General features: G+C 37.4%; 1 protein-coding gene and 2 long non-coding RNA genes across 7 annotated transcripts; 2 read left to right on the forward strand and 1 right to left on the reverse strand.

The window, feature by feature from the left end:
* The first annotated feature begins 29,419 nt into the window (after positions 1 to 29,419).
* On the forward strand, positions 29,420 to 82,517 carry LOC129035251 (uncharacterized). Its single transcript, XR_010126160.1, has 4 exons — positions 29,420 to 29,564; positions 30,616 to 30,730; positions 79,535 to 79,699; positions 82,404 to 82,517. It is a non-coding gene; the product is annotated as an uncharacterized LOC129035251 (long non-coding RNA).
* MAP9 (microtubule associated protein 9) lies at positions 69,986 to 102,674 on the reverse strand. 5 transcript variants are annotated; one of them, XM_063664228.1, is made up of 14 exons: positions 102,533 to 102,674; positions 101,532 to 101,675; positions 100,693 to 100,777; positions 98,887 to 99,207; positions 94,380 to 94,606; positions 87,336 to 87,429; positions 85,462 to 85,634; positions 82,763 to 82,833; positions 81,033 to 81,201; positions 80,399 to 80,488; positions 78,498 to 78,659; positions 78,230 to 78,375; positions 77,916 to 78,048; positions 69,986 to 72,429 (listed from the first exon to the last, which is right to left on the reverse strand). In XM_063664228.1, exons 2-14 carry the CDS (start codon positions 101,604 to 101,606, stop codon positions 72,307 to 72,309), a joined length of 1,869 nt encoding a protein of 622 aa, XP_063520298.1. In that variant the 5' UTR covers positions 101,607 to 101,675; positions 102,533 to 102,674; the 3' UTR covers positions 69,986 to 72,306. The 5 variants fall into 5 exon arrangements, with proteins under 5 accessions (XP_063520298.1, XP_054341480.1, XP_054341481.1 ...); XM_054485505.2 differs by having other exon boundaries at positions 85,462 to 85,637; XM_054485506.2 differs by having other exon boundaries at positions 85,462 to 85,637; positions 94,380 to 94,603; positions 102,533 to 102,673.
* LOC134739478 (uncharacterized) lies at positions 85,579 to 94,385 on the forward strand. Its single transcript, XR_010126159.1, has 4 exons — positions 85,579 to 85,759; positions 88,576 to 88,829; positions 93,056 to 93,274; positions 93,422 to 94,385. It is a non-coding gene; the product is annotated as an uncharacterized LOC134739478 (long non-coding RNA).
* Positions 102,675 to 144,179: the final 41,505 nt, after the last annotated feature.

Here is a 144,179-nt window from a genome sequence, read left to right on the forward strand (position 1 = left end):
ACATAGATAAATTAAAAGTAAAAGGATACAAAAAGATATATCATGTAAGTATATATTGACAGAAAGCTGGAGTAGATATATTAACATCAGACAAAGTACATTTCAGAGCAAGGAGTATCACCAGAGATAAAGTGGTCAATTCATCAAATGAAATAACATTTAATAAAAGAGCTTCAGAGTATATGAAAAATAGGTGCAGTTGCCTGCAGCTGTAGTCCTATAACAGCTACTCAGGAGGCTGAGGCGGGAGAATCATGTTGGCCCAGGAGTTCAAGGTTGCAGTGAGCTGTGATCACACCACTGCACTCCAGTCTGGATGATCTGGATGACAGAGTAAGACCCTGTCTATCTAAAAAAATTAAATAAATAAAAGAAAGAAACAAAGAAAAATTGCTACTACTTAATGGAAAAACAGAAAAATCCACAATCCAAGTCTTGCTTAATTTGCATACTGAAAAAAAAACCTTGGCATTATAAGAAACATCTATCTTGATAGTCCATATCAGAAAGATACAACGTTATTTTCCTACAATTACCAGGTCTTAGCCTGTTCATGAACTTAGAACTCTGAATAAAGCAAAGGTCTGCTCCCTTTGAAGCTACTGGCACAGGTATGTGCCATCAATATTTCTTCTAGCTTCTACCAAAGACTTCTAGTCATTTACTAGAGTGGTAGTGCCTTGGGAAAGGCACATACTGAGACTTTGGGGGGGACTCTTGAACATTTCTTTAAACTACTTTAATTTTTTGTGATCCAAGAAACATCACTGAGATCAGAATGAGGGGTTGAGAAGTTATGGCAGCCAGCTGATATGTGAACATTTGGTGAGAACTCATTTTACAATGGTCCAGTGAGTCTAAGAACATACTCTATGGTTATACAAATGCATAATTGGAATAGACATGGAAATATTGAGCAGATGGTAGAATTCCTAGGTTCGCTCTTTAAACCACGGAATGAGAATTGTTATGATAGAGACCATTAAGTAGAAGCTTGATTTTTCCTTCTCCATCAAAAAAGTAGACTGAAAAGCAGTAGTGTATTCTTGAAAAATAATCCCAGAGTTTATTCCATCATCAAAGATGTATGAGGGATGATATCACACCCCTACTTAACTCATTTATTAGGACTATGTGAGAAAAACAGGGAATTTGAGGAATGACAGGGGATTATCATAAATTTAATAAGGTGGTAATTCAAAGTACAGTTACTGTTCCAGATGTGATTTCTTTTTTTCTATTTTTTTGTTTAATTTTGAGACAGAGTCTCACTCTGTTGCCCAGGCTGGAGTGCACTAGCACAATCTCACCTCACTGAAACCTCTGCCTCCTGGGTTCAAGCAATTCTCATGCCTCAGCCTCCCAAGTAGCTGGGATTACAAGTGTGTGCCACCATGCCCGGCTAATTTTTGTATTTTTAGTAGAGACAGGGTTTCTCCATGTTGGCCAGGCTGGTCTTGAACTCCTGACATCAAGTGATCTGCCCGCCTCAGCTTCTCAAAGTGCTGGGATTACAGGCATGAGCCACCATGCCTGGCCCAGATGTGATTTCTTTACTGGCCACAACTAAGCTTTGATCTGGCAGAAGAACTTTTTTTTTGATTAGCAAAAACTTCCAGAAGTAGTTTGTATTCATGTGCAAAGACAGTAGTATATTCTTTTAAGACCTCTCAAACTCTGTGTTTTAATAGAGGATGCAAAGACTTTGATATTTCACCATTCCTTGAGATATCTATTTTTTTGCTTATTAAATTGATGGCATCGTGTTTATTGTACCTTCAAATAGGAAGTAGCATACACACATAGTAAAACATGTGTATGTCACGGGGAGAGAAGTCAACCCCATTACAATTAGGTGCTTGCCTCTTCAGTGAAGTTTCTAGGCATCCAGCTATCTAGGACATAATAATTTTTCTAACCCAAAGTGTAAGAAAAGTTGCTGCACGTTGCGTAACCTGCCACTGAGAAAGAGGAACAACATTTGATGGATCTCTTAGTAATTTCTAGACAATATATGTCCATTTCTTTATGACAGTTTTGCTCATTTACTAAGAAATTTGGAAAGCTTCTTTTTAGTAGATCCCAGAACCAGAGAAAGTTCATTAGCTAGACTCTTCTCCAAAATAATTTTCTTTCAATTAGGTTTTATTACCCAAAATTTCAAAGATGCTCAAAATGTCTGCAGTAGGTACAGATTACTTATGGAGTCTCTGGCAAAATCTAATACAAGAATCACAGTTCCATTTCATAGGGTTTGGAATGAAACTGTACCATGTTCAGAGAAAAACATTCTTTTTTTTAAAAAAAAACTAAATTAAACAAAATCATACATTTCTTAGCTCACTAATGGTCTGTAGTAGAGACCAAATATCTGACCAAATGACTATAAAATCTCAGCTGCCCATCATGAATTAGATATCAGCTGGTTCAACAAAGCATAAAGTTGAACATATTAGCTCTATGGTCAAGTAGGAGGGATATATAAGAGAGAAAGAGGTCTAGCAGACACTGAAGTTATAGGTATGCTTCGTTCACAGAATGCTCAGATGCCCGTAGCCTCTATCACTTCTTGCATCATCTTCGCCTTTGACCTCATGATGAGTTTTCTAAAATTCCTACTGAATAAGAAAAGATTCACACTTTGCTTACAGATCATTTCACCCAATATCTTGTTGCTAGACTGAAGTGGATTTCTGCAACATAATTTATCAGGAGTGACCTTAAATGACAGAGGAAAGGGAAGTCCTACAAATAGGCAAATCTTCAAGCAGTTGTCCACTTGCTTAGTAACATAAATGGCCCAAAGTATAGGTTTATAGCATTACTTGTTAAAAATGGCTAAAGGTTTTGTCAGATTCTCATGAACTTGGAAGGAATGAAATGAGATGGTTGGTGAAAAGGATGTCCAGAAAAGTTGTCTTAATGAATTTCTTGGAATAGTAACAAAATGTGAGGATATTTTCATCTCAAGGAAATAATCATTGACGTGCACCCACTAATAAGCAGGTTCTCTGTGATCAAGTGGACAGGAAGATGTGTCCTGTAAATATTAATCAGCCTCTTTCCCTTGCACAGTTTTTACACAATAGGCTTATGTGGTCATGGAGGCAGAGATGAAAGTTATAAATGCACTCAACAAAATAGACTGGTCCTCATGAAGTTTTATCTGGCTGTTAAGTGGCCATCTAAGTGCCCAAACTGTCAAGATTAGAGAGCACAGTTGAGCCCTTTCCTTAGCCCCATTCTGCAGAGAACCAACCAACCATAATGTGGTGGGTTGATTACACAGAGGCATCAGTGATGATTTGTTCTCAAATAGACATGTACTCTGGATATGGATCTGTATTTCCTAACTGCAATGCTTGTATCAGTATAACAATTTGTGAAGTTGCTGAATGCCTTGTTTGCCGTTTATGGTATCCTGCCATTTATGGTATCTTACCAAAGAACTCATTTTACAGTAAAATATGTAAGAAAAAGGCCAACACTCATAAGATTCACGGGTATGATCATGTACTCTGTTAGGTGACTTGATGAAATGGTACAATAGCCTAATGTTGACTGATTCATGTTCCTTACTGGTTGACAAATCCTGCAGGAATACTGAGCTCCCCTGTCAGGTTGTGATATATGCTTGCAGATAACGGCAGCATACGTAAGTTCAAAAACCAAGGTGTGGAAAGGGAATTGCTTCTATTTTTTTACATAGTGTTCTCATTTGGGCTTAATTTTGCACTCCTACTCCCACCAGACATCTGGCAATGTCTGGATACATTTTTTATTTTCATGACTGTGGGAGAGGTAGAGGGCAAAGATGCTGCTAAACATCTTGCAATAAATAGGAAAACTCCCTACAATGAGAATAATACAGTCTGAAATTTCAGTTACAGTAAGTCTGATAAACTTTGATCTATACCTAATGACACACGTAAAAAATACATGATTCCCATTAGCACAACCTTGGGTTCTGCTGATTAAGAACCCTTCTTAGTTCTCAGGAGTGGAACTAATATCATTTATGGCCTCATGACCAATTATAGAAATGAAAACAGTAGTAGCTATGCATGTTTTTCCATCTCTTTGTCAAGTATGTATGTATTATGTATGAAATTTCCATCTTCATTTAACTGAATATCTTACATAAAGTGCATTGAGGGGAGTTATCTTAATAATGTAGTCTGTAGGTTATAAAATGTCCAGAAGGGCTGTGACTAACTGGAAAAAGGAATAACATGATCTAGATATGAATATGGTGTTTTCTGAAATGTTGTGTTTTCATTTTGGGAGGATAAGTTAAGCTCCTCTTGGTTTGTACAAGGAGAATTTCATCATTTTAGATGGAAACATGATGTTATTCTTTTTGTTGTTTGGAAGCTTAATGGAAACATGATGTTATTCTTTTTGTTGTTTGGAAGCTTAATACTGGCATAATGATGGAAATGGATGCTGACTGGAAGCCAACTGGGGCTTTGAAACTTTCCTGTTAGCAACTTAGTACAATTTCCACTTCCTTCTATGCTCTCCTGTTGCACAACCAAATTCACACCTTATCTTTGCAGAATTCTATTGGTTAACTTTCCCACATCCACTTCATTCACTCTAAACTCCATTCCCGTGAATGCCTTCTGCTGCTGACATGTCTTTATATCTTTGCACATGACATAGTCTACCTACCAACCTCCTTCCCTTTTTCAAATTTAAGACTCACCCTGAATGCCACTACAGAGGTGAATATTCCCTGAAATCTCTAAACATGATGAATCACATATTTCTCTATGTTCCCATGTATTCTATACGTATCTCTAGGATGGCATTAGATATATTGTGGGGGGTTACGTTTACTTTTAGATCATTCCAAGTGTTTAAGCGGTGTGCTATGCATGGTAGGTGTCCAATACATGCATTGTTGAGGTATGATATAAGTTCAATAAATGTTCGATAAAGTGTATTTATTGAAGCATCTCTATATTTTTCTTTGTTTTCTCAATTAGAAAAAATAACAGTTGGCTACATAAAAATACATGTATTAATTTAATTATAAAAATGAAAAATTATCAAAAACTTACCTTGAGATATGCATAAAATAAAATATTAATTTAATAAACAATTATGGATTTTTTTTCACCATGAAGCAGATGTCATGGAACATGCTTAGAATAAAAGAAATATAAGATAAAGTCTCTGAGGATTTCACAGTCAGTGTAGAGAACTAACAAATAATTACATTACAGTTCAATTATATATCTATGTTTAAAATATGATCAGAATATAGACTCTTTTTAATCCCTGGGAGAAGTGGGGAGGCCTTCACAAGGCAGGTGACAATTTAGTTGGGTCTTGATCGATACATTGAAGATCAACATGAAAAGAATGAGAATAAATTGGTTTCATGAACAACTTCCACATATGCTATTTATATAAAGGAAAATAATTATGTAAATATAACACATGTATTTAGAGACGGATGAGCATTTGTTCTATGCAGTTAGACAAAAGCAACAAAGATTAATATTGCAAAGGCAGGTTGAGGCCAGACAATGAAAGAGTTTTATGCCATGCTAAGTAATTTGGGCATTCCCCTGCAGGTAATATTGAGCCACTGAAAATTTTTAATTAGAAAAATCACACTTGAGCTTGTGCAAAGAATAAGCTACACTGTAGAGAAACTGGATAAAGGTAGGCAGATCATTACAATAGTCCAGGTGAGATCGCTAAGATGAGGAGGAGGAGAGAAATCAAAACAGCATTTAAGTAATATAATTGCACATCTCCTTCCAAAAATATGTAAAGAGAGAATAGCTAATGCAAAAGAAACCATGACAATCTTGATTAAATTCTAGCATCATGTTTTAAATTAAGGCATTATTTTCTGAAGCTACTGATCTGGGATTTGAGCAATGCAGGGGACATATTATCAGTCTGTTTTGGTGTTTATCATACACCAGCTAGTAATTTTCAAATACATTATACGTGATCTTTGAAAGCACTGTATCTATTAACTCTTTTGTGAGAGTAGAGATACTTATAGGAAAGAAAAAAGTTTAAAATCTAATACTTTTAGGTAAGAATGATATATGCTTCAGTGGAGAAAACACATTATTTTTTTGATGTTCGGGGCATGTTTTGTTTGACTTTACCAACTCTGATAATTCTATTATGAAAAATGAGTAAAATTATGAGCATAGCTTGTAAAAATCCTCTTGGAATCCTTCTGGGGTTCAAATTTTAAGTCATCATGATATGCTTTTTCCTGTAGCTGAAGTATTTAGTTGAATGCTTTGCAGTATTAGTTAAATACTAAGAACTTGATATGCTAGTCTCCAGACTCAAGCAGGTTTGGTGGGGAGGTATTGTAGATGAAACACTAGTGTAGAGTGTTTCTGTGCATAAATGCACAAATGGGCAGTTTGTAAGTATATCAAGGAACCCACTGTAGACTCCTATGTGTGCCTCCTTAGAAGGAATCATAATTTGCAATAAATGGTCAGTCCTGAGCACGTTGATTATATGTATAAGACATGGAATGTATCAACATGCTACGTTATATTTAAGTTTAGTGTCAGCCTATAGCCATTCCCAGAGATTGATCTCAAAGAATGCAAGATGGAAGGCTGTAAATATATATATACATATATATGTATGTATATAATATTCACAGGAGAGACTGGGTAAGAACACTGCAAATATATATATATAAATATACATAAACATATACATATGATATATGTATGTGTAGCATATATATATCATACATACAGATAGCATATATGATTCATGCTAGAGATACTTCTTGCTGGCTTAAGTAAGTGGCCATGTTGGGAAGACCGTATAGCAAGGAACCCAAGGCAGCCTCTAGAACTGTGTGTGGCCTCTGGAGCTGAGGGCAGCCTCATTATATGTCATTACCACCAATACCTAGCAAGCACCTAGGCCTCTTAATCCTACTAAATAAAGGGAATAAATTCTGCCAACAACCTGAGTGAGCTTGGAAGTAGACTCTTGTCCAGTAGAGCCTCCAGATGAGAATACATCCTCACCAACACCTTGATTGTGAAACCCTAAGTAGAGAAACTAATTAAACTCTTCCCAGGTTCTTGGTACACAGAAATAACAAGCATGCATTGCTTTAAGACACTAAATTCATGGTAAATTTGTTTTGCAGCAATAGAAAACTGATACATCCTCTAAACTCACTAACTCAAATTTCCTTGCAGACAAATGAAGTCTGAGGTGCCTCTCTCTTCATTTGGCCTAGTTGACTCGAACAGACACACAAAATAATGATCTGGGTGGAGAAGAAATGAGAGAGGAGAAGGAGGAAAAAGGGAGTGTATAGCAGAGAAAGGGTAGGAAGGCAGAGGCGTGGGGTAAAAAATCAGAAAGATGCTTAAGTACATAACATTTGGGCAACTATTCACATTTCAAAATTATAGTCTAATTTACCTATAACCTTTTTTCACTTTTTTGAATTCCTTTTTCTCCTGTGCTGAGCTCTAAAGCTGTACATACCAAATATGATCCTGACTAGTTTGGGGGCTTCCTCATCCTCCTAGATGATTTATCAGATCTAGCTTGGTCCCGGGGGACATATGGACAAAAACCTCCTGCCCATTCAGAAATCTTGGAAGGGCGAAGGAGAACAGGGATGAGTGTGGTTGAAGAAGGAGGGTCTCCCTGTGCTGACAGCTGCATACTTAGAGCTTTTTCACTTGTTGTCAAACACTTGTGACAATTGAAATATTCACACATAACCAATTTCTTTCTTACTATTTTTCTTTTTTAAATTTACGTTTTATTTATTGACTGATACATAATGTTTTATGTATTGATGAGGTACATGTGATGTTTTATTACATGCTTAGAATGTGTAATGATCAAGTCAGGGTATTTGAGTTATCTACCACTTTGAGTATTTTTCATTTCTATGTGTTGGCAATAATTGAAGCCTTCTCTTCTAAGTACGTTGAAATATACAATACATTGTTGTTAACTATAGTCACTCTATTGTCGAACAATAGAACTTATGTCCTTTGTCTAACTTTATGGTTATACCCACTGACCTATCTTTCTTCATTTCCCTACCCCCACCCATCCTTTCTAGCCTCTAGTATCTAACATTCCACTCTTACCTTTATGAAATCAACTTTTTTAGATCCCGCATGTGAGTGAGAATATGTGATATTTGTCTTTCTGTGCCTGGGTTATTTCACTTAACACAATGACCTCCAGTTCCATCCATATTGCTGCTAATAAAATGATTTCATTCTTTTTTATAACTAAATAGTATTCCATGCACATATGCTCCATATTTTCTTTATTTATTCATCCATTGATGGACACTTGGGTTGATTCTATATCTTTGCTATTGTAAATAGTGCTGTAATAAACATGTGAGTGCAGGTATCCCTTTGATGTACTCATTTCTTTTCCTTCGGATTGATACCCAGTAGTGGGATTGGTGAATCAATATAGCAGTTCTATTTTTAGTTTTTGGAGAAATCTCCATATTGTTTTTCATAGTAGCTGTACTAATTAACATTTCCACCAACAGTGTATAAGAGTTCCCCTTTCTCCACACCCTTGCCAGCATCTTTTTTTTTTTTTTTTGTATTTTTAACAATAGCCACTGTAATTGGTGTAAGGTGATATCTCATTGTGTTTTTTCTTGGCATTTCTCTGATGATGTTGAGCATTTTTTCATATATCTGTGGGCTATTTGTGTGTATTTTTCTGAGAATTGTTTATTCATATGCTTTGCCCATTTTGAATAAAATTATTTATTTTTTATCGTTGAGTTTTTTGTATGTTCTGGACATTAGTTCCTTGTCAGATGAATAGTTAGCAAATTTTTTCTCCCATTCAACAGGTTGTCTCTTGACTCTGTTGATTGTTTCCTTTTCTGTAAAGAAGTTTATAATTTAATATAGTCCCATATATCTATTTTTTGTTTTAGTTGTCAGTGCTTTTGAGGTCTTAGCCATAAAATCTTCACATAGGTCATTGTCCTGAAGTGTTTTTCCTATGCTTTCTTCTAGCAGTTTTATAGTTTCAGGTCTTACATGTAAATCTTTAATCATTTTGAGTTGATTTTTGTATATCATGAGAGACAGGAGTCCAATTTCATTCCTCTGTATATGGACATCCAATTTTCCCAGCATCATTTATGGTATTCTTTCCCCAGTGTATGTTCCTAATGTCTTTGTCAAAAATCAATTGGCTGTAAATATATGGATTTGTTTCTAGGTTCTCTATTCTGTTTCATTTATCTGTGTCTATTTTTATATCAGTATCATGCTGTTTTGGTTACTATAGTCTTACAATGAAAATGTATTTTGCATTCAGGTAGTGTAATGCCTCCAGCATTACCCTGTTTGCTCAGAATTTGACTATTCAGGATCTTTTTGGGTTCCATACAAATTTTAGGATTTTTTTTCTATTTCTGTGAAAAATGACATTTGTATTTTGGTATAGACTGAATTGAATATGTAGATTGCTTTGGGAAGTATGTTCATTTTAATCATATTGATTCTTCCACTTCATGAGCATGGGATGACATTCCATTTGTGTCCTTTTCAACTTCTTTCATCAGTGTTTTATGGTTTTTACTTTATAGAGATTTTTTATCTCCTTGGTGAAATTGATCCCTTTTTTTAGCTATTGTAAATGGGATTGCTCTCTTTTTTCAGCTGTTTCATTTCTACGATATAGAAATGCTACTCATTTTTGTATGTTGATTTGGTATCTTGCAACTTTACTGAAGCAATTCCTGGTCCTGAGGACAAGAAATTTTTGTTGTTGGACAAGGAAGAGGAAAAATAAGAGAAACAAATTGAACACCAAACTTGTTTTCTACCTGTTGGCAGTATTTGTAACACAAATACTCCATAAATAAAATAATTTTATTTTTACTATAAAAAATATTAATAATCTTTTCTGAGCCAGATTCTTAGAGAATAAAGGTAACATTGGGGAGTGTTGAATATAATGTTGAGTTATGAGCAAATATTCATTATTTTTCTCAATACTGATATTGCTATACTTTGGCGGAGGGGAAAATATGAGTGAAACTCTAGAGTACAGAGATTTAGGCATGAATGCTAATTTTAGACATTTTCCCAACTTCTGAGGTACGTTTTGTGAATTTAAAGAGCCAGAGAGCATAGAGGTAAACAGAATAGGTATGCACTGAAATTTCAACTGAATACTTAGGTTTCCATTTGGCTTTAGAAATAAAGTATATACTTTGGTGGCCGATAGGTATATACAAATGATCCAATTTATGGACCACTATGTATGAACAGTTTGAAATAATAGGCAAATTTGTACTTTGTTTTCTTTAAAGGCCTAAGCTTCCAAAGTAAACATTTTCCTGCCTTAACTCTGCTTCTTTTCTGCCAAACTTTAAAGTCACTCCTCAAAATCAAAGTTTAATGCTGGATAATAGCAGCAAAACATATTGTATACAAAAAGCGAAGAGAAATGAAAACTTTAATGGAAAAGACTATCATAGTACAAAATATTCTATTTTAGAATAACAATTAGCAAAAAATGCATATTAATAGTACACACCTTGGGGTTGGTGGTTTCCCTATTAAAAAATGGCAAACTCCTCTAATTCTACTGCTAGTAGAATTATGTGTGAATAATGATATTTTCCAAATGTCAGTTTAAGGAAACTTATACAGAGAAAACTCTGTGTTGTAGATAGCAGTTTTCTACTAGATGAAAAAATACCTATTTCCCTATCTCTTAGAATACACCATCTGTATTTGTCAAACATTCTGAACGTTGCAGGAATCTGGGCTGTGTACCTGCTCAGCTTTCTCCTGGTGACTGACAATCAGTGACATGTGGAGAGGGAAGGAGCTTTCTAACTTCTATGAGATTGAGAGTTTTCCAAGTTGGCCATAGGACACAACTCAGTAGAGTTAAATTACCAGTTTTTCAACACAAATGACCCAGTTTATGGACTGTCCACACCTCTTTCTTTTCATTTGCATTGTCCTTCTGCCTTTGTAGTGCTTTTTCAAAACTATGTCAGATGGTGAGAGAATCAATAAAAATTAATAATTGGGATAAATAAAATAAGAAAAATGAATGCTTAAAGTTTTTAGCTATGGTGCTTCTAAGCAAATATAATTTTAATTTCTGTGTACAAATGGAAACAGATATATAGCTCTATGTATGGTTCAATTAGGTATAATAATTTAAATTTATTGAACTTGCAATAACAAAAGTGTAACTTTAACTCTGAAATGGATGTGAGAGGGAAACGAAAGGGATGGCAAAGCAGAGGGGGTATGGAGGGATAATGTATTTCATTTTTTGAGCAAAATTTCTGATGGGAGTGTTGCTAAAATTCTTCACTAGGCAAAAAGTAGGTGCTGTGCACTGTATCACAGTGGCCCCTTGACTTAGGATGCAGGCCTATAGGCCAATCTTACCAGCATTAGGTATATCACAGAAGTATCTGTTCAAAGGAAATGGCCAATATTCCAAGGAACTTATGAGCCCTAATGTCACAGAACAGGCCCAGTGCCCTTGGCTAATGTGAGTAACAGAACTTTTGGAATGGAAGAAAATTTCATTTTTCAGTGAGCAAACAGAACCCTAGAAAAGGCAAATTTATGGTTCACAGCTCTCCAACTGCTTCTGTTAGAACTGAGACTGGTTGCCTCTCCAGAGCTGTTTGTGGATACTCTCACAGCAAAATTCCAGATGTCAAAATCATATTTAATAACCATGATATGATATTTAATATCAATTAATAACATAAATATGATATATTTAATATACATATGATGATATGCATATTTTACCTCTGGTCTTTCTCTTCCAAACCCATAACTCCATTCTAATAGTGAGAAATATATCAAACAATATCAGTTAAGGGACATTCTAAAAAAATACCTGACCAGTAATCTTCAAAACTGTCAAGGTCACCAAAACAATCAAAGTCTGAAAAACTGTTGTAGCCAAGATGAGTGTAAAAAGTCATGATAACTAAATGCATTATGGTATCCTAGATGGGATTCTGAGGCAGACATGGGACATTGGATAAACACTAAGTAAATCTGAATAAAGTATGGATTTCAGTTAAGAATAATATATCAATATTAGTTCATTAATTGAGACAAATGCATTATATTATGTAATGTGCTAATAATAGGAGAAGATGAGTATGGAGTATATGAGAGTTCTCTATCAAACACCAAAAGCTGGTGAGGATATGGAGCAACAAGAACTTGCATTCATTGCTAGTGGAAATGAGAAAAAGCTCAGCCACTTTGTAAGAGAGTTTCATAGTTTCTTACAAAACTAAACATACTCTCACCTCACAATCCAGCAATTCTGCTGCTTAGTATCTACTTAAAGGAGTGCAAACTTACATCCACACAAAACCCTGAACACAGATGGTTATTATTATGAGTAATGAGTGGCTTCATTTGTAATTGCCAGAACTTAGAAGCAACCAAGATATTGCTTAGTAGGCAAATGGATAAATAAACTTTGGTACATCCAAACAATGGAATATTATTCAGCACTAAAAAGAAATTAGCTATCAAGTTATGAAAATGCAAGAAGGAAACTTAAGTACATATTATTAAGTGAAACAAGACAATCTAAATTGGCTACGTACTGTATGATTCCAACTACATAACATTCTTGAAGAGGCAAAACTATAAAGATTTAAAAAATCGGTGGTTTCTAGGAGTTAGGGGATGAAGAGATGAATAGGTGAAACAGAGAAGGATTTTAGGGCTCTAAATATACTCTATATTATATTATAATGGTAGATAAATCTTATGCAATTGTCTGAGCCGATAGAATATACAACATCAAAAGTAAACCCCAGTGTAAAGTACAGACTCTGAATAATAATTATATGTCAATGTAGGTTTATAAATTGTAACAAATGTACTAATATGATGGGGGATTTCAATAGGGTGGAGGCTGTACGTGTGTGGGGGCAGGTGGTTATGAAATATCTCTATACCTTCCTTTCAGTTTTGCTATAAACCCAAAACTGCTCTAAAAAATACATTCTTTTTTCTTCAAATCACTATTAAAATCATCTTCATCTATGACAAGTATGTACAACTTAGTTAAGCAGGAATTTGAATCATTGCTTATGAGTACAGTTATGATTGCCTATTGGCTTTATAGGAAAATTATAACCAAAGCGAATTTTCCATTTCTGAGGTTACTACAATCCAACGTTTGTGTGAAATAATGATCTATTGGACCAAGATTCTGGAAATTTTTACTTTTACCTGGTTATAAACTCATGTATTTTAGAGGCAATTGCAATGTGAAATAGCAAGATAAATTTTCCAGAAAAGAAATATTTCCATTTTGAGCTGATTCATCTTCATAATTTTGACTTTCTAATTAATGGATTCCAATTACTTGCTAACCCTTTTATATGAATCATTTATTGTCTAGTGATGGAAAGATTGCAGATTACTGAAAGGATAAAAAATTATAAAATTATATTAAATCAGAGAAAATATGTCCTACTTACTGGTTTATCCTGACCAAAAAAAAGTTCATGATTACACATTGCTTTAATTACACATTTTTTAATTCTAAATTCACATGCAGTTGTTAAAAAAAAATACAGAGAAATCTATATACCCTTCAGTTTCTCCCAAGGGTAGCATCTTGCATAACTATAGGACAGAATTACTACCAGGAAAATGACAAAGCCATCCATTAACCTTATTTGATTTCACTAGTTCTACATGCACTAATTTGCATGTGTTTGTATGCCTCATTCCGTTTTATTTTTGTCACAGGTATAGATTTATTTGACAACCATCACCGTCAAGACACATAACAGTTCCATCACCACAAGAATCCTATGACGGTTACACACTCTTCCATCTGTTCCTTTCCCCCTTTCTCAGTCCCTAGCAGTAACTAATATATTTTCTATCTCTATAATTTTATCATTTCAAGAATGTTCCATAAATGAAAACTCATAGTATGCATAAGCTTTTGAGAGTACATATTTTCAGATAGCATAATCCCCTTGAGATCCGTTCAAGTGGTTGTATGTGCCACTTGTTTGTTCTTTTTTGTTGCTGAGTAGTAATCCATAATGTGAATGTTTTTCAATAATTCACCCACTAAAGTCTATCTAGGTTGTTTCCAGTTGGGGGCTACTATGAATAAAGTTTCTACAAATGTGTGTACCTGTTTTTGTGTGAACATAAATTTTCATTTATTTGGGATAAATGTACAGGGTCAAATTGCTGGGTCACGTGGTAAGTGCAGATTTAGTTTTCTAAGAAATTATAAAACTGTTTTCTAGAGTGTTTATATTACTTTACATTCTCATTAGCAATAAATGAGTGGTCTAGTTTCTTTGCATTCTAACCAGCATTTGGCATTATCACTATTTTTTGAGCCATTTTAATAAGCATGTAGGGATGTCTACTAAGTGTGGTTTTAAAAGTTAATTTCCCTCATGGCTAATCATCTTTTCATGTGCTTGTTTACCATTTGTATTTTTTTTCAGAGAAATACCTATTTATGTCTTTTGCCTACTTTCAAACTGGAGTACTTGGTGGTGGTGGTGGTGTTTCATGTTGGATTTTGAGAATTTTCATATATTTTAGATACAAGGCTTTTGTCGGGTATGTGATTTTCAAATATTTTGACCCCATGTTGTTTTCGTCCTCCTGACATGATCTTTCACAGAGGATAAGTTGTTATTTTTTTATTTTTATTTTGAAGAGGTCTATTTTATCTTTATTTCCTTTTATGAATCTTTTTTTTCTTGGGTGTCAAAACTGATACCTTTTCTCCTAGTCCCAAGTCTCAAATATTTTCACTCATTTTTTTTCTAAAAGTTTGAATTTGAAGTTCATCTTCTATCTTTAGTTAATTTCTGTAAAGGGTGTACAGTTTGGTTGAGGTTCATATTTTTGCCCATGGACATGCAATTGCTCCAGCAATGGATATTGAAAAGACTACATTTTCTTCACTGAATTGTTTTGTACCTTTGTCAAAATTAGTTGAGAATATCTGTGTGGGTCCATATGTTCCATTGATCTATGTGTCTGTCCCTCTGTCCCTCTGCTAACACCATACTGTCTTGATTCTTGGCATACATGGCTTTTTTTTTTTTCAAATCGTTTTTACCTTTAAAACAAAGAGAGCAGTTCACGACACCCTCTTATCTATCTATGTTGGTTGGTTAGGGACAAAAAGGAAGAAATGAATCATTTAAAATGTAGAGGCTATTTACCAGAATTTGTTTCCAATTAGAAAAGGATTGAGATTCATGGCTTTGGGAATGATTTCCCTATTGCTTTCTCTCTCTTTGGTGTTCTCGATTATCCACAATGTGTTATATTCTCCATTTTATAGATGAGAAAATTAAAGTTCTTTGAGGTTCCCACAGAATATGGTAGGACCAACATCATGCTTGGGAGCCAATTCAGCTTGCTTCCAAAGTTTGAAATTTTATCCACTATATTATACTGCTCATGACATCTGAGTCCAGTGCCCCTCAGACCAACAACTCTTACATATATATGGGAGATTTTTGAAAGTCTACATCAGTGTCTACTGGTAATGGTACAAAAGAATCATCAGGTGGAAAATAGTCTTATTAATTTAATTACAAAATACTCATTGAGTACCTATAGACCATGCCCTTGACCTAATGGAGCTTACATTTTGTGGGAGAAGCAAACAAACACACAAGCAAGCAAGTCTCTCTATATACTTACATTTATATTTTTATACGTATTCCCCAAATCTCCTACCCGCAGTTCTGCAATTCAAGAAGTTCTGAAAACCAAAGATTCTTTTATAACTTATTTGTTGGAAAAAACTCGTCTTGAATTGACATAAAGCTATCTATAGTCTTTATTTATCCCACTTAAAACTAATTACTAGTAATGAATTTTATTGTAAATCAGTGGCTGAGGCCAAGTGTGTTGGGGGAGGGGGGTTACATAATATACAGTAAATGTCCTATATTATCCTTCTAAAATTTGGGAGGAAAATGTCTTATTCTGGAAGCATATTTATTCTCAAAGGTTTGGGATAAAGGAATGTAAACTTACATTATTAAATGCAGGAAGAATAGGTACTACATTGAAAAATAGAGTGATGAAGGAGAATACTGTTTGAGATAGGGCACCAGAGAAGGCCTGTCTGAGGATGTGTCACCTTAGAGACATGCAGAGGAGAGCTATGGTGAAGGAGCATCCCAGGTAAAGAAAAAAAAAAATAAAACAGATGTAAAGACACCTAGACAAGAATATCATGCTCAGGGAGTTAGAAACAGCAAGAACACTGAGCCTGGAGTGGAGTGAACATGGTAGAGGGCAGTAGGAGGTAGATTTGGACTTTGTCAGACCATATGACTTTAGTCAAGGAGCAAAATTATCCAGGTGTTTTCTCTTTTGTTCACTGTAAACAAAAAATATCTGAGACAAGTCTCAATCAGTTTAGAAGTTTATTTTGCCAAAATTAAGGACATCCTTCTGACACATCGTCGGGAGGTCCTGAGACCATGTGCCCAGAGTGCTGGTTTTACATGTTTTAGGGAGACATAAGACATCCATCAATGCATGTAAGATGTACATTGGTTTTGTCCAGAAAGATGGGACAACTCAAAGCAAAGGGGATCAGGGGTTCCAGGTCATAGGTGGATTCAAAGATTTTCTCATTTGCAATTGGTTTAAAGAGTTTATTTAAAGACTTAGAATTAATAGAAGGGACTGTCTGGGTTAAGACAAGGGATGGTAGAGACCAAGGTTCTTATTATGCAGATGAAGCCTCCAAGTAGCAGGCTTTAGAGAGAATAGATTGTAAAAGTTTATTATCAGACTTATTAAGTGCCAGACTCTTAGTTAATTCTCTCCTGGATCAGGAAAAAGACCTGGAAAGGAAAAGGAATTCTCTACAGATTGTAGATTTTCCCCTATAAGAGACAGCTTTGCAGGGTCATTTTTAAAATATGTTGAAAAAAATATATACTTTGGGGTAAAATGCTTTTCTTTCCTTCAGGGCCTGCTATTTGTCATGTTGGTATCATATTGCTACAAACAGTCTTCTTTGTCAGTCATAAGGTCTCTGTTTTAATGTTAAGGCTGGTCAGTTGTGACTAAATTCCAAAGGGAGGAGGATATAATGAGGCATGTATGACTCCCCATTATGGCCTGGACTAGTGTTTCAGGTTAAATTTGTAATGCCCTTGGCCAAGAGGAGGACACCATTTTGTTGGTTGGGGAGCTTAGGATTTTGTGTTTGGTTTACGTCATAATTGCTTGTATTCTCTTTAAGTCATTTCTCTGTGTCTCAGTTATAATCTCTAATAGGGTTTGAGGCTTGCAAACACCTTGCTATTATTTTTTAGTTATCTGGCACTGACTCAGCTTGTAAAACATCAAGAAGAGTTCTAAATCTTCCATAAACAAGGCAGTGATAATACTTACATATTGGTACATGAGCTAGAATATATGTAATAACACCTTAATACATTATTTGAAGGCCTGAGGAAAACAAGGATTATATTCAAATGCAATATTACAATATTTTTAATTTAAGAAACATTCTTAAGATAAAATCAAAGTTATTATTCAAAATTATTGAATTGGCCTTTTTTCTTTTCTCTTTATTAAATCATTTTGGAGGCTGCCATCTTAAGACAGACAGACTTTTGCCAGTTCAATTACACTTGCTGGATACTGTTCTGTATCAGTTAACCAGCTGCTTTTCATGGGATGCTCAAGTCCTTACTAAAGATGAAGATCTATAGTTACTTATTAAGTGAATTCACATCTGAGAAGGATAAATTGTTATTTAAAACAAAATACAGGTAGATGTAATGTAGAAGGATCAAATTCAATTCTGGAGACAGAATAATCTATTGACCACAAAGTCTAATCCTCTCTGATGTGTCTATAGTTTCTTTATTCTAATGCCACTGTGAGGATTGTCTTCTGTCCCAATGTCATGTGTATTTGACCCAGCCGAGAGATAATATTGCTTTAATGTGAAAATAAATAAATAAATAATTACTTCTCTGGTGCTGACACCATTTAACTATAGTAATTTATAAATCCACATCCTTCTGTGACCATCCTGCACCCCCAGTGTTTCCTCAAATTAGTTCCAGAACTTTTCAGAGAAGCCTCACATATGGTCACAGGCAAGTCCTTTCAGCCTCCACTGCCTACTGAGTTCTATAGTGCCTGCAAAGCTGGGCTTTGTTGCAGTTTTATCCTCTGAGTGCTCTAAGTTCTATTCAAAGGAATGGCCTCGGTAAGTTATAGCTGAATCCACTGCTGGAGGTGGTGTCTCCTGCTATGAATAACCCCAGTGCTGACACTCCTGTGCTATGGTGGGCCCATTCTTTCTTGCTATATTTACACATGACCTGTGAAAACGCCTTTTTGAACATCCAACATCTCATAGACACTTTATGAGTTAACATTTTTTAAGTTTAACTTTGTCACACAGACATTTCTCTTTTTGACAGAACTCATAGGATTAAAAAAAAATTGAGTGTATTAATTTCCTAGGGTTGTCATCGCAAAGTATCACAAACTGACTACTTTAAACAATAGAAATTTGTTTGCAGTTCTGGAGGGTAGAAGTCCAGGACCAAGGTGTCAGCAAAGTCAGTTCCTTCTAAAACCTCTGTCCTCAACTTGTAGAAGGGTTGTCTTCTTGTTTACATGAAGTGCTCTCTCTGTGTGTCTGTGTCTTCTCATAAAAACATCAGTCATACCAGATTAGGGCCCATCCTAATAACCTCATTTAACCTTGAAAGGGTTAACAGCCCACCAAAGTGATATGAAGATTACTTTAACTGAAGAATATCTAAACAATTAGCAGCCACATAAAGAAACATAATCTAAACTTAGCAGAGACTCCCCAAATACAGCTGCCATTGACCCCCTCCAAAGCAGTTTCCTATTAGAGGGCTAAAATGGTTAATTCTACATGGCAATTTAACGGGGCCAAGAGGTGCCCAGATTAAACATTGTTTCTTGGTGTGTCTATGAGGGTGTTTCCAGGTGACATTATTATTTGAATCAGTGGCCTCAGTAAAGTAGACAGAACCTCCCTAAGGTGGGAAAGCATCATCCAATTTATTGAGGGCCTAAGTAGAATAAAAGGCAGAGGAAGGAAGATTTTGGCCCCTTTGCTTCCTGCCACATACTTGATCTGGGACATCAGTCTTCTCCTGCCCTTGGACCAGGACTTACACCATTGGTTTCCCTGGTCTCAGACCTTCAGACTTGGACTGAAATTACACTGCCAACTTTCCTACTATGTGGGCCAATATCTCATAATAAGTCTCTTCATATATGTATATATTATACATACATATTCATATGTATATATAATTGGTTATCAGTAATATGTCAATATATATATTGGTTCTGTTTGTCTGGAGAACTCTGATACAGGAGAATACTGGCCCTTGGCAGCAGGAAGTATAAATTACACTGTCATAACACCACCCCTCCTCTTCAGGCTGAGATTTCAGCCTGGATAAACACTGCCATTTCTATTTGCATCAAAAAGCCAACAGGACTTTCCATACTTCCCCACTGAAACCCTAGACACTGGCCACAGCCACTTACCCTCCTTTTGTTTAGGTAGTATATAGACCTATACCTCTGGCTATTCACTGAGTCACTCATTACTGTGTGTTCCTATATATGTGTGAATTAAACCTGTCTTTTCTCCTCTTAGTATGTCTGTTAATTCACAGGTTCTGATCACTTGAACTTAAGTTGACAGAAATATCTTTCTTCCAATAATCTTAATTACCTCTTTAAAGACCTAATCTCTAAATATACGTTCACGTTCTGAAGGTACTATGAGTTAGGATTTTCATATAGATATTTGGGGACACTATTTAACCCATAACACTGAGCTATAAATTTCTCCAAATCACTCCTTCTCTCTTAGAAAATCTGTCTTAGAAAGAGCTTATGTGTCTCATTTCTTTACTCAGAAGGTCTCAAACAATTATGTCAAGCATCCCTTGAAGAAACTAACCTGCTTGCCTACTGGGTATGTCTAGGTGTGTCTGATCCTAGTAGTGAGAGTCAGCAGAATTGAAATTCAAGCTGGAATGTATACTGTGTTCTCTAAACTACCTAATATAAACCAAATGTGTAAGTGTGGAGTTGAGAAAATATTCCCAAATGGTCAACAATTTAGAGCAACATTCCCTATTTTATTTCAAGTATCCCAAAAAATGAGTCTGGGTGATTATCCTGGGCTCTGAACATTAGATGATGAACAACTGAAGAGAAATAGAAGATCCCACAAATAGATGTTAAGAGAGGACTATGACATTTCTAACACAGCTGAATCTAGAATAAAAATTAATCAGTTCATGTTCTGCAAGCAGTAGTAGTTCTAGAAGCCTTGACCCCCATTACCTCACATAGCAACCAACTTACAGATAAAGTGCTGATGGGATTTTCAATCACAAAAGATTTGAGGAGAATCAACTGGAGACTGTTTTTCTTAATGAGTCCATTCCTTGCCCAGACCACCTCCCTCAATGGGCTGATGCAATAAGGTGTATTCCTTGGCATCTGATAATTGTCATTAAGTCAGCCTTTTGGGGAGCCATTTATGATAGCTCACAACAAATTTGAGTATTATGTGCTTTTCATGTAGATGCATTTCTTAAATGGAAAAGTCTCAAACGAGCATTGATGGGTTTATTTCAAGCACATTAATTTGGTTATTGCCCTTATGAGGCAGTATTTTTCAACTCTCACATTTATTTTAAAACCTAAAAGCTGTACGTCTTAGTCCATTCTTGCATTGCTATAAGGAAATACCTCAGACTGGGTAATTTATAAAGAAAATAGGTTTAATTGGTGCACAGGTTCTGCAGGCTGTACAGAAAGCATGGCGGGGAAGGCCTCAGGAAACTTACAATTATGACAGAAGGCAAAGAAGAAGCAGGCACATCTTACATGGCGAGAGCAGGAGGAAGTGGGTGGTGTGGGGTGGTACCAGACACTTAAAAGAATCAGATCTCATGAGAACTCTAACACAAGAACAGCACCAAAAGGGTAAGTCCCTCCCCATGATCCAAAAACCTCCCACAGGGTCCTACCTCTAACACTGGGGCTTACAATTCAACTTGAGATTTGGTCAGGGACACAAATCCAAACCATATCATTCTGCCCCTGGCCCCTCCCAAATCTTGTATTCTTCTCACTTTGCAAATTACAATCATGCCTTCCCAGCAATCCCCCAAAGTCTTAACTCATTCCAGCATTAACTCAAAAGTTCAAAGTCCAAAGTCTCATCTGAGACAACACAAGCCCCTTCCAACTATGAGCCTGTAAAATCAAAAACAAGCTAGTTACTTCTAAAATACAATGAGGGTATAAGCATTGGGTAAACCCACGAGTTCCAAATGGGAGAAATTGCCCAAAACAAAGGGACGACAGGCCCCATACAAGTTCCAAACCCAGCAGGGAAGTTATTAAATCTTAAAGCTTCAAAATAATTTTTAATGACTCCATGTCCCATATCCTGAGCAGGCTTGCACAACGGGTGGGCTCTCAAAACCTTGGGCAACTCTGCCTCTGTGACTTTGCAAGGTTCAGCCTCCACAGGTGATCTCATGGGTTGGCGTTAAGTGCCTATGACTCATTCAGGTGCAGGGTAAAACTTGCCAGTGGATCTCCCATTCTGAGATCTGGAGGATGGTAGTCCTCACAACTCCACTAGGCAGTACTCTGTGTGGGGGCTGCAATCTCACATTTCCCATCTTCGCTGTTCTAGTAGAGGTTCTCTATGAGGGCTCCATCCCTGCAGTAGGCTTCTGCCTGGATATCCAGGCTTTTTCATATGTCCTCTGAAATCTAGGCAGAGGCTCCCAAGCCTCAACTCTTGAACTCTAAGCACCTGCAGGCTTAATACCACATGGATACTGCCAAGGCTTACAGGTTGCATCCTCTGAAGCAGCAGCCCAAACTATATCTGGGGCCCTTTTAGCCATGGCTGGAGCTGGAGCAGCTGGAATGCAGGGAGTAGTCTCCCAAAGCTCAAGGCAGCAGGGCCGGTCCTGGCCCATGAAACCATTCTTCCCTCCTAGGCCTCTAAGTCATCTGTGATGGGATGGGCTGCCTCCAGGGTCTCTGAAATGCCTTGGAGGCCTTTTTCTCATTGTCTTGGCTATCAGCACTTGGCAACTCCTTACTTATGCAAATTTCTGCAGCCTGTTTGAATTCCTCCTGAGAAAATGGGTTTTTCTTTTCTACCACATGGTCAGGCTACAAATTTTCCAAGCTTTTATGTTCTGCTTCCCTTTTAAATATAAGTTCCAGTTTCAGGTCATTTCTTTCCTCATGCATATGAGCATAAGTTGTTAGAAGTAGGCAGGGCACATTTTGAATGCTTTGCGGCTTAGAAATTTCTTCCACCAGATACCCTTAATCATCATTCTCAAGTTCAAAGTTCCACAGATCTATAGAGTAGGGGCACAGTAAAGCCAGGCTCTTTATTAATGCATAAAAAAGTGACCTTTGCTTCAGTTGCCAGTAAGTTCCTCATTCCATCTGAGACTTCATCAGCCTGGAGTTCAATGTCCATTTTGGTCAAAACCATTCAACAAGTCTCTAGGAAGTTCTAAACTTTTCCTCATCTCCCTGTCTTCCTCTGAGCCCTCCACACTCTTCCAACCTCTGCCCATTACCCAGTTCCAAAGCTGCTTCCACATTTGCAGTTATCTTTATAGCAATGCCCCACTCTTGGTACTAATATTGTGTATCAGTCTGTTCTCACATTGCTATAAAGAAATACCTGAGACTGGGTAATTTATAAAGAAAAGAGACTTCATTGGCTCCTGATTCTGCAGGTTGTACAAAAAGCATAGCTGTGGAGGCCTCGGGAAACTTACAATCATGGTGAAAGGTGAAGGGGAAGCAGGCACATTTTACATGACCAGAGCAGGAGGAAGGCAGGGGAGGTGCCACACACTTTTAAACAACCAGATCTTGTGAGAACTCTATCACAAGAACAGCACCAAAAAGGGAAGTCTGCCCCCATGATCCATACACCTCCCACTAGGCCCCACCTCCAACGTTGGGGATCACAGTCCAACATGAGACTTGGTCAGGAACACAAATCTAAACCATATCACTGTGCCCAGCCATCTTCTCAGCCTTATGCCACCCCTGTTAGTTGATATGCCATAAGAAGTCAGAGAAGATTTTTCATATTTCCTAATGACATTTAACTATACTATCCATACTGCTAACAGTGAAAATGTTTTTGATGATAATGAGAAAGTACAAACAAATTATTCTTTTCTTCTTTTAAAGCAATTCTTTATATGCTCATAAACTAATTTCTTTGAGGCTTTGGTTTACATGGTTCTGTGCTAGCAAGCAGAGATGGTTTAAATTACACTTCTTCAATAAGTCATCTACACTTTTTAAAGCTTTAATATAGAATGTCTAATGCTGTGCTGTAGATTACTGTTAATTTGTGTCTCTTCATAAATAATGTGAAAGTGTTTAACTTTGGAAAGAGAGGACTATAAGAAACTGATTTAAGGAACAGTATGAGTTTCTGTATTTCAAATATTTAGATATTGTTAAGAATATTTGTAGGTTCCCATATGTTTATATGAGAACAAGACCCAGGCCCATTTCTTTTATTATTCTTATCTTTTTTTTGCCAAAGGTGCATGACAAATAATAAATGTTTAAGAATCAATTGTGAGTGATGAATGAAGATAATATGACATACTTGAACATGGGGTCAAGGAGATGGCCAAGTTAATACTTGACACAATGCTCAGCCTTATGATAGGCCCTGTGCAGAACACAAAAGATGTCCAAAGTGTGGTCTCTGTTCATGCAGACTTCTAAAGGTCTATGATTTAATGTCCAAATATTTTAATTCATTTGCTAATAATTAAACAGGTAATATAGGCAATAAAAAGATTGTAACAAGAGTAAGAAGGGAAAGAATCAGCCAGGTATTTATTGAACACTTCATACATGCCAGTCATTGTTCAAAGCCATTAATTTGTCTTATTATTTGCAATGATCCTGAGGTAAGTATCATTATTGTTCCCATCTTATAGATGTGTAAAGCAAAGTAGTTTTTCTCCTCAAGATGTATAGAATAAAATATAAGTTAAGTTCAAAGTAGAAGGTATTATTTTATCAAAATCTACGAATTATATTAGTTTAGTAATAAATATAGTATTACCAATTACGTTAACAACTTTGCCTACGTTTTTTTTTTTTTTTTTTTTTGAGACAGAGTCTTACTCTGTCACCCAGGCTGGAGTGCAGTGGTGCAATCTCAGCTCACTGCAACCTCCACCTCCCAGGTTCAAGCGATTCTCCTGTCTCAGCCTCCCAAGTATCTGCGATTACAAGCGCCAGCCACAACATCCGGCTAATTTTCATGTTTTTAACAGAAACATAGTATTTTTAGTTTCACCATGTTGGCCAGACTGATCTCAAACTCCTGACCTCAGATGATCCGCCCACCTTGGCTTCCCAAAGTGCTGGGATTACAGGCTTGAGCCACTGCACCTGGTCCAAACTTGCCAGTTTTTAAACAAATATTTCTAATATAGAAAAACACTGTAACTATCTAGGATTCAGATAGCCATCTTATTTACAGTGCACAAAGCTTTGCAAAATATTAACATTCACAGAAAAAAATAAAACCCAATTCAGAAAAACTAAAACTATTACCATGTGTAGAACTAATGGAATCAAAATTAATTTATATCTGAGAACAGAAAAAAAATGCAGCATACAATAAAGAATGTGTTTATCCTAAGAATACTATGAAATTCTTTCAAAAGTAATATTGTAATGAAGAGATGTCTTTTTAGTCTCTTACTGATAATTAATTTTTAGTTAATATAATATTTAGTGTTACACACCCTGGAGCCACAGCTTAATTCACATATAAAATCCAATTGTGAAATTCTAAACATTGAGAATCTTTAGCTTTGTTAAAACTGAAAGAAAATGGGAAAGATATTTCTGGCACCACTATAATCTTGATAAAGTAACCTTAAAAATGTTGAAAACACAAAAATATTAGATTCTATTCCCAATAAAATCAATGCTGGTAATTATTTTTTCATTCATGTATCCATTTAACAAATGATTATTTAGTGCTTACTATGTGTTAGACATGGAGCTAGGCATTTTTTTAGCAAAAATTGATATAAATTCAATTTCTAATTATGTGAATAATTAAGAACAAAGTATAGAATTTTTAAATGACTTGAGATTAAAATTCTTTATTTCTTAATTTTATTCATTCATTATTTTTTGTGTGCCCACTTAACAGAGATACATTTTAAAATATAAAGTCACTTTCTTGTCATTAAAAAGACTGAAATCATGGCAAGAAGAAATTTTATCCAGCCTTGCATACAACATTGAAGACTTAGTCTGTGATGATTTAGATACACCACACTGCCCTAGTAGATGTAATTAAGTCATTAATTAAATTGTATAAAGAATCTAGAAGATAAAGCTCAGCATCACTAGTCATAAAAGAAATAAAATTGATAACAATAGTTATCTTAACCTGCCAAATACTAGAGAATTAGAAATGTTGGAGCAACTAAGAATATGGAGACACAGGCATGGTAATAAAAAGTGCTGGTGGGCATACAATCTACTTACCAGATTTTTTTTTTGCAGCAAGTAGTCGTGACAAATTCTGGCCAATAAGATATAAACAGAAGTATTCTATATGACTTCCAGGAAAATTCTGACATCTTGTATTATTAATGTTAGTAACCATTTAAAATATCAAGAGAGGTTTTGCAGAATAAAGAGATAATTAAAAGAAAATGGTTTAAAGTACAGAATTTTCTGTAATACAAATAGCTGGAGAATCAAAAATATTTATATTTGTTTATATAAGACAAAAATGAAGTGTGTGCATTTTCTGTGCTGTTTCCTTTGTTAAAAAACATAAAAGTCCTCCAATAGCATTGTGTTTCTAATGACTAATACGAAATGATGGAACACCCCCAACACTGATATTTGATGGATACAATCTCAAGTCTACCTTTTGGGAATACAGGACCTATGCAAAGAGTTCTCAGCCCCTCACTGCCTAAGAACACTGGGAACAGGGCAAGGAAATTCTATGAGTTCCTTGAGGTTCAAATTACAGCAAAGCTTACTTCAAGTGGTGTAAGCAGTAAGAACACACGCTATTTTGTATAAGAAAAACTCTGGCGGTAGATGGTTCCAATGTAGATTAAATTAATAGCCCAAAAAAGTCAAAAGTTCTAGCTCAAAGTCTTGTGATCCTCTGAGCTTTTTCCTCATGCTCTGAAGATGGCTGCAGCTTCTCTGATCATCAGGGCCTCACATAGTAATCTCCAAAGGCAGAAACAGAATCACTGCCTCAAGAAGCCTCACCATGCTTCCCTTTAAATTCCTCTAGGCAAGATGCCCTTGCCTGAACTAATCACTGGCAAGTACAGTGAATTGTCTTGATTGGCTTAGGCCATATTGTACACCAGCTTGGAGACCTAAGAGGGGCCCAGAAAGATTGTGGATGCCAAATATCTATTAAAAATCACGTTGGATTAATAATAAGATAAAGATAGAAAATACAGCTGTGGGATGGGCAAACACGTGGTCTTTCACACTAAATGCTGATATAAAGACTAGAAATAGGCTCACTAAAATTTCTCCCAAGTCCATGTAAATATTTTATATATAAATTGTTTTAAAAAAGGTTTATGAATTTTTTCTATGACAGAAAAGAATAGAAATACAAAGAGATAAGGGCTAAATGTATATATTTCACAATTAACATTAATCATATACTATAAAATGTATTAGAACATGATAAAAATTTTAAAACCAACAATTATTTTATAAGAGTATTAATTTTAATGATACTCATTTATGTAATGGAAAACAAAATTGCAAAGCCATTTTAGATAGACTTTTTGTGAACTGCTGCAATAAACATGTACCTTCTATGAATGTTAATGCTATCATTTCTTCTTCTAGAAAGGACAAATAATTCATTCAAAATGTTCAGCTAAGTAACATTTTATGGATGCTGTTTCTTCCAGAGCCTAAGTTTGTCTTTCTGGGAGAAAGTAAAGATGTCTGGAAATGCAATGAGGTGCACTGGGCTTAGCCCAAACTTTTACCTCAGCGCTCAATTTCAACAGAGGGACTGGTGGTAGGAACAATTGCTCTAAGTTTTCAACAATAATAAGACTCAGGTAATGTACAAAAACATTTAAAGACCAACATATTGAAAAACATATGAAGGTTTTTCAATCAGTTATTAAGAATATAAAATATGATTTTATGAGGATTCACTTGAAAGACGTTTTTAATTCATTGCCTCTCATATCTAAAGATGTCTTAGTAATAATCTATTCAGTCTCTTCAATTTACTAATGAATACATGGAGGACCAGAAATATCAAAGATTTATCAAGACCACATAGTTAATGGGTAGAAGAATCAAGAAAAAAACCCAGGTGTTGTGATTACTAGTTCACGTTTTCCTACTTGGGTCTGTTATTCCAATCATTTTAATAATCTTACTTCTTTTCATTAACAATGCAAAAATTAAAGATAACAAAATATAAACAGTATTGCATTAAAAATGAAACACTCTTCACCCAGATATTTATAACAGCTTCATTTATAATTGCCAAAACTTGAAAGTAAACAAGATGTCCTTTGGTAAGTGAATGAAAAAATAAACTATGGTATATCCAAGCAATGAATTATTATTCATTACTAAAAGTAAGTGAGCTATCAAACCATGAAAATACATGAAGGAAACTTAAATGAACACTCTTAAGTTACTGAAGCCAATCTGAAAAGGCTACAAACTATATGATTCCAACTATATGACATTCTTGAAAAGACAAAACTGTGGAGTTAGTAAAGAGATCTGTGGTTGCCAAGGGTTAGGGGGCAAAGAGAGATGAATAGGAGGAGCACAAAAGATTTTGGAGCAGTAAAAATACTCTGTATGGTACTACAGTGGTGGATAAAGTCATCATAGATTTGTCCAAACCCAAAGAACATACAACACCAACAGTGTACCCTAATGTATTCTATGGACTCTGGGTGATAAAGATGTCCCAGCGTAGGCTCATCAGTTATAGCAAATGTATCATTCTGGTGGAGGATGTTAATAACGGGGGAGGATGTGTACATGTGGGGGCAGGGCTATATGAAAAATATCTGTATCTCCAATTTTGCTGTGAGCCTGAAACTTTTCTAAAAGAAAAAGTCTTTAGGGAAAAAAAAAAGCATTCTTTATTTTCAAAGAAAAGCAACCATAAATAATGATGGAAACATGAAAAATTATATTTTAGGTAGGTACTATCTCTGAGACAGACTAATATCTTCATGAATGTTTATTAACTGTGACATTTTATTTTTAAAACTTCAATTTTTACTTTTAAATAAAAATTGTTAAATTATTAATATAAAATTATAAATTATTAAATTAAAATATTTTTAAATTTTTAAAATTAATTTTTGGTTTTTTAAATTAAATTGTATTAATCAAAAACTACTTGTACATATTAAATAAAATTGAACATATATATCATAAATCTCACAACTCAATAAGACTCCCCTTTTTGTTAATAACAGTAGTATGGTTATCACTTAGTAAGTTCCAACCAAATGCCATGTTCTTTGTATATAATAAAGTTATATCATTAGTATATTTACGTCACCTCCAGTCAAATTTTAGCTAAGACTAAATGACATTATGTTCCAGGAACTTTCCTAAGTACTTTACATATATTTACTTAATCCTCTCAATTTCTTGTGAGGTTGGTATTATTAGTATCCCTATGAATATTAATGATTACAGGGTGGTCTTAGTAGCACCAAGCCTCATATCCTCCCAGAAAAAGTGCAAAGCATGGAAGAAAGGAGAGGCTTCTTGTGAGAAGTTCCTGGAAGTCTTCTCTTTAGTTCCTATGAGCTAGCAGTGGAGCTGGTGCAAGGAGAGCTGAGAAAGCCAGGGTGTGGGAGGCGGGCTCTGCCATTAAGGAAGTGGGAGAAGAGGAACACCCTTAGGGCAAATACAACCAGATCAGTAGCTACTGCTTCATAACAAACCACTCCCAAAACAGTTATTTAAAACCGTGCATTGTTTCTAAAGGAGCCATGGGTCACGTGACCTGGGTCAGGTTCTGGTATCTTGGCTGGGATCACTAGTGCATTTGTATTCCATTGCTGGATCAGTTCTTGTAAACCTAGTAGAGAACTGCTGGTAGTCCTGGAACAATCTCCTTTGAAGCATTTCTCTTTATTCTTCTTTTTCCATTTTCATCCTTTGATGTTAGAGCCAGATATTGAGGTCACTATGTCACTATGAGGTTCAGAATCCTGATACCTCATAGTAGCAATTCTGGGTGAAGTGCATGTTAAAGAGGAAGCACATCTTTAGTTTCCAGTAACTGGCATTTGGTTATGGGGTGGCTGTTTTTCTACGTGGAACAAGCAGGGTCCCAGTTCAAGTTTCTGCTGCGTATCTGATAATCTTGAGGTATTTATGATGGACTCCTTTGAAAGTTCTCTACTGAGTTTCCTTAAGGAATTCCTTAAGGAATCCTTAAGGTATGTAAGTAAATTACTGTCCAGAATGGAGGAATACTACACTAATCACAATGAATAGACCGTATATTCCTTATGAAATTCATATTATTTGAAGGAAAAATTAGGTTAGTAACTCTACCACATAATGTATTTACTTATGGAATTTTTTACTCACTTCTTCAGTCTATTGTATCTGCCATGCTTTAGAACATGGTCATGGATCTTATTGGGGTTATCCTCATCTTTATTCCTGAGCAGTCTCTACCTTTGGTGGCACCGCTTATATTATATTGATATAGTTTTGATTAAGTTTTACCACTGATATGGCTCCAATGAGTGGAGGAACACCAGGACTCTAGTCTTGTGTGAATTAGATAAAACAACACGGACACACGTGGAGTGGTTTTAAGGAGCGGAAAGTTTAATAGGCAAGAAAGAAAAGAGAAGGCAGAAGGAAGAGGCTAGCCTTACAGAGATAGAAGGAAGGGGGCTCCAAGCTGAAAGAGGAAACCCCAACTGCCACAGATACCAGCCAGTAGGCTGGAGAAGGTGGCGTTTGATTTGCATAGAGCTCAGGGGATTGGTTTGACCAGGCATGTCATTCATGGAGCCAGTGGAAAAAGCTGGCCCTCCCACCCCAGCCTTTTAATATGCAAATGCAGGGTGCCACGATATTCTACACAGTGGGGGTATGTGGAGGCAGCCATGTTGTCCAGAATATGTGGGGCAGGGGCAGGGGCAAGGGCAAGGGCAAGAAGGCCGAGGGAATGCCATGTTTGGGTGGACCCAGTTTCTAATGGCCTGCACTTGCATATCAAAGTTTGCTGGCCTGGCTCTAAGAGCTTCTTTAAAAATGAAAACTTTCCAAGGACCCGTTTTCCTCTCTATCTGCCTAAAATAATTACTTAATAACTCCTACAGCACCACTATGCATGGAAATAATTTGGAGGTGGAGACATTGGCAAATTCGTATACATTCAGTTAACTTTCCTTCCTTGTAGATATGAGAAAACTGATCCTTGAAAAGTGAAGAAAGAAAAGTGACTTGTCTAAGATTGAACAGCCAAACGATGAGAGTCCAATCCCTTTGGACCTGTTTTCTCACCTATAAAATAGGTGAGACCATATCCCAGGAACATCCTGTCTTTGGCAAACAGTACAAAAGGAGAATTTGATAAACAAACACATTTATCTTCATGAATATCCAATCCTACTGGTATTTACACTCTGGACATATACTTCAGTCTGGGGAGAAGAGAAGGACACTGTAGAGATACTCAATCTAACAGGAAAGAGAAGTAAAAGTCTTATAACTTGTATGAGTTAATTTTTATCAAGAGTGAAGAAATGATTTATGTCAGGAGAGGTGGGAGTTTGGTGGGGAGTGAGGATATTGCAGCCACGAGAAGCTTGCTCTTGGATATATGCTGTTCTGATTGGAAACTGTATTTTATCCATGTAGTAGCCATCCCTAGTAACTGCTTACCTACTTTAGGACTTTTAGTGAACAGAACCTGATTAAAATATACCCTCCTACATAGCCTCATATTATCTTTATAATAAATTGCCATTGAAAACTACTCAGAAGATAGTTAATGTATTTTAAAGATAATAAGTATTTGGGAATCTGGATGAAGTTTTAGTTTTAAATGTAATATATTCTGAGAAAAGATAACTGATTCTTGGTCATCGTTTCAGTGATCTGAAAGAATCAATGCTCTTGTATTCAGCCAACAGGAGGCAAATTGTGAATCCAAATCATAAACTATAAAAACAAGCAAGGACCTTAAAAAGTATCCAGGCTCAAACCTCTGCTTTTAATGATAAGAAAGTAGGCTCAGAGAAGAGCATAATATACAGGAATAATTTCACGGATTGCTGTTGTTTGCTTCTTTTTCATTTATTAACCTATTGAATACTTGCTGTGTCTCAGCATTGTTGGCTGACAGAGATATAATCATAAACAAAACCCCAGAATAGCACAAAAGCATGTTCACAATGCCTTCCTGACTTCTTCCAGGCTTATATTCCCCCATTCCCCAGGCTCTCAGCCTCACCGAAAACCTCAGACACATCCTGTTCTTTCCAACTTCTCTGTCTTTGTTCATGTTTCTGGTCCTTTCAAAATAGTTGATTACAGTCGTTAATACAAGTACATGGTAGAAAAATCCCAGAGGTATAAAAGGACAAAAAAAATGAAAATCACATCTCTCTTTTGTCTGTGTTTACCGGTCACTCAATTCCTCTTCTCAGAGATAACCACTGTTTCTAATTATGTATTGTCATGGAGTTAGTTAATGGATATGTAAATATACATGCATGCATAATTGATAGTTATTTTTTGTCACCAAATGTTAATATGTTCTGCATGTTGTTCAGTACCTTATATTTTTGAGCTTAAATGTGTGTGTTCTCTTCTAAATTTGATAGTAAATTTTTTAGATTAATAAGGTCTCTCTTCAGCTGGGCTTTGGTATACTAAGATGATTTTTAACTTAACTTGGGTCCTCTCTTAAATTATATTCTTTATATTATATATAAATTATATTATTTAATTCAATTTAATTCAATTACTTTAATTCTTTAATTCAATTACTAATTCAGTATATTCAATTAATTCTTCTTGCCATTCAAAGTCTTCAGAGCCTGTTTACCTGCAATCTGTAACCTGATTTCACGCCACTGTCTAACTCACACCTTCGTATCACTCAGCCCATTTCCTTATTTCCCCTCGAATGCTGATGCATATTCCTGCTTCTGAGACTCCACTAGTTGTGTTTCTCACAGCATTCCCTTCTTCTCTCTGACTACAACATTCTTTGAGACTTAATCCTCACCTCCTCCATGAAGCCTTCACAGCTGTTCCCACCCACATTTGTCTCTTCCTCTTTCATATTCCTGTTCCACTTTGATATAATCACATACTATCCTTTATTTCAGCTCAGTGGGACTCAGTCATTACTCAGAGTGTTATAAGCTATATTTTCCTGGCAAGTTAATGTTTACAGAAATCATGTAGCCCCTTTCGACCTGTTTTCTCCCCTATAAAATGGGAAAAGCAGTATGATGCAGAGCAAGTTCATGGAATTTGGAGTCTGCTAGACTAGGGTTGTATTCCAAAGTTTGCATCATATTCTATCCCTTAGGCCTATTAGAAAATTGCTCTAAACTCTGTTTTTTAAAATCTTCAAAATGTAAATGACTCCTTCCTCATAGCATTGTTGGAGGATCTAAAAGAATAATTGATGCAAAGCTCTTGACATACAATAACTGCCACTTTTTGCATGTATAGCATTCAGTCAAGTGATACCAATGTGGACGTCACCAATAAATATTTTACTGAGTATTGACTATGTGTTCAAGACATTGTATTGGGCACTAAGGTATGAAGATTTACATGCTTAGTACCAGGACCTAGCACATGGAAGGTACCCAGAAAATGTTGACTCAACTCCTGGATGAGAAAAAGTCCCTCAAATGCAGGATCCAATATGTTAGAACACGGGTATGTGCGTTTCGTTTTTTAAAAAGTCTATAAAATTTAAAACTTCTAAATTTATCACTAAGCATTGCTTTAAAGTTTAACATTATATTTTGAGGAAATTATGAGCCTCAATATAGAAATACAAAGTATTCAAAATATGTAAATAATAATTGTTCTTATGTAGATGTAAATTAATCTCTAAGGTTTTTAGGACAAGTTACATAAGAGTCCAAAACAATTGTCAAGGCCCTAAGTAGGGAGTGTGCTGTCATATTCAAAGGACATCTAAAAGACTAGTGTCGCTGGGACAAGTTAAGTGAGAGATAAAATGAAATTAAAGGTGATTGTGGCCCTGTCTCCCAGTTCTACAGGAAGTAGGAGTCTGACTTCAGGAATGGCTTATTCCAAGTTGTAAAACTATCCCCTGTCGTGAAGGTAGGATAAAGTTTACTTTGCCTTTGGGTAAGGCCAATTAGCAAACACAGGTGGCCAATGATCCTCTCCTGACACAGCTTTTAAACACTTTCCAGCTTTTTGTTTCAGAAAAGTTGAACTCCAGGCCTTTCTCCTCTAGTTCAATAGCCTTGAATAAAGTCTTTCTTACCTGTATAACTTTATATAGTGTCATGTTTTCTTTGACACAATGATAATGGTAAGAAGTGGTGGGATCACTGGATATATTTTGAAGACAGGATTTTCTGATAAATTAGATGTAGACTGTGAGAAAAATAGAAGACTCAAGAATTATGTCAGGTCAGGTGCAGTGGCTCATGCCTGTAATCCCAGCTCTTTGGGAGGCTGAGGTGGGCAGATCACTTGAGGCCAGGAGTTCAAGACCAGCCTGGCCAACATGGCAAAACCTCAGCTCTACTAAAAATATTTTAAAATTAGCCAGTTGCAGTGGCGTGCACCTGTAGTCCCAACTAATTGGGAGGCTGAAGTGAGAGAATTACCTGAGCTCAGGAGTGAGCGGAGATCGCACCACTGCACTCAAGCCTGGGCAATGGAGTAAGACCCTCTCTCAAAAGAAAAAAAAAAAGGAATGCTGTCAAAGGAGTCCATGAACAAATGGATAAATAGAGTTGTCATTGACTGAGATGGAGAATACTATGGTTATGGCATATGGGGGTGGTGGGTTGGGAAGTTCAGTTTTGAATATGTGAGTTTGAGATGTCTTTTAGACTATACGGTAGTCATTTAAATATTGAATGTATGAATTTGGAGTTAAGAAGTTCTGTTAGATCTAAAGATATAATTGTGGGTGTTGTTACAGTTTGAATGTTCGTCCCCTCCAAACTCATGCTGAAATTTAATTCCCTATGTGGCAATATTGACAGGTGGGACTTTTAAGAGGTAATTGGGTCATGAGGGCAGAGCCCTCCAGAATAAATGAATCTATTTATGAATTAATAATGAGTTAATGAATTAATAGATTAATGAATTAATAGATTAATGAGTTATCACAAGATTGGGACTGGTGGCTTTATAAGCAGAGAGAGGGGAGACCTAAGTTAGCATACTTGGTCCCGTCACCATGTGATGCCCTCCACTGCCTTGGGACTGTGCAGAGTCCCCACCAGCAAGAAGGCTCTCACCAGATATGGGCTCTCAACCCTGAACTTCTCAGTCTCCATAACTGTTAAAAATAAATTGCTTTATATATACATATATATATATATATATATATATGTATGTGTGTGTGTGTGTGTGTGTGTAAATTGCCCAGTGTCAGGTATTCTATTATAACCACCAGAAAACAGACTAGGACAGGAGTCTTCAAAATACAAAGCATGTATCAAACCAATGCCTGGATATAAAGATTGTGGCTAGAAAGGAGAAGACTAAAGATTGAACCCTGAGCCACTACATCAGTTAGTGAGACAAGAGAACTTCCAAAGAGACTGAGAATGCATGGCTTGGGGTCAGAAAATCCAAGAGTGCTGCCTTGGAAGCCAACAGAAGAAAGGATTTGCAGGAGAAGGGAATGATCCTCTCAGTCAAATGCTGTTGATAAAGTTAAATGTGAGCTGAGAGTTGGTCACAGGATTCAGCAACTTGGAGGTCACAGGTGATCCTAACTAGTGCCATTTCATTGGAGTGATGGGAACAAAAACGGGACTGGAGTAAGTGAAGAAGAGTAGGAGGTGGGGCTTGGAGAAACTGAGTCTGTTAAGGAGTTTTTGATGCAAAATTGAATAGAGGGATGTGTCAGTAACTAGAGATAGAAGAGGGGTAAGGTTTTGTTTTAAGTTTGATTGTGTATTAGGGATGACAGAAATAAAAGCACAGTTGTACTGATGGGAAGGATACAGTAGAGAAGAATGTTTTGATGATGTTTTGATGGCATAGGAGAAAGATAGAGGGGAGAACTGTTAGAGTGAGGCATGATGTCCCTGAGTAGGGGAGATGAAAGTAAATCCAGGGTCTAGTGTACCAGATAAGGAATTAGCCAAGTGATGAGATGCATCATATTTCTGCCAGGAGAGGAGGTAGACTTTTCACTTCAATAACCAAAAGGAAGGCAAAATATATGGGCACAAAAGCTGGCATGGATGGGGGATGTGGTAAAGGAGGTTTATGAAAATTCTCGTCTGATTGCTTTTAAATTATATTTTTTGGCTTTTCAAAAATCCACAGAACTTTAATATCTGTTATGAAGGAGTAATAGTCAGGGAGATTTTCATCTATGAGTTGTAGAACACTTTGAAAAGTGAAGCCTGTCTCCAAAGATAATTAAATATTCCCTTAATTTTAATGACACATCTGTGACTCATTAGTGGATCTCTCTTTTCCTTTCAAGGCAATAATAAAATAGCAGTCATACAATTTAAGTATTATTTTCTAACATTTCTATTTATTACTTTTGTTCTGTTTGAATTTTTACTGTTACTCTTTCCGCTGCAGTGACAAAAAAGAGGTTATTCTTATCTTATCTATATACAGCTACATTTTGACATTTGGATTTTTAATCTACCAACATCTAGCCCAAGGCATTACATCCTTTCAATTTATCTGAAGAATGTTATTGTTGTGTCTTTGAAAGAGAAGAAATATAATGTCTAATAATAAAAATAATAGCAACAATAAGAATAATCACCATTAATTAACTGTTTATATACTGCTAAATGTTTTACACTTCACACAGATTACATCTTTTAATTCTCACAAAAAACTATGAGTTAGGAACTATTATAACAATCATTATAAATAAAGTTTCAGTGACCCAAAAGAAATAGCACTTTAATATAAAATTTTCTTTTTAATTCTCAGCAAGGCAAGTTATTTCTATAGAAGGGTGTGCCCTTACAGAGGGAGCAATGGTGAGCGCACTTGGACAAGGGCAGGGAAGGAGTTCTTAACCCTGACACACGTGGCCCCTGCTGCTGTGTCCTTCCCCTATTGGCTAGGGTTAGACTGCACAGGCTAAACTCATTCTGATTGGCTATTTTAAAGAGAGTGACAGGGTGAGTGGTTTGGCAGGAAAAATGGTTATGCAGGGTGGAGAATGAGTTAGGGAGGAGCGGGTAGCCGTAATCGGAATGAGTCAGGGTGGAGCAGGTGATTGAAATGAGTCAGGGTGGAGCAGGTAATCGAAAAAGTTTGCTTTATGAGGAAGTAAAGTTTAAAAGTAGAAGTCAAAGAATTGAATATACAGACATATTGATTCTTTGAAAAGAAATTTAGAACTCCTATCTAACACACCCATTATTTATATTATGCATTTGAAGTTTTAAAAGGTTAAATAACTTGTCTATGTTTACACGGACTAAGTCACAGAGCTGGAATTTGAAAGCAAATTGACTACTCTTTACAACACCAGATTATCCCAGAAGGTTGTATGAGAAGAACCCTACCCTTTCAAATGATAAAATGTAGGTGAATTCATCATGGCAATGGTGTTAGCAGCAGTGTGTGGTGTGTGTTAAGTTAGTGTGTATGTGCACACATATAATTGTTAAATGTGGACACTAATGCTTATATGTAGGTTTCTATTTATTTAGAAGCATACATCCAGTGGTTTAGAAAACAATCCTTATTTTTTTGTTTTATATTCAAACAATATTATATTTCATTAATTCTTAACCTACTTAACAACTGGTTCTCAGAACATTTAGCGGGCATTATTCAGGCATCTATTTTAGCTGATAAAAGAAATTATATTCATAGATTCCTAGGTTTCAACCAATAGGAGAGAGAGAGAAATAGAGTTTGAAACAGAGGGTGGGGGAGGAGTGGCTCAGGAGTTAGTGGGGCCTGGAAATCTGAAATTCGTGGTGCAATCTGTCAATTTGGAAACTCAGGCAAGGGTAGATGTTGCATTTATGAGGCAGAATTCCTCCTTCTGGAAACCTCAGTTTTCACTCTTAAGGCCTCCAACTGATTGGTCGATGTACACCCATGTTATCAAGGATAATCTCCTTCACTTAAAATCAATTGATTGTAAATGTTAATTACATCTATAAAATACTTTTTGGCAACCTCTCGGCTGGTGTTTGACCAAACAATTGGTCATAATGCTGTCTTAGTTCATTTGGGCTGCTAAACAAAATACCATAAACTGAGGTGCTTAAGAAACAATAGAAATTTCTTCCTCTCACTTCTGGAGTGTTGGACGTCCAGTATCAGCTCTGGCAAATTAGACGTCTAGTGAGGGCCCACTTTCTGCTTCATAGACGGCAGTTTTCTCCCCGAATATGGTGGAAGGGGTTGAGAGGTCTCTGGTGCCTCTTTCATAAGAGCACTAATTCCATTCATGAGGGCTCCACCCACATGGCCTAATCACCTCTCAAAGACCCCACCTTCTAATATCATCACATTAGGGATTTGGTTTCAATGTATGAATTTTGGGGGGACACACACAGTCTATAGCAATAGCCTAGTGAAGGTGGCATATAAAATTAACTACCACAGTAAGTATTCCTTGTGATATGATAAATAATTCCTAGATTACTGCAGAAAATATAATACTGAGTATTATATACATGTTGAGAGGTGTTCCTGAGCACTCTGCATGTTGGGATGTTTGTTCATGGCAACAGTAACCTCTCAGGTATTTTGCTTAATAAGCTTTTATGTCTGACATGCAGAGAAAAACATAGTCTATGTTTGCAGTAGCAATTATAGTAGAGACTGCTCTCCATGGACCAAAACTTGTGCTTCTCCTTTCATGTTATAGCGCTGTCAGCTGGATGCAGCTCCCTAGCCAGGGACTACCTGTCCCAGCTCCCTATTCCTTACCTTCAGGTGGGGCCATGTGACTAATTCTCACAAATAAAATTTGAGCAGAAGAAATGTTAGTTCCAGGCTGATATGGTTTGGTTCTGTGTCCCCACCCAACTCTCACCTTGAATTGTAACAATCCCCACGTATCATGGGAGGGACCCATTGGAAGGTAATTGAATCGTGGGGGTGGTTTTTCCCATGAGTTGGTCTCATGATGGTAAATAAGTCTCATGAGATCTGACGGTTTTATAAAGGGCAGTTCCCCTGAACACGCCTTCTTGCAGGGGCAAGACATCCCTTTGCTCTTCCTTCATCTTCTGCCATGATTATGAGGCCTCCCCAGCCATGTGAAACTGAGTCCTTTAAGCCTCTTTCCTTTATAAATTACCCAGTCTCACATATGTCTTTATTAGCAGTGTGAGAACAGACTAATACAGTAAATTGGTATTGGGTAGTTGGGCATTGCTGTAAAGATACCTGAAAATGTGGAAGTGACTTTAGAACTGAGTAACAGGCAGAAGTTGGAACATTTTGGAGGGCTCAGAAGAAGATAGGAAAATGTGGGAAAGTTTGAAATCTCCTAAAGAGTTGAAAGGCTCAGAAGACAGGAAAATGTGGGAAAGTTTGGAACTTCCTAGAGACTTGTTGAATGGCTTTGACCAAAATGCTGATATTGATATGGACAATAAGGTCAAGGCTGAGGTGGTCTCAGATGGAGATGTGGAAATTGTTGGGAACTGGAGGAGTAAAGATCACTCTTGCTATACTTAAAGACTAGTGGCATTTTGTCCCTGTCCTAGAGATATGTGGAACTTTGAACTTGAGAGAGATGATTTAGGGTGTCTGGTGGAAGAAATTTCTAAGTGACAAACTGTTCAAGAGGAAGCAGAGCATAAAAGTTTAGAGAATTTGCAGCCTGAAGATGCAATAAAAAACAAAAGCCCATTTTCTGGGGAGAAATTCAAACCTGATGTAGAAATTTGCATAAGTAACAATGAGCCCAATGTTAACTACCAAGACCATGGGGAAAATGTCTCTAGAGCAAGTCAGAGACCTTTGCGGCAGCCCCTCCCATCACGCGCCTGGAGACCTAGGAGGAAAAAATGGCTTCATGGGCTGGACCCAGGCCCCTCCTGCCGTGTGCTACCTAGGGACTTGGTGTCATGTGTCCCAGCTATTCCAGCTGTGGCTAACAGGGGCCGAGGTACAGCTCAGGCTGTGGCTCCAGAGGGTGCAAGCCCCAAGCCTTGGCAGCTTCCATGTGGTGTTGATCCTGTGTGTGCACAGAAGTCAAGAATTGAGCTTTGAGAACTTCCTCCTAGATTTCAGAGGATGTATGGAAATGCCTGGATGTCCAGGCAGAAGTTTGCTGCAAGGGCAGGGCCCTCATGGAGAACCTCTTCTAGGGCAATGCAGAGGGAAATGTGGAGTTGGAGCCCCCACAGAATCCCTACAGGGGCACTGCCTAGTGGAGCTGTGAGAAGAGGACCACCATTTTCCAGACCCTAGAATGGTAGATCCACCAATATCTTGCACTGTGCACCTGGAAAAGTTGCAGACACTCAATGCCAGTCCATGAAAGCAGCCAGGAGTGGGGTGGTACCCTGCAAAGCCACAGGGGTGGAGCTGCCCAAGGACATGGGAGCCCACCTCTTACATCAGTGTGACCTAGATATGAGACATGGAGTCAACTGAGATCATTTTGGAGCTTTAAGATTTGACTGCCTTGTTGTATTTCAGACTTGCATGGGGCCTGTAGCCCCTCTGTTTTGGCCAATTTCTCCCATTTTTAATGGCTGTATTTACCCAATGCTTGTACTCCCATTGTGTCTAGGAAGTAACTAACTTGCATTTGATTTTACAGGCTCATAGGCAGAAGGGACTTGCCTTGTCTCAGATGAGACTTTGGACTGTGGACTTTTGGGCTGATGCTGAATGAGTTAAGACTTTGGGGGACTGTTGGAAAGCATGATTGGTTTTTAAAAGTGAGGATGTGAGATTTGGGAGGGGCCGGGGCAGAATGATATGGTTTGGTTCTGTGTTCCCACCCAAATCTTACCTTGAATTGTAATAATCCCCACATGTCATGGGAGGGACCTGGTGGGAGATAATTGAATCCCAGGCCAATTTTGTGATAGCAAATAAGTCTCACAGATCTGATGGTTTTATAAAGGGCAGTTCCCCTGCACATGCTCTCTTTACTGCTGCCATGAAATACATCCCTTTTCTCTTTCTTAATCTTCCACCATGATTATGATGCTTCCCCAGCCATGTGGAACTGTGAGTCCGTTAAACCTCTTTCCTTTATAAATTACCTAGTCTTGGGTATGTCTTTATTAGCAGTTAGATCTCAAAAAGTAATGCACTGCATGAAGTAGATAAAGAACTGAAGATTTAACCCTGGGGAACAGTTGTGGCTACAGTTCCATGATTTTTACTTTCTTCTATAATAAAGTTTAAGGAGAGTCTGAAAATTTAGGATAAATGAGAAATAAGCTTTGTACAAGGGGTGGGTGGGGGGCTCAAAAGGGTAATTCTCTGGGCATCATCATCTTAGCTGAAATGGGCATCTGGCATCTACTTGGTCTGACTAGATGCCCTTGGTGAGAACAGACTAATACACAGGCTGATCCTGTAACAGAGAAGGTTGTCTTTCTCCACACATTTTTTCCATCTACTGAGTGGAGAAGACTCTGAGATGCTAAGAAACAGTGGAAACACAGGGTGGAAGGACCTGGGTTGCTGAAGCACCTCATGGAATAAAGTCACTGCCAACACAGATGCCTCCATTGAGCACCTGCATGAATAAGATGTGCTGTTGTATTATGTTAGCAATTCTGTGTCATTAGACTCTTGCAGGAACAAGGACAATTATTTCATTATGTTAATCTATTCAACTCTTGGAGTAAGATTATATTAACCTGAACCAAGACAAAACTGGGAGTACACATTTGGACCTTCACATCAGTAAATTGTTTCTTTAGGAAGGGGTCTTTCCTAGTGACTAACTTCATAGCTGCTTTGTGGTTTTTGTTTTGTTTTATTTTTGTTTTTCAGTGATGCTAGAATGTAAGCTGCATGTGAGCAGGAATTTTTGTCTGTTTCGCCATTGATGTATCTGAAGCAACTAGAAGAAATACCTGGCATAAGGTAGCATTCAGCAATTAGTTGCTGAATAAGCAAATGAGCAAAAGCAAATATTATCTTCTAACTAGTGATTGGACTGTCATCATGCATAAATTGAAAAAATGCGATGTAAAACTATGAAATGGGTTTTTATATAACTGTGTTTCTATATCTCCATAAATAAAATGTTACAAAGTTTTATGTTATTAATGGTAACAAAACAATTTCTGAAATTTTATGGCATATTTTTCAGAGTTTTTTGAAAACTACTTGGCAGCTCTAAAAACTGCAAGTGTGTCACATAAATAATAATGCAAAGGGTTAATAAGGAAGAGGGAGCGTTGATCCCGTAAGGCATGGAAGGTTGTGTGGGCCTTCAGATCAAAGGGAGATGTGTATATATGTGTAAGGGTATCACCGTGTCATAAGAGCTTAATTCTTTGGTTTAAGTTAGATCTCAAAAAGTAATGCACTGCATGAAGTGGATAAAAAACTGAAGACTTAACCCTGGGGAACAGTTGTGGTTACAGTTCCATGACTTTTACTTTCTTCTACAATAAAGTTTAAGGAGAGTCTGAAAATTTAGGATAAATGAGAAATAAGCTTCGTACGAGGGGTGGGTGGGGGGCTCTAAAGGGTAATTCTCTGGGCATCACCATCTTGGCTGAAATGGGCATCTGGCATCTACTTGGTCTGGATATTAACGTACGTAAATCTCTGGGAGCTTCATTTTCTTGGGTAAAGGAAATAAAATAAAAAACTAAAAATGAGTGAAACTACACAAATGAATGAAGCCACATGTAATTTACTATACTATAGGTTGAAGAGTAAAATATATACAAAACTCATGACTACCATACGATATCTTTTTGGTATTAATGTCCAACTTTCCCTCTTCACTCCTTGCCCCTCTCTCCCCAAACACACTTGTATAGAGAATCACTAGAAATGAGTGATAGATCTTGAGCTAAATTTGCCTACAGGACATTTCTGTCATGGTCAAGTTTGTATCTTATTAGGCTTTCACCATTTTGTTCACAAATTCCATTTTATAGAGTCTCAAAATATAACATTTCATATCCCTAGCACAGAATCAGTGGCAGAAATTTTCCATATTTCCATTCACAGCTCATATGTTAAGTTTATCTCTTCATACCTTTCTAGAACCCTTTTCACTGTTTGTCCTGCCTACATAGATTTATATAATTTGGTCCTTTAGGGGTTTCCCTCTTTTTCAATAGCCCTCTGCTATTATAGCCTCAGGGATAATTTACTTCGGTGCAAAGTCACCCATGTGCTCCTTTCTTTTTAAATGCCTAAATCTCCCTGGTCAGTAAGTTGTATGTCTCTCTGCCATGCTTCCACAGTGGGAAGGACAGATTTCCATAATAAGGCTGAACTAAAACTGGCCTCCTAGTTGCATTCTTTCCTGATAAAAGCATTCTTCTTTATAATGCCACTAAATATTTCCCTTGGCTGCAACACTGTATTTTACTGTTTGAACATGCATTAAATATGCCTTCTTTCTTTCTTTTTTTTTTTTTTTTGAGATGGAGTCTTGCCCTGTGGCCCAGGCTAGAGTGCAGAGATGCAATCTTGGCTCACTGCAAGCTCTGCCTCCTGGGTTCACGCCATTCTCCTGCCTCAGCCTCCCGAGTAGCTGGGACTACAGGTGCCCACCACCACGCCTGGCTAATTTTTGTATTTTTTAGTACAGATGAGGTTTCACCTTGTTAGCCAGGATGGTCTTGATCTCCTGACCTCGTGATCTGCCTGCCTTGGCCTCCCAAAGTGCTGGGATTACAGGCGTGAGCCACTGCACCTGGCCCCTTCTTTCTTTATTATAGGAGATGTTATTATTTCCGTGATCATTCAGGAACGGAGTCTCAGAGGAACATAGGGGTGGGTTAGACTGGTTGTTGCTCACTCTTGTGATGAGTTCCAGACAGACAACCCTGTAAAAAGCATTACTGGACCACCCAGAAGGCACAGCCTAAGGCCATCCTTCTGGGAATGTCACCACACCTCTCAATGAGCTACAGAGCTAACCCATGGTAACAATTGGTATGGAGGCACACTGTCTTATTCTACCTGAGAAACAAGCATAATAAAACTATAGAATTCTACTTAGCCTGTTGTATCACATACTATTTAGTTTTTTTCCTGAAGCCTACCTATCTTATCCCTCTTAATTTTTGGATTTTTTTGTCAGCTACTCTGTCCTTTTCATTTTTTCTGGACTTTCTCTATTCCTCGTTTTTGTTTTTATGAAAGCATGGCCTTTAAAAATGCCCACATATAACACTCTAAGTTCACCAGATAAAACTATAACAATAATTACAAAAGGTTTCACTTGTTGCTAATGCTTTATGTATATTAATACACTGTATAATCTCCGTAGCAAATTTATGATATTAGATTGCTTTTCTTTTTCCCCATTTTACTGAGGTAAACTGAAAATCAGAGAATTAGCAAGTTGTTCAAAGCCACATAGCTAATAAATGGCAGGATTCGAAGCTTGTCCAACTGACTCGAGAAGACATGATTTATGGATCCAATAAATAACGAGTGAGTGTGTTGGCGACAGAGACACAACAATGACAAAACAGGCTGATCACTCACCTCACAGAGCTTACATTCCTCTGGAGTGTCAAAGAAACATTACACCAGACATATTAAACAGAGAAGGAAGACTTTATTCAAGACTATTGCAATAGAGGAGAGAGAGAGAGAGAGAGAAAGAGAGAGAGAAACTGAATTCAACTCCCGTAACACAGAACCATGGAGTGTTTTTCTTATGGGGATGAACAAGTGGAAAAGTATTGGAGGATCTTAAGGTGTCTATGTGGTCAGATCATTTGTGTTGCTAATTTGGCACTTATGGAAGTTAAGCTTCTACCTTACCCCAGAGACTGGAAGATAGGGATGCAATTTTTCTTGATGATTGCACTACAAAGGAATGAATCCCAGGTACTTAAGAAAGACATTCCTGGATTGTCAAACTGATAAAAGGCTGGGAGAAGATTTACATTTCAAAAGGGCAGAGAAAGAATTTACAACAGCAAATTTTCTACAGTAAATGCTTGAAGAAAAGGAAGGTGGGACATCAACAGTCAAGAAGAAATCTGTCTAAAGTTTAGTCAAGCTAAAGAAATCATTAAGATCATCTTGGTCAGGAGAGAGACAAAAATATGTAGTGAATGTCCTATCAAGCAGGATACAGATGCTGCGGTGGGGGAGTTTCTATTTTATGTGGTTGTGTGACTTTGTCCTAGTTTCTATCTAGAATAGAGGTTTTAAGCCCCCAGTTCCTGATTTATGGAGAAGCTAGTTGATATTAAGGGGAAATATTTCCTAAAGACAAAAACATTACTACTGACTTGGTCTTTACTAGAATACACATTGCCAGATTGGTTCTCCTGATTTATCCCCTGATCTCAGGGCTTTTCAGCCATTATATTCAATGCACATTATTTTCGGACCATTGGCATAAGCAAATAGGCTACTATTGACCACCCTGACCATCTTCTCCCACCCCAAGTTTCTATACCATCTAACCCAAGACCTTGTTATAACCATCTCTTAGATAACATGGCTATCTTCTCGTTCTCCTTAAGGAAAACATCCCAAGGCACTTCAGCTCCCTCCTACCCCTTCCAAATCTGGCATATTTGACTAATAAGCCTAAATATACAGTGTTCATGTATTCCATTTTCTGGATAATAGCATTATTTGTGCCATCTCTAAAAGACAGAAAAGACACTTCAGCACTTTGAAAAGTAATGTCCCCACTTGGGTAATCAAGCAGACTTTTTAGCAGCCCTCTCACCAGCTAAATCCGGAAGAGCAACTGCCTAATAGCAAATGTAATCTCCAGCAGGGCACCTCTATGCCATTATACTATTCTTATTATCCTTTTTTTGTCAAAAAAATTTTACAAAGCCACTACATTTCAAACATAAGAAGACTGAGGCTTAAAGATTTTTATTCAAGCCAAGTAGCTATTAAGCAGGAGAACTGAGATGTAAACCCAGGTTATTTTAATTCCAAAGATGTGTTCTTTGAAATTTTTGTTTCCATTATTACATGCTACTACCAATCAAGTTTTATTTCTGGGGATAGGGGAATAAAACCTAAATATTATGAGTTTTATTTGTTCATGGAAAACATAGGCATTTTTCATTTTTAATGATATCGCAATGAAACATAAGAAATACTATTCTGGTCTAATGTAGGGTTTCTCATGGGGTTCAATAATTATTACTGAGTTCTCTATTCAAATGTTCTTTTCATAATAGATCATTTGGGAAAAGGCTAAATGATATCAATTAGTCATTTTTATTTCAACATTAGGAGGAACTATTTTACTAGCTTATTCTTTTCCTTTGTGGCTTTATAGGCTCCATCCATCTTGTTCTCTTTAGAGATAAGAATATTGCAGAAAATGGAGAGTACCACAGGGTAAATTTCAATTACTCTGTGGAATATTAGCTATTTTACCTTGTTTGCTTAAGAGGTTTTTTTTCTGATTAAAGAATTATAATTTAAAAGGCAGAAGTAACTGTTCCTTTCATATTACTTCACAGTTCATCTCTCTTCTCTCTGGGGCTGACTTTTGCCCACAAGGCTGATTCTAATTCCTTTTTTTTTTTTTTTTTTTAAGACAGAGTTTCTCTCTTGACACCTAGGCTGGAATGCAATGGTGCAATCTCAGCTGACTGCAACCTCCACCTCCGTGATTCAAGCAATTCTCCTGCCTCAGCCTCCTGAGTAACTGGGATTACAGGTGCCTACCACCACACCTGGCTAATTTTTGTATTTTTAGTAGAGATGGGGTTTCACCAAGTTGGCCAGGCTGGTCTCAAACTCCTGAGCTCAAGTGATCCACCCACCTAGGCTTCCCAAAGTGCTGGAATTATAGGAGTGAGCCACCTTGCCCAGCTGGCAGTTTCTAATTCTTTTCTTGGGGAATAATAGTTGGTGTATCCCTTTGAAAAACTGGTCATGCATCATTGCACTTCTGTCTCCCACCTTTTTACCCTAGAATTTATTCTGAATATTTCAGAAAATTCAGACTACGTCTTCTACAGACGAATGGGGTTTGAAAAATGAAAACCCAGGCACTTGTATAGACATAGGAACATCCAAGATGTACTCACAGAGATAGTGCTGTGGCTGCTATATTTCAGATGCTCTGTTCTGCTGCAGCTATGAGCCTACTGAGGCTGTGAGCCTTACTTGTCATTGGCTTATCCCTGCTCAAATGGGAGGAGAAAGATGTGAGATCCTTAGGGCACCTCAGTGTAGCACTGCTACACAAGATTCTCCATTATGGCACCAGTTAGAGGGAAAGTGTGAAACTCCCTAACTCAAGAGATATTTAAAGATCAGTATCAGTGCTGTATATTTGAGAGGGTGGCCTCTGGGTTCTTTCAGGAATGGTTGGTTGACATGATTGAATCATACAGTTTCACAAGGAGATGGGCCATAAAAGGCTACACAGTACAATCATTGTCAAGCTCCAGAACTACTAAAAAAGTCACTCAGGGATGAGAGTTAAACATTCACATTCCTATATCATATCCTGATAACAATAAGTTTCCCTGGGTGTCTCCAGAGTCTGTCTGGTCATAAACTTCTTAAGTATTTCTTAGTTAGTTCTGAAACTCAAAAAGTATTTGACTAAATGGTGAAACGGTGCAATGTACCTTTAAAAATTTGAAAATGACAACAAATAATTCCTGAATGATTTTATTAATAATAGTCTGCTAAAACATAACCAGATGTTAACTTCTATAGATTAAAAACGTATTCTGTTTTCTCCTGAATGGATGGATTCCTACCTGATTTGATTTTTCCTTGCACAGACGTTCTGTGGCTGTGTCCCTCGTGGGAGGACATGAAAAGATGGCCATTCTAGAGAACAGATTCTGTTGTGGTGAAGGGTACCTTCGCTCCTCTGACTGGATGCAGATATCACAGTCTTTAGGAGGCAAGGAAAGCTCTGCTTTTAGCCTCACTATCCTCTTACCCTTCATATTCTTGACAGAGTGCATCTGAAAAGTAAAATAATTGTTTCCCTCATGACTGCAGCACAGATGAAATGAAAAAGACTGGCCTTTCCCCGACTCCTGAGTAATTAATTTAGTCTAATGTGTCTGTTCTAGCATCCAAGTACTGCAGCAATCGGCGCCAGGCATATATGCAGATAGCTTGACAGAGATCATGTTATTCAGATAATCTAGTTACCCCTTGGTCCACCCAATGTTAACAGTGACTTGAAGCTCTCATTCATTATTTAGGCTAACAATATCTTACATGTTAGAGCAAATTTTAGCATTTAACACACTTTCATAAATACTGTCAGGAAGCTGGATATATGGAAGGAAGTTTGTATGACTTGTTTCATGGTCTGACAACCAGAAAGGGTCAGAGTTGAGACTCAAATGCAAGCCTAGGGACTTCAAATCTAGTTTCCCTCTAAAGGACATGAGGGTGTATGTAATACAATTTTTCCAGTTCCTATAGTTATAGAGGAAATCAAAGCTCTGGTTCCAATAAGAGTGTTATTTGGCTCAAATCCACACCCAGATTTGCTGAGACTCTAAAGTCACTCCTAACTCTTTATGAGGGCTTGGCTCCTTCTGAAAAACACTCCACTGTCTCCTTTATCCAGTTAGAGTTCTAGGGAAACTTATTTGATTAGCACTAAAACCCAGAGTCACAATATAATATATTTCTTTTAGCAAGTCCTTCATTAAACAAATACTTGTGTATTCAGCATGTGCTACAACCTGGGTACTGTGCTGAGAACAGGGAACATAATCAGTGGGGGGAAGGGGAAAACTTACGCGTCTTCTTTGAATTTATAGTAGATTTAGAAGAGGTAGACATATGCACAGGGTATGGGCATAGAGGGATGTTTCTGAATGAGATGGATGTATAGAGATAAACAGCTGGCCGGGTACAGTGGCTCACGCCTGTAATCCTAGTACTTTGGGAGGCCAAGGCAGGTGGATCACAAGGTCAGGAGCTCAAGATCAGCCTGGCCAATATGGTGAAACCCCATATCTATTAAAAATAAAAAAATTAGCCAGGCATGGTAGCAGGTGCCTGTAGTACCAGTTACTCAGGAGGCTGAGGCAGGAAAATTGTTTGAACCTGGGAGACAGAGGTTGCAGTGAGCTGAGATCGTTCCATTGCACTCCAGCCTGGCGACAGAACAAGACTCCATCTCAAAAAACAAAACAACAACAACAAAAAACACTAAGCTAATCAATAAAGGATGAGGAGGAGTTAGGCAGGTAAATGGGGATGAGATGGAGAGAAGTTCCCAGGCAGAAGGGAGCAGCACCATGGGGAGGCTTGGACTGGGAAGCCTTGTGAGATCAGCTGTTGCTTATGTTAGAGTCACTGATGTGATGCTGCCACAAACCTCCACACCTGTGTGCATCCTCTTCCTTTTCCAAACCTATTCGTGGGCCTCTGGCTGCTGCCCTTTCTTGCCCTCACTCTGTTCCCTGATAAGTCTTACCTCTTCAACCTACTTCTGCTCCTTTACTTGCAAGCAAGGGAGACTGTATTAGGTAGAGTAATGACTCCCTCAAAGATGTCCATGCCATAATTCCCAGAAACTGTGAATATGCAAGGACATGCCAAAGAGGTAGTAAGGTTGCTTACAGAATTAAGGAAATTAATCAATTGGCTTCAATACAGAAAAGTACCTGGATTTTCCAGGTGGAACCAATCTAATCACATGAGCTTTGAAAGAATAGGGAAGTAGAAGTGTGGTCCTGATGGTCAAGACACTAGAAGGATTCCATACTCCAGTGTTGGCTCTGAACATGGAGAAAGCAAGCCATGAACCAAAAAAACTGGTGTCCCATAGAAGCCAGGAATGGCCCTCAGGAACATACCAGCAACAAAATATGAACCTTGGTCCTACAATCCACAACCTGAATGAGCAAGAAGCAGATTCTCTCCTCAAGGTTCTAGAAAAGAACACGAACTGCCAACATTGTGATTTTAGTCCAGTGAGACACACACTGGCCTTCTGACCTACAGAACTGCAAGATAATACATGTGTATTGTGTGAGGCTGCTCAAATTATGAGAATTTCTTACAGCAGCAATATAAAACTAATAAAAGGCTTTCTACTGGAAAATGGTAATCTTTTATCAGACCTGGAATGGCCCCAATTTCAAGGTTACAATATAGGTCATGTGAACTACACCCCTAGGGAAGCAGTGTATACCCACGCTCTACATGCTGCCTTGCTGCATGGAAATAACACCATAGCTTTTGCAGACATGTTGAATTCAGTCTTCATCCTTCTATAAAGAATGGCCTCCAGGAATCACAAGATATTTATTTGTGTGGTTCCAATATGTGCTTTATTCTGATCCCCTGTCCTAAAAAGTCTGGTCCTGAGTCTTGAGTAAGCTTTCTTTTAGTTTTCCCTCTGAGAGAAAAACCTGTTTTCTGCCTTGCTGAAGCACTTTCCCCTGGGCTTTGTGAGGGAGTTTGTGTCTCTCCATTTCAATACTGTGATGTTTATCTTCATGACTTGAAACCTAAACATACTCTCCAAAATTCTGTAACAATTTTTTTGAGTTTGGAGATAGAAGTGGGGCCAATAAAGATGATAGTGTGGTCAGCTGGTGGGATTTTAGGGCCTCTTAAAATTTGCTACACATGATGCATGTTGGGCTCCACTGCCATACTGTCATACACCCACAGAGATGGGAAAAGAAAAAGTTTGTAAAATCAAAAGCACATGTATGTCCTTAAAATTTTAAGATGGCATTATAAAGACATCTCTGTCATTTTCTTCCTACAGAAATCAACTCACAATAACAGAAAAATCTAAAAAATAGAAAATACAAAATCCATCTATGATGAAACAAGGGATCATCTTAGCTCTAAACAACAATATATAAGGAAAGGCTGCTAAGGAAAGATCACACTGGGGTCTAGGAAGACATAGAACTCTCTCCATGCCACTGGGCTGCATGCTACTGCAGATCTTAAACTAGCAAAACACCATCATTTTCTAATGGAAATGCATACCGAGGGAAAAAAAACCTCTTTGCCTTTTGGCTTAAAGGGATTAAATAGAACAAGGTGCATATCTTACTGAGATTATCATTGAAGACTGAGTGTCTCTGTAGAGTAATAGGAGAGTTAGATCTAAGAGAGAAAACTGAAAATGTCATGACTGCATGTAGATGACACAAAAGTAGAGAAAAACTTAATTGTGAGCAGTTTAGACATGCTAGTCTGTTGTGAGTGCTCAGAAAAATATGCTAAGAAAAATCATGCTTATACACACAACTCTGTAACATCAGAAGTTCCACGGAGAATGAGACTAAAATCCTGCTCACTTTGCCTTCTCTGGTCCCTTTAGTACATAAATTTCCTTAAAATAACTGAACCAGGACTGACTTAGGTCATTCAAAGTGAATAATAATAAATAAAAATAATTACCACAGGCCTATATACATTACTACTACTGCTGCTAGTGGGGAAAAGAGGAAAGAAATAGAAGTGAGAAGAAATGATAGATGCAAGTATCTCCATTGAGGAAATGACAATCCATAACAATCTGAATTGTAAGTTTTCATGAAATTCAAAAACACAAACCAGAGATCTAAGAGGTTAAGGGAGATACAGAAAAAATACAGGAGGATGACAAACTAGTAGAGTTCTGGATAAAAGTGGTGCAAAACCATCACATAAATGAAGGTTACATTGAGACCAACAGGAGAACAGAATGGATGCCACTTAAATCCTAGTAAATGACACAGAATGTAGGATTGAGAAAAGTGAGGATAGTAAAATATAGTAAGCAAGGATGAAAAGGATTAGAGAAAACATGTTAGATATAGATGGCAGACAAAGAAAATGTGATGTATACATCATTGGGTCCCTCAATAAGCAATCTGATGAATTAAAGACAAAAATATCCAAATATATAATTCAAAAAACTTTCCAGAATGAAATCCAGTTAGGATCCATAGGTTTTTTAAGTGTTCTCTGCCACAGGAAAAACTGGTATAGAATGATCAAGCTGTGACATATCCAAGTATATATTACTAGGTTCAAACACTAGGAAAAGAATCCCTTGATCATTTTTGCAAAAGGAAAAAATCACTGTCCTAATCAGCATGGGCTGCCATGATAAGGCCCCATAGACTAGGTGGCTCCATCAACAGAAAGTCCTTTTGTCACAGCTCTGTAGGCTGGAAGACCATGATCAGGATATCAGCATGGTCAGGTTCTGGTGCAGAGCAGCTTCCTGGCTTGCAGATGGCCACCATCTCATTGTGTCCTAAAATGGCAGAGAGTAAACAAGCTCTGGCCTCTTCCTCTTCTTATAAGGACACTAACCCCATCCTGGGGATTCCACTGTAATAGCCTCTTCTAAACCTTATTATTTCCCAAAGACCCCACCTCCTAATCCCATCACATTAGGGGTTAGAGTTTCAACACACAAATCTGGAGAAACATAGGCATTAAGTCCATAACAGTCATCTATACAGCATAAAAATTGGTTCCAGTCTTATACCTCTTCATAGATACACTCACAGCACTAAAAGACAATGGACTACACTAAAGAAAGGAAAGAAACACCCCATAACTTTATATTTAGCGAAACTGTCACAAGATATAAGAGCCATAACCCTACATCTTTTTAAACATAGAAGAACTCAGGAAATATAATTGTCAAGAAGATTGTTTTTATAGAAAGTACCACAGGGTAGCCTTGGGAAAACCAAGTAATGAGTAAAGAAAGGGACTAGTGGTCAGCTCTGAGTTAATTTAACTCACTAAAGTTAATACTTAAGCACAGCTTAAGTATTAATTAAGCTGTGCTTAAGTATTAATTCCCCTCTGTGGTTGTAGAGGGGAATGTAAATGTTTAAAATAATGATAATGTAGTTCTAGTATAAATAATGCAAATTGGGAGGGGAAGTGAGAGATAAGGTAGAAAGTAGCGATGAAGACTTCTTTTCATAATGGATGAAAAAAGTCACCACCAATAAAATTACACAAAATACTGAGTGGATCACATATTTACAACCTCATCACTGGCAGATGGAGTAACATAATTGAAATATTGAAGCAATTTTATTTTTACACAAATAGAGGGTCACATTTCAGGCTGACCTTCTAAAAAATATTTTATGTTGTAAAGAGCTGGATGAACTTCTGGCCATTAGCCCATTTAAATTATTTCTGGAACAATATAAATGAATAAAAACATTCAAATGTTTACATTTATCTCAAATTTATCACATTTTCTACTTTACCCTTATTAACACTCCAACTTTCCTCCCACCATGGAATTTGGTTAAAGATTATCCTAATTTTGAATTACTTCCAAGGTTATTTTCTTAAAAAATAGTGCTTATTTTCTTTTATAATAATTGTAATTTTGGGCAAATTTTGTCTGGCATTTACTGGTATATATTGGTATACATTGACAAAATTCATAAATGACTGTGTACCAATTTTGGATGGGATACTCAGTTATACATTTTGCTGGAATTTGTGAAATAATTTCACAAGAAGTTTTCCTTGATAAACAACACTGGAAAGGAAATTTGCAAAATTCACTGCATCATATATATATGTATATATACGTATATATATACATACACATACATACATATATATATATACACACATACATACATATACCAGTCTATATTTTCTTGCAAAACTATGATCCTCTTTGGCCTATTCATTAGTGATACTGGGGTAAATTATTAAATAATGCTATGCATTAACATAGCAGCTCTCCCTACTGTGGCTAAAAACTCAATTTAAAATGATCTACCACTAGACAAAGAGGGAAAAATCTAAACATATAATGATGCTACATTGTCTTCTGTGTTAACCTTGATTGCTTCTTGACCTGTGTGTAGGCAATATTATTAACAGTTAGAAATACTCTATTCACGACAGCTACAGGCAATGGTATCCTTGGAATGATCGATTAATAGTCATAGAGTTAGCTAACTAGCTTAAATATTATTTATGTCAGAATCTAAGCTCATTTCTACTTATTCTGAGGCAAACTCTTTGAATATGAAATATGATTTCTCAGGACTCTTACAAGAAAAACATCAGGTATAAGATTCATATATGGAAACACAAGCTGATAAGTTAGGGAAAAATATTTTAAATCGGTTGATACATGGGAGTAGGGTGTGGAGAGGCTATTGATTGGGAAGTGACACAAGAGAACACTCTGAGATAAAAGAACTATTCTGTGTGGTGTTAGGAGGGTACATATTTCTCAAACAGACCATATGAAATTCTTAATCTAAGCATTTTACTCTATGTAAGTCATACATCAATAGTAAATAATTATTTAAAAACTCACTAAAAATTACCCCTGTAAATTCCACTTGATTTAGTTTATCAGTGAGTTTTGAAAATACAAGCAGGGATGGTAGCTTGAATTGCAAACACTATTAGAACACTAGGAGTTCAAATCTGAGACTCCTAAGAATTTGATTACAAGTTATCCAGTATCCATTTCACTCCTGTCAGACATGCATAAAGCTAAGATACTAACATTAACCAAACTTATTGGGCTGTCTGAAGAATAAATTAATTGAATATCTCTAAAACACCTAGCAATAGAAGCAAATCATTCTTTGTATCCTATATAGTTAAACTTGATGTGAAAAGTGAAAAGTCATCACTCTCTTCCACATTTGTTATTCTCATTTATGCTATGCATTACATTTATAGAGGTAAAACTATGTAAAAATATATGTAAAATTGGGAACAGGTCATTGTTATTTTGCATAATTTATTTTTGGTTAGCAGAGAACCTTTATGGTCAATTTATGTAAATGCTATAGTGTTTTTGTCATTATAACCAGGAGACCAATTTGTTGAATTGGACAGCTGGAAACAAGGAAGGGAAAAAGTATTTCACTGAAAAGGCAGAAGACTGGCATCAACTGCAAGCTGTGGAATCAAGACAACTTTGGCTGAGTCCCATTTTATATAGGACAAAAGGAGAGTGCTGTCCTCAAGGGCAATAATGCTTATGAGAACAAAGAAGACTATGGAGAAATTTTAGGCAGTAGAAGAGAGCAGAAAGGCCAAGAGGATCAGGGTTGAAGTAAGCTATACAGCAAATCAGGCATTGCCCAATTACCTAGGAATTACATTCAGGCAAAGCAGAAATACCTGAAGCTAATTGCTTATACAACCAAATATTGAGAAGTAAAGATATTTTCATCTAGAACAATCCTAAAAATCACTCTGGTTTCTAAAAGGCCAAAGGTAGTGGGCAGGTATTCAAAGAAAGGGTTATTTATGAGAGAGGGCCTGACATTTAATCTATTTATGTAAGTGACATCAATACATATTGTCAAGTCTGGATATGACATAATTAATCATTAATACAACCTAGTTGCAGAAGTTCTTTTTAAAAATAGAGTTATGTCTCAGAATAAAGAAAGATCCCTAGCTCCAACACTTATTGCCTCTATTTTCTTGGGCAAATTACTTCAACTCGCTAAGCCTCAGTATGCTACAGTAAAATATAGATAATAATAATACCTACTTCATAGGATGTTTGGGAGGGCTAATGATAAAATGCTTGCAAAAACATTTAGCATTTAGTACTTAGAATAAAGTAAGCACCCAATAGATGTTAAAATCTGACATATATATACACACACATATTTACACATATTTGCATGTGTGTGTATATATATACATGTACACATAATATAAATATTTAGCAAAATAGACAAATTTGACAAATATACATTAAAAACTCTACTTGTTACTTATGGAAGAGACTGGCTATTTACCACATCTATTTCCCTTTCCTTCTGGGTCCACAGCCATCTTATGTGCCTTAAAGTAAGGTATTGCAGTTACGGAGTTCCTGCCACTGGCATGAGTAGCATGAATGTGTGCTGTTTCTAGATCTGGCAGGTGAAAACCTTCCATGAATTCCTCTACCTGTTCTGTTTCCACTCTGCCAGCTCAATGTTGGGAGTCATTTTCCAAAGAATGGCAAGGCTCTGATCATTGGAGACTCAGAAAGGTGGAGGGATGACAGAAGGGTGAGGGATGAGAAATTACCTAATAGGCATAATGTACACTATTCAGATGAAGGTTCCACGAAAAGCCTACACTTTACTGCATGCAATATGTTCATGTAACACAATTGCATCTGTACCCCCGTAATCTCTTGGGAAAAAAAAGAATGGCAGGGCTCCAATCTGACTGCAGGAACTGAGTGCTACCACCACCACCATCTCCACCCTTGGTTTTATTTCCTTGAGTTTTAAGTGCTTGAAAAATATACTTATATTGCATTAAGGCCATTGAAATTTGGAACGTTGCCTATTGTAGTAACTAGAGTTACCTTGACTAATATACTACTAAATCCAAACGGTGTATATATTATGCAACACCGGTTTCATGTTTTTACTGCATGTATGAATAGAATAAGAGTGTGTCATTCAGAATTTTCTTTGGTTCCTCGTAATAGAATACCAGTTGCCAGCAGCTTTAACACCTAGTTATTTATTTTTCTTATAAGAATGTAGGTCCAGAAATAGCAGTTGTTGCTTTATTTCGGCAGTCAATATATCTGGAATTCCCTTGCTTTTCCCTCATTATTACCACATGACTGCTGTGGTTCCTACCATCATGTCTATGTACAAGGCAAAAAGAACGTAGAAAACCTCACTGTATCTGTCCTATTATTAGGAAATTCAAAGCTTACTTAAACTTAGAAGACAACTCAAGTTGCACTGGCAGAATTGTGTCATCTGGTCACCACTAGCCACAGAAAAGATGCAAAGTCAGCATTTGACTGGGCACCTTATTGCCCTAGACATAACTATGGTTCTGTTATCAAAGAAGAATTGAGGAATGGCTATTGGCTAAGTAACTGACAATGTCTGTAACTTATAGTGGTAACAATGAACTCTAACCTGACTGATTTTTAGTACAGGCTATTTGTTTATACAGGTGATATCAAAAAACCCAGAAAAGGTCAGAAGGGACTGTGTTTTTACTAAATTCCAAAAGTTAACAGAAATAATTATAGCTCTGAAAAGGCTATATGTTGTCACATGCTTATAACTTCTGCTTCCACACGGAAAGCCACTTGACATCTGAAAACCCTGCTCTCTGTTCACAGGCTTTCTTTGTTTTTGTTCACCACATGATGAGACAGAGACATAAAAACATTTTATCTGTATTTTAAAATAATTTGAAAAGAAAAGGGAAAGTATATTTGAAATTATTTGGGTTAAATCCTTAAAGTCTCTAATATACGATATATTTAATCCATTTTAATGTTTTCATTTTCTTTTTCTTTTTCAACTTTTCTTTTAGGCACAGTGGGTACATGTGCAGGTTTGTTGCATGGGTAAATTGCAACAAACCTGCACATAGGGTTTGGTGTATGAATTATCCCATCACCCAAGTCGTGAGCTTAGTACCCGATAGGTAGTTTTTCAACCCACATCTTCTCTCTATTCTCCTCTAGAAGTCCCCGGTGTCTATTGTTGCCATATTTATGTCCATGTTTACCCAATATTTAGCTCCCCCTTATAAGTGAGAATATGCAGTATTTGGCTTTCTGTTCCTGTGTTAATTCATTTAGGATAATGGCCTTCAACTGCATCCATGTTGCTGTAAATTACTCAATTTTTGTTGTTGTTATTGTTGTTGTTGTTGTTGGAGATGGAGTCTCACTCTGTCATCCAGGCTGGAGTGCAGTGGTGCAATCTTGGCTCACTGCAACCTCTGCCTCCCAGGTTCAAGTGATTCTCCTGCCTCAGCCTCCTGAGTAGCTGGGACTATAGGCGCACGCCACCATGCCCAGCTAATTTTTTGTATTTTTAGTAGAGACGGGGTTTCACCATATTAGCCAGCATGCTCTCAATCTAACCTCGTGATCCACCCGCCTCGGCCTCCCAAAATGCTGGGATTACAGGTGTGAGCCACTGCACCCAGCTTTAAGTACGTAATTTTATTTCTTTTTATGGCCACATAGTATTTCATAGTGTATGTGTACCACATTTTCTTTAACCACCATTGATGGGCATCTAGGTTGATTTCATGTCTTTGCTATTGTGAATAGTGCTGCAATGAATAGACAAATGCAGGTATCTTTTTGGTAGAATGATTTATTTTCCTCTGGTTATATACCCAGTAATGGGATTGCTGGGTCAAATGATAGTTTTATTTTAAGTTCTATGGGAAATCACACTGCTTTCCACAGTGGCTAAACTAATTTGCACTCCCACCACCAGAGTATGTGTTCCCTTTTTTTCCACAACCTCACCAACATCTGTTATTTTTTGACCTTTTTTTTAATAATAGCCATTCTGACTGATGCGAGATGGTATCTCATTGTTGTTTTGATTTGTATTTCTCTAATGATTAGTGATGTAAAGCATTTTCTCATGTATTTGTTGGTGGCATGTATGTCTTCTTTTGAGAAGAGTCTGTTCATGTCTTTTGCCCATTTTTGGATGGAGTTGTTTGTTGTTTGCTTGTTGAATTGTTTAAGTGCCTTAGAGATTCCGGATATTAGACCTTTGTCAGATGCATTGTTTGCAAATATTTTCTCCCATTCTGTAAGTGTGTTTACGCTATTGATAATTTCTTTTGCTGTGTAGAAGCTCTTTAGTTTAATTAGGTCATGCTCATGGATAGAAAGAATCAATATTGTTAAAATGGCCATAATGCCCAAAGCAATTTACAGACTCAGTGCTATTCTTATCAAACTACCAATGTCATTTTTCACAGAATTAGAAAACAATATTATAAAATTCATATGGAATCAAAAAAGAGTCTGAATAGCCAAAGCAATCCTAAGCAAAAAGAACAAAGCCAGAAGCATCACACTACTGACTTCAGCCTACACTAAAAGGCTACAGTAACCAAAACAGCATGATACTGATACAAAAACAAATACACAGATCAATGGAACAGAATAGGGAATCCAGAAACAAAGCCACACACCTACAACCATCTGATCTTTGACAAAGTCGACAATAAGAAGCAATGGGGAGGGGACTGCCTATTCAGTGAATGGTGCTGGTATAACTGGCTAGCCATATGCAGAAGCTTGAAACTGGACCCCTTTCTTCCACCATATTAAAAAAGTAACTCAAGATGGATTAAAGATGTAAGACCTAAAACTATAAAAGTTTCATAGAAGAAAACCTAGAAACACCATTTTGGACATCAGCCTTGGCAGAGAATTTATGACAAAGTCACCAAAAGCAATTGTAATACAAACAAAAATGGACAAACAGGGCCTAATTTTAATTTTTAATTAAATTAAAACAGGTAATAGTCTTGTTTAGTTTGAGTGTTAAAGTACAATGAAGAACATATCGACTTGTTTTCTCATCTTATTGGGAGTTCCTAAATAAGCAACTCTGCTATATGACTCATTAATAAAACATATACTTTTGCCCTGTGAAAAACACCTTGAACATATACTTTTGCCCTGTGAAAAACACCTTGAAGATGCTTTTATAAATTTATGACAGATTTCACTTGCTGTCATGACTCATGGATGGTAATAATTATAATTTATTTGAAGGTCATTGTTTTCTTTTCTTAGTATGGGGGTAGTTTTAAATGAGACATTCAGTCTAAGCTGAAAATTTTAATGTACTATATAAATATATATCTGGAGTATTTATATTTTCTATTTATTTTCCTTGTAAGTATTTTCTTCAATTTAAAAATTATTATGTGTAAGTATATTTGCATAATATATTTTCTGTGATTACTTGTTCATTTATAGTAAATTATAATTATTTTAATGAATTTTTATATAAACATATTTGTTACTTAGGGAAATTTATCCAAAGCCTTGAATTTTTTGTTTGTAAATATTCCAAACAAACATTAATTACTGCCAACTTTTACAGCTGGTCAATATTTTTTTAGCAAGAGCAGAAATTTATACAATTGTCCTGAATGGACCTTAATAGATATCAAGTAGTCTGCATGATATACAGACATTGCATTTCAACTTTATAACTCAAGATTATGTTTTCCTTATTATATTGTACTTGCTAAAGGGGAAAATACTAACATTACTGTCAGCATGGCACACATAATTTTCACCTAAATTAGTTGATTCTGCAATGCTACCATATCTGCTGCCTGTAAAAGCACAGGAAGCATAATTCCGTTTCATTTTTTATTAAATGATTGTTGCAAATAAGTTATAAATTCTTCCATCTTAAAAACAAATAAAGCCAGGCTTGACCCCATATCCCCTTCATCTATGATTCCCTCTCCAATTTTCTTTGTTCCTTGTTAGCAAAGCTTATCGAAAAGTAGCCTATACTTCGATTCTGATTGCCTCTCTCGCTTCTTTTTCTTGAAAACACTAACCAGGTCTTCATCCCCATCACTCTGTTGAAATCTTAATTTCTTAGGTCACCACTGACTTCCATATTACCAAATAAGTCAATCATCAGTCTTCTGATTACTTGGTCATTCTCTTTCTTGAAGCACTTTATTTCACTGCTTTCCAGGGAATGCACCTCTCCTGGATTTTCTCTAACCACACTGGCTTTTCTTTCTCAGTTTCAGGTGTTGAGTCCCTTCATCTTTCTGACCTCTAAATGTTGGGTTACCCTAGGGTTCAGTCTGGGACCCCTTTTCTTTTTTCTTTCTCTTTCTTCTTTTTTTTTTTTTTTTTTTTTTTAGGCAGAGTCTCACTGCGAGACCCAGGCTGGAGTGCAGTGGTGCGATCTCAGCTCACTGCAACCTCTGCCTCCCAGGTTCAAGTGATTCTCCTGCCCCAGCCACCTGAGTAGCTGGGACTACAGCCAGCACGCCCAGCTGATTTTTTTATATTTTTAGTAGAGAAGGGGTTTCACCATACTGGCCAGGCTGTTGTAGAACTCCTGACTTCAAGTGATCCATCTGCCTCAGCCTCCCAAAATGCTGAGATTACAGGCATGAGGCACCATGCCCAGCATTTTTTTTTTTCTTTTTTGACACAAGGTCTCTCTGTTGCCCAGGCTGGAATGCAGTGACGCAATCACTGCTCACTGCAGCCTCAACCTCCTCTGGCTCAAGTGATTCTCCCACCTCAGCCTCCCGAGTAGCTGGGACTACAGGTGTGCACCACCACACCCAGCTAATTTTTTGTGTTTTTTCATAGAGACAGGGTCTCCCGAGGTTGCCCAGGCTGGTCTATAACTCCTGAACTCAAGCAATCCACCTGCCTTGACCTCCCAAGGGTTGGGATTACAGGCGTGAGCCACCCCACCTGGCCAGGGACCCCCTTTTCTTCTTAATCTATACCTACTATCTAGATGATCCCATCTAATCCCATCTGTATGCTGATGACTCCCAAATTTACATTTCTGGAGTTTTGTCCCTTGATTTGAATATCCAAACTAGCTACATGATACCTTCTTTTGAAATTAACTTTTCCAGAATTCTTTGTTTTCCTTTCCAGTCTTGATTTCCCAGTGTTCTCCATTTCAATAAATGGTACCAGCATTCATTCTGTTGCTCAGTGCCATCCCTGATTCTATTTTTTTCCACAGCCTCATCCAACACATCTTGTAGTTTCTCCCTCAAAACACAACTGAAATTTGATGACTTGGCATCCTGTGCAACTACTCTCATCTTTTTTCTGAACAACTGCAACAGCTCTTAAACTCTTCACCCTTGTTCCCTAAAGTCTATTGTCTACTTAGGAAAATATCTATGTTATACGATCTTGTGCAGTCACTGCTATTCACTCTCCAATTTTACACGTGAGACTTAAAATGAAATCCAAGTCTGTGCCATGCCTTATGAGGTCCCACAGGTCAAATTCACATGGGTATTCTCTAGGTATTCACATGGTTTGCTCATTCACTCTTTTTAGGTTTATCTCAGTGTTCTTTAGACAAACTTCTGATAATCCTATGTAACAGCTTCTATCACTCTATCCTCATACCCTGCTTAGAGGTTTTTGTACTTTTAATCAGTGAACATTACATTACATATATATTTGTTTATCTGGTCAGTGTTTCTCTTCCCTATGAAAATAAATTACATGAGCACAGGATCTTTGTTTTTTCCATTTATGTATACTCAGTACTGAGACTAGCACTTGACATATCCAATCTATTTACTGGGCTTCCATATAATAGATAATCATTACTCTGACCAAAATCATTCCTATATCTCACAAAAAACTACATATTTTTGCTGTCCTTGGAATTTTTTTTTTTTTTTTGCAAGACAGAGTGTTGCTCTGTCACCCAGACTGGAGTGCAGTGACACAATCTCCGCTCACTGCAGCCTCTGCCTCCTGGGTTCAAGCAATTCTCCTGCCTCAGCCTCCCAAGTAGCTGGGATTACAGGCGTGTGCCACCACACCCAGCTAATTTTTGTATTTTAGTTGACCAGGCTGGTCTTGAACTCCTGACCTCAGGTAATCCACCTGCCTCGGCCTCCCAAAGTGCTAGGATTACAGGCACGAGCCACTGCACCTGGACTGTCTTTGGAATATTTCTTAAACTTGCCCGCTACCCAGGGAGATTAAACATTTTCTCTTCTTTTAACAAAAGAAGATATCATTGAAAATGTTGCCAACCACCTTTATAACTAGCATGGAGAAGATAATGACCTGGACAGATCTTCTTTGTTCTGGAAAGAGTCACAGCTTTGGTTATGTACTCTGAGACATGAGTTACCTGATTATCTGGGAATGGTAGAGCTAGTTCCCAATATTTGTCATAAGGTATCAGAAAAAAAATTATTATTGATTACCCTGAATGTTTTAAGAATGCCTATATCAGGCTTGGTTAACACAATTGCCTTTTCTTTATATAAAAGTAAAATTTAAAATTATTAGAAAATAATAAACCTGTATCAAATGTCACAATAAGGTGTTTGAAAATGTATAATGGGTGATATGATTTGGCTCTGTTTCCCCACCCAAATCTCATCTCAAATTCTAATCCCCACATGTTGAGGGAGAGACCTGGTGGGAGCTGATTGAATCAAGGGGGTGGTTCCCCCCTGCTGTTCTCATGATAATGAAGGCGTTCCCATGATATCTGATGGTTTTAAAAGTGGAAGTTTCCCCTGCATGCTCTCTCTCTCTCCTGCTGCCTGTGAAGAAGATGCTTGCTTCTCCTTCACCTACTGTCATGATTGTAAGTTTCCTGAGACCATCCCAGTCATGTGGAACTGCGAGTGAATTAAACCTCTGTTGTTTATAAATTACGCAGTCTCAGAAGACAAGAGTTGAGGTTTGGGAGCCTCTGCCTAGATTTCAGAGAATGTATGGAAACACCTGGATGTCCAGGCAGAAGTCTGCTGCAGGTGTGCAACCCTCACGGAGAACCTCTGCTAGGGCAGTGCAGAGGGGATATGTGGGGTTGGCACCCCTAAAGAGTTCCTACTGGGACTCTGCCTAGTGGAGCTGTGAGAAAAGAGGATCACCATTCTCCAGACCCCAGAATGGTAGGTCCCCTGACAGCTTGCACCAGGTGCCTGGAGAAACCACAGACACTCAATGCCAGCTCATGAAAGCAGCTGCAGCTGTATCCTCAAGATCCACAAGGGCAGAGCTGCCCAAGTCTGTGAAAGCCCACACCTTCCATCAGAGTACCTTGGATGTGAGACATGGAGTTAAAGCAGATCATTTCAGAGCTTTAAGATTTAATGATTGCCCTTCTGGGTTTTGGACTTGCATGGGGCATGTGGCCTCTTTGTTTTGGCCAACTTCTCCTATTTGGAATAGGAACATTTACCCAGTGCCTGTATGCCATTGTATCTTGGAAGTAACTAACTTGCTTTTGATTTTACAGGCTCATAGGTGGGAGGGACTGTTTGTTGGGAAGGCATGATTGGTTTTGAAATGTGAAAAGGACATGAGATTTGGGAAGGGCCAGAGGCAGAAATGATATGGTTTGGCTCTGTGTCCCCACCCAAATTTCATCTCAAGTTGTAATCTCGTGTTGAGGGAGGGTCCTGGTGGGAAGTGATTGGATCATGGGGGCAGTTTCCCCCATGCTGTTATTATAACAGTGAAAGAGTTCTCACGAGATGTTTGTTTGATATATCTGGCATTTCCCCTGCTCTCTCTTTCTCTACTCCACTATGTAAGATGTGCCTTGCTTGCCCTTCACCTTCCACCATGATTGTAAGTTTCCTGAGGCCTCCCCAGCCATGTGGAACTGTGAGTCAATTAAACCTCTTTTGTTTATAAATTACCCAGTCACAGGTACTATCTTTATGGCAGTGTGAAAATGGACTAACTGGTTGTGTGACTTTTTAATATCAGGTTTTATAGTTGAGATGTCCACATGCAATCCTGATCAAGACATATAAAGATTATCTCATCAAACCCTTAGAGACCAAACATTTTGTTAGCATAAATAGATAATACAATTTTTGAAAACATATACTGCATCATCAAATCCTTACCATTGGATCATATTTCAGTAAGCAGCATTCTTTTCTTTCATTAACAATTAAAATACTAAGCTTTCATGTGACAAAGCAAACCAAATCATGTTGAACATTTTGTGAAATATAGTGTATCAAGATAATCATGGAGTTCTGGTTTGATGAATGGCACTTCCATGGTTGGAATGGATAGTGCAGTCACCTGCAGCTAGTTTGGATGCCACTAAAAGCTCACACAAACTATGAAAGGCAGTATATACTTGAAGATAGAGAACTGTACCCTCCAGGAGACTCCATGTAGCCTCCAGGCACCACCCAGCTTTTATTAGTCTGGCCATTAGGCTGGCCACCATAGTGATGCACAACAGATGAATAACGTACTCAGACACTGATTATTCAGTGAAAGAGCAGCTAGTGTGCCGGGCCATGCACAGAAAGAGTTGTGGCAGCCCCACACCTTGACTAGCTGGCCCTGTGGGCATTTATTCAGCACAGATTAATGACAAAGGCTTTGAGTCAACACACCCGTGGATAATAAAACTAGTCAGTCTCCCCCGAGAGAGCCATCCTGCCTGTGAATGATCAAAGGTTAGTCTTAGGACCACATGAGTAAACAAGCTATTTAGATAAACTCCCTTATATTCCTTTGTGTCTGTGACCTAAGCTCTTTGGCTCCTGAAAAAAGAATCTGGCTGCCTTCAGCCAAATCTTTGACTGAAGCTATGCAAACCCCCTGGCCTTCCAAGAAGGTCTGTGTCTATTTCCTGTAATTTTTCCAACCACACTGACTGATCCCCTACAGTGAAGTTTTTTGGGCATCTGAGAAATGAACCCCTCCAGCAGCCCACAGGCTCCTATCCATGGGAAGCAGCCTACTCCACAGCCGGCTACTGAAATGGATTCCATATGATTGAGGAACTTCATGGCCGAGGTAGAGCAATGACTGCCCATGTCCCTCACTTTGTAGTAACCTGCAAGTACAAAATGGAACACCAGTTAGCCTGAGTCTCCATATGGCACCCTCCTAGAAGCCTATATGAAGCAGTTTGAGCCAGAGGGGAAAAACTCAACTGGGGCTCTGTCCCGAGCTTCTGTAACTCCCTGACAGGAACCCCCCCACAGCATTTGTAGTATATCAGTGCACTTTAGTTCATGTATGTGCTTCAGCACACCAGTTGGAAATTTCTGGGGAAGAAAACATAACCAGGAAGGCTTGCGGATCTGTTTCATTTGGACCTTGCAGTGTTCACTTTAAGAGTTTTGTTTGTTTAGTTGACATGGACACTGATATTTTAAAATACAAATTCTGTCAAGGCAACTATTGGCTGTTATTGAGGAAGAGGTAGGCTCTGTATCCCCAGTTCATCATCACCTTTGCCCCTCCATTTTGCCTCTTCAATACTGAGGTCATTTGTCCTTACACATTTATCAACACACTTACAATTATTTTTCTGGTGGTAGAATCAGAAAAAAGTCAAATATTTCTTTTAATTGTGTCTGTTAAAATGAAAAATCTGGTGTTAGAAACAAATTCATGTTTTAAGAAAAATAGCTCAGGGTGTGGGAAGGGCCCCTAAAGTAAAAATTAGAAAAAAGTAGCCACAAGCAACCATGCAATCCGTTCACCAGGATTGAAGCATCACTGTAGACCTTGACTTCAGCATCCACGCTTGGGCATATCTGAATTACAGCTCAATTCAAAAGATAGTTCTATCTGGGATTCATTTTTTAGACTGCATGAACCGGTAAACCCTGGGCTTGTTTCTTTTTTTTTTTAATTTAATATTGCCACAGGAAGGACACCAAGACAGAAAAAAAAATAGTGCTCTGGATAAGGCTTAATCTACTTAATTGTAAATATTAGAATATAGGTGAGCTTATTTTCTTTCCCAACTTAATGCAATGATACACACATATGCGGTTTTTCATTTAGAGGATTATTTTGTTGAAACTGAAAAATTAATGTAATATTTAAGTAAAATTTCTATCTGTAAGTTATAATACTCATAATTTAATTCCATTTTAATACTCATAAAATTTCTAAAATTTTAACTGTAAAGTCCTGTTCACATGTATAATATACAAGCATTACAAACATTCATGCACTATTTTTTTTTTTGAGACGGAGTTTCGCTCTTGTTGCCCAGGCTGGAGTGCAATGGCACGATCTTGGCTCACCACAACCTCCACCTCCCAGGCTCAAGCGATTCTCCTTGCCTCCGCCTCCCTAATAGCTGGGATTACACGCATGTGCCACCACACCCGGCTAATTTTGTATTTTTAGTAGAGACGGAGTTTCTCCATGTTGGTCAGGCTGGTCTCCAACTCCCGACCTTAGGTGAACGCCTGCCTAGGCCTCCCAAAATGCTGGAATTACAGGTGTAAGCCACCACACCTGGCCATATTGATGCACTATTTTTATATTTTACTTTTAACTTACTATTCTATCAGCCAAAGATTATCCAGAACCAGCTGATAAACTAGAAATGTCAAAATGCGGAAAATATAGTTCCTGTCCTCATAAAGCTCTCATTTAAGTTGGAAAATAGACGCATACACTTTAAAAGGTGTGGCCTTCAATAACAGTTATTTAGGGTAGGGAAATAGGGTAGAGAAGAGTAAGTTACACTGTGTGTGGGATGGGTGGGAATCACAGTAGACTTTCCTCAAAGGGGATCCATGAACACCATGGAGTTATTTTTAAAGGTTATATGGCCATGCATACAGAAATATAACTGAACTCAATTAACCTCTAGATGGGGATTCATTTCATCATATCTACTTCAAGTGAATGGATTCCATTATTGTGTATGGTTACTACAAGTCTCCCAGAAATCATAATATGAGTTGGTTTTAAAAGCATAACAAGAACCCTAAAGCTTATGTCAAAAATAAAGCAGGTTCAAGAACAAAATCTGAAATGAAGAGTTACTAGGTGATTTACCTGAACGGTTGCTTTCTTACTCAGTATTCAATCCAGGTTTAAGTCCTTCAGCATCTGACATTCTCCTGGCAACTGTAATTCAATCAATGATGACTCATCTGAGATGAGCAAGTTGGTCCAGTCAGACCAAACAAAAGACACTCTATAATCAGGGGAGAAGTCTTCTCTATATCTTTCTTATATGAGCAAGTAAGTAAGCATTATTATTATTGCTTTGAGGTTTTGAAACTGTGGCCAAATATATGTAAAATTTACCATCTTAACCATTTTTAAGTGTAGGGTTCAGTAGTGCTACATACATTCTCACTGATGTGCAAGTGCTCTCCAGAACTCTCTTAATCCTGCAAAAACTGAAATTCTATACCCATTAAACAACTCACCTTCTATGTCTTATAGTTATGGAAATATAAAAAGGCATCTAGTTTTATTTATAACATTTCCTTTATTTATCAACAGCAATGATATGACATTACAAAGTGACCCATGACATCTTTTTTAATCTTGCACATGCACTACAGCAAGGTTAATCCTGTATGTGAAAACTTCTGAGTGACTATCTCAAAGTGTACATGTCATATAACCTGCTGAGTTTTCTGATATTGTAACACTAGATACAAGATGTCTGAATAACTCCTTACATTTATAAATTCTTATTTAATTTTATAGCTTTAATGCGGTCCATCATTTCTAATAATGATATTGGCTACAAGAATAATGATCATATTTATCATATAATTTACCATCTGTAAAGCAACAAATTGCCCATTAACAATTAAATTGTAGTTACAGCATCTAAAATTATTAGAAAATTATATTAGCATGGAAATATGTTCATGATATATCACTGAGTGAAAAAAATCTGGCTACCAAATATGTAGTCTGATCTCTTTCTTATTTCAAATAATAAAAAATATGTGTATGTTTGAAAATATGCACATATGCACATTAGTATTTGTATTTTATATATATTATGTACATTATATATATATGCATACATATTTGTATATACACACAGATAGCACAGGAAAGAGAGTGGGAGACAGAAAGAAGAGGGAGGAACTATCCCTTTTTTCTCAGCTTAATTTCTGCTACAGGAGAAAGTACACTAGAAACTAATTAACGGGAAGAGTACAAAATAATATGTTAGTTATAATTATCTTTGGGAGATGAGAACTGGGAACATGGGCGACTTTCGCTTATTTGCATTTTCTAATTATTTAATAATTATATAATTATATTATCTCTCTCTGTAATTTGTGTAGTAAAACATCAGTTTTATATCCAAATTTTTAGTCATTTATAATAAAAGGTATATTAGCATAATATGATTATTTCATCCTTAGCCCACAAATAAAACTCACACCACATTTCCTAACACTTTGGGCATTTTGGAACACAGTCAATAGTGTCACCCAATAAAATAAATCTTGAATGGTTGATTTTAATACATTAAACATTACATGAAAATATGCTATCAAAAAGCAGACATTAATATCTTCTTAATAATTTTTTAAACATCCTAAATTCAATACCAAGAATTTTGCCTACCCAAGTTAACATTATACAATTACATGTAATATACATATTCAAAATGGCATAATCACATGAAATTTTAAAGTAAAAATAACTCAGAGAAACTTCCAGTTTAACATTTACACAGCATTTTATTATCCTATTAGCCAGTGTAAATGCAAACTAGGAAAGTTGATATCTTTCTTTTATGTAAAAGGAAGCATATGGGTTTAAATACCTTTTTATATAGCACTATCGAAATCGGAGTCAAGATTAAATTAGGGAAATCTAAGTTTCTTTTACTAGTTTATTCTTGGGAATGATTATAACTAACATGTAATTTCCCCTACTTTGTGAAATTCCTTTTCTTTATTGTATCTTAGTCCATGACACAGGATTTAAGAAACTTCATTATTTCCCCTCACTTTAAAGTGTAGGTACCCAAATAGCTTTGATCTGGTGGACAGTTATGAAGGCGGCAGTGGAGGAGTAAGGAGATAAATAAGAGGACATGAACCAACTAAATGAATAATAACCACAGTTCAAAAGTTAGTGTGAAAGTTTTATCAATATCGAAATTGTGGAATGGTGAGCAGAATACAACTGGGACACCTGATACCGAGATCTAACTCTAGATGTACCATAGTTAGTTGTATGAGATTGGACAAGTCAAAGTACTTGACAATCAGTTTCTTCAACTTAGAAATAAAACAGTTTAGGCCAGGTTTATTAAAGTATTAAAACCCCTTTCAGAGGCATAGTTCTATAACTCTAAGGAACATAAGACTGTGGACAACTTTAAACAATAAATGGACTAACATTTTTGAAGTATGAAGCAAATACAAACCACTGGAATATTTTTATCCCATAAATAGTTACTTTCTTTCATTAAGAAAACTTTAACCTCTTGATCTAAAATGCCATATTGCATCTTTTAAGTTACATAGCATTACCACTTTCTTCATTATTATGAAACTTAAATTCTGTATACTACTTTATTATTTAGTATTAATATTTAAATTTATCCACAAATGTGCTTTCTAAGGAAACTTGTTTTAAGTAATGTTTTAAAATATTCATAAAATGTTTTCTTTACTTTGAGATCTCTGCATTCTTTAAGTGATCAACGCAATTTATAAAACTGGAACTTTTATAGGAAAGTCTATATACTTTTAATGTCCTTAATTTGAATTAAACATTCCCTTATAATACAAATTAATGTAAACCTAATGAGTAAATATCTATATTGACATGACATACTTCCTAAGGAAATATAGGAAAATCATACCTTTTAAATAGGTAAATGTATATTCAAGAGAATATTACCAAGCTTGATTCTCTCCCTTGGATCTTAGGAAGTAAACAACAGTACTGTATTTTCACCCACCTCCCCAAACTCAGCTTTATTTGTGCTAGAAGAGGTGATTTTATTCAACTAGTTAATTTCAGTGCAGGTTGCTGTAAACAGGAAATAATATGTTATTTATCATAGTAAGACAAAAAAAATTTGAAGTGAATGACTTGTTGGGTCTATGCAAACACCTCATCCTACCTCAGAAGCAATCCTAAGAAATTAATACTTACTTAGCTTTCTTTTTAGGAAGGCCCTAATACAAGGCATCTTTCTATATTTTATTTTTGAGTGTTACAGCCTGGACTGGCCAGCAAGACAGAAATTTCTTCTTGCTAAAAATGTGTAATGTCAAATAACCATTATCAACCCTATCTATGTTAATGTTCTCACACTCATGAAATGGGGAAATGTAGGGCTCATGGTAATAAATCAATAATGACAACAATGAACATTTAAGTCCTTATTATGTGTCAAATACTTTACATTAATTAACTCAGTTCTCACAACAACCTAAGAGGTAATAACGGTTAGCCACTAAATATGATAATGTAGAAGAAAATAATTGGAAAGTAAATAAATAATGTGAAATCTATAAGATACACATTCACGATCTCACATCCCCAAAAGTAGCTGTACCTTTTTCAATTTTTTTCCTTTTACTTCCCTGGAATTTGTAAATATCTTTTTAGCTCTAAACAGCTAATACAATAAACACTTAATCTATTTTGGCAGGCACTCTTTTTGGTACTATGGGGGACACAGGAATGAGTAAGAGAGGTCCTAAATTCCACACTGATACTACATATTGCTGATAATCAGATCAATTTCATAAAGTATTACAGTTCTGGCCATATAGAAAGGGTTCTAGTTTTATCTATGAAATTTCTCTTAATTGTCTATAGCACTGATACAATCTTACAAAGCTGCCTATGACATCTTATCTTGCACATGCACTGCAGCAAGAAGGCTGACGCTCAGTATGTGAAATGTCTGGAGTGACCATCTCAAAGCCTTTGTCACATAACTTGCTGAGTTTTCTGATATTCTGATAGTAGTTATAAGATGCCTGAGTAACTCATGAAATCTTACGGATTTTTATCTCACTTTATAGATTTAATGACCTCCACCACGTCTAAGAACAAGCAGCTATTTCTGTAGAGAAAGATCACCTTTGGATAACAATACATGATTTTAGGCTCTAAAAGTTAAAACGTGTTTGTAACGTTGATATTATGCAGAGGTCTTGACAGAACTTAGCAGTCTCTGAGGCTACAGAGAAGTGTGAAAAAGAGCATAGAGATTTCAGAAGGAGGCAGATTCAGTCAGACATACTGAATCCTGTTTGATCTCAATTCAGGCACACTCCAGATGGATGGTAAGTTACTTGGTTTATCTGAGCGTCAGTATTTTTATATGTAAGATGAAGCCAGTAACACCTACCCTGAAAAGTTGTTGTAAAGATGTTAAATACATTTGTAAAGATCCAGTAGAGATTATATATTAGATGCTCAATAAATAGGAACTGTGTATTGTCATCCGTCATCTCCGCATTGCACTATTGACTAATGCATTTCAACTCCATGAGCATACACTTGGTCTGTCTTAAACCAGATGACCAGGTCAAGTATGAGACCAGTTACTACAAGGACATGCAGAGATCAAATAAATTAATAAATAAAGGCTTTGTGGACATTGTCAACATATTTACCTTCCCATACAGCTGTCTGCTGAATATAAGCTATAAAACTGGACTAGCTAAGATGACAATAATTGCCTAAATCACCTTTATGGCTTTAGTCTGGAAAATAATTATAGTGATAATGACCTCGAACTCCTGTGGAATTTCCATAACTAATACATAAGTATATCACTACTGTGACATTGATGTCTTTTGGTATCAGTGAAATAATAAAGTGAGATAGAATTCAGAAAGAAAAATTTCAGAGGTGGACGCATTATAAAGTGCCTATGATTGTCACATAAGCCTGGAACAGATAAAGTACACTCATATTAAAACATAAGGCAAAATTCTTAAATAAAAAGCCTTGATGATTAGAGTTCTACTGAACTACTGCCTCAACTGATGAAAATTCTAACTGGCACAGTACAAATGCAACTGCTTTGAGCTAAACATCAGTTTCAGAAGGAATAATATATGCGCTCTTCCCAGCGACCATTCATTTAAAAACCTGAATCTAGATTCACAATCATCCACAAAAGGAATAATTTCTATCATTATGGCACCTAGATGATTTCCTTTTTATTACTGGAATTAAATATACTTAAATAACATACAGAGCTTAATGAAAAAGATCATGAATCACTCCAGTATAAGAATTATCAGGACATGATAAAATCTTATGTATCTTAATGGTAAAAACAATCTGATTATTAGATCTTCATTTGAGGCAGTTTATCTACAGTTCAAAAAAATGGTTTCACTGATTACACTCCAAAGTATCTCTTTCATTGTCAGCAGGAGTGTCTGGCATTTAATTAAAATATATTCCTCTAACTATAAATAATTGAATGGTTTTAAATCTATGGCTAATATTGGCAAACCGATAAATAACTAAATAATGTAAGAACTAGAATTATCAAAACACTTTTGCGAACACAGTTCTGCTTGGAGGGCTCCACGGAGGAAGTGCCTCACTTTCAAGAAAGGAATGACGTTTCTTCTGTTTTCGTTCAATTCTTTCTTGTCTTTCCTTATTTTCCTAAAGAGAAGATAGAACACTATAAATTTATGTACATATATGATTATTATTTTCAAATCAGGATGCTTGCTGAAGGACAAAATAATCCATTATAGGATATTTATATATCACTTCCTAGTTTAACAGATCATAGAGAAATAACAGGTAGGACCAGGCATGGTGGCTCATGCCAGTAATCCCACTTTAGGAGACTAAGGTGGGTGGATTGTTTGAGCCTGGGAGTTCGAGACCAGCCTGGGAAACATGGTAAAACATCATCTCTACAAAACAACACAAAAATTAGCCAGGTGTGGTGGTGCATGCCTATAGTCCCAGCTACTTAGGAGGCTGAGATGGGAGGATTGCTTGAGCCTGGGAGGTGGAGGTTGCAGTGAGCCAAGATTGCACCACTGCACTCCAGCCTGGGCAACAGAGTGAGACCCTGTCTCAAAAAAATAAACAAACAAAAAATGGAAACAAGAAAAAAATAGTAAACATTGCCAATTTGCAAGTACAGGTATTAATATCACTTAATTTTTAAACTTTAAAAGTGAAAACATTAAAAAAGAATTGTATAAAATAGAAAAAAAGACCTACAATTATAACTCAAATATAGTAACTATTATAAGTTGGTGGTGACTTCATGAGAACAAATTCTCAGAAGTAAACTTACTGGGTGCAAAGTTTCAGTATGTCATGACAGTATGAGATACTTCAAATTTTTTACAAATAGTTAAAAATTCTGCCTCATGTTTCTTTATTATTGAACTTGAGCACATTTTCAAACATTTATTTAGCCTTTTGTAAATTTTCTGCTCAATTATTTGGCCCATTTAAATGTATGGTATTTGCCTTTAATTTTTAGTAATTTGTGTACTTTCCTATAATAAATATTAATGATATCTTTGCATCAAACATTTTGCCTACCTTTGTGAGTCATTTCTGATTGTTACACAATGTATACAATGCAGATGGAAACATCATACTGTATTCCATAAATATGTGCACTTTTTATGTGTCATTTGCAAATAAAAATAATTTTTTAAAATCCCAACACACAGATATGGTCCCTGTCCCCCAAGGAACTTTCAAAATGGACAGAAACAAACAAGAAAATAAACAACAGATAATTACAAATTGTGTGAATTTCTCTGAAACATGTTTTAAAACTATGAGAAGCAATAAAAAAGAGTATTTACTTTTAACAAAAAATGGACTCAGGGAAAGTCCCTTTGAAGTGTTACATGATGGATAAGAGAAGCCACTCGTGATAAATATCGGGGAAGAGCTTTGCAAGCAAAGCAAACAGTAGTGGTGAGGGCTCTGAGAGTGGGAAAAAAATTTGTGCTGTGGGAGGAAACAGAAATATCCATTGTGACTAAGGCTTGGCAGAAGGCAGGAGACAAGAAACGGAAGAGGGGCACCAGGTGAGAAAAAAATGGATGAGGACTAAGATTATACGGGGCTTGGCAGGCCATGTTAACATGCAGAACTCAGGTAAAAGAATTCAATGAATGACACAGAAGCCAGGCAGAGAAGTGAGGGGAACACCAGGGAAGCATGACAGCCAAAGGAGGTGACAGCTGCAGGAGGAGGAAATCAACACTGTAGAATGCTGAGATATTCTGAAATGGGACAGAAACACACAATAGACCGTCTAAATGCAAACCTGTAACTTTCAAAGTGTGATTTTGGTGTAGTGATGAGGACAAAGACAAAACTGAAGCGGAAAGTGAATGAAAAGGATATAAGGAACTAAGGAAGTATAAGCAATACTTTCTAGATGTTTCACTATAAAGAAAAGCAGACAAAAGTAGGCCCATAGACAGAGGGAAATGCAGAGTTCAGAGAGTGTATTTTTATGGAAGATTATGTATCCTGGAACATGATGGGAACAATTCAGAACAGTAGAAATAATGATGAGTCACAGAAGTGGAATGGTAAATTTATATTTTATTGCTTGATAGGGATAGTCCTACTTCATATTATTCTCAAAATATTATATCCCATATTTTTATTCCACAGATGAATTTGAGAATCATTTCATTTCCCTTCATGTCCTTCCCGTCAAAGAAATAACTAAGTATCTGCGTATTAGTATGAAATCTAAATATTTATCTAGGTATACTTGAAATATTAGTAGGATCTGGACTTTCCATCTTACAACTTGGATTGTGACTAAGGCTTGGCAGAAGGCAGGAGACAAGAAATGGAAGAGGGGCACCAGGTGTCCCTCTATGTCTCTGCTAACACTATAAGGTTTGGTGGTTTCTTCATCTTGGTATTTTTCTCATATTCCTCAAGGAGCAGGAAAACCCTTAGTGAAACCTGCCTCTGCAGGTTGATGGCTTGGGAGGAGAGGCATTATGGAAAATGATTAGGTATGTATGCATCTTTTCATCAGTATATATATAAATGCCACAATAATAATATGGCAATACAGTACAAGATTTCCATTCACATGTAACAAAGTGAAGTGGGAGGTTTGTTTTTTTTGTCAATGTTAACACCCATATCCTCATTCCATGTCATAAGAATGTTTGCATGTTTGTTTGCTTGATATTTCTAATAAGGCAAAGAGGAAACTTCCTTTCAGAATTTTAATTGAGAAAAGCAAAGCTGTAATTAGATCATCTTCAATCATTTTAATATTTTAGAGAGAGGCAGACCATCTAGCTGGGCGGAAGAAAAGCAGTGACCAGACTGTGTCCACAGAAATTGACTGAATAAATCTCTTTTTGCAATTTCACTTAACATGGGGGGACAGTAACTGGAAATATGCTTCATCTTACAGGGAGCTGTAAAGCCAGGGTAGCAAACAGACAATTATATTAACTGTGATATCAAAAGAATCAACAGTTACCTTGATAGTAATCAAAAGAACCTTGTTAAAAAGTCCTTCTGACATTTATCTGTGGAAAACTGAGCTTTTTGGTCATTTTCTTACTAAAGGTAATGATGAATTAATCTGGTAATTGGCAAGAAAAATATTTTAGTCTTATCTCATCTTTGGCTATTAACTTTCCCCTAAAGCAATTACCCACCAAATGCTTACTGTTCAAACTAGTTTGTATATAAAAAGCTTGAGATGTTGTTTTCCATGAAAATTGAAGTCATTAGACTTCTATATAGGGGCAATTTTTCTATTCTATCTGCAAACAAATTTCAATAAGAATTTGGTAAGAAGGAGAACTGATCTGTAACATGTATGTTTATGTGTTTATAGGTGTACTATATTTGCAGACATTTTACTAGATATCAAACATGTCATTTTGTCTTTGGTCTTTGAGGAATTCTTGTTCTTCAGAGGACTGATGAGAATGACAATGTAATTAAGTACTATAATTAAAAATAGTGTACCTAAATGTGACTTATTAAAGAAATTCTGTTCCATTTTCATGAAGATATGGAATTAAAATGGAAAACTCAAATGTTTACATTTAATTTCCCTAATTGATAATAGCAGTCAGTGTACATCTTCTTAATATAAGTGGACTTTAAAATTTTTTTTAGAACATAGCATTATTTAACAGATTAACTTAAGGAAATCATCATGAAACACTACCTTTTTCATTCAAAATTGAACCAATTTTGATTACCTTATTTTATTACTATTTCTCTGCATCAAATTAGCATATAGCAGTACTAAAGTCAACACACAGAGTAAATCCTGTTGGCTTTTGTTAAGATTGCATTAAATTACTTCAGGGAGAGCTGACATCTTTATAACATCGTTATAAGGTTAAACGTGTTTCTGTGCATGGGCAATTCTGATCCATTTTCTCAAGTCTTCATTTGTGTTGTTCAGGAGAGTTCTACAATTTTCTTTATGTTGGTCTGGCATGTTTCTTGTTTATTATTGTTTTATCTTTTTATCCTATCTTTAAATAGTTCATTTTGGTTCCATGTACCTTTCTAACTACTGCTGATTCTTAAGTTTATGGAAAAAATAAATAAACAAGACTGGTCAGAAAGACTGTGAAAGAAGAACTATAAAGGGAGATGAATCCAAGCAGATATTTAGACATATCAAGCCTAATAATGGAAGTGTGGCACTGGAATCACGAGACTGACCAATGGAACAGAAAGTTAAGAAATAGACCCGAAAATATGAGAAGGTATCATATAATAGAAGCAGCACCTCAAATCAATGGGTAAAAATGGGCTACTTTATAAAGGATATATTTGGAAAAACTAAAGTTGAAATCATATTTCCCACCATGTAGCAGGGTAAATTCTAAACAGAACAAATGTTAAAACATTAAGATATTAAAGTCAAAAAGTTGTTAGAAGAAAAATAAGAGAATTTTGTTTAACCTCAAATTGTGGAGGTCTTTTCAACTATGCTTGAAAATCAAAAGCCAAAAAAAAAAGACATAAATTTGACACCTAAAATTTAAATTCTTCATGGCATAAGATACTATAAGGAAAGCCAGGAAACCAACAATATAGTGGGGGAAAGTATTTGCAACTCATATAAAAACTGATAGGCTAATTTCCCTAGTACAAAACAAAAGATTCTAGAAATCAGTAAGGAAAAAAAAAACAACAATCTAATAGAAAAGTGTGCAAAGTCTATGAAACGACAATTTACAGAGAAAATAATAGATAAATGGCCTGTATACAAATGAAAAGATATTCAAGCTCAATTCTAACCAGAGAAATGCAAATCAAAAATAACCTAGATGATTTAGTTGATTGGTATGAGTTGTTTTAAAGTTTGATAGGAAACCTGACTGGATAGACTTCTAGTGCAAAAATACTATAATTTTGGTTGCTGAATCACATGAATATGTTAACTATTCATACGAATGTGTTACCTACTTATGTAAAGTATTTATTCATAGTAATGTATTACTTATATAAAAATGGACAAAATGCATATTTATATTGATATTCTAAAATGGAAAATAATATTTTGCTTGACATCAACAAAAAGTAACTTTTATAAAGATAAGTAAAGTGAAATCAAATATATACACATATCTGGTTCAGCTAGCTATTGCTCCTTCTAAACCTCAAACCTGCTCTCTTTCATTAAAAATGCCTAAATAAGAGATTCTCCTTGAGGTCATCAGAAATATCAAAAGAGAATAAAAGATGGAAGAATTTTCTCACTATTAAATTCAGTGTTACTTTTTGTCATGACCAAGTTCCACCACGTAGTACCCTCAATAGTATACTTGTCTTCTTTCTATGTTAGATGTGAGAATCACAGCAAAGGAAGAATGGGCATGAATAGTAAATGGTAAATGTGGGGATGCAGGTAAGGAAGAAGATTATAACAAGTTTTGAGCCTGGGTGTTTGAGGGAATAGTAGAAACATTAATAGAAATGACTAAATCAAAGAAAATATGGTATATGCAGGAGGAGAGCTTGAACTCAACAAAGCAGATTCCAGGCAGAAATGATCAGTAGGTCTGGAGCAAATAGAATTAGAATTAGGGACAGAAAAGACACAAAAGGTACATGAAAAAGACACAAGTGCATTGACAAATAATACCTACCAGCCATTTTTCATATTCATCAATAGCTTGTTTATCTTTATCTTTTTTCTCAGCTCTTTTCAGTTCTTCCTTTCTTTTCTCATTTATTTTTTCTTTTTCCTTTTGCTTGAAAAAAGCTTCCTTTTTTTCATTCCTATAGAGCATAGTGTAAAACACTGGAGAGTTAAAGGAAAATACATAATAAAGATTCCCTAGTACATCTTTGACGGTAATGAAATTGAAATGCATTACTAAATTTCAAGTAAATAAATTTTATAAAATCCTGAAGTGTTACTAATTTAAAATATATCAAAATATTTATGATTTTGGATTACCATTTCTCAACAGCAGTTAAATTATCTTTCTTTTTCTCGGCAACAGTTTCCTCCTCTTTCTGTTTCTTTGCTCTTTCATATTCTCTCTCCTTTCTATTTTTCTCTTTAAGATATTCCATCTTTTTCTCTTTCCATTTTTCAAAAGCCTGAAAAAGTTCAGAATAATTTTCTTACTGTGACTATTTGAAAATAAATAAAAATATGGTTAATCATTAATTTGGATTTCAAATGTTTTAAAATAATTAAGATGTGCAAAGTTCTCAAATACTTGTAGTGCTTCTCCTTTTCTCGCAGCATTTTCTTCTTCAGTTTTCTTCTTGTTTTTTTCTTCAAGCCTCTTTTTGGCAGCTATTTTCTTTGCTTCCTTTTCTTTCATAGCCTTCCAGGCCTCAAATGATGCTAATGCTTCTTCTCTTTTAGCAGCTTCTTTCTACATTGGAAAAAATAATAGAGTGATATACATATATATGTATATATACATAGACACAAATATGGCTAGATATAAATATACACATATACATTTATCTTTAGTCCTCTGATATTCATTATACTTAGAAATTAACTTTCAAAGTAGGTAATTTATTTAGAATGGCTTAGACAAGTTAATTTACAAACAATGTTATCTGAATTATTCATTGGTTTTAAAACATCCTTTTCTAAAAACATTTATCACATATTGACCTATTAATGAGAAAGATGTCAACTATTATTTTTGAAAGTGTACTAAACAAATTATATCAAAATAAACTGTAATAGGCTAAGTGATAACAGTAAAATTTTCATAATAAAATATTTGAAAAAAAAATCAGTAAAGTTATGGGCTTATAAAATAAGTTAGAGTAAGGCAAATTGGCCAAGCCATGCAGTAAGATGCAGATTTTTGGTTTAAATCTTAATTTTGAATAGTATCAAAACATAAAGTTCTTACTGCACAAATGTATTCCAAATGTTGAAAGTATGTGCTCGACTGAAAAATAGGTTGGACACTATATAGCAAGTTATGTTATTATTTTACTTCCTTCCATCTAATCCCATAATATTCTATGTTTGCTTTATTGTTCAATATTAAATGACACAAAACCTTAATATTGGGGTAACATAATTTAGAAGCCAAAGTACTATCTACCTCACAGAGCTATGAAAACCAAACGAGAAGGGGTATGGCACTTGACCACAGCAACATACTGCTATGAATGTGGTTAACAGATAGACAGGCACGCCCCCTGGAGGGCTGCTCCCTTCACTACTGACGCATTATCGTGCAGTTCACTTTGGAAAACATTTTTCTTCTAAATCTATTTTTAGTATTGAACAGCACACTGGAGTTTTTGTCCAGAAGTTTGACTTTAGAAGATAAGAAATAACTGAGCGTATTACAAGCAGGAGTTAGAGGAAGAGACTCAGTACAGAAGAGACAGGAACAAAAGTTCACCTCCATTCGATGGGAAAGGATACAGATCAAGAGCTCAGGTAGGGGTTGGACTTGAAGATACTTATAAAATTCAAGAAAGAAAAGAGGAAAATTGAAGGCTAACTAGTGTCTAATGATCCTTTATCTTCTCGTGCCTTTCTTTTTTTTTTTTTTTGAGACAGAGTCTCTGTCACCTAGGCTGGAGTACAGTGGCACGATCTCAGCTAACTGCAAACTCTGCCTCCCGGGTTCAAGTGATCCTGCCACCTCAGCCACCTGAGTAGCTGGGATTACAGGTGCCCACCACCATCTCTGGCTAATTTTTGTATTTTTAGTGGAGATGGGGTTTCACCACATTGCCCAGGCTAGCGTCGAACTCCAGACCTCAAGGAATCCCATCTGCCTTGGCCTCCCAAAGTGCTGGGATTACAGGCGTGAGCCACAGTACCTGGCCTTCTTAGTTAAGTTCTAAATGAAATCAACTTTTAAAAGTGAATTGGGTGCTCATAAACAATAATAACTTCATAATCAGCAGGAACAAAGCTATCCTATACATATACAAAATTAAAATGTTTTCATGTAAAACAGTTATATCAAATTAAAATGTATAAAGTGAAACAGAAGTAAAACCAGAAATCATTTCTTTAATATACAAGTTATTTTGCCATTTAAAAAGCTGATTTAGGAAAGTTATATATTCAGGGATATTTTACTGAAATAAAAATCCAAAACATTTTTACTTCTATATGTCAGAATACCTGTTCATTTTGGATCCTTAAGTTTTCACTTTCAATTCTTTTTATTCTGTGCATTTCATGTAAATATACATTTTTCTTTTCTAACCACTCCTATGAGAACAAGAAAAAGGTTATATAATATTTAAAATTTCTTAAGTGAATTAGAATTCTTTATATTAACATTTTCTCTGAAATTCAAACGTACAATTTTCTAAAGTATACTATTCTACTTTAAAAAAGACAAAAAAAGACTTTTAGAATTGTGAATAAATTAATACAATCTTTTTTGTATGTACGCCTAACATCTCAGGAAAGAAAAAATTTAATAACTTTGTTCGTAATAACTCCTTTTGTTCATATAAACTTCAAGAAGAAAAAAATGAAAACATATATAGACTTTACAATGTTTTGGCTTGTGCTGTATTTCTATAAATTGCAATGGTATATTCTTTCTTTAAAAACAACTATGATCAGTTATGCAAAGTGTGGAAGCAAATAATTTAGTAAAATATGATTACTCATGTATTAAAAGGAAACTCAATAAATTTAAGTATTAAACCATCATTTTCTATCAGGATTACTTTATTCTTTATAAACAGTGTAGGCTTATGAAAGTGATCATGCTTCTCCTCTTAAAAATATTTTCCTTTTTTACCTGATAAACAGCTGCCCTTATGTTATCTGCTCTATCAGGTTCTATGCTCTGTTTCTGTGAAGGTTTTTGGTCCAAGACTTTTAAAGTCCCTAAATAGTGAGAAGAGGTAGTTGTCGATGGAGTTCTCCTTTTAGAACTAGATTTCTTCAAAAACTCAGAGGTCATTAATCTGAAAAGATCCAAATGAATCAAGACAAAATATTACAATTGCATTTGGTAGAAGAGAGATCTGTTAGAATATGCACGTATAATATTTAAAAACTGGCCAGGCATGATGGCTCACACCTGTAATCCCAGCACTTTGGAAGGCCAAAGTGGGTGGATGACTTGAGCTCAGGAGTTACAGACCAGCCTGAGCAACATGGTGAAACTCTGTCTCTACCAAAAATACAAAAAATTAGCTGGCGTGGTGGCACATGCCTGTAGTCATAGCTACCCTGGAGGCTGAGGTGGGAGGATAGCTTGAGCCCAGGAGGCAGAGGTTGCAGTGAGCAGAGATCATGCCACTGTACTCTAGCCTAAGCAACAGAGTGAGACTCCATCTCAAAAAAAAAAATTGAAAACTACATTATAATTTAACAAATTATAATTACTTTGAAAATGATGTAGGTAAAATGTACAGTCTTAGTATACAAAGAATATTAAATTATGTTGAAGGGGACATAACTTAAATATGTCCCCTTCAACATAATTTAAATTTTATAACTTTAAGTTATATAGCTTTAAAATGATTGCTCTTTTTAAATATTTGTAATTAGAAACTTTTTAAGAAATATGGACCACTTCTCAAGTTACATGGAAAAAACAATACAGTAGGTTATAATCATTCTTTTAATATTTTCTTTCATCATTTTGTTACATGAAGCATTCCAAATATAAAATTAGAAAGAATAGCACTATCCACGTCAGGGATTGGTGGGAAAATTTGGCCAGCCTTTGGTTTTGGTATACAAAGTTTATTGCACCATAGCTGTAATCATTCACTTAAGTTTTGCCTGTGGCTGCTTTCCTGTTAAAACAGCAGAAATGAGTACTTCCAATACAGACTGTATCACCTACAAAGCCTAAAATATGCACTAACTGGCCATTTACAGAAAAAAGCTTGCTAGCTCTGTTTTATTTGATTAATGACAATCTGACTAATGATAATTTTAAAGATTCAGAAGGTTTTTGATTAGCACTTACGAGTTAGGCATTCATTATCATTGGTGTGAATGAAACTATATAGATAATCATTTTAATAAACCTACTTAGTTCATAGATTCTGAAGGCTTTCAGTACAATTTCTCATGTTAGACAATGATACTTGATAATGAATAAGTATCATTCCTAGACTTCAGCTTTATTATCATTTTATATTGCTTATCTCAGGAAAAGTAGGAGAAAGAAGCTCTATTCCAGAAGCAGTGTGGAGCACAAAGAATCCCTAATCCCTGACATTAAGAAAGAAGAAAAATATTCCTAGGACGATCCTGGAGAGCAAAGGTATTGCATAAACATTCCAGGCACTAAAACAATCAGTAATAGACTTACTTTTTATAAATTACTTTATTTCAAATAATATCATCAACCAAGGGGTTTTATCATGAAGTAACTACTTTCATTTTATGAAATGGAAATAAAGAGAAAATACAGTAACACCAAATGAAATTTACTTTATGAAAGTTAAATTAAAACTAGCTTTGCTAGAATGCAAGCCCATAAATGACAAATATTGGTAACTTTATTACCTGGCAGATGCACTGGATGCTCTATTATTTGTTGACTTTTTATTCTTCATATTTCTATCTTCAATTGTTTTCTATTAAACAGAAAATGCCAAAGATGATTTATTCATGACAACTATCCTTTTTAGGCTTAGAGGCCAAACTGCCAGTAAATCACTATTCTTTAAGCATCTACTATATGTCAAACACAGTAGACATTGGGAGCAAATCAGTGAATAAAATGACCTTAAGAATATTAAATTCTAGAGATGGATGACCAAAAATAAATATATAAGCAAACATGGCTCATGAAGGAGATAAAACAGTGTGCAGTGACAGAGAATGACTAGAGTAGGGTTGAGGAGCTGCTTTAAAGAAGTTGGTCAAGGAAGGCTGTCCTGAGGGGCTGACATCAGAGCTAAGAGTGCAAAGGGCCCACCTGAAGGTCTATGAAAGAAAGAAACAACAAGTGATAAAAGCCTGAGAAGGGACGGAACCTGTTATCTTTGAAAAACAGAAAGAGGTGAATGGAGCTGAAGCATAGTGAATGGCAGGGAAAGCGGAGGAAGACGTGGTCAGGGAAGAACCAGGTGAGATCACTATGCAGCGATGAGGAGTCTGGACGGAATTCTTGTGATGAGAAACCAACAAAAAGACTTTAATGGAGAATGATTATATTTCTGTTTAGAAAAGGTCACTAAGTAGAGAGTAAGAATGAAGCCAAAGGTCCAGTCAAAAGAAACAAGTTACAACTTTACTTGTTACATATGAATTGCCTGTTCTAATTTAGAATTGCCTCTATTAGACATTCTACAATCCTGTCTATAAACTCCAGAATATCCTTTCTTCTTTTAAGGAAGAACTTTTCTACTTTACACAGACTGATGGGTGCTAGTGGTAAAGTGAGAGCACAGATATAATAAACACATCCCTAATTTGGCAGTAGTGTTTTTTTCCTAAAGAAATTAGCTAAGCATGATATACCTGGCACATGGCTTAATGAACCTTCTTCATAAATTTTAAGAAAAGCTTGTATTTTATGTTATAAAAGTATTGCTCAAAAACAAATTTTCAGCTGGCCCTGTTTTCTTCTGCTGATAATAAATACACAGAGCTGCTAGCTAATTGCAGCTATAAGAGATAATGACAAATTCAGGAGAAACAAAGACTGAAAATGCTACACCATAAATTTTTAAAGTATAGCACTCAGGCACAATTTAGCGTAGGGACAAGTAATCCTACATATCACATATCTGTTTCTTAAGGTTAGAATAATAATGTTCCCCTCAACAACAACAAAAAACAACCCCACTAAAAAGAGGGCAAAAAACATGAATAGACTTTTTGAAAAGAAGACATACAAGTGGCCAAGAAACATGCAAAAAAATGTTCACCATCACTAATCATCAGAGAAACACAAATTAAAACCACAGTGAGATATATTATACTAGTCAGAATATTTAGCTATTATTAAAAAGTTAAAAAAGTAACAGATGTTGGTGAGAACACAGAGAAAAGGGAATGCTTGTATACTCTTGGTAAGAATGTAAATTAGTACAATCTTTATGGAAAATAGTTTGGGGATTTCTTAAGGAAATAAAAATAGAACTACCACTCAATCCAGCAACCCCACTGTGAGTATCTGCCAAAAGGAAAATAAATCATCATATTAAAAAGATACCTGCACTCATATGTTTATCACACCACTAGTCACAATAGCAAAGATATGGAATCAACCTAAGTGTACATCAACATATGATTGTATAAAGAAAATGTGTATACACACACACACACACACACACACACACACACACACATATACAGGAATACTATTCAGCCATACAGAAAAGAAATAATATCTTTTACAACAACATGGATGGAACTGGAGGCTATTACCTTAAGTGAAATAAATCAGAAACAGAAAGTCAAATGGTACATGTTCTCACAAGTCAGAGCTACATAATGCGTACACATGTATATAGAGTATGAAATAATAGATAATGGAGACTAGGAAAGGTGACAGGGAGGTGCGGGATAAGAAATTACTTAATAGGTACAATGTACATTTTAGTTTATACTAAAAGTCTGACTTTACCACTACACAATATATCCATGTAACAGAAAAGCACTTGTACCCATTAAATTTACATGAATTGAAAAAAGAAAAAACAAAGCAACTTCATCACCTCTGGAGGTTGCCAGGGCACCAGTTCATTATTTTGAAAGTTAGAAAATAAAGGCAAAGGATCAAATATGAATAAAAATAATAATGTTCCTGATGATAACCATCTATTTTAAAGAAGCACGGATGTTGATAAACATTTAAGATTTTTGTTAAAATTGTTAACATGTTTTAAAACAATATCCAAAAACATAACTCTAATTTAAAATCTCAGAAATTATTCCAGTTATATTTTTAAAATATGAAGACCTATGGAAATATATACACTGTGAGTATGCATTTCTGAGACATTTAAAAGTATATTATGATCATACACCTCTGATAATTTTTAAACACTGGGTTTCATTATATTCACTACAAACTTTCCTTAAAGTTAAATTTTATTGGATTAAGTAAGAACCATGTGACAATATAATATCACTAACAAAAGATAAACTTTCCACTGGTAATTCAGAAGTATATAACACAGAAGATAAAATTTCTTAAAGTTCTATTTCAAGTTTTAAGCTGTAGTATGTAAGGTATGAATTTTTACAAATACCTTTGAAGACGCTGTTGCACTAGTAGATATTAAGATACTCTGAGATTTAGATAGCAGTGGATCAACTGTTCTGTCATCATCCATAATCAGTTCCGCTTTTGCCTTTTCTTCTTCAAGGTCATTAGCAGTCACTTGACTTTCCTTGGATTTCTCAACTGCAGTAGTCACACGGTCTGCTGAAAATGAATTCTCTTTATTTTCATCTGATTTCAAGGAATTATGGTTTTCAGTGATTTCTTCATTTGGATCTATTTTGAGACAGAGTAATAGCATTAAAACCCCCTTCTGAATTAATAAGGTAAATACTGGATTCATTTGCTTTCTTTTAAATGAGGACTATCTATAAATTCTTTTTTCTTGCAAAATATGAAGAAAACTATCATATTAAACTTGCATAAACTCTTTTCAAAAGTGATTTACAAAAAAAAGTCTACGCTTAACTAATGAAGCACTTAACAAATCTAGTACTTAGAAAAATAGCATATTAATAAACAGAATGGAATAACTACCCTAAAACAAAGACATGTCAAAAGAGCTTGTTGATATACAAACCAAGTAAGTGAGATGACAATATTTGTTCAACTCTAAAGCCTGAGTTTCTTAGCTGGAACAACAGGCTGCATAAGAAGGTGTCACACCTCTCTAGGCTACTACAGTTACTAGTAGTACAATTGTTGAATTGTATAGCTGCAGAAAGTACCAAGAATTAATGCAATTTTACACAGTCTCTAGTGAGTTTCATCTCACCAAGATGTAGTACTGCCTCTGATACCATAAGGGGCAATAAAGACAAGCCTATTGCTTATCCTCTCAGTGCTCCAAGAAACAGGCTCAAGCTCTGGCATAAGAAGATTCAGTTTTGCATTTATAGAATTGCTTCTACTATTCTGATTCTACCACATTTTGGAATGGGATCACCAACTTTCAGTTCTACCAACGTCCACCTTGCAGCTAAACCTGAATCTTTACTGTGAAAAGTCTTAATTCTGTTGGTTTCATTATGACCATTTTTTTGGAATTTGTTTTGAGGTAAGATGGGCTTAAAATCACCCAATTCAATTCACTATTGGATTTTTTGGAGCTGTTAATCTATTCAGTGAAAAGAACAAGAACTTTGGAGCTCAAGATTTAACTATGGCTCCATCACTGACCTTGAGTATGTTTCCCCAAGTCACTACACTTCAGCTTTTCTCATCTGTAAAATGACAAAAATGATACTACATAGTAAGCACTAAAATGTTCATTACACATCCCAGACCCAGAAATAGCTATGTCTTTTAGGTTTCATTAAGCTACATATCACTAAGAAAAGAAATTATGTTAACAATTCACATATCACACCAAGTGCTTACTATGGTATTGCTGTAAATGCTTTACATGTTTAATTCTTACAACACCCTATAAGGCAGATTATTCTTATTTTACCCATTTTAAAGACATACAGGGTCAGAAAGGTTAGTTACTTTGCTTATGTAATTGTGCCTGTATTGGAATCTAGCTTAGTCTCACTTTAAAATTCCACCTAGCTATTATGTTGTCCTGCAGAATATCACAGCAACACATACATAACTATAGTTTACCTTAAGTGCTCACTCCACTTGGGCTATTAACTAGGCTAATGGCTAAAATGCACTGTATCACTTAATTTTCACAATAACCTTATGAGACAAATATAACTTAGGGAAACTGAGGCACTGAGAGATTAAGTTCTGCATCCAAAATCACAGTTAGTTAACTACATAGTCAGGATTAAAACTCAAACACATAAAAACATATATTTCTCTTATAACTATACAAAGTATTATTTCTCTTACAAACAGGAGTCTAAGTAGTACAGAGTTCACAAATAAGATGTAATTATTAGATATAACCACCTTTTCCAGATGCGTTTCCCTCAGATCCTGGTGAAAAAGAATCTCCAAGAATTTGTTTAAGTGATGATGATGCTAGACTTGTTAAGCATGAATCCTGTTTTCGCAAAAAAAATACATTTGCCACGTAAGTTTAATAATTAACATTTATGGGAACAATAGCATTATTAAAACTACAAATTGAAATAGTGCATAACTCTGAAATCTGCATTATTTAGGCATTTGTTGCTGAAACGCAAAGTGTGACAAGCCAATGGAGGTGAGCATGCTTTGCTTTCAAGCCTTGATGTCTTGGTCATTAAAAGGGGTCACTGAAAGAGTTATTCAAGTTCTTTAACTACCACCACCTCTCTATTTATTTTTACCAATTTTCAAAACTCCTATTACTTTGTAATCACATTTCTTATAAATATTTAAGGCCAAGATTTGATTTTGATAGCTCTTCCTACAATTATCCTTTGAAGGAAAGCATAAAGAAGGCAGGTAAAATACTTTAGTTCCAAGCAAATATTACTAGTTATCCAAATGAAAGCATTTAATACAATCAAGTAAGCAGCTACTTCCAAATATTTTAGATAGGAAAAGCACATAGATTGCAGGCACTTGAGTCTTCCTCAAAATTCTGAAAATTATTCTTATTATTATTTTTATTTTATTTTATTATTATTATACTTTAAGTTTTAGGGTACATGTGCACAATGTGCAGGTTAGTTACATATGTATACATGTGCCATGCTGGTGTGCTGCACCCATTAACTCGTCATTTAGCATTAGGTATATCTCCCAATGCTATCCCTCCCCCCTCCCCCGACCCCACAACAGTCCCCAGAGTGTGATGTTCCCCTTCCTGTGTCCATGTGTTCTCATTGTTCAATTCCCACCTATGAGTGAGAACATGCAGTGTTTGGTTTTTTGTCCTTGTAATAGTTTACTGAGAATGATGATTTCCAATTTCATCCATGTCCCTACAAAGGACAGGAACTCATCATTTTTTATGGCTGCATAGTATTCCATGGTATATATGTGCCACATTTTCTTAATCCAGTCTATCATTGTTGGACATTTGGGTTGTTTCCAAGTCTTTGCTATAAAATTCTGAAAATTATATCTGATATGAAATAATTATATTTGTCTATCTAAGGTAAACATTTCTTCATAGAATCATCTAGCCTAAAGGTAATGATATTATAATGTAGGAAGTTCAACTTTGTTTTACAAATACTTTAATTTTCTTTCTCTGCAGTATTTTATGGGTGCAAAGGAAATTATATGTCAAAAGCAATGGAGAGAAAACATTTGAGAAAATGGAAGAAATGCTGAGACACTGGAGTCTACCCTGAAAGATAAAGTTTCACCTGAGGAGATCTGCAAATTAGTAGCTTTTTGCCAGAAGGCATTCTCCAATCTATGCAGCTCAAGTAATAGAAGGCTACAGCCTTGGTGGAATGACTTGAGGGGACAGAGGACAGAGTCTAGGACCATCAGATCAGCCAATAAGTATGTGGAAAATAGCAGAGGACAGTGACCACAAAATCTGCATATGAAATTCACCAAAAACCTTTACCACCTCTATTTGTGGCATAAGGGAGACCTCAGAGGATCCTGTAAAAGCGTAGAAGCTAGAAACTGAAAAGAATTAAGCAGAAATTTCAGCTGATATCCACTGCAGGAGAAATAGGATTGGGAATTTGTGTCCAGCCATATCTGCTTGCTAGAAAATATGTTTGAAGGGACATAAAATAATCCAGAATCTCTACAAAATATCATTCAGAACACCCGGTATTCAATCAAAAGTCACTAAAGAAACAGAAAATGGTGACACTTATTTAAAAACAAAACAAAAAAACAGAGAATGGTCAATAGGAACTAACCCAGAGATGACTCACATTTTAGAGTTAGCGGACAAGGACTTTAAAATAGCTATTATAAATATGTTCAAGCACTTTGGGGAAAATATAAGCATGATGGCTGAAAAGATGGGGGATTTTATCAGAGATACAAAAAACAGAAAAAATACCAATAGAAAATCTGAAGTTGAACACCACAATAAGTGGAATAGAAAATTCACCTGGAGAACACACATACTTTGCAACTGCAAATGGAACTCTCACGACATACGCTTTTGCTGGGCCATTAAAACAAAACAAAACAATTTAATACAATTTGAAATCATAAAAGATACAATCTCTGGACCACAATCAGTAAACCTGAAGACTAAGTAATACGAGTTATTCAATCTTAAAAACAAAGAGGAAAAAAGATTTAAGAAATGTAAACACAATCTCAGAGATCAGTGAGATATAGCAAAAATTTCAATGCATGGGTAACTACAGTACCAAAAGAAGAGGAAGAAAAATAGGGTGGGAAATAATAATCTTTCCATTTCACAGACAGTATCAGCTTATAGGTTTGGAAAGCTCAACAAACGTCAAGCAGAATAAACATAAAGACAGCTAGACCCAGGCACCATGTAGTCAAATTGCTGTAATCAAATGATAAAAACCACAGTCTTGAGTAAAATTCCTGACAGCATTCAGACAAAATCAATACATTATATAGAGAGGACAATGAAATGAATGATTACAAGAGAGGCCAATAAAAATGGAAACCTATAAAGAGCTGGAGGTAGAAGAAGGCAACTGTTAGACAAGAAGAATACAATCACATCAACCACCCTTTGAAAACAAAGATGAGACAAATACTTTTAGAAAAGCAAAGACAGAAAAATCCATCACTAGTAAACCTGTATTACAAGAAATGTAAAATAAGTTTCTAAGACTGACAGGACACAAAATGGTAATCTGAATCTACAGGAAGAAATGAAGATCCCTAGAAACTGTATGTGTATTTATAGATATGTAATATCTATAAATAGATTATATAGATGTTATATATCTACAGATTATATAGATGTTATATATCTATATAATATATAATAGAATATATATAACCTATATATAGATATTATTTACAAATATATATTATCTATAATATATTTAGCAATATAATATGTTATCTATAATATATACAATATATAATACAGTAGATATATAATATATATTTATTCTAGCCTTCTTTAATTTTTTAAAAGTCTAATACAAAAAACTGAAAGGGCTCCTTAAGAAAAAGTTATAACTCTATTGTGGGGATTACAGGATATGTAGATATAATATATATGACAACAATACCACAATGGATGAGGGAGTATATGGAACTATACTATTCCAAGGTTTCTAGATCAAATGTGAAACAATACAATATCAATTCTAAATAGATTGTGATAATTTTCAGATATATTCTGTAATCCACTGATCAACTCTGAAAAATACAGTGCAAATATAGATAAAAGGTCAATAATAATAAAAATAGAAAACTAAAAGATTCATGATTATCTCCTCAAAAAAAGGCAAGAAAAGAGTAACAGAGAAACAACAATAAAAACAATAATTTTAAAAAACAGATCAATAGAAAATAAAGAGCAACAAATTGCTCCTAAATCCAACCATATCAGTATTTACATTAAATGGACAAAACATTCATAAATGGACTAAACACTACATTAAAAGGCACAGATTGTCAGACTTAATAAAAAAGTGACACCAAACTCTTATTGTAAGAGATTCACTTACATGAAAAGACAGAATTAGTTTGAAAGAAAAAAGATAGAAAGCATATACCATGGAAACACTTGTCATAAGAAAGCTGAAGTATTACACAAAACAATCTACAAGATAAGGAAAGGAATATTCTAGAGGTAGAGATGTTTCATAATGCTCAAAACATAATAATAATAAATGTGTATGTGCCTGATAACAAAGTTATAAAATACTGACGGAACTAAAAAGAAGTATAAACAAACCCACAGACATAACTGGATATTTTAATACCCCTAAGTTGGTAATGGGTAAACAAATTGGATGAAAAATCAGTAAGGATAAAGAAGATCTGAATGATATTACCAACCATGCTGACCAAACTTAAATTATACAACATTATATTCAACACCTGGAGAACACATCTACTTTGCAGATGCAAATGAGACTTTCACAAGATACACTAAAGCTGGGCCATTTAGAAATAATAATAATAATTTTTAAAAATTTGAAATCATGTAAGATACATTCTCTAGACTACAACAAAATTAACTTATAATTAACAGCAAAAGTGTATCTAGAGAAGAACCAAGTATCTGAAAATAAAATAAATCACCACAAAATAACCAACTGGTCAAAAAAGAGATCACAATGATCACTATATATTATATGTATCAAAAAATCACTACGTACCCCATGTACAATTATTATTTTTCAACTAAAAAAATAAATTTTTATAACAGGAGATCACAAGGGAAGTTAAAATATATATTTAAAGAAATGATAATAAAAATAAAAGGCATCAAAAAATCGGGGCCACTAAAGCAGTGCAAAAAAGAAAGTTTACACCTTTCAACAGGTTTAGCAGAAAACATGAAAATCTTAAAAATGAGTGAGAAAATTTTCAAATCTAAAGATAAGCAAATTAAACCAAAAGTAAGTAAAAGAGGCCAGGCGCCGTGGCTCACACCTGTAATCCCAACACTTTGGGAGGCCGAGGTGGGTGGATCACAAGGTCAGGAGATCGAGACCATCCTGGCTAACACGGTGAAACCCCGTCTCTACTAAAAATACAAAAATTAGCCAGGCGTGGTGGCAGGCGCCTGTAGTACCAGCTACTCAGGAGACTGAAGCAGGAGAATGTCATGAACCTGGGAGGCAGAGCTTGCAGTGAGCTGGGATTGTGCCACTGCACTCCAGCCTGGGAGATAGCACGAGACTGTCTCTGTCTCAAAAAAAAAAAAAAAAAAAAGAAAGTAAAAGAAGTAATATTGGATAATACTGAAATAATACTGAAAATCAATGAAACAAACAATAGAGAAAATTATTAGGTTGGTGCAAAATGATTGCGGTTTTTGTCATTGAAAGTAATGGCCAAAACTGCAATTACTTTTGCACCAACATATGACAAAGCCAAAGTGGTTCTTAAAAAAGTTTAATAAAACTAAGCAATGCCTATCAAGATTTAGCACGAAAGACACAAAACACAAATTATATATGTTAGAAATAAAAATGAAATGTCATGATAATCCTAGTCATCAAAAGAATGAGGGACTATTATGAACAACTCTGTTTATAAACTCATCATATCAGATGAAATGGACAAACTTCTTGATAGACACAATTACCAAACTGGCAAACAGAAAATGTGAGTACTGAAATACCTATTTAAAAAATCAAATGTAATGCCAAAGATGTCTCCACACAGAAAATTCCAGGCCCAGATAATTGTATTGGTGAATCCTCTCATTTAAGAAAAAAATGATATCAAACTTTTATAAAATAAAGGAAGAAAAGACACTCCCCAACTCATTTGATACCCAAGCCTGATGGTAACATTATAAGAAAAAAATTACAGACCAATAGACTTCATAAATATAGATGCAAACCTTAACGCAATTTTAACAAATCACATCCCACAATAAAATATCACACCATGACTAACCAGAGTTTATCCCGGGAATGTTAGGTTTAACATACGAACATTAATGCCCCAAAATTCATGTTCATCCAGAACCTCAAAATACGACTTTCTTAGGAAATAAGGTATTTACAGCTTTAAATAGTTAAGATGAGGACACACTCAATTAGGGTGGGCCCTAAATCCAATGCCTGGTGTCTTTTTTTAAGAGAAAGAAGAGACACAGACATGCAGAGAAAACACAGGGAAGAAGGCCACATGGGATGAAGGCAGAGATGGGAATGATGCAGCTACAAGCCAAGGAATGCCATGGACTGCCAGCAACCACTAGAAAGAAGCTGGAAGAGGCAAGGAAGGATTCTTCTGTGATGCCTTCAGAGGAAAATGGCCCTGCAAACACCCTGATCTCGGACTTCTGACCTCCAGAAGTAAGAGAATACATTTCTGTTGTTTTAAGTTAACCAGTTTGTGGCAATTTGTTACAGCAGCTAAAAGAAACTAGCACAATATTCAATGGATCAGATAATTTTCTTAAATATAAAGTAATTGCTTGGGTTTCTTCTTCTGGTTTTCAGAACAAATTAAGAAACAGCATGGTGGTGTCAGGCGTATATCAAATTGTCAGCTTTACTGGTAAAGTTCAACTGCAGAACAAGATTTGAATTGGTAGCCTATTGTACTTCCTAATACTTCCAGTCTGAATTAGGGGGATTCCCCCATTTAGTCATAGCACAAAAGAGCTCCTCTCAGCACCTTCTGCCTCACCTCCCAGAGAGCGGATCCTTGAGCACCAACACTGCAGACAAGCGATGAGAAAAAGAAAGAAGCTTGGCCAGGTGGCATGCAGTTCCCTAATCTGCCCAAGCAGATTATGGGGAAGAAATGTTCTTCCTGTACTTTTCCCTTCTGAAATGTTCAGAAGGGACAGTTTGCTTCTCATAGTGAAATACAAAGAGAAAAACGAAGTGTTCTCCCTTAATAACAATGCATAGTAAACTCCCTGATGGAAACCTGAAAGGCCACATTTAATGCTATTGGAACATAACCCAAAGAACACAGAAGAGTGCCATGAACATCCAACACACATTTGTTGAGTGAATAAAATCAAATAAATAAAATGACACTGACTATATTGTTCTTAGCCATAAATTACATAATTCAAAGATACATAAATTTAAAAAATTATTAAAGATAAACACTATTATATAGATTCAGAAAAGCAACACTTTTTGACATTTTACTTTCTCTAAAACTGGATAAATTCTACAATCACTGGTGTGTTATAGTTTAATTGGATGCATTTCCTTCTTCCTTAGTGGTACGTAAAATAATGCTACATCTTACAATTGATGCAGTTTTAGACTCGGTGGAATACAGTATATTTTTAAAAATTATTTCCCTATCAGTTGCAGAAGAAAATATGTAAAACACACACAGATGCACACAAATTCATTCTCTCCTTCTCTTTTTCATAATCAGATAAAAAAGCATAAATTCAAGAACACAATTCAACAGGCTAGTGGTAGTGCTAACCTCAGGATCAAGGTTTTCAGAGAATGCTTTTTTCTCAGCTTCTAATTGTATGCCGTTCGGCGTTGGAAGGGAAGAAGGTGCAGAATGTAACTCCAATTCTTCACTGAGAGCAGTTTCTTTATCTTTTAGTCCATCTTTCTCCTCTATGTGACTTTTCTTTTTTAACATACTCCTTGGCCGAGGTGATGGTTTAAAGTGATCATGTGTGTCAAGGCTGTTGTTTTCTGCTGAAAAATAAAATGCTTAAAGTGTGCGTACAAAAAAATGACCATGACTTTATCTATCTCTCTAGGTGCTACCATACTTCCCTCCCGTGCCTATGCCCCTTCGTTCTCTGTCCTGAAGAGTCCAGATGAAGCCCACAACTCTTCTCTATACAGAGCTCTAGTAAGGCACAAATAAATGATGGTTAATATCAGGCCAGACACGGTGGCTCATGCCTGTAATCCCAGCACATTGGGAGCGGTGGTTCATGCCTGTAATCCCAGCACATTGGGAGGCCGAGGTGGGCAGATCATGAGATCAGGAGTTCAAGACCATGGCTACCATGGTGAAACCCTGTCTCTACTAAAAATACAAAAAAATTAGCCAGGAGTACTAGCGCGCGCCTGTAATCCCAGCTACTCAGGAGGCTGAGGCAGGAGAATTGCTTGAACCCAGGAGTCTGAGGCTGCAGTGAGCCGAGATCGAGATCACACCATTGCACTCCAGCCTGGGCAACAAGAGCAAAACTCCATCTCAAAAAAAAAAAAATAAATAAATAAATAAAAACAAAAAAAAAAACAAAGTAAAAAAAAAGTTGTCATCCTGAAAGTAACCAGTCACAAGAAATTAACTCTTCAACATTGTGAACTCTTATAGTATTCAAAAAAAATGTTAAAAATCAAAACAAAACAAAATCGTGCCCCAGTTTCTACCACCATAAAATGAAGAGGCTCATCCATCAAGCCTTTGAGTACCAAGCCCTGTACACATTACTAAACCTCATAATCAACAAAGCGGCAATGGAACTGTCCAGGGACTTTACAGGTTGATTTTTCTAAACAAAATTACAAGACTAGATTACTAAGATTATAAGTGCTATTATAAGGACAAAGATGATGATGTTGGCACCCAAGGGATAAGAGTGCTAACTCTCATTAGAGGAAGGAATCTTTTATGAGTTAATTGTTCTGAGTCCATAAAACTTCTTTAGCAGTTATTAAAATTTCACTCTTTCCATTACTTCTAAGTTTAAATCAAGAATCTAATGCTGATATGCATCCAGCATTCGAAACAATGGGAAGACTTTCCATGTATATATTTTTTGCCTGAATTTTACCTGCTATATTTATGTTTCTATTGTTCTACAAATGCATTTTTCTAAACTTCAAAATTGGTCTAATTAACATCTTCCTCCCATTTACCTAAAAATGGGCTTATGGATTCTGCCAGAAGATTCCACAACCATACCAAATTGGTATTATTATAAGTATTTGACAATTTTAGCTACATCCTAAACTCCAGCCAAATGTTCAACCCCAAATCCAAGGGCTCTAGATTCCTCCATTATCCCCTAAATCCAAAGTATCAATATACCCTATCAATTCTAATTGCCAAATATCTCATTTATTCTACTTTCTACATCCCTGCTGTCGGGTCCTTATCCACTCTTTCCTAGATCACTGCTTCCATGATATTTACAAAATCCAAATCAGATCATATCACTCCTTTCTACAAAATTATTCAATGGCTCCCCATGATCCAATCCTACAGAATAAAAGCTTAACTGCCTTTAAACAAGATAAAAGGAATTTTATGGTTTTGTCCTTCACTGCCTTATCTACAGCCATTTTGTCATCTGTGTTTCTGAAATGCTGGGCTAACAGCTGTCATGCACATGTACCACAATCCCTCCAATCCCTCCTGCTACCATACCTTTACCTAAGCTGATTCCCCTGCCTAGAATATCCACTTCCTGCTTCTCCTCCTGACTAATGCTTGCATGTCTTTTGAGCCTCAGTTTAAGCAGAGTATTATATAATGCCTGAAAGAAGGTGTTGAGTCAATTTTTTTATTATTGTGGTAAGAACAAACATGAGATCTACATTCAGTGCACTGATCTACATTCAGTGCCAAAGACAGTACTGTTAACTATAGGCACAATGTACAGCAGATCTCTAGAACTTACGCATCCCGCATGACTGATACTTTATACCTGCTGAGCATGTTTATAAACAAATGCTAAATAATAAAATGAATAATCAGAACATTTATAGAGTGTTAAATTTATGCCAATATTATTCTAAGCACTTCAAATATATGAACTCATTTAATTGTCTCAAACTCCTAGAGGTAGGCAACTATTATCCCATTTTTAAAGATGAACAAAATGAGAACAAAGAGGTCTCATGCCCAAAGTCACAAACTCTAGCAGGCTGCAGATCTCAGATTAAAGGAGAAGCATCCTGACTCCAAAGTTCATGATTTCAGTCATGTTAGTATTAAAATAAAAACATATCCTGTGAAAAATACTTTCACTTTATAGAGCAACTGTCACTTCAGCAGTGATTATAAAGTCTGGTTATTATACTTTGTACAAAAGACAAGCAAGGACAGAGAAAACCTTCAAGCTCTAACAGTTTCATAAAGCATTACTTGCTACTCAGCAATCTCTGACCACATTAAAAATACTGAGTTCCAAACCTGTATAGAAAAAAAAAAGTCAAAGAATTTAGAGGATAAACTCATGAACCATATTCCCTCTTTCAAAGATAAATCATTCATATATTAATTTATTCATTTAAATACTTAATATATTCTATATGCCAGATATTATCTTAGGAACACTAGCCTCAATTTTTACTTTTCAACCTGAAGAACCTGAGAATGACAACTTTAATATATTTTCTACAAAAATTCCACTTCCAGAAGTACTGTCAAGTTCCCAAAAAGAAAAAAAAAAAAGTCTATACTTTAAGAAAAGTGCTTTTTTTGGTAATCAATGTATACAATTACCTATTTAGGTAATTATTTTTATATTACACATACTGAATACAACATTGCATATATAAGTAGAGCATTTAGGATCCTGATGCCACCTTGTGGTTAAAATACAGTATTTCCTTATTCATTGTAACCCACCACAGGGTTTTTTTTTTTTTTTAAGGTATGAAATAGGTGGATTATTGCTTTCCTGATTATCTACCATAAACTTTTAATTAGATACATCCACCTGTCTCAGACAAACTTTTAGTTGCTATATATGCTCACATTTTCTTAATAACAAAGTTCAATTATGTTCCTCTTCTCTCCAGCATTGATTTCACTCACTATACTTGGAAGGTACATTTTAACAAGTTAATTGTTTCATTATGCATCCTGTTTGCATTTTTGTAGTTTTTTATAGTTTATGAGATGCACTTCAATAAACTCTCACAATTTTGCAGGAATAGAAACAGGGCTATTTTTAGCTTCCTCATCATGAGGATACTGAAGCTTAACTTATTTGCTGAAGTCATATATAATATACAGAGGCTTTTCCCCCAGTGTCCTGGACATTATTCTAGTGTTCTTTGCTCTGCTTACATCCTTTGCTCATGTCAAAGTTAATGAGATTGTGGGGTCAGGAAGAAAGGAACAGTTCCCCAATACATGCCTGAAATAAAGTTTTGTCTGACGTTACCACTGGTATCTAATATGCAAAGTATGAAATATTTACCAGCACTGTATTTACTGATGGTATGGAAGGAGATTTTTATGAAGGTTAACATCGACTAATAATTCCTTTATAAAATACAAAGAAGACTGAAAAACACAAAATCCTTAACCTTGCATATACAAGTCCATGAATGGTGGCCCAGGGTATGTGAGAGGACTTGGTCTTTGTTTCATTCTATCTTTGTTCCTTTATGCTTAAAGTTCAGTAAAATTGTGGGGAGAACTAACTGTAATCCCAGATCACACCAGGAACTTTCCTTTGGAAAACTGAACCTTAGTAGATTTTCATAGGCAATACAGAGACCAAATGGAGATTCTCTTAAGGAGTGCCTGGACGCTTCAACAAACAACAGCAGCAATAACATAACTCGTCCTTCAAATATACAAATGTCAACAAAATTTTCTGGCACAATGTTGGTATGGCAAAGATTGTTTTAAGGATTAGTCTCAATATTGCTGTAATTCTAATCTTTGGAGTGTGAGAGGGATTAGACAGCATTCCATTCCAGTTCCACACCTACAAACAAAACTGAAGCTCACAGGTCCAGGTGTCTGGAGATCCACAGCTATGGATGCTGTGGATGACTAAAGGTGCTTTGGCTTTCTATCGGGCAACAGCCTAGATGCAAGACAAAATACAACAGGTTTGTAAAATTGAAGTTAGACAAAATACAACAGGTCTGTAAAATGGAAGTTAAGTCTGTCTTTTTTTCTTAAATATATACTAGCTACCATATAAAAATTTTGGGACTCATTATCTTAAAATAAACTTCCAAGAAATGCAATTACAGTAATCCTAACAAATTACCTGAAGATGTGCTTTTAATTGAAATAATTCTGGGTTTAGGTTTCATTTTTATTTTGTCTTTTTTAAATTCCTCATCCTTATTTTGAGATTCAGAGAAAGATTTTACAACAATGTCTTCACACTCATCAGGTGCCACTTCCTCTTCATTTTTGATGGCACACACTGGCTCATCTTTGGTTATGTTACCGTTTGATTTCTTGGTTTTCAAAAACGATAGTTTTGAAGGATTCTTTTCTTCATCATCTGATATATGAAAGTCATTCATTTTTTTATTAACTGAATTTTCATCTGCTGAAGTGTCAGAAAAATCACCTAAGGAAACTGAAAAATGGAAAAGAATAAATGTTTTCAACAGTATTTTTAAAAATTGTCAAGGTTACGTTAACTTAATCAAAAAGTTTGCCTTAAAAGCTACAAACAAAATTCTAACAATGAATAGGCACAAATGTATTTTATAAATAGACTTGCAGCTCTAAAAACACAGCTCACTCAGGCATGTTTCATTAACATTTATGAAATAAAAATTCCAATTTCATTAATTTATTCAAAATGTATTTATTGTGTGTCTGTAGGGTACCAAACAACCAAACACTGTTTGCTCTAGAAAAAGCCACCCAAGGGCCCCTAACAATCAGCCATGCAGCATTTAAATTAGATTATGGACTGTAAAACTTTTATTTGCAAATTACTTCCTCATATAAAATCAAGAACATTTGTAAATGGAAGAATTTAATTAGTAATTACTAATTATATTTTTTTCCATAAAAATTTTGGAACTACAATTCCATCCACACCAGAATATTAGATTTACTAAAAATCATAAGAAATGCTAATAAGTTAACTATACAGCAGTGATTTAACTGTGGTTATTACTGGTTTTACAGAAATCAATTACAATTATTCACCAAATTTAAAAGAATAAAACACCAGGCCGGGCGAGGTGGCTCACACCTGTAATCCCAGCACTTTGGGAGGCCGAGGTGGGCGGATCACAAGGTCAGGAGTTCAAGACCAGCCTGGCCAATGTGGTGAAACCCCATCTCTACTAAAAATACAAAAATTAGCCGGGTGTGGTGGCGGGCACCTGTAGTCCCAGCTACTCAGGAGGCTGAGGGGGGAGAATCACTTGAACCTGGGAGGCGGAGGTTGCAGTGAGCCGAGATTGCACCACTGCACTCCAGCTTGGGTGACTGAGCGAGACTCCATCTCAAAAAAAAAAAAACACAAAACACGAAGTTTAGAATTCTGTATGCTTACACCTGAAACTAAAATGTTAATATGTTTACATGGCTAAGAGAAACCAAATTATAATAGTACTGATATATGAAACACAAAGAGTCTGTGGTTTTTAAATTTACCCCTTATCACAGCCAAAAAAAAAATCTGATTTATAGCAAGCTTTATAAAAGCACTTCTAATGTGCACCAAAGTTTAGTTCTGTGGGACTAGTTACCAACTAGCTGTAGCACCTCCTAGGGTTGATCTTAAAGATGAACCTGTCTTCTCCAATGTGGTTTACCACTGGCAGCCATCCTTTTACTGCAAACCTGCCATCAATTAATTTATATTTTTGTATACACATTCAGAAAACAAAACAACAACAACAACAAAAAACAAAAATCATACAACTTCTTGACAAGAGTGGCTTTCTACTAATTAAAAAGTTGAAAATCTAAAATTAGTGAATGCTTAGGTATTATTTTAACATACGTGATTGAGGGGATGGGTGGTTGGGGGGCTGGCTAAATACAAAACTAAGGAAGCAAAAAGAAGAAAAGTGGTTCACTTTTCCATACTGTCACATACCAATCTCATCACTGTCAAAGTCATCTGAGTATTCAGAACTCCTTTGTCTGGCTGAGCGAGCTGTAATTGCTCTTATTAGCTCATCCTGAAATGAGATACTGAAATCAATTTCCATCCAAACATGGAGGTATCATATTTACAAGTAATTCTTTAAACAAACAATGCTTGATTAACGACTGCTTTCAAACTTAGGTTTCATTCAACTAACAAATATTTCCTGCAAACTCATTTTATGCCATGTACCCACTTTATGCCTCATACTCAATGCAGAGCATCACAGACAAGAGCCCTTCCTCATGAAGCTTGCAGTTAAACTAGAGGAGACACACATCATGGAATAAATTAATTGCAGGTTATAATTAGAGCTGGAGGGTAACAAACAAGAAGGGGCTCAATTTGGATTATAATTTATTAAAAACTGGTATTTTGAAAGAAATTGGTATTTTTAAGAGTTTTTGTCTCGGCATATTTCAGAAATGGATGCAATCAATATTGCAAACTCAGAGGCTGAGTTCAAAATTGCAGTGACTCAACAGAAAAAAAAACTCAAACATTATGTTACAACAGAAAAAAAGTTTTTATATAGAAATGGCAATTTAAGGTTGCGATTCAACTTTTAACTTAGTAGGAAACTAGTATTGAGGCTACTTTGGTAGTCTTAAAACCATATAGGGGAGTCTGTAATACTGGATGGAGGCCAAACATGATCATGTGCAAAACCTCAAAAGAAATATAAGCTTGACCCCTACTTTATATAGGACTGTTCCTAGAATCACCAATTTCAACCCATCTAATACAGTGCTTACGCTGTGAAATGATTCCAAATAAAAATACCTTACCTGGAAAGTAGTTCTTTTGGTAACTTTTGGACTCTTTGTATATGCCAAAGTGGTGCTAAAAACTTCATCAGACATAGTGTATTTTTTTTCTCGTTACCTTTATAAAATAGCTAATTATTAGAATAATTCAACTTCTGATGGTGGCTGAAATATACAAAAAAAATCAGACTTTGCATGCTTGAGAATTTATTTTATTACATTTGATTCTACTCTCCCCACAAAGGTCAAAGAAAAGCATCTGATATGAACATTGGGCTACATCTTCACTTAAAAATATTCTTGTAAAGAAATAGCAAATTCTCACAACAAGCTTGTTTAAAAAAATTCAAATGGAAGTTATCCTAAAATAGTTTTGCAACTACTTAAAAACTCTGCAAATAAATGATTACAAGTTAATACGACAAAATGCTGCCAATTAAAATAGAACACCTTATTTTTCACCTCTCTTCTAAAGTATAACATTGCCTTCAAAATAAGTCATGTCTTATTTAAAAGGCCATCAAAAGGACCGTCGGCGTAAAAATTATGAGCACCACCACCAAAAAAAAGTATCTATATATTTGCATATAGCGCTATTCAAAGAAAAAGATCGTAATGCTAACCCGCAAACAGCCAGCGATATGTATTGCAAGCCAATTTTTCCTCTCACAAAAGTGTTAAAGAGAGCCAGGTAAACAAAACGACGAAGCTTTCGCGATGAGCCGCATTAAAATCGTGGTTTCCCGTGCTCGGAGCAGAGGCCTGGCAGGGCCGCCCACGGCGGTGCGCGCCCCGGGTTCCGTTCCCTACCAGGCCAGGTGACTTCCCGGTGCTCGCCGCTCCACACCGCGCAGTACGCTGAGCACCAGCGAACGCCAGGCCCGCGCACGCCCAAGCGCGGTCTCTGTCCGGATCCCCCATGGCCCAGAGGTCCCGCTTTCTGTTCCCAGCCCCGGACGCCCGCGGCCAGTTCCCCGCGACCCTGAGAATCAAGAGCCAAGCGTCGAGTAGGAGCTGCTCACCTTGGTCCGGGCCTGGCAGCGCCCGCAGAGCTGGTCCTGGACCGAGCGAGGAGGAGGGGCAAATAACAGAGGCGGAGGGCGGTTGCTAGGAAACAGCGTCTTCGGGAGGAAGTGACTTCCCCACCGCCGGGTCTCTCGGGTACCCAATACCACTCTTCGGCCCAACGTGTCGCTGGGGCAACCACCCAGACGAAGGAAGTGACATCACCTTCCTGGGTCTTTGGAGAGGGGCTCATTATTGGCCGCTTGTGTGCATGTGCTGTTGCCTAGGAGACAGGACCCGCCCAACTCCCACCCAGACAGCCTTACTCTTGCCAATAGAGTAAGGGTCTTTATCTGCACGTGTTGCAAGTAAAGCACATTCGTCGTTTTGCCACAGTTAGGACGTGAAGTTCATGAATCGAAGTACAGTGTCAGTGGATGGGACAGAATAGTACGGTAGTGACGTTTGCAGAACCCTGTTTCCGACTGCACGTTTGAATCCTGGTGCCCCTTTCCTACACACTTGATTGTTCCAAGTTAAGGTCTTTATGACTCAGTTTCTTCTTCTGGGGGAAAACAAAAGTGTACTAATAATAGACACCTGAAAGGTTGCTGTAAAATTGAATGAAATAATCCAAGTGGAACACTTGGAAGAGTGCCTGGAATTGTATTCGGTATTAGATATGCTCTTCATGCAACTAAGCCGCAAAGGGCCTGGAGAGAACTCAGCTCTTGTGGACACAACTGAAAGCCCATTTGACATCTTACTTGAATGTAAAACTCCCCCCCTTTGTATACTTAGTGAGTAATCTTATTCGAATCAAACCAAACAAAATGATCCACTAGGCTAAAAGAGCATTAAAGTAAACAAAATCAACATCATTTAATTAGCATAAGAAATTCTTAAAGCAAATAAAAACAAAAACGTTTATTGAAAGTCTTTAAAATAACATGAATTTTTACTATTTTTAATTTTTAAAAAGCTTAATCCTAGTTGAATTGTCTGAATGAATTCATTGACTAGTAATTAAACTCATACCTGGTATTTTTTCCACATCTCTAAAATATGTTAATATTTCACTAATTCAATTTTGTATAAACAAATCACACTGAGATAGAAATTTAATAAATCAATGTATTGAAAAACTAAATGTGCATAACAAGAAATAAGAAATTTAGTAAAATACAATACTGTATTAATCAGGGTTCTCTAGAGGGACAGAACTAATAGGATATATATATATATACACATATATATATATATATATCTCCACTCATCTGTATCCATTCATGAAGCTGAAAATGTACACCACCTCTACACACACATACCCAGAGTAGAAAATGCTCCCTATTTTCTATTAACTCATGGCACTACTGTTGAACCCTTCCAGGTTCCTCTCATGCTCCTGGAACCTCCTTTCCACTGTAAAATTCTCTCACTTTTTCCTCTATCATCGCATCCTTATCTTAGCTAAGCAAAACTATTTTCTGAATAAACTATCTCCCTGAGGGCTTTTCAAATAGGGACTGCTGTAGAAGGAAGATTTCTAAGTTCTCCTAGGTCTTCACATACTCAGTGACTGCTCTCCTATTACTCCAACCGTTCCTCCTCACAAGCCAATATTCTATGCTCTATTTCTCAGTTTCTGTCATCAATAGATATCTAGGCCCTTCTCTCACATTCACTGAGTATCTACAGCCAACCTATCCAATACCTGAGATCACACCAAGGTATGGTGTGGCCATGTTCCATTCAATAGAGTTCTTTGCTCTATACTCCAAGACTTTCACTTGTCCATACCCCTAATTGTGGGGCTCCATACTGGAAGTCTTAAACTGTAATACTCCACTCCAAAAGGCCCATGGCTTCCTTTTTTAGTTATTCTTCTCTTGTTATTTCTATTTAGGAACTCATCAAGACATCTAGACTCTTTTTTTTTTTTTTTTTTTACTTTTTCTTTCTTTCTTTCTTTCTTTTTTAATGCATGTATCTCATCTAAGATGTCCAGACTCTTGAGCTTTTCACATCTTCCCCCAATTTATCAGTTGCTCTTTTTGCTTCCTGCTTCCCTTTCCTAGCTAGCCTAAGTCCCACAATGTAGCTTATGGAGTTCTTTCTTCAGCACTTTCAACTTTCTCACTTCGTCATTCCTCTGGGACACAAAACTTGTCCATTGATCATCCGAATTCTTTGACCCAACGTATTTCAGAGTAATAGTGCATCAATCCAAGCTTACAATTTTATTTTATTTTTAGAGACAGGATCTCACTTTTTTTGCCCACTACTGGGCTCAAGCGATCCTCCTGCCTCCATCTCAATCTCCCCAAGTGCTGGGATTACAGCCATGAGCCACCATGCCCAGCCCCAGCTCGCAACTTTCTGTGTGACCTCAGATATGTTACTTAGACACTCCTAACCCCAGTTTGTGCATTCATAGGTTGGGATAATACCTACCCCTTCCAGTGCCATTTTAAAGATTTCATATAATACTTTGCACAAATATATATGATAAAATTATTTCCCCACTCAGGACAGTGCCCAGTAGAGCTGGTGAGTCAGTAACTGTGGTTTCCCCGCTTTCCTTCTCCTTACCAAGCTCACCTTCCACCTTCCCTCTAATTCCCGTCCCTATTCTCTTTCATGTGTTTACATGCCTGTCTCTTCCACTAGAATCGTTTCTCAACGGCAGCAGTTTCTCAAAATTGACAGTTTGAGCAGAATCATTCTTTGCTGTGGGGACTGTCCTGTGCATAGTAGAATGGTCAGCAGCATCCCACTCTCTACCCCACTAGATGCCAGTAGCACCCTCCAAGCTGTGACAATCAAAAATATCTCTAGACATTGTCAAATGTCTTCTGAAGGACAAAATCACCTCAATTGAAAACCGCTGCACTAGAGTAATGGCTATCCAACTTTTTTTTAACAAGACCTACAATAAGAAACATTTTGTATATGTATATACACACACAGTATGTGAAATAACTTCATCAAATCATTCTTTCCCTTATGGTGTCCCACTCTGATATGTTCTATTCTGTTTAAAAAACAATGACTAGACTGAGCCTCCACAAGAATAGTAACCTTATCTGTTTCATCTTTGCACTCACAGTACCTAGGCAAATTTTGTGGCACTCAACAGGAACACAAATACTTGTTAAATTGCAATGAATAATCATTTCTGGTAGTCAATAAAGAGTTTTAGTTAACAGAAGAAAAGCAAAAGTTAAATTTGTTTTCTGGTTGTGCCGTGTTCAAAATTGAACACCACCCTGGCAGCTTCCAGGAGAAAAAGATCTTCGCCTCTGCTCTAAAATATTCTGTAGCCTAATCAATGTGAGAAAAAGGCAAAAATCTACTAAGATATAAAATGTATACTACATATATAATCATGTGTGCACTAGGCTGTGACCTAAAATGCAAATGACTATGGCCAAATTACTGACAGATACAAGCCTGTGACTTAAGCCAGACACTCAGAAGAAATAAGCCTCCCTTTCCTTTGAGACATTTTCTAAAACTATAAAAATAAAAGGCAAAAATTAGGACATATTCAGGTAACAACTACCCCCTCTCCCCAAACAACTTCTGTTGTATAAAACCCAAAGATTAAAAACTACAACATTGGATATAAAAACTGAGTCTTTCAATAAAAAGAGGAATGGGACAAATTAACTCAACATATTTTTTTAAAAAACACTCATCATTTTTCGTGAAAGTACAATAGTTCTCCCTTATCCAAGAGGGATCCATTTGGAGACCCCCCAGTGCATGTGCTGAAACCATGGATAATACCAAACCCCATATATACTATGTTTTGTCCTATGCATACATAGCCATGGTAAAGTTGAATTTATAAACGAGGCTCAGTAAAAGATAAATAACAGAATAACCATAACATACTGTAATAAAAGTTATATGAATGTAGCCTCTTTTTCTCTCAAAATATCTTATTGTACCATACATAGGTAACTCACACTGTGGGTAAAGGGGGACTATTGTACAACAATCTCACCATTTGCCGATATTCCCGAACCGTTTTTAGCTTTTCTTCTCCTCCCTTGTTTGTTTCTTTTGGTTCAATGCTGCTGATTATTCTCTAAGAGGCTCTTCTAGCTCCAGTCACATTCTCATATGAACAGATAGGAGGTTCTTCAACTGTCAGCTACACATCCATCCCTGCTACTTTCTTCATTGCCTCCACAATTTCTATAAGGAAAAAGCAAAATCTGCATATCTGCAAAATTAGTGCCACGTAGATGCTGCCAAAGGGTTTTCTGCCTGTGCCCTCTGGAGGGGTGACATCACATCCCCCACTGCACCAGGGCCCATTGAGCAACACTTGGAGCAACCAAGGGGTGTCACACCAGAATGTGGGGACCAGTGGCTTCAGGGATTGCTGGGAAGCAAGCCCCAAGGTCCCCAGGGCACCCTAGGGCCTTCCTTGGAAACTGTACTGCCCTCAATGCTCTGGCAACATGGTCCTGTGATGACAGTGCAGCCCAAGCAATTTACAAAACACCTTCCGGGTTGCTCTTTCATTGTCCTGGTGAAGAGTACAGTCCTGATCCATGTCTCCTGATTCATAACCTTTGTGTTCTCTCCCACACTTTATTTGTTAAAATACGGACAGGCTGAGAAGGCTAAAAATTTCCCAAATCTTTAAGTTCTGCTTCCCTTTTGATAACTTCTGTCTCTAAATCATTCCCCTTTTCTTTCATTTTCCCATACACATTCAAGAGAATCAAGCTGCTCCTTCAATACTTTGCTTAGATATTTCTTCTAGCAAATTTCAGTCTCATTATTCATAAGTTCTGCCTTCCAGAAAACACTTGGACATGAACACAATGCAGTCAAGTTCTTTGTCACTTTGTGACAAATGTCACCTTTCCTCCAGTTTCCAATAACCTGTTCTTCATTTCCATCTGAGACTTATCAGAATGACCTTTCTCTTCCATATTCTTTTTTTTTTTTTTAAGAGACTGGGTCTCCCCTATGTTGGCCAGGTTGGTCTTGAACTCTTGGCCTCAAGCAATCCTCCTGCCTCAGCCTCCCAAAGTGCTAAGATTCCAGGCATGAGCCACCACACCCAGCCCCCTCCATATTCTACAAACATTCTATCCAGCTCTCCTCATCTGAGCTCTCACCAGAATCACCCTTAATGAAGAGTCACAGGGAGAAGACAGTCACCCACACCTCAGGAGACAGGCCTGGAACAGAGCCTTCCTGCACTGCCCTCAGAAGGGACCCACCTGCTGACAACTTGATCTTAGACTCATGGCCTCCAGTACTGTGAGACAGTAAGATTCCGTTGTTGAAGGTGCCTAGTCTGTGGCCAGTCTGTAAGACAGCCCTAGCAAACTAACACAGCCTGTTAGCCCATGGATGGTGAAAAGATGGAGTGTGCAATGGAGCTCCAGGCTTACTGTCTACAGTTCCCAAAGTGTGCTATGGGACCCTTTGGTGGATGTAGGTATGCAAGATAATTTTGGGTGGTGCAGGGTGAATAATTTCAATTTACATAATAATGTAAGTTCACAAGCTTCCTGGGGAGCCTAGTGACATGAAGGCACTGCAGAGCCTCCCCAAAAGAGGTGTCAGCTTTTGGTGGATCCTTGAGCCCAGGAAGGCGATAGGCAAGACATCACCGTTCACCAGAAAACACAACCAAAATCCATTAAGGAAGGGCAGCAGTCAAAGGTTTTATTCTCCAGAAGGAACTCTGGAGAACTGCAAGCAGGAGGCAGAAGACTTCCTTGCATGTGTGGTTAGGCGATGGTGACCTACAGTTTTCACTGGGAACTGGGATCAAGAGTGACCCGACCTCCTACTCTTATACCTCTCTCCCTGTCTCTCTCTGCCTTTTATGTCTCTCTTCCTATTGCTCTCCCTCCTCTTCCTCTCAGCCTCCTCTGTTTCTTTCCCCATCTCTCTTCCTCTCTCTCTATCTCACTCCCTTCTCCCCATCTCTTTCTCTTTCCTTCTTCTCCACTTCTGTCTCCCTCCCTGCCACTGTTCAGGCAGGGCTCCTAGGCCACCTTTCAGTGTACACGCAGGGCAGCAGGACCTTGGCCCCCCATCTCCCAGCGCCCTCAAGGTCAGGGGTGTGGGCCTTTCCATGCTCTCCTGGGTGGGCACCCGACACTCCAGGAAGCAGAAGCTGCAGGTCACCGCTGACTCGAGTGGCTCACCCACGGGGTGCTTCCACTTGTAATTGTGACTTCCATCTTGTGATCTGCTGAGGTCAAAGCAGAGGACACATGCTCAGGCCCGACCCTGCACCATGGTGAGGGTATGGGTGGGTTTGTGGGTAGAGGTGGGGATGGCAGCAACCACTGCAAACTGGTCCCTGGCCGGCTTCCTGTCCTTCACCTGCCATGCAAGGCCTCCTCTCCCACCCCTCCCCCTGCCTCCCACCACCTCCACCCCTAGGCAGCCCCAGACCCCGGCTCCAGAATTCCCTCTGGATCCAGGAACTAAGAGCAACCCATGGGCTCTGCATGCCTTAGGCCAGATGTCAGCTGCCCCTGTTGTGTGCTGAAAAACCTTGGCTCTCACTTATGCCCTGACCCAAGCCAGCCACACACCCCCAGCATAACCATCTCCTCCTGACTTTAGCCCTGACATCCCTGCTTTCTGGTAATCCCCAGCTCCAGGCAAGCCCAAAGGCCAGCACCCTACACCCACCCTTCCTGGGTGCCACTCTTGTCTGCTTGCCAAGATGTGTTAACCTGGCTTTATCAACATAGAACAAATAAAGGGCCTCTCCCAGGAAGGTTTAGCAAAACACTCTCCATTTAGAAGCAGGGGCAGTGACAAGACCTAGGGATGACCCGAGGTTTGCCACTTAAGTAGCAAGAAGGGCAAGGAGCCCAGTTTCATGTCCTCATCCTGGAAGGATGGCCAGGGCTCCACAAGGTCCTGTGGGGGGCTGGCGGGAGCAGATCCGCCCTCCTCTTGAGAAAGCAGGCCACAACCACCAGGAAGCAACAGATGGTGGCATACAGGTACAGCACCCACGTGCTGTAGAGCAGGGCCAGCAGATCTGCACTCAGCCCAGCCCCAGGGGAGCTGCAAGACAGACTGAGACCCTGATAGGTTTGGCTCTGTGTCCCAACCCAAATCCCATCTTGAATTGTAATCCTCATGTGTCAAGGGAGGAACCTGGTGGGAGGTGATTGGATTTGGAGGCAGTTTCCCCTCATGCTGTCTGTTCCCCTGATAGTGAGTGAGTTCTCAGGAGAGCTGATGGTTGTAAAGTGTGGCACTTTCTCATTTTCCACTCACTCCCTCCTGCCACCTTGTGAAGAAGGTGCCTGCTTCCTCTTCACCTTCTGCCATGAATGTAAATTTCCTGACTTTGAGTCAATTAAACCTCTTTCCTTTATAAATTACCCAGTCTCAGGCATTTCTTTATAGCAGTGTGAAAACAAACTAATACAGACCCCTTCTCTGAAGTGCCTTCTCCTTGGGCCATCAGCTGCCCCCATGCTCCTCCTCTGCCCCATGGTCTTCCTTTTCCCCTCATTCGGCCCAAGTGATCCACATGGCCAGCCCCATCCCCATCCTACTGCAGGCCTGTCTGACTGGTGGAGAGGTTGGGCTCCTTTCCTGACCCCAAGGATGGCTGACATGCTCTCTGGATCCTGGAAGAAACTGACCTCCTACCCTCATACTGGTAGCAACTTCTTCCAAGACCTCAAAGCTGGACCATATGAGCTGGTCTTTTTTGTTATCTCCGCTTGCTAGGGCTGTCACTGGGACAGGCCTAGCCCAGGAAGCCCATGGGGACCCCGACACCAGGCCCTTCCCAGACCCATCAGGACTAAGAGGGAGGTTGGGAGATACCCCTGCTGCAACATGGGCACCTGCATCTGGCCCCGTTGGTGGCCAGTGACTGGCATGCCTGGAAGGAGCCAGGGTGGCACCCCATCAGCTGCCCCGCAGCCCCAGACACCTTGGAAAATCCTATTCAATGTGAAAGCTGGTTTCATTAAGGCCATGGGAGAGAAAGGTGAGCATGGCATCCCTGTAGCCCGGGCCAGCCAGCAGCATGCCCTGGGGCCTCTGTCCCAAACTGTGCCTCTCTCTTCCCAGGGCCTAGACCCCAGCCCTGGGAAGAGAGGGGCACCAGGGGTGTGGTGGCCTCCCAGCTGCAGTCAGCATGACCATGCAGGGGACCCTGGCCCTGTGGAGCTCTGTCATTGTCACAGTTCACCTCGCAGAAGCTGGGTGAGATCCCGAAGCCTTGCTGCCACTGCTATAGCCACAGCAGGGGCTGAGATTGGCTTTCACTGCACTGAGCCACAATGTGGACATGGACTAGCTCGCCCTACAGTGCACATAGCGCTGCTTCCAACCAGGGCACCCCATTCACAGCTAGGGACGTGCAGCAGTGCGCTCCCACCTTGAAGCCTTGGCTCTGCCATCTCTACTTGGAATGTTCTCAGTTCCTTCCAGGCTTCTAGGACCATCTGGGCCAGGGCTCATTGTTGGATAAGCACCCGAGGCCCCACAACCCAACCTTCCCATCCTCATTTCATTTTTTGTTAAACTTATGAAAATTTATTAAGATATGACTTACATCCCTGCATGTAAATGTTCAGCTCAAAAGTCATTCAAAGATAGAACACACCAGCCCCCAGATCACAAAGCCAACCATGCCCAGCCCCTCCCAGTGCCCCTAGCCCTGCAACCAGTGTTCTGAATGCTGACAGCATTGTGAGCCTGCCTTTTGTACTTTACACTCTTGGAAGTATAACCACCTTCCTGTTTTAAAATAAATGTTTACTTTTGAAATGATTTTAGATATACACTTTCCATCCAGCTGCCCCTAATAATGACATTTTGCATTACCATGGCACATTTGTCAAAACTAAGAAATTTAGGCCGAGTGTGGTGGCTTGCGCTTGTAATCTCAGCAATTTGAGAGGTAGAGGTGGGAGGTTCAGGTTTGCTTAAACCTAGGAGTTTGAGACTCGCCTTGGCAATATGGGTAGACGCTGTCTCTAGAGAAAAGTAAAAGAAATTAGCTAGGCATAGTGGCATGTGCCTATAGTCCCACCTAGTCAGGAGGCTGAGTAGGAGGATTGCTTGATCCCAAGAGTTCCAGGAAGCAGTGAGCTATGATCACACCACTGCACTTCAGCCTGGGTGACAGAGTGAGACTTTGTCTCTTTTAAAAAATTAAGAAACTTGACTTGGGTGCAATCCTATTAACTACATGATAGTGTGAACTATTATCTGAGGTTATTAATGCAGTAATTATATTAATATGGTGAAATTTATTCAGATTTCACCCGTTTTTGCCCAACTTCTCATACCTGTCCCGGAATCCCACCTCGGACTCACCCTCTGCCTTTAGGTCATTTCTCCTTAGCTTCCTCCAGAGAGTACAGCCAGACACACACCTGGGCTGAAGGGTAGAGCTGATTGCTCCTGGGCTCCAAACCTCTGAGGCATGTTACCGTACTGAGAATTGTAGAAAATTGTAACATAATAGTGGCTATTTGTGTATCTAAACACAAAACGCACATAAAAATACAGTATAAACACTAAAAACTGGTACACCTGGCCAGTTGTGGTGGTTCATGCCTATAAACCCAGTACTTTGGGAGGCCAAATTAGAAGGATCACTTGAGCCCAGGATTTCTAGACTAGTCTGGACAACATAAAAAGACCCCATCTCTTTTTAAATATCAATTTTTAGCAATGGCACACCTGTATAGGGCAGCTCCATTATAATCTTATGGGACCACCATCCTATATACATTCTGGCATGGACTGAAATGAATTATCTGACACATGATTGCATAAGTAGTCTAGAGATTATTTAAAATATACTAGAAGATATACTTAGGTTATATGCAAATACTGCACCATTTTATATCAGGACTTGAGCATCTGTGGATTTTGGTATCCGTGGAAGGTAGTGAAACTGGTTCCCCACAAACGTCGAGGGACAACTGTAAACATTTCAGGCCACACAGAAGGCTCAATTCCCTGCACCCCTACCCCCAGGTAAACTCTATCACTGGAGATTAGTTTGCCTGACCATAACTTTACATAAATGGAATCACACATTGTCTATTCTTATAGGTATAACTCAATATGAGGTTTGTGAGATTCATTCATGTTGTAGCCATAATTTATTCATTTTCTTTGATGTATAGTATTCTAGTCTCGAATGTACCATGGGTTGTTTTTTTTTTTTTTTTTTTTATCCATTCTTCTGTGAGATATTTGGGAAGTTTCTAGTTTGAGGTTATTACAAATAGTGCTGCTATGAACGTTGTTTTGCTTGTTGTATTAGTCTGTTTCACGCTGCTGATAAAGATATACCCGAGACCGGGCAATTTACAGAAGAAAGAGGTTTATTGGACTTACAGTTCCACATGGCTGGGGAGGCCTCACAATCATGGCAGAAAGCAAGGAGGAGCAAGTCACATCTTATGTGCATGGCAGCAGGCAAAGAGAGAGCTTGTGCACAGAAACTCTTGTTTTTAAAACTGTCAGATCTCATGAGACCCATTCACTATCACGAGAACAGCATGGGAAAGACTCACTCACATGATTCAGTCATCTCCCACCCAGCTCCTCCCACCACACGTAAGAATTATGGGAGCTACAAGATGAGATTGAGATTTGGCTGGGGACACAGAGTCAAACTATATCACTTGTATTTTAGTGAAGATATAGACACATCTGTGTAACGTACATGTGCAGGGATGAAATTACTAGTTCATGGGAGGCAAACGTTTAGCTTTGGTGAATATTGCCAAATCATTCTAAAGTGTTTGTTCCACTTTACCTGCTCATCTGTGAGCCAGAGTGTTCCATCAACAGTTTGAGCTGTCTAAGAAGGACCTGGGTTCAATCCCATTCAATCACGTAGTAGCTGTGTCACTTTGGGCAAGCCATGTAACTTCTCTGAGCCTCAGTGCTCAGTGTCCTCATCTGTAAATTGGGCTGATGGTGGTCCTTACCTCGCAGGGCCGCTTAAGGACTAAGTGAGATGAAAGCTGACACCCCAAGTGACAACACTTCTCCCTCCCTCAGATTCAATAGGAAGACGTCTTCACTGCCCAATATGAAGGCCATGGGGAGGACTCGAAGCCCCAGAGTTCCCCTGTCCCAGGAGCATAAGCCTTGGATTTTTGCTTTCAGAGACAACCACCTCTAGGATCAGGATGGCTCTCAACTTCCCCAAATCTGTGCTCCCACCCCACGAAGGTGACATGTTCAGCAGGGCGGAAGGGACTGCACTGTGCCGGCCTCACCCTGCCCACTGTCTGTCCTCGTGACTCAGAGCCCAGCTAGTTCCCCAAGCAGAGCAGTGCGGGGTCCTGCCCCGGCCGTGGGCTCCAGACATCCGGGCCACCACTACCTGTTCCTACCCTGCTGCCTCCATCCCTCAGGCCCTGCTTGCCTCCTTCACAGCTCAGGTTGTCTTAGCGTTTTACCTGTCTCCATCATCTGTCTCATCGGGGGAAAAGCAGCACAATGGAAGGGAGTCTGTCAGTCTAGGGATGTGTCTCCAGTGTGTGGGAGAGATTAGAAGCTCAATACACACTTGCCCACTGTCTGCATCTCACTAAGCAGAAGACAGCTTTGGAGATGAGAAGAGACCCTCCTGAGGTGACAGTCCTTAGCTGGTGTTTCCCAAATATTCTCAGCATGACAGGTGCTGAGCTGGACCATGGACATAAGAGCTCTGGAACCCGTGCGGTACCGGATTACAGGTGTGAGCCGCCATGGCTGGTCAGAAGTATTCTTTATTTCTTTTTTAAAATCTGTACTTTCTGAGTTTATGTAATTGGCATGTACTGCTTTTGTGATTAGGAACAGAAAACATATAGAGAAAATGTGTAGAAAAAAGCAGAAAACCAAATCACATCTACAATAAAATCCTAGCTTTTAAGTAAAATGTGCAGAGGAGAAAGATGGAAAAGGAATGCAGTAGGCCAGGCATGGTGGCTCATGCCTGTAATTGCAGCACTTTGAAAGGCCAAGGTGGGAGGATCGCTTGAACCCAGGAGTTTGAGACCAGCCTGAGCATCATAGTGAGACCTCGTCTCTTTTTTTTTTTAATATAAAAATAAAAAATATTAAAATAGAAATACATGAAAACATTAATAGTTGTCTGGGTGTGGTGGCTCACATCTGTAATCTCAGCAGTTTGGGAGGCTGAGGCAGGTGGGTCACTTGAGTTCAGGAGTTTGAGACCAGCCTGGCCAACATGGTAAAACCCCATCTCTACTAAAAAAATTAAAAAAAAAAAATAATAATAATAATAATTCCGGGCATGGTGGTGTGCACCTATAATCTCAGCTACTTGGGAGGCTGATCCAGAATTGCTTGAACCCAGGAAGCGGAGGTTGCGGTTAGCCGAGATCTCACCACTGCACTCCAGCCTGGGTGACACAGTGAGACTCCATTCACAAAAAAAACCAGAAACAAACAAACAAAAAAACCCATAAAAACCTTTAATATTTGCTGTCTCTGAGGACTGCGGTTATCAGGAGACTTACCTTTTCTGTCTTTGTTTTTTATATGTTCATATCCAGATTTTAATGTATTATATGAACCTATTCCTTTAGTAGCCTCCTAATTAGTCTGCCTGCTTCCCTTCCTGCCTGTAATGTACAAAGGCTTCCCATGGCATTGTGCTGGAGAAATTATGCTGCTCCTAGTAAAAGTCTTCATTCTCTGTGCCTAGTTAATCTCCACTTACCATCAGAACTCTACTCAAGGTCTCCCCAACTTCTTTATGGAAGACTTCTGTAGTGGATGCTGTGACCTGCCACCCAGATGTCATTTCAGGACCGGGCCCTCATTCCCCAGCTGCTGGGAGACTTGGAGGCTGATGCTGGCAGATGAGTCTCACTCTGGAAATGCCGTGCCTGAAAGAAGCTGCCTGGGGACAGCCTGCATCCATTGCCTGGTCCACTGGAGGAGGGAGATGGGGTGAGCAATAAAAGCTCAGACCCCTTGCCTCAATTCAGTGCAACTTTGACGGGTCATCTACCCTCTAAAGCTCCCTGTGGGACTGGCTAAGACCTTTGTTGCAACTCTAATGCGGTTTTCTCTGCCTGCCGAGGCCTGCTAGCTTCACTCTCTCACAGGTGCTGGTCCTAAGGGCACTTACCAAGAAACTTCCTTAGCCAGTAACACCTTCTTGACCTCCCAGGCTAGGGTAGTTTCCTTTATTATGTGCTCTTTCAGAGCACGTATCTCCTTTGTAAGTTTTGTATCTATTTCTGTTATCTGGCCAATGTCTGCCTGTCCCATCACTGTAATAGCCACAGGGTGGGAGCTATATCTGATTTTATTCACCATTGCATTCTTCCATGCGGGCATTTGGTTTAGAAATATTTGTGGAGTGAACAAACAACATTATAAACCATCTAACCTAATCCCTTAGGAGGCCATCAACTTTACTTAGGGCTGCAGAATGTCTCATTCATTCATTCAATAAATATTTACAAAGAGAAGCTGGATTCCCACCCTTTCAACACCAAAATAATTCCAGATGGTTTAAAGATGCTTATATGTAAGAGAATGAAATCAACAACTTTCTAGAATAAAGATGAGTACGTTTTAGAAAAAAACTGGAATATTAAGGGCCTTCATAAGCATGACCACATAAAATTATAAGCCTTTATAAAGCAAAAATAAAGATTAATAAGCTGGCCAGGCATGGTGGCTCATGCCTGTAAAACTAGAACTTTGGGAGACTAAGGTAGGAGGATTGCTTGAGGTCAGGGACTAGCCTGGGCAACATAGTGGACTCTGTCTCTACAAAACAAACAAACAAACAAAAATTAGCTGGGCATGGTGGTGCATACCTGTAGTCCTAGCTACTCAGGAGGCTGAAGCAGGAGGATAGCTTGAGGCCAGGAGTTCAAGGCTGCAGTGAACCATGATTACACCTGTAAATAGTCACTGCACTTCAGCCTGGGCAGCATAGAGCCCGTCTATATTTATATTTGAAAAAATAATTGATACAAGCAAAGAAAAAGTATTTGCAGCTGAGTGCAGTGGCTCCTGTTTGTAATCTCAGCATTTTAGGAGGCTGAGGTGGGAGGATCGCTTGAGCCTCAAAGTTTGAGAACAGCCTAGTAACATAGTGAGACCCCGTATCTACAAAAAATGCAAAGATTAGCTGGGTGTAGTGACGTGTGCTTGTAGTATCAGGTACTCAGGAGGATGAGGAGAGAGAATCGCTTGAGCCTGGAGCTCTGGGATACAATGAGCTGTGATGACACCACTGCACTCCAGCCTAGGTGACAGCCCAAGACCCTGTTTCTAAAAAAAAAAAAAAAAAAAAAAAAAAAAATGAGAAAGAAAGAAAGTAAAAAAAAATTTAAATAAAAAAGAGTATTTGCAATACTTACATAAGACAGCTAATATACCAAGAACCCTTACAAATCAAAAGGTTAAAAAGCCTACACAAAAATGGGCAAAGAATGTGAAAAACTATTAGAAACCTTATTTATATTCTAGGAAATTCAAATTAAAACAATAATACAATATCTTTTTTTTTCTATAAAATTGACTGAGTTGAATGATTGACAATATCCAGTCTTGACAAGAGCATAGATAAACAAGGAATTTAATTCACACTTGTTGACAAAAATTGTCCTGAACTCTTTGGAGTGCAGTTTGGCAATATCTATTAAATTAAAAGCATTCACCATTTTTTTTACCTCACAACTCTACTTCTAAGAATTTATTTGTCTAAGAGCATGCATTTGTACAGATTGTACAAAGTAGAGCATTGCCACATTTATAATTACAAAAAAAAAAAAAGCCTAGGCAACATAGTGAGATCTTGTCTTTACAAAATCTTTAGCATGGTGGTGCTCACCTGTGATCCCTGCTACTCTGGAGGTTGAAGAGAGAGGATCACTTGGGCTAGGGAGGTTGAAGTTGTAATGAACTGTGGTCACACCACTGCACCACAGCCTGGGCGACAGAGGGAGAGGGAGAGGCAGAGAGAGAGAGAGACAGAGAGAGAGAGATAGAGAGAGAAAGGGGAAGGAAGGAAGGAAGGAGAGAAGAAAGAGGAAAGAAAGTAAAAGAGAGAGAGGAATGCTCCATTAATGCAGATTGCTTAAGTACATTGTCATTAATTCATACAATCAAACTCTAATAAACATCTATCTTAAAGAATGAGGCACCTCTCTGTGTACTGAAATGTACTGTATGTACATTTGTACTGAAATATAAGGAAGTGTGTACTCTCTATGTACATGAAAAGAGTCCGTCACGTATTAAGAGGAAAAAGCATGCGGTAAATGAGGTATTTCCCGTTTTGGATGCATGGAGGAAAATATGGCGTGAATGTGTGTGAGAGAGAGTGCATTAGAATAGGCACAGAAAACACATCTGCAGACAAATAGCACAAATGCTTACTAATGGAGAGTTGGGGGTGATGGGCAGCTTCTACCCTCTCTGTCGTGTGCTTCCTTGTGTTTGATTTACTAATAATGAGTTCACATGACTTTTGTAATCCTAGAGAGAGGACAGCACATATGAAGGTCTGAAGCAATAGGATACATTTAGGGAAATGCTAAAATTGGCCCAAAAAGGATGGCAGGAAGAGATGATATTGAAGAGGAAGGCGGCAGGCAGGTGGCCCAGGGGAGCCCACGCTGTGCCAAGGAGTGTGGGTTCATCCTGGCGCAGCAGGTTTTCTTTGTCCTCACTGGCAGCTCCTGTCAGTCTCTGAGGCTGCCTCCTCGTTTTTTGCCCACATCAGAGTGTGGGAATTTCTAATCTAATCCCTCGGGAGGCCATCAACTTTACCCAGGGCTGAAGAATGTCTTATTCACTCAATAAATATTTACAAGCTCTGCACGGTGGCTCAAGCCTGTAATCCTAGCACTTTGGGAGGCTGAGATGGGAGGATCACTTGAGTCTAGGAGTTGAAGAGCAGCTGGGGCAACATAGCAAGATGTGTCTCTACAAAAAATAAAAAATTAGCCAGGTGTGGTGGCACACACCTGTGGTCCCAGCTATTCAGGAGGCTGAGGTGGGAAGATCGCTTGAGCCCAGGAGGTCAAGTCTGCAGTGAGACTTGATCACACCACTACACTCCAGCCGGGGTGACAGAGTGAGACCCTATCTCAAAAAAAAAAAAAAAATAATAATAATAATAATAAAAGAAGAAGAAAAGAAATATTTACAAAGAGAAGCTGGATTTCTACAGATTCAATCCTGCTGAAAGTCAGTCCTGCTTCCTCATCTCATCTTCGTCTACACTGTCTCCTTCTGTGATATCATCCATATTCCTGGCTGTAAAAAACATCTTTGTGTGCCTACTGCCATGTCCTCTCTCCTGCTTGATTTCCCTCTGACCACAGACTCAGGGATGTAATTTTCTCCTTGGCACCTTCATTTGATAGTCATCTCACATGAAAAAATTAACTTTGGCTTTTAGCCACCCCACCAACTTGCTCCTCTTCTGACCTTCATCTCAGTAAACAATGCCACCATCCACCCAGTTGCCAGGAACGGACACCTATGGAGTCTTCTTTATCTTTACTTTCATTTCTATGACAAACACTCACTCTATTGCCCAGGCTGGAAGGCAACCTCCGCCTCCTGGGTTCAAGCAAGTCTCCTGCCTCAGCCTCCCTTGTAGCTGGAGTTACAGGAGTGTGCCACCATGCCCAGTTAATTTTTATATTTAGTAGAGATGAGATTTTACCATATTGGCCAGGCTGTTCTCAAACCTCCAGCCTCAAGAGTACTCAGCCTCCCAAAGTGCTGGGATTACAGGCATGAGCCACCATGCCTGGTCTTAAGGAATCTTCTTGATGCCTCTCTTTTCTTTCCTGCATCCCCCTCTGCCTTCTAATCCATTATCAAGGTTGGCCTGTTTTATCTCCAAAATAGACCTCAACTTATCCACTTGTCCCCATCACTCTTGCCACCCCTAGTCCAAAGTGCAGAAATAAACAAAGAGCACTCAAATGGGAACAAACAAAGTCAGTTATTCAGTTTGCTATAGAAGGGAGTTGACTACCATCACCTGCATTCGTCAGAGCCTCAAAGATAGGGCAAGGGGTAGGAATGCCTTCTTTCTTTCTTTCTTTCTTTTTTTTTTTTTTTTCTGACCAAGTCTGGCTCTATTGCTCAGGCTGAAGTGCAGTGGCACAAACACGGCTCACTGCAACCTCTGCCTGTTTCCCAGCCTCAAGCCATCCTCCCACCTCAGCCTCTTGAGTAGCTGAGACTGCAGGCGTGCACCACCATGCCCAGCTAATTTTGTTTATATTTCGTAGAGATGAGGTTTCACAATGTTGCCCAGGCTGATCTCAAACTCCTGGGTTCAAGTGATCTGCCTGCCTCAGCCTCCCAAAGTGCTGAGTTCACAGGCGTGAGCCACTGCACCCAGCCTCTTTTCACTTTGTTTTTTTTTTTTTTTTAATTATTATTATACTTTAAGTTCTGGGTACATGTGCACAATGTGCAGGTTTGATACATAGGTATACATGTGCCATGTTGGTTTGCTGCACCTATCAACTCATCATTTACATTAGGTATTTCTCCTAATGCTATCTCTCCCCCAGCCCCCAACCCCCTGACAGGCCCCAGTGTGTGATATTCCCTGACCTGTGTCCAAGTGATCTCATTGTTCAATTCCCACCTATGAGTGAGAACATGCGGTGTTTGGTTTTCTGTCCTTGTGATAGTTTGCTGAGAATGATGGTTTCCAGCTTCATCCACGTCCCTGCAAAGGACATGAACTCATCCTTTGTTATGGCTGCATAGTATTTCATGGTGTATATGTGCCACATCTTCTTTCTTTCTTTCTTTCTTTCTTTTTTTTTTTTTTGAGATGGAGTCTTGCTCTGTCACCTAGGCTGGAGTGCAGTGGCGCGATCTCGGCTCACTGCAAGCTCCACCTCCTGGGTTCTCGCCATTCTCCTACCTCAGCCTCCCGAGTAGCTGGGACTACAGGTGCCCACCACCATGCCCAGCTAATTTTTTGTATTTTTAGTAGAGACAGGGTTTCAACATGTTAGCCAGGATGGTCTTGATCTCCTGACCTTGTGATCCATCCACCTTGGCCTCCCAAAGTGCTGGGATTACAGGTGTGAGCCACCGTGCCTGGCCCACATTTTCTTAATGCAGTCTATCATTGATGGACATTTGGGTTGGTTCCAAGTCTTTGCTATTGTGAATAGTGCGGCAGTAAACATATGTGTGCATGCGTCTTTATAGTAGCATGATTTATAATCCTTTGGGTATATACCCAGTAATGGGATTGCTAGGTCAAATGGCAATTCTAGTTCTAGATCCTTGAGGAATAGCCACACTGTCTTCCACAATGGTTGAACTAATTTACACTTCCACCAACAGTGTAAAAGTGTTCCTATTTCTCCACATCTTCTCCAGCATCTGTTGTTTCCTGACTTTTTAATGATTGCCATTCTAACTGGCGTGAGATGGTATCTCATTGTGGTTTTGATTTGCATTTCTCTGATGACCAGTGATGATGAGCATTTTTTCATGTGTCTGTTGGCTACATAGATGTCTTCTTTTGGGAAGTGTCTGTACATATCCTTTGCCCACTTTTTGATGGGGTTGTTTTTTTCTTGTAAATTTGCTTGAGTTCTTTGTAGACTCTGGATATTAGCCCTTTGTCAGATGGGTAGATTGCAAAAATTTTCTCCCATTCTGTAGTTTGCCTGTTCACTTTGATGGTAGTTTCTTTTGCCATGCAGAAGCTCTTTAGTTTAATTAGATCCCATTTGTCTGTTTTGGCTTTTTTGGCCATTGCTTTTGGTGTTTTAGTCATGAAGTCCTTGCCCATGCCTATGTCCTGAATGCTATTGTCTAGGTTTTCTTCTAGGGTTTTTACGGTTTTAGGTCTAACATTTAAGTCTTTAATCCATCTTTTTTTGAGACAGAGTCTTTCTCTGTTGCCCAGGCTGGAGTGCAGTAGCGCGATCTTGGCTCACTGCAAGCTCCACCTCCCAGGTTAACACCATTCTCCTGCCTCAGCCTTCAGAGTAGCTGGGACTATAGGCGACTGCCACCACACCTGGCTGATTTTTTGTATTTTTAGTAGAGATGGGGTTTCACCATGTTAGCCAGGATGGTCTCAATCTCCTGACCTCATGATCCACCTGCCTTGGCCTCCCAAGTGCTGGGATTACAGGTATGAGCCACTGTGCCCGGCCCTTTACCATCTTGACTTAATTTTTGTATAAGGTGTAAGGAAGGGATCCAGTTTCAGCTTTCTACATATGGCTAGTCAGTTTTCCCAACACCATTTATTAAATAGGGAATCCTTTCCCCATTTCTTGTTTTTATCAGGTTTGGCAAGATCAGATGGTTGTAGATGTGTGGTGTTATTTCTGAGGCCTCTGTTCTGTTCCATTGGTCTACATATCTGTTTTGGTACCAGTGCCATGCTATTTTGGTTACTGTAGCCTTGTAGTATAGTTTGAAGTCAGGTAACATGACGCCTCCAGCTTTGGTCTTTTTGCTTAGGATTGTCTTGGCAATGCAGGCTCTTTTTTGGTTCCATATGAGCTTTAAAGTAGTTTTTTCCAATTCTGTGAAGAAAGTCATTGGTAGCTTGATGGAGATGGCATTGAATCTATTAATTAATTTGGCCAGTATGGCCATTTTCACGATATTGATTCTTCCTATCCATGAGCATGGAATATTCTTCCATTTGTTTGTGTCTTCTTTTATTTCCTTGAGCAGTGGTTTGTAGTTCTCCTCGAAGAGGTCCTTCACATCCCTTGTGAGTCGCATTCCTAGGTATTTTATTCTCTTTGTAAAAGCAATTGTGAATGGGAGTTCACTCACTATTTGGCTCTCTGTCTGTTAATGGTGTATAAGAATGATTGTGATTTTTGCACATTGATTTTGTATCCTGAGACTTCACTGAAGTTGCTTATCAGCTTGAGATTTTAGGCTGAGATGATTGGGTTTTCTAAATATACAATCACGTCATCTGCAAACAGGGACAATATGACTTCCTCATGGTGTCTTTGGAAGTGCAAAAGTTTTGAATTTTGAAGAAGTCTAATTTATCAATTTTATTGTATTCTGTCTATCTGTAGATCTATACATACAGACAGTTCTGATTTGCCATGGTTCGACTTAACAACACAAGGTTAGGAGGGGAGTGAGGACATGAGTGTGTGGTAGTGAAAAAGGTGATGCTGAAAGTGGATTGGAGGCTCTGATAAAGCCTGGTATGGAGGGGAAGCTAGAGCCCATGATAAATGAGCCCATGATAAATGATTGGGAGATGAGTGCAAGAAACTGCAAGTGCGGGCGCATAGGGTGTACCCTGATGGCATCAGACGGGCAAGGGTTTTGAAAGTGGAGGAAGACAAATGGCTCAGAAGGTAACTGAATGAAAAGAGGGTACCCACATCCCCTCCTGGCCTTCCCAGGATGTTTCTCCCCTACATCTCTCAGAGCCGTTTTATCTATTGTCAGGTTGCCTGAAAAAGCCCACGACAACTTTGGTGGCTTAATTTTTAAGGCTGATCAGGCCATTTTTTGACTTTGTTCCTCCTTACAGCCTGGTCCACAGCCTGGTTCTGACTGCACTGCACAGATGGTAGTGATGTGTCTTCTGGAACAAGCACCTATGGGCCACATGGGAGTCATGTCCCTAGAGAGAAGCCTTGGTTTCTTCTCCTGTAAAATGCATTCCATCATTTGTCTATTCAAACATGTGTGAAACACCGCTGTGTGCCAGGCCTATTTGCTTTCTTTTCCTTACATTTCTCAGCCACCCTGAGGGAGAAGAATTATCATTTTTTATTTATTTTTATTTTTTATTTTGTAGGGGTGGGGTCTCACTATGTTGCCCAGGCTGGTCTTGAACTCCTGGGCTCAAGCAATACAGAGACGGATTATTACACTCATTTTTACAGATGAGGAAATAAAAGCTCAGAGAGCTAAAAACCTTTGCCAAGGCCATATAGGGCCTATCTGAGTCCAGGGAGGCTCACTATCCAGTTAGGGAAAGACTCAGGTAGGGAAAGAATAAAAAGTAAGTTGGTGTGCAAAATTGTATAGGAACATGGAAGTTAGAAAGATTAGTCCTGTTGTGGGACAGATGGTGTTGTGCATGTGTGTTAGGCCCCCAGGATGAGTAGAAATTGACATGGGGAGACGGAGAAGAAGGACCGCAGGCAGAAGTGATAACCTGAGCAAAGACACCGCTACATGAAACTCCATGGTGTGACCAAGATTGTTGAGTTAAAGGCAGAGACAAGATTGTCTATAAGCCTGGGGTTCATGGACAGCCTCAAGGAGGGCCCACAAACCTCCAGACGTTTTATCGTAATTGTGGATGTCTAGTATTTTTTTCTGGAGAGAGGCTTTTTATTTTCATCAGATTCTTAAAACTGGGACATTCACTCAAAACAGCCTTGAGTAGCAGATAAGCTTGGAGACACCATCAGGGTCCGGGAATGCAGGACCTTGTACCCCGGTTCAGGAATTCATACTTCACTCTGAGGTCGACAGGGAACCCATGGGTTTCCTAGCTGGGAGCAACATGGGATGGGCCTTAGGAAGACAACACAGAGTTACTGTGAGCTGAAATAGATGGAAAGTCCTTTTATAGACTATGACATGATGTGCTATTTACTGCCATATTCCCAGTAGGGCACAGTGCTGAGGACATATTGGAGGTTCAGTAGATATTTGTTGAAGGAATGAAGAAGTAAATGAATGAATGAGCACAGGTGCATGTAATAACAATAAAAAGAGTGTATCTCTCCAGGGCGACCTTGTGCATTTCTTGACCGATTTAACTGAAGGTGAAATCCATGAACCCCAAGCTCCCCCTGCACGGCTTCAGGCTCTAATAGAAACCCACTGAGTCCTGAGATGATGCTAGCTGTACGGAGGGGTAAGGGAGAGTGGATTTGGCACCTGAGGATGTGGCCACACCTGGCTGCAGGATAGGGCTCTTCCCACAGTGCCCTGCAGTGTCTTTGGAGGGGTGGAGGCTACACTGCCAGGATGGCCAGAACTCTTCCTTTTCCATCGCTTGTCCTGTTGACTCTGTCTCCAAAACGTGTCCTCCGTCCCCTCCATTTCCTCCATCTCCTCCACTCCCACCTGGTTCCTGCTCCCCCACCTGGCCTGGGCCACCGCAGCCATCTCAAAACCAGAGCGATGGCTCTGCCCTTGTATTCCTACCATCTGCTCTTCATGTGGCAGCCTGAGGGATCTTTAAAACTCTCCACCTGGGCTGGGCGCGGTGGCTCATGCCTGCAATCCCAACACTTTGGGAGGCTGAGGTGGGCAGATCACTTGAGGTTGTGAGTTTGAGACCAGACTGACTAACATGGAGAAACCCCGTCTCTACTAAAAATACAAAATTAGCTGGGCGCGGTGGTGCATGCCTATAATCCCAGCTACTCGGGAGGCTGAGGCAGGAGAATCACTTGAAACCGAGAGGCGGAGGTTGTGGTGAGCCGAGACTGCACTATTGCACTCTAGCCTGGGTGACAAGAGCAAGACTCCATCTCAAAAAACAAAACAAACAAAAAACAAAACAAAAAAAGCAACTCTCCACCTGCAAAGAATGTGGCTTTCTTTCCATGAACTTAGAGTACTGTGCTTCCAAAAATTTAATATATTTTCAGAGTCTTGTGGGAATTTTGCTTAGATGAAGTTTGTGATTCAGTTGATCTAGGGTTGGGCTCAAGACTGCATTTCCAACAAGCTCTCAGGCAACGCAGTTGCTGCTGCTTTTGGACCACATTAGGAGTAACAAAGACTTAGAGAAAAATGCAAACTTCCTTCCCATGTCCTACTTTATCTGGCCTTTGCCCAGCTCTCCCACGTCATCTCCAGCCCTTGCTCCTCTCCCTCACCTTGCTGTGGCTCCCCTGGCCTTTATTCTGTTTCTGGAGTGTGCCAAGCTGCTCCTGCCTCAGGGCCTTTGCACGTGATGTTCCCACTGCTCGGAATGCTCCTTTCCTGGAACATTCCACATGGCTTGCTTTTCTTTATTTACATCTTAGTTCAATGGTCAGATAATAATTCTCAGACCACTTCATCTAGTGAAGTACCTTAGCTCCCAGAGACTCTCAGCTATTTGCTTTTTTTTCCCCTCTTCATAGCACTTATCATTCTCAGTTTATTTTGGTAATACATTGGTTGACTTTACCTTCCTGTCCTCCCCCATGCCCGACGTATGTTCCACATGGATAAGGACTCGGTTTTCTTCACTCTGAGCCTATCCCAGAGCCTGGCACAGGGTAAGCTTTTCATGTTTCTCGGGCCTGTGCACGAAAATGCTCCCACCACTGCTGTTGGTGTTTGGATGCACACAAGCTGGAAATACTAACGGAAGTACCTGAGGCAGAGGGGAGGAAGGAGGGAATAAGCAAACTTTCTCTACTGGAGTGCCTCAGAAACAGCCTCAAGAACCTGGAGATGATGTTGAAACTAAGAATCAACACATAATAGATGAATTCATCTAACTAGAAGAGATTCATTCTAGGTGGAAGGTGGAGAACAAAGTAACAGTTCAACAAGTTAATAAGCATTTGGAACAGTGTAAGTAAATACATAGTAAGTATTTATCGAATAAATAAATAAATATGCTGAGTGCTTATTTTATTATGATCACTTTGTATTATATAATCTGTTCATCCTCATAAAACATTATCACCATCTTGCACATAAGAAGCTGTGCTACCAGATTAGGAGATTTGTCCAAGGCCATATAAAACTTGCCCAAGTTCATAGAGCAATTCAGAGACAGAGCTGACAACTCCACTCTCTAAAACAGCTCTATTCAATGTTGTAAAGGCCATAATCCCTGTCCCCCTTCTCTTCAATGACATACCACTTGTTAGCACTTGATACACTGTGCGTTCTATTTGTCTATTTGTCTGTTTTCTCTCACCAGAATATAAATTCTCCAAGGGTAAGAAGCTTTATTTAGTTCACTACCCTTTTTCAGAGCCTAGAATAGGGCCTGCCATGTAAGCGGCACTTAATGAATGCTTACTGAGTGTTAAAAGGATGAACGAAGGGATTATTTAAGAATCCTTATTTTGGCCAGTTGCCATGGTTCGTGTTTGTAATCCTGGCACTTTTGGGAGGGTGAGTCCAAGGCCAGGAGTTTGAGACCAGTCTAAGCTACATAGCAAGACACTGTTGCTACAAAAAATTTACAAATTAGTCAGATGTGCTGGCATGCATCTGTAGTTCTAGCTACTTTGGAGGCTGAGGCAGGAGGATTGCTTGAGCCCAGGAGTCTGAGGCTGCAGTGAGCTTTGATCGCACCCCTGCACTGCAACCTGGGCAACAGAGCCAGACCCTGTCTCTTAAAAACAAAAGAAAAGTTTCTCCACCTCTAAGGCGCAGTTCTGTAAACTTGTGGCTGACAGATCACTCAAATCCAGGCAAGTAGCTTTTAATTAATTGAACCAGGATTGGACCCAGAGCCAGCCTTCTTAACTAACCCCTGTAGTTAAATCTCAGAAAAGTCCATGTTCTAGTTCCCAGAACCTGTGAATGTGTTAACTTGCATATCAAAAGAGACTTTGCAGATGTGATTAGATTAAAGATCTCAAAATGGGGAGATTATGGATTATCACAGTGAGCCCAGTGTAATCACAGGGGTCCATACAATTGGAGTACAAGAGGGTAAGAATTAGAGAGGAGATGTGACCACGATGGAAGCAGAAGTTGGAGTGATGCAGGGTCATGGCCCTTAGAAGCTAGGAAGGAGCAGGGAACAGATTCTCCCCTAAATTCTATAGAAGGAGTGCATCCCTGCTCATGCATTTCAGACTTGTGGTCTCTAGAACTGTCTAGAGATGGTGTTGTAAGACAGTAAATGACTATGGCAGCAATCAGATATTCATATAACCCCTACACTATATTTTCATATACCTGACTTTTTCAGTCAAGATTCTGGTGCTCAGAATGGGAAAAACATACGACTTTATGTTAATAAGTTGTTTTTCTGTTGGTGCCTCCCACACATGGCAGGGAAGCAGGGTTGATTATGGCCTGTGCAATTAATATTTTAACCTAGAGGAAAAATGGGAGAGAGTAGGAAATGTAATTAGACTGTGCCAGAGAAATGTAATTTTGACAGTTAAGTTGGAAGATGAATGGTGGTTGTGGGGAGAAGAATTTGAAAGGAGGGTAGACAAAAAAAATCACCCAAAAAGCTGTGGCATTTACTCAGGAGAGATATGATATGCAGATGAAATTAGGCAATAGCAGTGAATATAGAGAGGAATAGATACATTTTTAAACTGTGGTAAATAGTACGATTGAAGTGTGTGCCGGGTGCAGGAAAAAAAGGAAGAGGGGACAGCACGATGTCAGACTGGGACTCCTTGAGTTAGAGGTGTCTGTATATATGGGAGTGGGTGAGGGTCTGAGATTATAAGGGGAGTGAATACAGAAGAGAGCAGAGGATAGGACCCTGGGAAGCATCTATCAAGCTATGGGCAGAGGTTGTACGTAGCACAGAAAGGCAAGCAATTGCCAGGGAAATAGGAAGAGAACCAAAGAGGAGAATGGCTCACCAATAAGGGAGTGGCTCATGCTACCTGTTAGTCAAGTAGAGAAGCAAACTAGATTTTTCCTTAGGAGGTCACTGGGATCTGTACCATGCCTAGGTAAGAGCAGTTTCAGTAGAGTGATTAGAGAGAGGTGTGCTGGAGCCCATACCTACTCAGCAGAGGCCCTTGTGCACTGGAGCTCATACCTACTCAAGAGAGTCCCTTGTGCACTGGAGCTCATACCTACTCAGGAGAGTCTCTTGTGCACATCCAAGCCCAGCTCGGCATTCAATGACATCAGCTTTAAATCAGTGATGGTGGAATTACTTGGAATCAGCAAATGCTACAATGCTACAAATCAGGGTGTTCCCTTCTCACCAGTTAAACATTCACCAGCTTCAACTGGGAGAGAAGAAAGGTGAAGCATGATTGATTAAGTCTGCAAGTGAATGGGAGATAAGGAAGTGGGGCTGAGGGAGTTCATTATCTTTCCAGATGTGAGTGGTGAAGGGAAAGGGCACAGTACAGTCACATCTTATGACCCAGATAGGTTTGAAAGAATATTGCTTTTTCCTGGAAATGTCCCAGACAAGATTGATTGTATAGCCTCTATTATATCACTAAAGTTTTAAGAAATCTTTACTTTTAAAGACATCTCACATATATAAAACCACATTATTCTTATGTAAGAAATTAACCCAGTGCTTGCCTTCTTTCCTGATCGATTAGCACACACTGTCTTTTTTGCATCATTTCTCCTATGTGTAGCTCCTCTGTTCATCCACCTTTCTGGAATTGCTTGGCTCCTTCCTGCTTTGTACACAATCCCTTTCAGACAAATCTAGTTTCACACACGAATGCAAATATACTTTTAGGCACTTTTTGGAAGAAGGATACAAGTGGATGCCCAGTTCTCTTTGTTTGTCTGTTGGATTTCTGAGTAAGATTTCCTAAATAAAGGGCCCCAAACTAATGTTTGAAAAAAAAGAGGGGGGGTAGTAAACCTAGTTTCAAGTTTTTTTAATCACTTATTTACACGTTAGTCTTTATTCAAATTGTTCTATTTTATCTGTTATCGTTATATGCATTTGTAAGATTATGAGTTTTTGCGGAATTAAAATCCAGCACTGAAGAAAGCCCAGGCATTACTTAGTGGGAATTTCTTTGTAAAAAAATAATCCCATTCAGGATTCTCAAGGAAAGTCCAGAGCCCAACTGTAGGTTAATGAGAATAAAAGAAATTATTTAGCACGTGCATATAGCTAATTTGGCATCAGCATTGTGCTCATGTAAGGATGTAATTATTCTTTTGTCTCTTCTGGGAAGCCCAGAGTATACGTTAGTAATCAAGTTCCAGAAGATGGCAGCAAAGGATTTACTATCCGGAGGGAACATGAATGTAATCATTAATATTCTTGAGATACTTCATTTTGCTTACAGTGATTAAAAGTTACATTGAATCAAAGCTATTTACATAATTTAATAAAGCTTTTTGAATGATTAGCTTTTTCTTTATATTAGGAAGTAGAAATTTACTAGTTTAATGTGTCAAGAAAATATTGTTTAAATCCATGTTTTTAAAAGACTTAATGTAAGCTGCTCACCTCCCAATCCTTTCCCTACCCGCCCAAACTCAACCAGGATCATTGTTCATAGTTAGGATTCTTTTCCATACTTTTATCCTCTATGCACAAAAATGGTCATATTACATATATTATTCTATAACCTGGTCTTGCCATTTGAAAATCTTTCCATGTTAATCAAAAACTGAATTGTGCATTATTTTATGGTTATATAATTATATGTACATATTTATAAGTATGGTTGTTTTAAGGTTGCATGAGCAGCCTTGTGGTACATGTAGTTGTTTATTTAGAATACATCCTAGAGGTAGAATAATCAGGTTAAAGTATATGAAAGTTAACTGCAGTTATCCTTCCTGCCAAAATGCCTTCCAGGAAAGTCTTTACAATATACATTCCTGTGAATATCATGAGAATGGTTTTTTACCTAAGTTTACTCATTAGATACCCTCATTTCACCCTTAGAAGATGGAATTTTATTTCCTAAATTTTATTCTCATTTTATTTTATGCAACTCTACTTACTGTCTCCTTTAAACATCCTTTCATCTATTGTCTCAAAGTAAAAACTAGATATGAAATAAAAACATAAAAGTAAAATGTTATTTTATTTTGTTTTCAAAAGGAAACATTAAAGAAAAAAGACATTATTTAAATGTAACTGGGAAATGCTCTTTTGTGGGCAAAAATAAATCATTTTAAATTTAATTTATTCCTATAGCTATTATTCCTAGCATTAGGAAGACACGATTTAATAAAGTTCTCTTGAGGAAATTCATTAGGTCACAGGAACTAACATGAAAGCTCTTTATATTTAAAACAGGCAGTGATGCTAAGGCATTACTAAATACTTTATGTAACTTCAAAGGCACTACATTGCCCAATCACGTACTCCATTTTAGGCATTTTATATACATACACTGTAGCCAAACTTGAGTAAACTTTGATAAAAATTTTCTATTATGCAAGTTTCTTAACCTTAAAATGAACTTCTGTGATTCTTAAGTAAATATTATAGGGTGATGCTTTTATTCTTTGGGATGGATCCAGATGTCAACTTTTCGTTTTATAACAGCATGTTCTTTGCAACTCATAGCCAACTAATTTTTTCTAGTATGGACAAAGAACAAAGAATGCGCCCTGTAAAAATTTTATACAGACTTCTTTTTCCTGCATTATATATTACATGTCTCCTTCTCTTTGTGATTAAAGCCCACGAATATTTTCCTTTGAAAAGTCAATATTATATCTGTTAGATAAGACAAATTTTCCCTATTATCTAACAGCAAATCTGCTTCTTTCTGTTTTTTTTTTATTTTAATGTTTGTTTTCTGTTTTGTTTTAAAACTTGCAGTGATATGTGTCTGAGATTGGTAGGTGTTGAGAAAAAAATCTGTAATATCTGAAAAGGTATAAATAGTACCAATTTTTTTTGAGAGGGTTTATATTTCAAAAGCCAAATCTTTTGAAAGTTTGGACCAACATTTTAAAAACTCACTGTTTTAAATGAAGTTAGACAATGAAGTAATGAGACATGATTTTGCATCTAGCTTATGATCAGCAGTCATGTTCAAATGTGTTTTAGACTATTTCGTTTTAGACAAAGCAATTCAAGAATATTATGTCTCAGCTAGAGAGTTCTGCTGTCTAGATGAACTATGCTACACTTACTTGTATATAGTTAGAATCCTAGAATGCCATGGAACTAATGTAATTCTTGGTACATGGATCCCTTGGATAATATTATGGGACCTGTTTGAATACTTTGCAGGACATGGAATGAATACATCAGCGTATGACGCACGTGTTCCATTATTGGACAGCTAATTATCACAATTTTATTCTTTATACTGAATCAAAGTATGCATCCCATTTTTCTGTACACTGACAATAGTTTTGTTTTGCAGGGTCACAGAGAATAAATCTAGTCTTCCTTTCACTTGACAAAACTTTCATTTGGGGGAAGATTTATGTTAATTATTAGCATACTGCCCTCACTTTACCATTTTCCTTTACTGCTATTTCTCATGTTCCTCATAATTTCAAAACCCATCACCATCCTGGTTATGCTTTTTTGGATAATCCATTTGATTTCATCCCTTAAGAGTTGTACCTTAAGGTAAACAGAGTAACCCAGATATTATTTAACCTGAACAAGGAATAATCCCTTTTTTAGGTATAGACACTGCTAACATGGCCTGAGCTTACATTAACATTTTCCTGGCAGATAGGCTCCACTCTTCATTTATCTTGTGTACGTGTAATCAACCAAAATGCTAAAGTTTTCCAGGTCCCATAGGATTCAAATATTCTTTAAACGCAAACGTAGGATTTTAAATTTTAATGTGTTAAAGACTGTCTTTTGGTTTGGGACATCTCTTTTTCAATCTTTCAATCTATAGATAACTTATTGAGTTCTAATTTATCATCCAACATACTATTTTTCAGTTTCATATTTAAATGTTACAAGTGTATCTGCTTGGCACGTGTTTATATAAGTCATTACTAGAAAAAAAAAGAATATTAGGATGTTTAATTTATCCACATTCATGAGTACGTTTCTAATCAGGTTCAATGCAAGGTGATTTTGCTATTTTCTGTGGGACAATTTTAGAAAAGTTGAATCTATTTCTGAATCACAATCTTTTCCCTCTTTCCCAAGGCAGCATAGCAATATCGGGGCTTACTTAGGCTTGGTTCTCTTGTCTTTGGCAATGGCTGCTGAAGGACAAGAGAATCAAGTCTAAGTAAGCCCTGATATTGCTATGCTGCAAAGGGAACGAAGGAACAGATTGTGGTTCAGAAATAGATTCAATTTCTATTGGGAAGACGTCTTTCTTAGGAAGACAATCTCATCTTATTTGATGAGGTTTTTTTTTTGTTTGTTTTGTTTTTTTTGAGACAGAGTCTCTCTCTGTTGCCCAGTCCAGAGTGCAGTGGTGTGATCTTGGCTCACTGCAACCTCCGCCTCCAGGGTTCAAGTGATTCTCCTGCCTCAGCCTCCCGAGTAGCTGAGACTACAGGCACATGCCACCGCGCCTGGTTAATTTTTGTATTTTTAGCAGAGATGGAGTTTCACCATATTGGCCAGGCTGGTCTCAAACTCCTGACCTGAGGTGATCTGCCCACTCTCTGCTGTGATTTTTTGGAAGGTGCTTTTTCTTTCTAAAAGTTCCTGAACTCTATTATATTTAAAACTTGATTAAGGTATTTTTGGGGAGGACAGAATTGCATTACAAAAGGTTACTATTACTAGACATTTCAGTAATTGAACTATTAAAAGACATTAATAATTTTATTTTAGCAAATAAAGCATTTAGGCATGGAGTAAAAGTGCAAAAGGAAATAGTCTGAATGGTTTTAAGATTAATTAGGAGACAGTGATAGACTTAGCTGACTAAATTTCATGGAATGTAAGCATTCTTTTTTTAAGTATTACATACTGAATTATCCAAAATCCCAGAATAAACTACATTTCTATTACAGGAAACACCAATAAATGTGTTCCCATTTATTTTATTTTTTAACTTTAGACATTTTGTTATTGGTGAGAATATTTATCTCTGCTTGATTTCATGATTAGGCTTTTGTTACACACACAGAAAAACTTTACCAGTTTTTAAATAGGATTCTACTCTTGCTGTGTAAAGTATTTGTCACTTTAGGCATGGCTTTCTATTTTCTGGAATTAGATTTTGCCGTGTTTCTATTATACTACGTTTATTGTATTTATTCCTATAAAAACTCAAGCATATGTTCTATATCCATGTCAATATAAGTCTAAATCTTTTTTTTTTTTTTTTTTTTTTTGAGACAGAGTCTCGCTCTGTCCCTCAGGCTGGAGTGCAGTGGCGCGATCTCGGCTCACTGAAAGCTCTGCCTCTCGGGTTCATGCCATTCTCCTGCCTCAGCCTCCCGAGTAGCGGGGACTACAGGCACCCGCCACAATACCCGGCTAATAAGTCTAAATCTTGAAAGAAGGAAATATATGGAGTGCTTTAAATTTTTAACACTTTCAATATGAATAGAATTGGGAGCAATGCAGTGAAAGCTGTAATATAGTTGCTATTGCTCTCTAGAAAGTCACAGTGTAGTTGAGCAGTCAGACTATATACAAAAAAAGAAAAATTGATGATTACCTCAAATGTTCAACAAACCGATTTGATATTGATTAACCTGTACACTTAAAACAGAAGCAATGTGGATATGTACAAATAGAAGAAGAGCTTGAAAACTGCAGAGTAATGCACAGAAGGTGGAAAGAAAGAGGCACAGGGGAAAACAGCAAATGCTGTAGACTAAACCAGTGAGTGCTGTACTAAGAGGTGCAACATTTTTCAAATTAAGAATGGGGGCCATCTAGTGTGTCATCACATTTATTTAATTGGAATCATGATTAAAAAGAAGTTTCTAGCATAAACTAGACTAGATTAATACAAAAATAGTCAGTGCATTACAAATTGAAAAGGTATGGACCATTTCAGAAAGACTTTGTTTCCATATATAAAAATATGCTGTGTATGGAAAATAGATCATGTACATTTATGTGCATATATAAGATATATTTATGTGTATATGTATATAGGTGCACTTGGGTTGTGGTATAAAATATATTTTTTATAGTATTCAGTGACAAAAATGTTGATAGCCACTGAGGTGTTGAATATAGACTACTCTTTTCAATGAGAACAGAAAAAGAAAGTTAAAGTAATTTCCTGGGGTTTTGTGAAACCTGAAAACTAGTTTCCCTAAAACCATAATACTTAATTTGTCTACTATTACTAAAAGACAATTTCATTTCCTGTGACAGCTTGTAACTGGAAATGGACTAAACATTCCAAATAACTAATCTCCCATGAGTCAATGTAATTTATAGTAATAAAATTGTAAATGAACATTAAAAGAAATACATAACTCTCTGACTGCAAAACTGCTTCTGAGCCTGCTGTCTCAGTCTTTTCGGACAATCTATGCTTTGTTGTTGTACATACACTTCATTTTGGAAGCATTTTTTAAAGAGAAATATCTCTTATTCCAATCTTCGTACATACTATCATTCAAAAGCCTTTCCCATTTCACATCCTCCAGGAAACTTTTCATTATTAACCCAATATGGTATGATAATTTCTCTGTGTGTATCCATCTTTATTCCTTGCCGTCCTAATCTTAAAATAAAGAGATTCTATCATTTAATCTCTAATATATGGGGGCATTTATAGAGGAAGGCAAAATAATTCTTATATATAACTTTGATGTATGGTAATTAAGTGATATCATGTGGAGTGTTTGTGTGTGTGTGTGTGTGTGTGTGGTGTGTATGTGTGCTGTAAATCTTAGGTAGTTACGTGCCTCTTTAGTTAAATGTTACTTTATATATGATTTGTATTTCTTTTCAGTTTTGTATTTGTTAGTGGAGAGGGATAAACTTTAACAGTCTTTTCCCAGGAGAGTGCAATGAATTTATAAGAGCTTAAGTACTTTTAGATTACGGTAATGATAATAATGGCGCTAACTTTGTCTTCAAGAAACAGACTATTTCTTCAGTCAGCTCCATGCCTGTTTCAGTAATCTGTACTTCATATCTTTTTCAGCATGAATTATTTAAAAATCTGTGAACTTGCCTCTGCTTATCTTTCTGTATCCTGGATTTTACTTATTTATTTGTAGATGCTAATATTACTCTTTCAGGGAGCCAAGAGAGATCTTCAGACAGAATGTCTTGTGTGTGTTTCAAAGATGGCATGAATTACTAATGTTCCCTTCAAGTTTAGAATATTCTTATTGTTGGACGTTTATGGCAGTAAGTAGAAGAAAATATATTTTTGCAAGAAAAATGAATTAAATTATATTTTAGAGAGGGAAAGATCAGAAGGAAGGTAATAAGCAAGGTTGTAAATCAATGTCAGAGATGGAAGAATTGTAATCAACGAACAGAAGTAATATTGTACAGATTATACTACACCTGTCACTCTGACACCGTTTTGATTTTAAATCAGTGGACAGTTTTATAAATTTTCTTGATGCTTGTCAAAACTAGATTTAAATTTATCAAATTTCATTTATTCACAGAACCAGATCTTAGATTTATGTCATGTTTGGTCCTGATTCATTCATTTCTGCTATTATCTCAATAGATTTAAATCCACTGTTTTCCTAACGTTTGTTTTTTCTTTTTATAATTTCTATGACTATATATAAAATTATAGTTCTATAATTTCTGTTTTTAAATACTTGTTTTATATTATTACTTTTCTTTACATCTGGAATTTCAACAAGAAGTTGCAAGTTGCCATTGTGTTTGTGTGTCTTAAATAGACTTCATTTTTGTAAGTGTATTAAACAAATTTTCGCTTTAGGATCAGGACCCTGTGCTCAAACCCTGGCTCTTCCATGATGTAACTTTGTGACCTTGGGTAAGTTACTCAACCTCTCTGAGTTTCAGTGTCCTCTTCTGTAAAACAGAAAAAAAAATTGGAAATATCTGTTTCTGACTGGTGTTGAAAAGTTAAAGGAGATAAACATGTAACACATTCCCCTGATGCATAGCATGAAGAGTCAGTAAGTATTATGGAGCTGTGAATACATATTTATGTGTGACATACCTTATGTGTTTGTTATTACATAGTCAATCACCTATTCTATGTCATATAATACATACTATAGGTTCCAGATGAACCCCTCCCTGTCTCTATTATGTAGAAACAACCCCATTTCTCCCCTTGATAATCAAGATAAATCACTCCAGTGTTTATGTGGTGGCAAAAGTAGTCCAAAATGGCCAGGTCACAGTCTCGGCTTCCAGTTCAATGGAACCATTGTTTTGTCTAGTTATACAAGCATTAATCCTTTAGGAAACAAGATCTTCATATGAGCAGAAGCTAATATTTCAAATATAGAAAGCACAAAGTGTTCAGATTATTTATTCATTTCTACTTCAACCCTTTTTTCCTGAACCTGACTTACCTCTGGGAGAATCAGCCATAGAAATCCGAACTGGTTCACGGCATGCACTGCATCTTGTAGGAGAGCACCCTGCCCTGACCAATGCAGCCATTGAATCTTCAATAAGACATTCAATTGCAATATTAGGCACATTGCTTTGCAGTAAGGAGATTCATGATACAACCACGAATCTCATGGGGTCAGGCCAGTGCATCACTTATTTCTTCTGTAAAAGGAATTCCTCAAATGGGTGGTGATGCTGACACAGGAATCTAAACAGAGAAGACAAATCCAGATACAGAATAAATATGCATATTCTATTGAGCACAAATATCAACTAATTCCATGATGGGTACAATTCAAAACAACCATACTGAATAAAGGTGGCCAATTGGTCACCTCTGCATATGGTGCCCTAGCAAAGACTTGGTGTTAGTGTCTGCTGTTGCAAGGTTAGGCATTCAGTAGTAAAAATAGTCAAATCAGCCATGATGAAGGTGAGTTTAATTTGCTAGCTCATGCATAACCTCCACCCTTGCTGCGACAGCCACTTATTCAGGATTCCTTTGGGCAAACACTGTGGTGGCTGAAAAAGACTGGCTAATGTTCACAGACTGTTAACAGTCCTGGCTTTTACATAGAGGATTCATTTAAAGCAAAAACACAGGCATACCTCAGATATAGTGGATTTGGTTCCAGACCACCACAATAAAGGAAATATCACAATTAAGTGAGTCACACAAGATTTTTGGCTTGCCAATGCATATAAAACTTATATTTATACTATATTGTAGTCTATTAAGTGTGAAATGGCATTTTGTCTAAAAAATTGGACATACCTTAAAAAATACATTATTGATAAAAAACACTAATGATCATTTGAGAATTAAGAATTCATAAATTCTTAATCTTAATTAAGAATTCAGGATTCATCATCATTATGAATAATAATTCACATTCATGCATAATTAATCAAAGCATTTGTGTAAAAAATTGGACATACCTTAAAAATACATTATTGATAAAAAATACTAATGATCATTTGAAAATTAAGGATTCATAATCTTTTTGCTGGTGGAAGGCCTTGCCTCAATGTTCATGGCTGATTCTGCTGACTGATCAGGATGGTCATTGCTGAAGGCTGAAGTGGCTGTGCCAATTTCTTAAAATAAGGCAACAATGAAGTTTGCCTCATTGATTGACTCTTCCTTCCATGAAAGATCTCTTTTCAGTGTTCAATACTGTTTGTTAGCACTTCATCCATGGTAGAACTTGTTTCCAAATTGCAGTCAATCCTCTCAAACCCTGCTGCTATTTAACAACTAAGTTTATGTAATACTTAAAATCTTTTCTTATCATTTCAACAATGTTTACACCGTCTTCACCAGAAGTAAATTCCATCTGAAGAAACCACTTTATTTGCTTATCTGTAAGAAGCAACTCCTCATCCATTCAAGTTTTATCATGAGATTGCAGCAATTCAGTCACATCTTCAGGCTCCACCCCGATACTAATTCTCTTGCTATTTCTACATCTGCAGTTACTTCCTCCACTAAAATCTTAAACCCCTCAAAGTTATCTACAAGAGTTGGAGTCAACTTCTTTAAAATTCCTGTTAATGTTGATTTTTTTTTACGTCCTCCCATGAATCATAAGTGTTCTTAATGGCACCTATAGTGGTGAATCTTTTCCAGAAGTTTTCAATTTATTTTGCCCAGAACCATCAGAGGAATCACTCTCTATGGCAGCTATAACCTTACAAAATATGTCTCTTAAATAATATAACATTAAAATCAAAGTTACTTGTCAATCAGTGGGTTACATAATGGATGGTGTGTTTGCAGGCATAAAAAAACATTAATCTCCTTATGCATCTTCATCAGAGTTCTTGCGTGACCAGGTCCATTGTCAATGAGCAGTAATATTTTGAAAGGAATCTTTTTTGTTTTTTGAGCAGTACTTCTCAATGGTGGGCTTGAAATCTTCAGTAAACCATGCTATGAAGAGATGTACCATCATCCCGGCTTTGTTGATCCATTTATAGAGCATGGGCAGAGTCAATTTAACATTAATTCTTAAGACCTTGGGATTTTTTGAATGGTAAATGCACATTGGTTTCACCTTAAAGTCACTAGCTGTATTAGCCCCTAACAAGAGAGCCATTTTGTCCTTTGAAGCTTTGAAGCCAGGCTTGACTTTTCTTCTACTTATGAAAGTCCTAGATGGCATTTTCTTCCAGTAGAGCTGCTTCATCTACATGGTAAATCTATTGTTTAATGTAGCCATTCAATTCATGAATGATGTTGGCTAGATCTTCTGTATAATTTGCTGCAGCCTCTCTATTAGCGCTTGCTACTTCATCTTGCACTTTTATGTTATGGAGATCATTTCCTTAATCCTCATGAACTAATCTCTGCTACCTTCCAACTCTTCTTCTGCAACTTCCTGACCACTCTCAGCCTTCATAGAATTCAAGAGTTAGGGCCTTGTTCTGCATTAGGCTTTGGCTTAAGGGAATGTTGTGGCTGGTTTGATCTTCTATCTAGACCATCAAAACTTTTTCCATGTCAGCAATAAAGCTGTATATTCACTGGTGTAGCATATTCATTTTCCTTCAAGAACTTTTCCTTTGCACTCACAGCTTAGCTAACTGTTTGGCACAAGAGGTCTAGCTTTCAGCCTATTTCAGCTTTTGACATGTCTTTCTCACTAAGCTTAAACATTTTTAGCCTCTGATTTAAAGTGAGATATGTACAACTCTTCCTTTCACTTGAACTCTTAGAGGCCATTGTAGGTTTATTTATCAGGCTAATATCAATACTGTGTGTCTGAAGGAATAAGGAGGCCTGAGCAGAGGGAGAGAGATGGGAGAATGGCTGAGCAGTGGAGCAATGAGAACACATACAATATTTATCGATTGAGGCTGCTGTCTTATATGGGCTCAGTGTGTGGTACCCTAAAGCAATTCAATAGTAATATCAAAGATGCCTGATCACAGATCACCATTAAATATAAAATAATTATTTAAAAGTTTGAAATACTGTGAGAATTACCAAAATATGACACAGAGACACAAAGTGAGCACACGCTGTTTGAAAAGCAGTGCTGATATACTTGTGGGAGCAGAACTTCAATTTGTAAACTATGCAATATCTCTGAAGCTCAACAAGATGATGAATAATAAATTGAGTGTGCCTGTACTCAAACTTTGCACCCATTTTAAACAGTTTATTCATAGACCTCCATGTCATCAATTCTCTCATCTTTTTATTCCTAAGAGATCATAAGAAAAATTATTAGCCCAGGAATCAGTGTAGAGAAATCGTAATCCCTTTTTTACTCCATGAAACGTGAATAAAGAGATCACTGGAGCTTTGCCCACTGGAGGATTTTCCACTCTCGCTAACCTTCAGGGGCTGAAATAGTGCAACAACAGTCCACTTCTGTTTGATATTAATATTCAGCCTACATTTTTATCTTCAGTCAACTTGTCATAAGAAATTACCAATGAGGTATTTGTTTAAGATGGTGAGAAAGTGAAATGAGGTTTGAGTGGAGTAGTTGCCATGAAAATATGAAGTACCTATTCATGTAGCTCTACTTTTGCTTCCAAAACTTGCTTGAACCCAATTTTGCATGAAATATTTCACTTTGATAATAGCGTGCTGCTTTATACCCTCAACCACTTGGAAAGTCAGGCAACAATTCATGTTTATAAGACTATCAGTTTCAACCAGGAATGAGTAGCAAGCCAGAGGCTTTCTCAAAGAAATTAGCTGTTTGCAGAAGTAAGTATGGCTCTTGCTTTTGTGCATTGGTCTTATCAAGGCTTGTCAGAAGCCCCATACAATCAACCTATATACCACAGATACTTTGAGCACCATGTTGTCTACTGGGTCATTAAGTCAAGTTGCAAAGTGGCATGTAACTGTGGTCTTTTCTTGCTCTGGGCCCATCCAAAACTGGTGGCCTTATAGGTACTTAGTAATTGGGTTGGAGCAACAAACTCAATTCTTTTACATGTTGCTTCCAGAATACACAGATACCCACCAAACCTAATGTCTTTTCTCTTGGTAGGAAGAGTTACAAGATACAGCAATATATATAACAATATATCTTTATGTTTGAAGTTAACATCTTAATATATCCAGGACATTGGACTTCTAGATACTTTCCTAAGATGGGTGGCTCATTAATATTCATGGAGATATACCTCCCACTCTTTGGTATGCATGTATCTTACCAGGACATCTGAGATATTTGCTACTTCCTGTTCAGTAGGTCTAAATATGGTAGTCAATGTGGTATTGTAAGAACATCTACTAATTATTTTGTGCTCTAGGTTATGACATAACAACTTAGGTAGACCTAAGTAAGGACAGAGAAGGTATGGTACTCTTTCTGCCACATGAAAATAAATTGATCCAATTGTCTTTGGTAATCAGTATGTAGAAGAAAAAAGGCTCTTAGTGATCTAAAGCTGCAAGCCATGAGCTCTGTGGATTTCGTTCCATAATGAGATCACATCTGAAACAACAGTTGCAGTTAAAGCTACCACTTGAAACGTCTACAATAAATCATTGTTATTTTCCAAGATAAATCTGTCTTCCACACAGAATAAATAGGTGAGTTCAATAAAGATTAACTAAAGGAATCACTATCCCTACATTCTCCTGGTCTTTGGTAAAAGCAGTGCCCTTTACCATTCCCTCAGGAATGCAGTATTACTTTTGATTGATTATTTGGAAGGGAAGCCAATTCCAGGGCTTCCTGTTCACTTTTCCTAGCACCATAGCCCTCAATCCACATTCAGAGAACCAAGGTGGGGATTTTGCAAGTTGAAGAATATGTCTCTGCCAAATTGCAAATTTGAAAACTAGCAGAAGGTTGACTCTCAGACTAAATGGGCCTACAGTGAAACATTTGGGTGAGACATTTATTACCTGTATGTTTATTATTACTATGTATTGGGAGCATTTCCAGTATGCCTTTCCTTTAACTAGTGGAGCACTATGATATTTTGGATCCCCAGATATTAGCTTTATCTTAGAACTAGTTTTCAGTGTTTTTCTTTCCCTGGTGCCTAGTCACCATGGTAGAATGGCTACAGGTCCCCTTCAGGGAGATTAGAGGGAGATTCACAGCTCATACTTGTTCTTTTGCATGGCCTTTCCTCAATAATATTCATCCTCCTCTTCAAGTGGCTTCAGATCTGTGAAATGGCTTGGGTCTGGAAACTGATTTAGGGGCAACTGCAGTGACACATATCTGGTCTCTGTTTAAAAACCTAGAATTATATGTGTCTATTTTAGAGATCCAGTGAGATTTCTGTAGGCTTCCCATCAATTATTTGACATCAGCAGTTAGCTGCCTCTAAAGATCTCTACAGGTTACATTGTTCTGGTTATTGCTCCAACTTTGACGCCTATTCCAGAATCAGAGGCCACCTTGTATCTAGAGATTAAGTGCTGACACTTAGCCTCTGTCTCTCTCAGATTCCACTTTTCCCCAATAAAATCAAGGAGTATGTTTTATTGAATCATATCTGCCATAATTCCTGACCTGCAAAGAACCACTTTAGAGCTTTCCAAGGGCAGTAGAGCTCCCTTCCCCACTATATGTCTTAGTGCTGCAGAGGGAATGCATTCTGGGACTTCTTAGGGTGTATAGCAGGCATTGGGTGAACAAGATCCACATAATAAAGCTACTACAACATTTCTATCTCCTTTTTTCTTTTGACTTCTTTGGAATACACAAAGTTCTGGAATCTCAAGTTCACTAATATAGGACACAGTTGAGTCCAGATTTCCATCAAACATCAACTATTGGAACTACTCTTAGCTGCTTGAGCTTACTCATTAAAGAAAGAACTTCTGATAAATGTAGTCTGTTAATATCTTCTGCCTGATAGAATGTTAGATGAGTTCCTCCCCAGTTTAACACCTTTAGAATCCATTCCCACCAGTGTTCTTCAGGTTTGAATTAAAATAAATTAAAAATATATTGTGATTATTTTGGTATTCATGCTATCTCTCCCTTTTACTTTCACATACATTTTAAAATTGCTACAAAATATTTTATATATTTGTGAGGTACATGTGAGTATTTGTTGCATGCATAGAATGTGTAATAATCAAGTCAGGGTATTTGGAGTGTTGATTACTTTGAGTGTTTATCATTTCTATGTATTGGGAACATTTCCAGTGTTGTCTTCTAGCTACTTTGTTATATACAATACATTGTTTCGAACTGTAGTCAGTCTACTCTACTAGAGAATATTGGAGATTACTTCTATCTAACTCTGTGTTTACACCCACTAACTGACTTCTTTTTATCCCCCACTCCCACCCACCCATCCTTCATACCCTCTGGTATCTATCATTCTAGACTCTATTTCCATGACATCAACTATTTTAGCTCCGATATGTAAGTGAGAACACTGTATCTGTCTTTCTGTGCCTGGTTTATTTCACTTAATATAATGTCCTCCAGTTCTATCCATGTTGCTGCAAATGGCATAATTTCATTCTTTTTCTATTTCCAAATAGAATACCATTGTGCATATAAGCCATATTTTCTGTATCCATTTGTCTGCCGATAGACACAGATTGATTTCATATCTTTACTATTGTGAATAGTGCTGCAGTAAGCATGTAAGTGCAGGCAGCCCTTTGATGTATAGATTTCTTTTCCTTTGGATAAATACCCAGTAGTAGGATTCCTGGATCATGTAGTGGTTCTATTTTCAGTTTTAAGAAATCTTCATAGTGTTTTTCATAGTGGCTGCACTAGTTTACATTCCCAACAGTGTATAAGCGTTTACTTTTCTCTCCATCCTTGCCAGCATCTGCTATGTTTTTTCTTTTTAATAACAGCCATTCTAACTGGAGTAAGGTGATATCTTATTGTGGTTTTGATTTACATTTCCCTGATTAGTGATGTTGAACAATTTTTCATATACCTGTTGGCCATTTGTATGTCTTGTTTTGAGAAATATCTATTCCTTTGCCTGCTTTTTAATGGGACTTTTTAAATTGTTGGTTTGCTTGAGTTCCTTGTATATTCTGGACATGAGTCTCTTGTCAGATGAATAGTTTGCAAATATTTTCTCCCATTCAAGAGGTATCTCTTCACTCTGTTGTTTCCTTTGCTGTATAAATGCTTTTTAGTTTAATATAATCTGATTTATCTATTTTGTTATAGTTGTCTGTGCTTTTGAGGTCTTAGCCATAAAATCTTTGCTAGACTGATGTCTTGAAGTATTTCCTCTATGTTTTTCCACAGTGGTTTTATAGTTTGGGATCTTAATGTTTTACATACTTTCTACTTGTTTACATGCAGCATGCTGAGATCTAACTCTAGTTATGGGTCTAGAGACAACAAGAAGTAGGGAAAGCACACTTCGAAGAATAGGATAACTGCCTTAAATCAAGATAATAAAAGTTTCCAAGAGAAGGAATCTAATCCGGAGACCAAGGAAGCCAGCCAATTTCTTCTAGACAACAGAACCCAAAGCATAAGGATAAACAAATCATTCTGAATCCATCCATATTACTCAAGTTCAGTTCTTCAGGACAACACTTTCCCAACCATGTCCTAATTTTCATA

Source organism: Pongo pygmaeus, chromosome 3, assembly GCF_028885625.2.
Source record: "Pongo pygmaeus isolate AG05252 chromosome 3, NHGRI_mPonPyg2-v2.0_pri, whole genome shotgun sequence".
NCBI classification, from domain to species: domain Eukaryota; kingdom Metazoa; phylum Chordata; class Mammalia; order Primates; family Hominidae; genus Pongo; species Pongo pygmaeus.

Bases quoted from the DNA above. Each gene is read 5' to 3' on its own strand.
- MAP9 (XM_054485502.2), bottom strand. From the start codon at position 101,606: ATGTCTGATGAAGTTTTTAGCACCACTTTGGCATATACAAAGAGTCCA. The intron at 87,430-94,379 runs GTTAGCACTACC...TTGCGAAAACAG, and splicing joins CTGAAAACCTTGATCCTGAG to GATTCATGCTTAACAAGTCT. The intron at 82,834-85,461 runs GTATTTGTAAAA...TCTGTTTAATAG, and splicing joins GTGCAACAGCGTCTTCAAAG to AAAACAATTGAAGATAGAAA.